Genomic DNA, 133,998 nt, shown 5'->3' on the forward strand with positions numbered 1-133,998 from the left:
GTGATTTGTATCAATTTGCACGCACTAATTGGTACTTTTTAGAGTAGTGCTATATTACATTGGTTGGGAAGAGGAGAGCTGGTATATGGTTTGACTATGAATGTGACTATTTATTTTTCTGTTATTGGTAATTTTATTGTTCTCTTGTCTTATTTCCATTCGTTGCTCTGATTTTGTGTTGCCTTCATTGAATGTAACTGTATCTTAATAATTTCCCTTTTGATTAATAAAGTATTCTGAATCTGAATTGATATTGACCTAATATGGCCATGTGCCCATATCAGGTCAATATTGTCGTAAGCATCCCCGTCCTTTGGAGCACGTCTCCTGTCTGCAGCTCATTGGCTCAGCAATAAAAGCTAACTTCCGGGTTTGGACAAACTTGGGTTTGGACCAAACCCAAGCTCAACACTAATGACTAGCTACTAATAGATAAGCCTAAGGGCCCTTTCACACCTTTTGCAGCAACGCGTGGCAACACTCGTTAACCTGCGTTTGTGCGATGTGGTGCCATTCATTCTGAACAGCAACCCAACACACCTTACTGATAGACGTGAATTGTAGAAATCCTATATCTTTGGGGTTTTTTTTCTTGCATGCTGATTCGCAGGTCATCCCATGTGCAGCAACCGTGTCGTGAATAGGCCCTAAAAGTTTGTGAACCCCTTGAGGTGAGAGTTTCCAATGTGAACAAGGTCTTTAGGTGGGATGTGGACGCAGGTTCTCTGATCCTGACACCTCTTGCCCTCTCCGAGCCTGATAACTTTTTCTCTCTCCCTCCCTCTTGTCCTTCTCACTTCCTCTCTCTCTCTCTCTCTTTTTCTCTGTGGTTACTCATATGACGTCAGGGGAGAGGCTCCAATTCTCTCTCCCTCCCAAAAATTCCTGCTCCCCCCTCCTTCCTCTCTCCTCCTCTCCCTCCACCCTCCCACAGATCACCCAGTCTGGTTTTAAAGGAAGGTAATAGCGAGACATGGCACTCTCTGCCCTGGCTACTAAAGAGACAGCTGGGCTACTACCAGCAAACCCCAGCCACTGACTATTCCTGGGCCTCGACATGCGGCTTATCACAGGTAAAAACTTTGCTCTCCATCTCTCTCTGTTCCTCTCTCCTCTGCAGATATCTCTGCAGGGCCGCCTAGCTCAGTACCTCCATCCCACAACTTTCCACACTCTATAATGCCCCTCTGATGGGTCCATCATCTCATAAGGGCTTCTATCTTCACCAGAACTTTTCTAGCCCCCTCCGGCTTCCACATTGTGTTTACAAACGGCACACTTGGCCAACCAGGAGCCCTCTGCATGCAGGCAGCCCTCTCCGTTGGTGGATTTCCTTTAACTGTCACACTGTTGCCAGGTGACCCTGACTTCCAGGAACAGTCCCGGCTTTTCAGGATTTGTCCCTGGAAATCGGCTTTCCTGGAAAAAGTTCCTTCGCTTTTCATCACAGATCAATTTCAGGGCAAAGTCGCTGTTTTTAGAAAGTTACATCCAGGACTTACTGTCTGTCTTATATATGGGATCCTATAGCACAATGGTTTACTTCCTAAAGGGGAGCAAAACTGAGCAAAAAAATGGAGAATGGAAAAGGATTTTACAATTCAGAACATAGAAAATATTTTACATTGAGATGGTACTGATGTCTATCTATCTATAGATAGATAGATAGATAGATAGATAGATATAGACTAATATATAGAAAGATATTATAGAGATATATTGATCTATCTACAATTTTGTCTATTTCTGTTCTCTCTTCCTATCTATCTATCTATCTATCTATCTATCAATTTCTATTCTATTTTACAATCTATCCATATATCCATCTATTTATTTACAATTTTATCTATCGCTATTATTTCTTCCCGTCTTTCAATCTATTATTTCTATTTTATCTATCTATCTATCTATCTATCTATCTATCTATCTATCTATCTATCTATCTATCTATCTATCTATCTATCTATCTATCATCAGTTAATACATAGGATGTGATAAATAGATAGACAGTTAGATAGATAGATAGATAGATAGATAGATAGATAGATAGATAGATAGATAGATAGATAGATAGATAGATAGATAGGAAGAGAGAACAGAAATAGACAAAATTGTAGATAGATCAATATATCTCTATAATATCTTTCTATATATTAGTCTATATCTATCTATCTATCTATCTATCTATCTATCTATCTATCTATCTATCTATCTATCTATCTATCTATCTATCTATATATCTATCCCAATTAATACATATGAGATAGATAGATAGATAGATAGATAGATAGATAGATAGATAGATAGATAGATAGATAGATAGATAGATAGATAGATAGATAGATAGATAGATAGATAGTTGGATGGGAAGATAGATTAGAAATAGACTAATAGATAGAATGATATTATAGAGAAATATTTATCTATCCCAATTAATACATATGAGATAGATAGATAGATAGATAGATAGATAGATAGATAGATAGATAGATATGAAGTTAGGATAGAAATAGATTGATTGATTGATTGATTGATTGATTGTTTGATTTACAGAAAGATATAATAGAGACATCTATCCACCTATCTATCTAATTTCTATTTTACTGTCTATTGATCTTTCTATCTACAATTTTTTTCTATTTCTGTTCTCTCTTCTTATCTTTCAATTAATCTATTTCTAATCAATCTATCTATCTATCTATCTATCTATCTATCTATCTATCTATCTATCTATCTATCTATTTATTTTCTTATATCTCTCTACATCATTTGTATTAATTGAGACAGATAGACATCATATGTGTTTATTAGATAGATAGATAGATAGATAGATAGATAGATAGATAGATAGATAGATAGATAGATAGATAGATAGATAGATAGATAGATAGATAGATAGATAGATAGATAGATAGATAGATAGATAGATAGATAGATAGATAGTTGAGATATGGATAGACGTCTGCTTAGCACCTTTGTGTACAATGGCTGTGGATGTGATCTCCTTGCTGTAGTTGGTAGGTGGGCACACACAATGGGAATGGAAGTGTCTGGGAATAGGAGGAGGCGTTGTGCAGGTTGCTGGGCGTCTGTGTCGTTTTTCAGGGTGAAACATGAGAGGGGCCCTTGAGACAGACACTTGTAAGAAAGTGTCAGTATCAAAGACAGATTGTGACATCTCTCAGAGTTCCCCACCCATAGCACTGACAGGCAGCACTTTAAGATGCAGCTTGTCTTACTGGCTCACCTCCCCCGTCTTGCCCCGTCTTCCCCCTTTAAATCTTCTCTGGTATTTCAGACTCTGGGTGTCACACCTTGGTCCTGTCTACATCTGTCCACTCAGCTCTCTCTAGAGGCTAAAGCTTTGTGTAGAGATTAGCAAAATGCGTGTTTTGTTTTACTCTGTTTTACAACAAAATGTTGCTGTTTTCTCCTACAGAAGATCCATCGGGTCGTCCTAAAATGTATTTAAAAATTCTGAGTTTCAAATGTCTGAATTCTGAGACTAAAAGTCAGAATTCTTAGAATAAAAGTCAGAATTCTTAAAATAAAAGTCAGAATTCTCAGTTTCATAGTCAGAATTCTAAGATTCAAAGTAATAACTCCGAGATTAAAAGTCAGAATTCTGAGATTTAAAATTTGAATTCTCAGTTTCATAGTCAGAACTCTAAGATTCAGGCCCGGTTCACACCTATGTGAATTGGATGCGGCTTACACCGCATCCAATTCGCATGACATTTTAACATACCTTCATTTGAATGAGGCTGGTTCACATATGTGCGTTGCATTCGCACTCCGCATTGCCCAAAAAACGTGTGCGCTTTCTGGGCATTGCAGTGCGAATTGCAAGCACATTATCTACTATGGGAACGCATCTGATTCGTAGATGCATTTCGTTGTGAACAGGATAAAATCCTGAAGTAAACCTGACCTGATACTGATGCAATCCTGACCTGATCCTGATCAAAAACTGACGTGAAACGCTGAACAATTACTTTGTCAATTAGCTGTGAAAACAGAGCTTCAATTCGCACTGCACATGTGTGGCCTCAAAGTAATAATTCTGCAGTCTGAATTCTGAGATTAAAAGTCAGAATTCAGAGTTCATAGTCAGAAATCTGACTATGAAACTGAGAATTCTGACTATGAACTCGGAATTCTGACTTTTAATCTCAGAATTTGGACTTTTAATCTCAGAATTTGGACTTTTAATCTCAGAATTCTGACTGTAAAACTGAGAATTAAAAGTCAGTATTCAGAGTTCATAGTCAGAATTCTGAGAAACTGAGAATTCTGACTATGAACTCGGACTTTTAATCTCAGAATTCGGACTTTTAATCTCAGAATTATTTCTTTGAATTTTAGAATTCTGATTATGAAACTGAGAATTCTATCTTTTAATCTCAGTATTATTACTTTGAATCTTAGAATTCTGACTATGAAACTGAGAATTCTAAGATTCAAAGTAATAATTCTGTGATTAAAAGTTAGCATTCTGAGATTAAAAGTCAGAATTCTCAGTTTCATAGTCAGAATTAGAAGATTCAAAGTAATAATTCTGCGATTAAATGTCCAAATTCTGAGACTGAAAGTCAGAATTCTGAGATTAAAAGTCAGAATTCTCAGTTTCATAGTCAGAATTAGAAGATTCAAAGTAATAATTCCAAGTTTAAAAGTCAGAATTCTGAGATTCAAAATCATAATTCTGAAATTCATAGTCAGAATGGCTCTTCCATATTCTCCACACAATTAAGTGAAGTAAAGAGGAGCTCCAGTCTCATCCAAAAAAATTAAAAATCAACAGCTACAAATATAAGGACATTTACGTGTCCAAGGATCCAGCGCTGTCCTCACCCAAGCCTATCCTTCAACCGGCTTTGTGTCCAGGCGAGCATTTTCCATTTTGCATGCGTGAGCTGCGCTGTGCTTTGTGAATGGTCCCCCAGTCTTCTGGGACCTGTGATGTGTTTCAGAAGGCTGCTGGAGAATGATCAGATTTTCGTCAGGGAATTGTGTGATGACAGACTGTTTGCCTAAAATCCGACCGTTAGTACGCTCCATCAGACAATTGTTGTCCAACTTTCCGCCAACAAATGTTGGATGGCAGGCTAGTAAATTTTCGGTGGACAAAGGTCTGTTGTCAGATTTTCCTGTCGTGTGTACACAAGTCCGTCACACAAAAGTTGAAAGTACAAACACGCATGCTCGGAATCAATGCTCACCAAACACGACAATAGCAGAAGGTGCCCTAAGGGTGGCGCTCAAGATCTGAAATCCACGTAGTACGTCACTATGTTTGTGTTTGTTGGCCAACAATTGTGTGCCGTTAGTATGCAAGACAAGTTCCTGGCACGCGCCCTTCGGACAAAAGTCTGACGCTCGGTTGGCCAAAAATCCGATGGTGTGTACGAGGCTTAGGTCCGTAGGTTCAGTATTGAGTTGGCCCACCCTTTGCAGCTATAACCGCTTCAACTCTTCTGGGAAGGCTGTCCACAAGGTTTAGGAGTGTGTCTATGGGAATGTTTGACCATTCTTCCAGAAGCGCATTTGTGAGGTCAGGCACTGATGTTGGACGAGAAGGCCTGGCTCCAGTCTAATTCATCCCAAAGGTGTTCTTTTGGGTTGAGGTCAGGACTCTGTGCAGGCCAGTCAAGTTCCTCCACCCCAAACCCACTCATCCATGTCTTTATGGACCTTGCTTTGTGCAATGGTGTGCAGTCATGTTGGAACAGGAAGGGGCCATTCCCAAACTGGTCCCACAATGTTGGAAAAATGAAATTGTCTTGGTATGCTGATGCCTTAAGAGTTCCCTTCACTAGAACTAAGGGGCCAAGCCCAACCACTGAATCCCTGAAAAACAACCCCACCCCATAATCCCCCCTCAACCAAATGATTTGGACTAGTGCACAAAAGTTAATTGACACAACACCATCTTTTTTATATTTTACCAAAAAAAATCCATATGATATTGTGTCTGTTCACATTACAGTTTATTTTAGTGTCATTTTTTCCTGAAACTATGCTTTGATAAATTGCTGTGCAGATATCACGCAACATTTAAAAAAATGCAACCACCTCCATTTTAGTCTTCAGAGTCTCTGCTTTTAGGAAAATTATACTTTTGGGAGAACTGAAGTAATTTTTAGCAAAAAGTGCTGATTTGTACGTGTGCAAAAAAAGTTAAAAATTGCCGGGGTACTGTAGGCAAGTGGTTAAAGGCAAGTGATTTCACAGACAGGGACATCACTTTTCATGATCAGAGTGCATCGGGGTTGAAGTATATCTAAACCCAAGAATGTAAAATATTACAGCTTAAGGCCCCGTTCACATTTCACGTAGAGGGAATGCATATTCCTGCTCGTGAGTTTTTGCGCAATTTGCACGCATTTCTACGTGTTGTGCATTTAAGCAAATAGATTGCCCTACGTGAGTTTATTGTGCCAAAGAAGCTCACATACCAAATTTTGGCAATGAGCCAGGTGAGTTTTTTCATGCGACAATCACAGCAAAATTGCACCACATTTGGGTTGCCATTAAGAATAAAATAACACCCAAGTGCACATCACGCATTTTGCTGCAATTTTAATGTGATTTGGAAGCGCGGGCAAAATGGCGCCAATTCTGCCTATGATTCCAAATCACTAGATGTGAACTGAGCCTAAGGGTCTTTGTACACAGTACTGATGTATGAATGCTGGATCTTCCTACCAGAAAGTTCCTGTGCAAAAAAAGCCAGCATGGTCCATATAGTTTGTATATGCATGTGAGAAAAAATTCTTCTAACTCCCAGAATGCCGGATAGTATAATTTAGGCCCCTTTCACATGGGGCGCGTCCGTTTTAACGGACTCCACTTGCTCAGCAGGGGATCGATCCGTTGATCCCCACTGAGCAGGCGGATGACATCTCTGTCTCCGCTCACTGTGCTGAGAGTCCCGCTGTCCTCTATGGGGAGATCGGTTGAAAATAAACTGCCTGTCCGTTTTCATCCGATCCGCCAGACGGATGAAAAATAGGACCACCATCCGTCTGTATTTGGCAGACCAGATCAGTAATCGGCGGATATCAGCGGACATGTCACCGCTGACAACTGTCGCTCCATAGAGGTGAATTGAGTGTCCGATCAGGTCCGCCTGAACAGCATGCGTGAAAGGGGCCTTACTCTTCAATGGGGAGGTGTGACACGTGTAAAATACTAACCAGGAAGGCCCCTTTCACACAAAGGGTCTGATCAGGTCCGCCTGCCAGTTTTCAGGCAGTCCTGATTGGATGGTCCATGCACCTCTGTGGACCGACGCAAGTCTGCCTACCTCCAATCTGATAAAAAAAAACAAGGGGATCCAATCTCCTCCGTCAAGACGGATCGGATCAGAGAGCAGGCAGTTGTAAACGGACAGTGAAGTCCATTTACACCTGACGGCCCATAGAGCAGAGCAGGTTGTGTTTGTGTCCTCTATGCATAAACTGAGAAGACACGGACCTGTCACCTGCATGCTCTGCTCTGATCAGTAGGGGATCAGTAGACAGATCCTCTGATCATAATAGATTCTGCCCCGTGTGAAAGGATGGCTTCAGCTCTGCTCTCTACCCACAGGAGAGGTCCCCCAGATGCGTTTCACCCCCTAGTGGGCTTAATCATTTAGGCCTCAACAATTAAACTTTATTGAAATGTCACAAAGTGACATTTCATTAAGTCCTATTGGCCGCCGCACGGTTTGAGGCAGTGGATTACCTTGAAATGGGCTGCACTGGATAAAAGTATCACCCGCTGTACTTTTTCTCAGCACACACTGCGGTGCGGCGGTGTAAACTGGCCACATAGGTGACAAGACATTTTGCTTGCTATGGGACTAGCTGGAATAGCCACCCAATGCTCCATCTATCTAAAAAAAAATTGATACAAACTGTCATTTGGGTACAGTGTTGCATGACGGAGTAATTGTCATTCAAAGTGTGACAGTGCTGAAAGCAGAAATGGCCTGGACTGAAAGGAGGTGTAACTGTCCGGTATTGAAATGGGTAAACTACAAGTCTGACTACTGAGATGGAAGATGGGGGTAGTAGTTTCTTCAGTCACAGCTTCCTGTGAAAGGACGTCGTGGTTATGGGGGCTCACACAACTACTCCAACTACTCCATTTTCAAAATGTGACATTATTTGCAGGTAGAAGAACCCCTGCCCACTGTCACACTGAGGGGGAGAGGGGGAACCAGAATGCCTTATATGTTACACCCTAGATATGGGTGTAATATGTAACGTGTTCCAAAATGTAAAACGCAACTCCCCCCCCCGTAGTGCTGTAGTGCTCTTCAAAGCACATACTTGATTGCAAAGTGAATCCAATGTTGTTTTCTGTGATCTGCTCTTTGGGTGCCACACAGATGGTCCTGCACCGCTATCTTAGTCCTTCTGGGTGCAGACAACCAGCTCCAATGGCACACTGAACCCGCCCCCTGGCCCGCCTTCTGGACTGCCCCTGACCATCCTGTGTGCCGATCCTGCAGCCTCCTGGGATATATGATGTAAGTATCCCAGGAGGTCACGGGACCAGGTACATGTCACTGTGGCCTAGGCTGGAATGGCATCAGGAGGCGGCACCAAAAATTAAAAAAAATGAAACAAAAAAATTTCACACTGGGGGGGGGGGTTAAAGCAGAAATCTCCCAATGTCCTGTGATACATCACATATTACCAACTTCAGCCTCTGCAACAATCCCTCCTCCTAGACTTTGTCTTTTTAAAGGTTTTCTTGGGTGTCTACCTTAGATGTGGTTTCCATACACTGCACAAACAATGGGCAAAAAGCCTGAAACAGCGGTTTGCATTTTGGAATGAATGGCTCAATAATCTTGGGCTGTATTTGAACTGTACCCCAGTGGTTCTGGACGTGCATTTGGCTGTTTGAGGCATAAACCAATGACTTTAATGGCTCCACTTATTGTCCTGAAATGAGGAATAATTCCTCCTATTTTTGGGATTTGTGATGGAATGAGACATGGGAATATCTGCTATTCTAAGACGGCTTAAGGTCTGGTTCATACCTATGCAGGTTGCAGTGTGCATATTCCAGGTGCATTTTGCATTTTTCAATATGCATTTTTGATCCAGTAAAGTCTTTGGAACCAAAAACCAGAAAAAAGTCCCAGGCCCTTTCCATAAAATGCACAGATTTGAATGTGACCTATAGGAAACCATGTTAAATGGACTGTACTGTTTTTCTGCAAAACTAAAAATGCACTAAAAAATGCATACAGTGCCTTGAAAAAGTATTCATACCCCTTGAAATTTTCCACATTTTGTCATGTTACAACCAAAAATTTAAATGTATTTTATTGGGATTTTATGTGATAGACCAACACAAAGTGGCACATAATTGTGAAGTGGAAGGAAAATTATAAATTGTTTTTCAAAGTTTTTTACAAACAAATATGTGAAAAGTGTGGCGTGCATTTGTATTCAACCCCCTCAGTCAATACTTTGTAGAACCACCATTTCGCTGCAATTACAGCTGAAAGTCTTTTTGGGGATGTCTCTACCAGCTTTGCACATCTAGAGAGTGATATTTTTTCCCATTCTTCTTTGCAAAATAGCTCAGGCTCCGTCAGTTTGGATAGAGAGCATCTGTGAACAGCAATTTTCAAGTCTTGCTACAGATTCTCAATTGGATTTAGGTCTGGACTTTGACTGGGCCATTCTAACACATGAATATGCTTTGATCTAAACCATTCCATTGTAGCTCTGGCTGAATGTTTAGGGTCCTTAAAATGTGCTAGATGTTCCTTGGATTGTATCAGCTTATATCCGAAAGAGAGTCATTGGAATGGTTCGATAAGATATTCGCAAAAAAATAATAAAGTACAGAGATTGACATAGTCAGCTCTAGGAAGAAAAACGTTTTTCAAAAATATTGTTCAGAATTTTTTTTTCTTCTATATAATTAGATGCTCTTAATGAGTACCAAAGAATATTGTTGATATGTACAACCTAAAGAAAACATTTACAGTGCCTTGAAAAAATATGCATACCCTTTGAAATTTTCCACATTTTGTCCTATTACAACCAAAAACACAAATATATTTTATTGGGATTTTATGTGATAGACCAACACAAAGTGGCACATAATTGTGAAGTGGAAGGAAAATGATAAATGGTTTTGAATTTTTTTTTACAAATAAATATGTGAAAAGTGTATCATGCATTTGTATTCAGCCCCCCTAAGTGAATACTTTGTAGGACCATCTTTGGCTGCAATCACAGCTGCAATTCTTTTTGGGATGTCTCTACCAGCTTTGCACATCTAGAGAGTGACATTTTTGCCCATTCTTCTTTGCAAAATAGCTCAAGCTCTGTCAGATTGGATAGAGAGCGTCTGCAAACAGCAATTTTCAAATCTTGCAACAGATTCTCAATTGGATTCAGGTCTGGACTTTGACTGGGCCATTCTAACATATGAATATGCTTTGATCTAAGCCATTCTATTGTAGCTCTGGCTGTATGTTTAGGGTCATTGTCTTGCTGGAAGGTGAACAAACCTCTGAGGGCTTCACAAAATAGCTGTATTTATACTGAGATTCATTTACACACAGGTGGACTCTATTTACTATAGGTGACTTCTGAAGGCAATTGGTTCCACTAGATTTTAGTTAGGGGTATCAGAGTAAAGGGGGCTGAATACAAATGCACACCACACTTTTCACATATTTATTTGTAAAAAAATGTTGAAAGCCATTTATCATTTTCCATCCATTTCACAATTATGTTCCATTTTGTGTTGGTCTATCACATAAAATCCCCCACACGTAGCATTTTGCTTTTAGGCCAAAAAGTTCAATTTTGGACATGTTTGCTGTGTCCCCCACATGGCATCTCACAAACAGCAAATGGGCCTTCGTATAGCTTTTTTTCAACAATGTCTTTCTTCTTGCCACTCTTTCATAAAGGCCAGGTTTGTGAAGTGCACGACTAATAGTTGTCCTGTGGACAGATTCTCCCACCTAAGCTGTGGATCTCTGCTACTCCTCCAGAGTTACCATGGACCTCTTGGCTGCTTCTCTGATTAATGCTCTCCTGTCAGTTTAGGTGGACGGCCATGTCTTGGTAGGTTTGCAGTTGTGCCACTCTTTCCATTTTCAGATGATGGATTGAACAGTGCTTTGTGCTATGTTCAAAGCTTGGAATACTTTTTTATACCCTAACCCTGTTTTAAACATCTCCACAACTTTATCCCTGAACTGTCTGGTGTGTTCCTTGGCCTTAGTGATGCTGTTTGTTAACTAAGGTTCTCTAACAAACCTCTGAGGTCTTCACAGAACAGCTGTATTTATACTGAAATTACACACAGGTGGACTCTATTTACTAATTAGGTGACTTCTGAAAACATTTGGTTTCACTAGATTTTAGTTAGGGGTATCAGAGTAAAGGGGGCTGAATACAAATGCACGCCACACTTTTTACATATTTATTTGTAAAAAAATTTGAAAACCATTTATCATTTTCCGTCCACTTCACAATTTTGTGCCACTTTGTGTTGGTCTATCACATAAAATCCCAATAAAATACATTTACGTTTTTGGTTGTTACATAGTTGGTAATGCTGAAAAAAGACAATAGTCCATCCAGTTCAACCTGTGAAGGTGTATGAGTATCAGTGTCTATAATGATTTTGCATATCCCTGTATGTTGTAACATAACAAAATGTGGAAAAATTGAAGGGGTATGAATACTTTTTCATGGCACTGTAGGTGTGAACCAGGCCTTACAGTGCCATGCGCTGGTTTGGTTAGAGGGCTTTTTGATTGCTTTAGTCCCTTCTCACCATAATTTGTATGTTTATACTGTCTCTTTTTTAAATTCAGAAATAAAACACTGTGATCATATGATATGAGTTTTGAAACTGATTTGATGGCACTATAATTAGCTAAATTGTAGAGTGGAGTTTTTTAATGGATCTATCAGGGTTTTATTTATGGAATGTGTTTATTTAAGTGCATGCTTCTGCTTTAACTGGTTGCAACAATATAGCAAATGTTGTCAATCCTGTTGAAATTTTGGAAAAGATTCCTGTACCACTTTAGTGGGATTCCAGTGTGATTTTGGCCCCAAACAATATGCAAACCACATCCAAAATGTAACCAGGTTGCAACAAAGATGCACTGAAAATTGTATCAAAATCAGATCGCAGTACTGTAGTGTGAACCTAGCCTTATGCCGCGTACACACGGCCGGTTTAGCCGTCGGAATAAACTCCGAAGGTTTCTCCGACGAAACTCAGATGGAATTCCATTCCAGCGGTCTTGCCTACACACGGTCAACCCAAAGTCCGACCAAAGTCCGACCGTCCAGAACGTGGTGACGTACAGCACGTACGACGGGACTAGAAAAAGGAAGTTCAATAGCCAGTAGCCAATAGCTTCCGTCTCGTACTTGCTTCGGAGCATGTGTAGTTTTTGGTCCGTCGGAACAGCATACAGACGATCGGTTTTCCCGATAGGAATTGGGTCCGTCGGAAATATTTAGAACATGTTCCATTTCTAGGTCCGTCAGAAAAGAAAGTCTGATGAGGCCTACACGCGATCGGAATAGACGATGAAAAGCTTCTGTCTGACTTTTTCTGTCGGACATTCCGCTCGTGTGTACGCGGCTTTAGGCTCCTTTCACACAAGCTATATCATTTACCACTCCCCCTGAAAAGTCATCTGTGGTGGAGGAGGTTAGGAGGCAACACTGCGGCCTCCTGTTGTCTTTCTTTTTTTTTTAATTGACAAATGGAAATGTTAAACTGTGGGATCATGCTGCAAATTCTTGGTCCACAGTTATGGCAAGGTAACATCCACAAACATGGGAAAATTTCTCAAGTAGTGACCCATGTCAAACTCCACATGCAGTGGTAAAATTGCCACAATGCAAAGTCTCGGCAATTTGTACTGCTCCAAGCGACACCATATCTGCTTGTAGGTAAGCGGTTGGGGGTGGGTGTTAAAAACATGTATCAACTGCCAGTCTTTAATACCCCCTCCTGTGTGTAAGGAGCTAAGAAGCCCTGTGGTTACTATGCAGGGCAGCTACTGATCATAGGAGGTGATCACTTTAGTAGCAGCGACTACTACAGTGTTTCTCCAAATCCACAGTGCTTCCACAGCTATGGCATATTAGTCCAAGCTGAACCAATGTAACTATGCAATAAAATCCATACCTAGAGTTTAGCGTTAGTAGACTGAGGCTTGGTCTGGGCAGACTTTTCGATGATCTTGACTCAGAACTATAAAACTTTGTCAAGACTGATGTCATTGGAGGGCAACTGGCTTATTTGATCATTTCACATGGTGGTGCTGACAAGCTCCATTGGCTAGACCCGAAGCCACAGAGATGGGAGGTTTGCAGGCTCTGAGTGGAGGCTTTACTTGGAATTATGGCTTGTTATATGTACTAAGGTCTCCGAAGTTAAGATCTCATTTATTGAAGCCACTAAAACTGTACAAAAAGCAGCAAAAGTGTCCAAGTCTCTGTGAAGAAGAGTTGAGCTAGCTCTAGATAGAGGAAGATTTTGCACTTGTTTTTATGTGCAATAGCCTTTGTTGCCCTTCTGTCTGAACAAGCCCTTCAGGCATCACCTAGATTTCATTGATGCAGCTCAGCATTGCCGACTCATAATTGAAACATTAAATGGGCATGTATTCTAAAATGACAAGACCTTACTTTGCGACTGTTCCTGCCTTTTCCATGCTGAAAACTTGAACCCATGTGATTATGCATGATTTTAGTTCCCGACCCGCACATATGTGAACCTAGCCTAAGTGGAAACATGCCTTACATTTATGTACAAAATACACAGTAAACATTTACAGTATACACAAAGTATAACAAGAACAACAAAATCCACAGCTCCTCCACCCAGCTTTGATCAGGGACTCCAGCAAAATGATTTGTTTAGCGAAGCACCCAATTCACAATCTCACTCCAAATCCTTCAACTGACATGCAGTCTTTTGCTGCTGCATTCTACATAATGCCACATCATCCACCTTACCAACTGTTCAGTGTCTGCTTCCCCTCTCTGCCAATCCCTTCATTGGCTGCCACTCACCCAACAAATCAAATTAAAACACTAACAACCTACAAAGCCATCCACAACTCAGGCCCCAGCTACAGTACTAACCTAGTCTCAAAATACCAACCTAACTTTTCTCTTCGCTCCTCCCATGCTCCCCTCCAGGACTTTTCCCAAGCCTCTCCCATCCTATTTAACTCCCTACCCCAATCTGTCCGACTATCTTTTACTCTGTCCACTTTTAGACTATCCCTGAAAACCCCCCAATTCAGAGAAGCCTATCCTACCTCCACCTAACAACTGTATTTTTACTATCTCCATCAGTTCTTCCCCCATACTTATTACTTTTTGTATCCCTTGCCCCCCCCCATCTTAAGCCTGGTACACGCTAGTAATTTCTTTTTCATTCAACCCAGTAGGCTGAACGAAAAAAAAACTAAAGAGCTCAGGAGCCACTGTACTAACAATCCGATAGTAATACAGTGATCTCCCCTGCTATGGTATTGGCTGAGAGTGCTGATCGAGAGCGGATCGGCAGACCTTTTTTGGTCATACCCATTCGACAGAAGCCGGATGTTCAGTTGGCTTCCGTCAGACCAGCTGCCGTACACACAGGCTGAATGTTGGCCGTTTTGTTTTTTACCGGTCGATACCGCCTGATATTCAGCCCTTGTATGCTAGGCTTTGGATTGTAAGCTCTAATGAGCAGAGCCCTTTGATTCCTCCTGTATTGAATTTGTATTATAACTGTACTGTTTGCCCTCTTTTTGTAAAGTGCTGTGCAAACCGTTAGCACTATTTAAAACCTGAATAATAATAATAATAATAATATTAATAATAAATAATAAATTATGCTGGAAGACGCCATCTTTGACGAAGCATGTAGGGAGGTGCTGCATGCTGACGTCATCACGTTTACACTGACCCCTGAAGCGAAGGGTGAACTACTTTTGCTGGCAAATAGATTATTATTGAACTTATTTACTGCATACGCATGTAAGTGCAATTTTAAATGTTTTAAATAACAATAAGTGATTTTACACTATTGGAGCGCTTTTTTTCCTACATACCTTGATTCTTGGTAATCGTCGTGACTGGGCTGGAGACAAGCAGTGGGAGCTGTGTTCCATAGAATCCCATTTCCATAGAATCCATAGAATCCATAGAATCCAAGTTCCATAGAATCCCATTTCCAACATCCCATAGAGGGTTATGACCATAGCTCGTTTGACCTCTCTAGAGATAGAGGATCAATAGGATCTGGTAAGCACCCCTATTATCTGAGGTGGTGGTTTTCACAGAAGGAGTTTCTATAATCCTTAGTGCTGAACTTTTTGATAAACTTTGATTGAAGATTCCTTCAATAATGGTCACTTTTCCACGTGGGCTATTTTCAAAAATATGTAGTTATGATTCATTGAATGTTTTGGTTTTATACACTTTTTTGTAATAAGTGCGGCTTTTTGTTGTTTTATATTGCAATAACTGTGGTTATATTGCATGGTTAAGTCGCTGCTACTATTTATCGAATTTAGACACTATTGGCATTAGCGCGGTTTTTGTACTCGTTTTCGGATCCGGTACTTGTGCTTGGGCTGTGCTATCATTGAAGATAGAATGGTCTTCCAGTGGAAGATGATTTGACCTGAATGTTGCATACAATTTTCAAGCCAGCAGAAAGGAACACACACCTTGATCAAACCAATTTTTTTTTGCCATGTTGCTCACCGTAAGACCCTGGCAGATGGGGGTTCTCGGTATAGGGATGCGGTTTGGGATGGGTGTGAGTAGGCAACCTCTAGCATGCCAACTTCTAACGTTCATAGATACTCAGTCTGCGTCTTTATATGATTGAATCCCATTCACCCCATTCGTTTAGGGAATACAACATTTTGGAGTTTTATTTTACCACCAAAACAAACATTCCTTCATTTTTCTGTGGTCAATAAATTTTGAAACTTTAAAAAAAAAGAAAATCTTGCATAACATTTCAGTCTACCTAAAGTTTCACGTCTAACCAGACCTACCTTCCTAGACTGTCATTTGCTGAAACATTACTCTATTTAGTTCCCTTGTGCTGTATGTTTTACTTCTTGTCCCTCTTCTCTCTGTTTCCTCTCGTTATTACAGAGTGCACATGTGCTTCCCATTACATGTAAAAACAGAGTGAGGAACCAAAATAAGAGAGATAGAGGTGTCTAAAAAAAAAAAAGCAAGAGCAAAAGAAAATCGGCCCTAGGATTTATTTATTTTTTAAATTATTTTCAGAATTCCATCTCTGTGACATCATTCAGTTTTATGTTGTTTTTCCGCACAAAATTGCCGCAGTTAGCCAGCTATGGTGGATCCGCGTGTTCGGAACAGCCTTTAGGGAGTAAGGCTTTCAACAATTGGGCCGAAAGCCACTAGTGGCCCTCAAAGTTTTTGCTTTTTTACAGCTCTTGAGGGGTCAACATAACCTCCAGTTTTTTTTTTTTCTGCTTCTAAAATGTGCTAGATGTTCCTTGGATTGAATCGGCTTATAGCCGAAATAGAGTAATTGGAATGGTTCTATAAGATATTCGCAAAAAAATAATAAAGTACACAGATAGAGTCAGCTCTAGGAAGAAAAAAGTTTTTCAAAAACATTGTTCAGAATTTTTTTATTTCTTCTTCTATATAATTAGATGCTCTTAATGACTACCAAAGAATATTGTTGATATGGACAACCTAAAGAAAACATGTACAGTATTTTGCCCACACAGGAAAAAGCAACAGGTTTAACTTGAGGCTGGGTTCACATATATGCAAATTGGATGCCTATTAAACCACATCCAATTCACATGACATGTGAATTTGACTGGCTCTCAATGGAGCCGGTTCACACATGTCCGGGGCAGTTTTAAAAAAGGGTCCTGTGCATTTTTAGATCTGGTTCAGGTGCGAATTCAGGCAAAAATTCCCACCTAAATTGCACCTGAACCAGTGAACAGAAACACACCGGACCAGGGAAATGCAAACCGTGGCCGCACATATGGGAGCCTAGCCTAAAAGAGAAGTATGGCCAAAGCTTTTTAGGCGATGCTTCTATCGTTGGTCACAGGAGTGCACCTACTTTTGCTATAGCTCTAGCCTGCTATCAGCTGACGTGGCAGAGCTACTTTGAAAGGATCCCGACAATATTGTTCGAGTCCATAAAGCTGCCTGATTGACAGCTGTGCTGAGAGCCGGAGCCAGCTGTGCGTGCCCCCTCTCCAGACCAGCGCTTTTCTCTGGGCAAACAGAGAACTGAGCGATTACAGTAGCAGTCATATGATCACTTAATTCTCAGGCTTAGCATTAATGTGGGACAGCTCCACCACGTACACACGGGCGGACTTTTCAGCTACAAAAGTCCGACAGCCCGTCCGACAGACTTTCGACAGACTTTCGACGGACTTTTGGCGGACTTTTGGCGGACTTTCAACAGACTTTCTAACGACCCGACTTGCCTACACACGATCACACCAAAGTCTGACGGATTCGAACGTGATGACGTACACCGGACTAAAATAAGGAAGTTGATAGCCAGTAGCCAATAGCAGCCCTAGCGTCGGTTTTTGTCCGTCGGACTAGCATACAGACGAGCGGATTTCTGGGTCCAGCGGAGTTACAACGTAAAGATTTGAAGCAAGTTTCAAATCTAAAGTCCGTCAGATTTGCGACTGGAAAAGTCCGCTGAAGGTCCGGTAAAGCCCACACATGATCGGATTGTCCGCCGGATTTGGTCCGTTGGCGTCCATCGGACAAGTCCGGTCGAAAAGTCCGACCGTGTGTACGCGGCATTAGGTGAATATGTGTGTTTAATGCTCCCCACTACAGCAATGCCTTTTGTCGACTCTATTCATTTGCTGGGAGCAAGGAACATAGTTCCTAGTATGAAGAGCATGGAGCGCACTCCCCTCCTTCTCAAGTGACAGTGCTGGTATTTCTTGACTGGACCAGCATTTTCACATGGGGGAAGGAAGACAGTCCTCAGCCTTGTGTAAGCCCTGATCCTTACTTCCAGCAACTGAACTCAGCTATGAGGAAAGATTAGAGGAACTGAATTTATTCTCTCTTGAGAAGAGGAGATTAAGGAGGGAGATATGATCAACATGTAAAAATATATAAGGGGTCCATATAGTGAACTTGGTGTTGAGTTATTCACTTTATAGTCAACACAGAGGACAAGGGGGCACTCTTTACGCCTAGAGAAAAAGAAATTTCATCTCCAAATACGAAAAGGTTCCTTTACAGTAATGCCCCGTACACACGGTCGGACATTGATCGGACATTTCGATAACAAAATCCTAAGATTTTTTCCGATTGATGTTGGCTCAAACTTGTCTTGCATACACACGGTCACACAAAGTTGTCGGAAAATCCGATCATTCTGAACGCGGTGACGTAAAACAAGTACGTCGGAACTATAAACGGGGCAGTAGCCAATAGCTTTCATCTCTTTATTTATTCTGAGCATGCGTGGCACTTTGTGCGTCGGATTTGTGTACACACGATCGGAAATTCCGACAACGGATTTTGTTGTCGGAAAATTTTATAGCCTGCTCTCAAACTTTGTGTGTCGGAAATTCCGATGGAAAATGTGTGATGGAGCCTACACACGGTCAGAATTTCTGACAACAAGGTCCTATCATACATTTTCCATCGGAAAATCCGACCGTGTGTACGGGGCATAAGAGCTGTGAAAATGTGGAATATACTCCCTCAAGAGCTGGTTCTGGCCAGATCAGTAGATTGCTTTATGAAAGGCCTGGATTATTTCCTAAATTTACATAATATAACTGGGTACTAACATTTATAGGTAAAGTTGATCCAGGGAAAATCAGATTGCCTCTTAGTGTCAGGAAGGACCAGGAAGGATTTTTTTCCCCTGCTGTAGCAAATTGGATCATGCTTTGCTGGGGTTTTTCGCCTTCCTCTGGATCAACTGTGGGTAGAGGATTGGGTATATGGGATTGTATGATATTATTTTTTGTTTATTTATATTTAGGGTTGAACTGGATGGACTTGTGTCTTTTTTCAACCTGACTAGCTATGTAACTATGTAACAAAGTGGTGGGATAGCAGAGGAAAGGTGAGTATACAATGCTATGGAGGCATGGCTCCAATGCTTATCCAATGGCTTCATTATTTTTTAATTCATTAAAATTGTGGCTCAATGACTCGGAAAGGAAGTAAAATACAATTCTTTGAAAGGGATCGGAAATGGCTCTTGCATACATCCCTAATGACAAGTTTCCTTTAACAAATTGAAAAATGGATAGAGATGTCTACCTGATTCTAAAATAGACCATTTCTTAGCATAGTCTATTTATATTTTTTTTCACACAAGATTCACACATTTTTCTAATTGGATTCAATTGGAATAAATCTGTGAATCCAGGGTGAAGGCAGTGTGAACCTTGTATGAAAACATTTACAAATAGACCCTAAATGTGTTATCACATGTGATGTCTGTGCAGTGTTTGAGTCATACATTTTGTATGGATGAAATCGCATCCGCACCAAAATGGTGCAGGGCCCTTTTTTTCCACACCTGAATCGCTTTGCATGGGTGTTCACACAGGTCCCTGCTAAACCGGCCAAGATTCAACCATCTATGGCCGGCTTTAGGTTGAAATATCACTATGATCCATTTATTTATAATCTTTTCTAGGGGTACCAAAAAAGCCATCCAAGTCATTTTAGAATATCTTTGTAGAATAATCAATATCATACTCATCTCTTTTCACACTTGCTGTGCCTTACTATGATATACCAATGGCATGCTGGTATACATGAAACAATTGCTTTCTAATTTCATTACTTTTCAGGAGGAATGAAGTATTGTTTCAATGAGTTGCAGGGGTGCCAACAAATTTGTCCATGGCTGTATTTCAAACAGCAAGAAAGGGAAGTTAGGTAGACAGTCTGTATTTGGATTATTTGAAGTCTGCAACCCTTAGAAGCCCTCTACATCAATGGTCCCCAAACTAAAACTTGTGGACAGCTTAAAGTGTTACTGAACCCTGGAGCCTGTATTCACTATATCTGGTCTTCCACAGTACACAAAACATGGAAATGCAATTATTTTTTGTAAATATAAACTGCTATATACCTTTTCTCATCAGCAGTATATAGCAGCCTTGTGACTTCTATCAGTGTCTGTTTAAAGCTTGTAGGAGGAGTTTTCATTCTACTCTGACTATCCTATGAAGCTGCATGACCCCTGACCCTCTGTCTGGACAGTGCTGATTGGCCCTGTGCTGATCACATGCACCCCCCCCCCCAGGAAAAAAAAAAAACAACTAGCAATACACACCAAACTGAGCATGTGTAGCCTGTTCCCAAGGCTCTGTTCTATCAGGAGATGGTTTGGGGACTGTGGAAGAAGGGGGGGATCAGAGAAGACAGGATTGAACAGCCTTTTTGACACAATGCAAAGGAATAACCCCTTAGGTTCCATAGTGAGTATAACAAGCATGTTTTACTGCATATACAGACTGATTTTAATGTTGTGGGTTTAGTAACATTTTAAGGCCTGCTGGGTTACCCACCGCTTGCAATGAAAAGGCCATGCATGGAGCCGCTGTGAGCTGCTGTAATCAGGATGCCACGGGTGCTGTGTACTGGTACACAGAGCATTTCAGCACCAGCAACATAACAGACACCATTGGGGATGAATGATTTCTTTCCCAATGATGAATGTATAGTGCCAACTGGTATAATTTGAGACAGAGTCTGCTAGTTAAGTCACACTGAACACCAAAGCTGGGCCACCATTTCCTGCTGACATAGGAACACCACTCCTAACACATACAGAGGAAAAATATCCCCCCACTGGCAGAAGGATAGCATTCCTTCCACTGGCAATAGGACACCATTCTTTCCACCAGTAGAGGGGCAGCATGCCTTCCATTGACAGAGAGGCACCATTCCTTAGACTGACAGAGGGGCACCATTCCTTAGACCGACAGAGGGGCACCATTCCTTAGACCGACAGAGGGGCACCATTCCTTAGACTGACAGAGGGGCACCATTCCTTAGACCGACAGAGGGGCACCATTCCTTAGACTGACAGAGAGGCACAATTCCTTAGACTGACAGAGGGGCACCATTCCTTAGACCGACAGAGGGGCACCATTCCTTAGACCGACAGAGGGGCACCATTCCTTAGACTGACAGAGAGGCACAATTCCTTAGACTGACAGAGGGGCACCATTCCTTAGACTGACAGAGGGGCACCATTCCTTAGACTGACAGAGGGGCACCATTCTTTAGACTGACAGAGGGGCACCATTCCTTAGACTGACAGAGGGGCACCATTCCTTAGAATGACAGAGGGGCACCATTCCTTAGACTTAGAGAGGGGCACCATTCCTTAGACTGACAGAGGGGTACCATTCCTTAGACTGACAGAGGGGCACCATTCTTTAGACTGACAGAGGGGCACCATTCCTTAGACTGACAGAGGGGCACCATTCCTTAGAATGACAGAGGGGCACCATTCCTTAGACTTAGAGAGGGGCACCATTCCTTAGACTGACAGAGGGGTACCATTCCTTAGACTGACAGAGAGACACTATTTCTTAGACTGATAGACAGGCACCATTCCTTAGACTGACAGAGAGGCACCATTCCTTAGACTGACAGAGGGGCACCATTCCTTAGACTGACAGAGGGGCACCATTCCTTAGACTGGCAGAGGGGCACCATTCCTTCCACCAGTAGAGGGGCAGCATGCCTTCCATTGACAGAGAGGCACCATTCCTTAGACTGACAGAGGGGCACCATTCCTTCCACCAGTAGAGGGGTAGCATGCCTTCCATTGACAGAGGGGTAGCATGCCTTCCATTGACAGAGGGGCAGCATGCCTTCCATTGACAGAGGGGCAGCATGCCTTCCATTGACAGAGAGGCACCACTGGCCTTCGTAGCAAGAAGCACATGGAAGGGCAACGCATGTCAAACAAAACCAAATTCCCAGCTTAACTCACCAACCAGTCTGCAGCCAACCAAATTTTCCTGTCTAACAGTTAAAAACAAGGGTATAGTTTGCACACATTTGCAAATACATGCGTAAGCTGCAGAGGCCCTTTCACGGCACCCCAGTATTATCCGCAGTCCAAATTGTACTCCTACTGACAACAGATATAGAGCCAATTTTACTCCCCCTGACCGATGCTAAGGCACTTTTTTACTCCAGAAAAACAAACAAATACTCCTGTTCATGGCATGAGTATAGTGGCTAGCCCAATAATGTATAATGGTCCACTCCTCAATGGATAGTGTTTCCTTGCCTTGCTGTCCTCTAGGATCAGGGATGTCCTGATTGCACTAGAAAGATAAAAGAAAAGAGGGCGTACCAGCCTTGTACATTATCCCAAGTGAATTTATTTGTATAAAAAAGATAAAAACTACTCACAAGCATGTGAAAATTAATACGCATAAACTGGCTTCCATCCCGTGGTAAAACAGTCCTGGGACCTGTACTCTCCAGATCATAGGGGAGGCCATGTAGGGGTCCCTGCTGGCTAATGCGTTTCAAAGGTAAATCTTTTTCCTCAGAACAGCAAAGACTCCTTCAGCTCCATATGTATGCATACCCCCCAACATTTTGAGATGGGAATAAGAGACACCTATTAACAGACATATGTAGGCATTGGAAATGCCCCCTGCCACACCCCCTTAAAGAAGAATTAACAAAAAAAGTTAATTAAATCAACAAGGACTTTTTTTTACCACTACTATTCCTTTATATTGGCTTTTAAAATGTACAAATGCAGAAATTTAGAAATTGGATGAAAGGTTTGGCACTGGGAAACACTTTCTGAAAGATAAAAAGTGCATTTTATATACAACTATAGAGATCAGACCAAAATGAAGACCAAAATGAGGGACAAATGAGGAGGAATGAGGGACAGAGGGACATTACACCAAATCAGGGACAGTCCCTCCAAATCAGGGACAGTTGGAACCCGGAGCACCTCCCCTTCGTGGGAGTGGTTAATAAGGGTTATTAAGAACACCAGCCCAACACAACAAAATGAAAGAAACCTTTTTTTTTACTCCTTTTACAGTCTGGCTTCCAATTAGTGTGATGTATAGTGAACTGGCCCTTTGTTTAAAAAGTTTGGGGATCCCCACTCTGGAGCTTCAGTTTGGGGGACCCTATCCATTAACATCTACAACAGGGGTAGGCAACCTGGGGCCCTCCAGCTGTTGTGGAACTACATTTCCCACAAGGACCTTCCTAATGGACAACTGTTGGGCTATCCAATATACCACTGAAAGCGTTTTGTTATATCTATTTAGTAAATCCCCCCCAAAAATGTTGATCCTGTCAAATGTCTTTTAGCTGATAACCTCCTGTGCTCTTTTTTGCACTTTTATCAATTTATTTGTATCCTCACACTGTAAATACTGTATGTGACCTACTGTAGTCCTGTCCTTAAAGCGGAGTTCCAACTGTGAAATCATTTTTTTTTTTTTTGGATGAATATCTTCATTTTAAAACACTTATTAATAGTACTCACGTTTCTCTTTTAAATCGCTGCTCGATTGCCGATTTAATTGAGCAGGATATGTTTTATTCCTTGTTCTTGGATGTTTCCATCTTGCTTGTGGGCATGTGAAGACCACAAGCACTATCTTCCGGGCTCTGGTGCAGCTGAGCAACCAGCATGCACCGCCCGTTCTCGCGCATGCGCAGTATGTACGGCGCAGCGCCGTACACTTCTGACGTTGCCATCACAACGGGCGTCGGAAGTGCCCGCCCCGTTGCGATGGCAACGAAGCCCTTGGCGCTGCCCACTGACTCCTGGGAAATTATGACACACATCTCCCAGGAGCAGTAGCGAGCGGAGGCGCCGAGGGAAGTGACGTAAGGAGCCGCGGTGAGGAAGGGGACGATTTGAAGGGACCGCATAGCAACAACCATGGAAAGGTAAGTTAAAAAAAAAAATTCTCCAAATGTCATTTATTATATTATTTGCTGCGCAGTAATGACAATTTTTTTTTTATGGGTGGAACTCCGCTGTAAGTTGACAACATTGCTTTACCATAGATATAGTAGGGATAATGGGTGTTGACACCCTAGGTCTGGAAATGTGTTCATGGTAGAATCACCAGATAAAAGTAAAAAACCCTTAAAAAAATAAAAACGAATGCAGCTGCCGCTTAAAAGGACTGGTGAGCCTTTTTGCGGTTTATGTATGTTTTAGCCTTAAAGTGGTGTTCCGGCCAAAATTATAGTTTTTAAATAAAAATACCCCTATAATACACAAACTTAATGTATTCTAGTAAAGTTAGTCTGTAAACTAAGGTCTGTTTTGTTAGCTTATAGCAGTAGTTTGCTATTTTATAAACTTACAGCAGACCGTGGCCATCTTAAGTGTGGGCATCTGAAGCCAGACTGTATTTCTTCCTGGATCTCATCCTTGCAGATCTCACACATGCTCAGTGCAGCACAAGCAGTGTAATAGGTTTCAGGTCAGGTTTCCATAGCAACGGCAGTGTCAGAGGAAGTTGCCACCCCTTCCCAGAAGGCATTGCAAACAGGAAATGATGCGATGGGCCACGGCCAGGCTAGGAGGAAGTGAAAAATGAATACAGCAGATATACAGTAGGTACTGAGAAAAAAAATTTAAAAAATCCAATTCGTTTACAGTGCACAGTTTAGTGAGGGATGCTGAAGAGTTGTAAAAGTGGGTGGAACTCCACTTTAACATCTTTGCAGCTGTAGTTGCCTGTATCTCTGGATCTGCGTATCGCATTAACACTGGGTTTTCACTGGTAACCTCTGCATATGAATTTTTTCATCATTTACTCAGTTTGATTCCGAGGTTTATGGCAGGTAAACTTCCAGAAAAAAAATGCTGTGTGTGGTTATTAAAAACTCAAACAAACATTTAAAAAATACAGTGAATTCTCATCAATTAGGTACTATGGAGCTGTGCAACGTAATACTGTAGTTGGAATGCTAAATAACAGTTTGCTTGAATAAGAATATCTTGTACATTGTATATTGTATAAGAAATCTTGCCCCTGGAAATATAAAAAACAGTGGATCGTTGAGCGCTAGGTGTCCACCTTGGCCACAAATATCAATTTGGTTGGGTTTATTCTTCATGTGTGTGAAAAAAAAGTGAATTTCCAAAGTACATTCAGTGTCTGAATTGACAATTAGAAAATAATAATCCAGACCTTGGCAGCGGCGTCTATTCCAGGATAGAAGTGTTTTTTTCCATCCTTGGAAATATGTATGATGGAAACTAATTGCAGATAAATTTTTCAATAGTTAATCATAAGTCTTCCTGAAGATCGGAAATTGATATTCACGCCAAAAGTGATTACACCCACCAGTAATTTGTAAACCTTAGGGCCCTTAAAGTAAACTTTCCTAGGAGAAATATAGTCTGCTGTTGCTCCTGAAAATGCTAGCTGCCTGGCTGTTATGCTGGCCTTCTGCCTCAGCACTTTAAGTCACCAAATTGGAAGAAATATGTTGAAGTCAGAGTAAAGTCAGAAACGCTTATCTGGATCATCAAGAACTGAAGTCAAAGGATCAGTGTGACAGCTAAGCAACCATCATTTACTAAATGAGAAATCAGCATTGGCATTTCTCAAAGGAAACATTCCCTTAAAGATAAAAAAAAAATCATTCTAAATGGGACCTTTCTTATAATAACTAAGGAATGTGTCCACAATAATAAGATTTTAGTTGTCAATTCAAGCCCAAGCAAATAAATGGATGATAATATCTGATTGGTTGCAAAGTTCTAAACTGCTTTTTTCACTGTTTTCACTTTGCATACTGTTACATTATACTTTATATTGTGTACTGTGCATTTTCTAATGGTAAATGTGTTAAAATTAACGTTATCTAATATTTTTTATTTTTTTCCCTCCTTTTTTTTCTCTACATTTCACATTTTATTTCTGTGTTTATATTTTAACCTTGTTTAATTTCCTAAATTCTCTATTCCCTCCTTACTATTTCTCCCTTTAACTCTCCCTTCCCTATTTCTCAAGTCTTTTTTCCCTCTCCACCTCCTCTCTCCCACCTTTTAATTTCCCCGCGGTCTCCCTCCCGCTTTCTACCCTCTATATGTTCTCTGTATCTCCCACTCAATCCATCCTTCCCTCTCCCTCTTTCTCTACTTCTCCTCTTCCTTCTCCCATTTTCTATTTCTCCTTTAACTCCTTCTATGCCTCTCCTTACTCATTCTTGCTTTCCTTCTATTCCCTCACTCACCATGATCCCTTCCTTCATTTTTCCTTACTTTTGTTCTTACTATTTTGTACTCTTTTGTACTAACGTATTCTTATTTTTTGTTTCTCTTATTCTATCTGCTTTTTTCCCATTGTTCCTTTCTTCTGCAAACTCCCTTCGTGTTTTTTTATTTTTCCTCTCTCCCTTGATTACTTAATTATCCTTTTCCTTGCTCCCTTTCTTCTTCCTGCACCTCTCTTCTTCTCTGCTCACTTCTCTGTCTTCATACTGATTCTCTTTCTCTATTTATCCCAATTTTATCTCTCTCCCTTATTCTTTATCCCTTTTTTAATCCTGCTTTCCCAACTCTTTCTCACAAATCTTTCTCTCTATCCCACTTATTCTTGTTATCCTGCTCTCTTTCCCAACTTTTCTTCTCTCTCTTTATCCTATTATCTTTCCCAACTCTTCCTCTTTATCCTGCTCTCCTTCTTACTTCTTGCCCTCTCTCTCTCTTTATCCTTCTCTCCTTTAACTTCTTGCCCTCTCTCTCTTTATCCTGATCTCTCTCTCCAAACTCTCTCTCTCTCTCTCTCTCTCTCTCTCTCTCTCTCTCCTGCTCTTTCTCCAAACCTTCTCTCTCTCTCCTTTATTTTGCTCTCTCTTCCATCTTCCCCTTTCTCTTTATCCCACACCCCCTTCCACCTCCACCCCTCTTTCTTTATTTCGCTTTCTCTCCCACCTCTTCCCCTCTCTCTTTATATTTCCCTCTCTCCCTCAAATCTTCCACTCACCCTTTCACCTCCCCCCCCTCGCTCTTTATCCCACCCTCTCTCCCACCTCTTCCCACTCTCTTTATCCCTTTTTCCCTTCTACCGCTTCCCTTCTTTTTCTCGCACCTCTTCCCCTCTCTTTTTATCTTGCTCTCCCTTCCAACTCTTCACCCTCCCCTTTCCTGCTCTCCCTTCCACTTCTTCCCTTCTCTGTTTTTCCTTTTCCTGCTCTCTTTTCCACCTTTTCCTCTCTCTTTTTTTCCCGCTCTCCCTTCCACCTCTTCATCTCTTTCTTTATTCCACTCTCCATTTGCCTCTTTCCCTCTATCTTTATCCCGCTCTCCCTCCCATCTCTTCTTCTCTCTCTTTATTCCACACTCCCATTCGCCTCTTTCACTCTCTCTTTAACCCCCCCCCCCTTTTTTTCCACTTCTTCATCTCTCTCTTTATCCTGCTCTTTTTTTCTGCCCCTTCCCCTCTCTCTTTTTCCCACTCTCCTTTTCACCTCTTCCTCTCTCTCTTTATCCCACTATCCCGCCCACCTCCTCTACTCTCTCTTTTTCCCACTTTCACTTCCACCTCTTCCTCCCTCTCTCTCTCTTTATCCCACTGTCCTTTCCACCTCTTTCCCTCTCTTTTTTTCCCACTCTTCCTTCTACCTCTTCCTCTCTGTCTTTCTCCTCCTCTCCCATTCACCTCTTCCCCTCGCTCTTTATCCCACTCTCCTGCCCACCTCTTCCCCACGCTCTTTATCCCACTCTCCCGCCCACCTCTTCCCCTCGCTCTTTATCCCACTCTCCTGCCCACCTCTTCCCCACGCTCTTTATCCCACTCTCCCGCCCACCTCTTCCCCTCGCTCTTTATCCCACTCTCCTGCCTACCTCTTCCCCTCTCTCTTTATACCACTCTCCTTTCGCCTCTTTCTCTTTATCCTGTTCTCCTTTCTGCCTCTTCCTTTCTCTCTTTATCCTACTCACCTTTCCACCTCTTCCCTTCTCTCGTTATCCTGCTATCTCTTCCGCCTCTTCCCTTCTCTCTTTATCTTGCTCTCTTTTTCGCCTCTTCCCTTCTCTCTTTATCTTGCTCTCCTATTCGCCTCTTCCCTTCTCTCCTTATCCCACTCTCACAATCGCCTCTTCCTCTATTTCTTTATCCTGGTCTCCCGCTTACCTCCTCCTCTCTCTCTAACTTTATCCTGCTTCCCACCATCTCCTTGTGTATCCACCTATCTCTCCTCTCTTGTATTGCCCTCTCCCTTACAACCTGGTCACTAACTGTCTCTGAAGAGGGCTCACAGAGAGTCCTATGTGCTATGCTGGTCTCTCTCTTGCATGCGGTCGCTGTCGATGCTTTAAACATAACAGATCCTCTTGCTAGAAGCTCAATACAGAAAAGCTACGATCTCACAAAATACCTGGAACACCAACTGCGCTCCCTTGCTGGACCATATGTGAGTAAATAACTTTTTTGTATTATTGTACTGTATTTACCAAAAAGTTAAATCTCCTGTTTTTGTATAGATTTTGGTTTTGCAGCATGTTAAAATAGTGGCTAATGGCTTTAAATTGTCAAAACAAATCGGACACAACTTCATAGTTCATGTCTTAAAGTCAGGCTAAACCCATTTTCTGTTTTGTTTTTGATGGACGTGGGCAGCAATACAAAGCTGAAAGTCTATGTGTTATTTGTCCCTCTCTTCTTGTCCCACAGAAACCTTGTCATTGACAGGAAATGAGGGGAAATCTCACCAGTGGGGACACATACATTAATAACAATGTGAAATAATAGGATATAATCATGATGGGAACAGCAAACTATGGGGAGAAAACTTAAAGAAGATGAAAGTTATGGCTGAAGCTGTAAGGCCCCTTTCACACGGGCACCATCAGTTTAGCCACGTTAAAAACGTATCAGTTCTTATCCGTTGCTTCATCCATCTTCATCCGTCATCCGTTCCGTTAATCTCCGTTTTCATCCGTCTTCCGTTCCGTTAATATCCGTCTTCATCCATTAATGTACACGTTTACATCCGTTTTTTCATCCGTTTTTGTATCCGTTTTCATCCATTTACAGCAGTTTCTTTGCATTTAAGGAAATTACCTAGAAAGCCTTGCTCCACCCATCCTACACTGCCATGCGTCAACAATTTGCCGACTACTTTCTATCTCCATCAGGAGAAGTTTCATGGCAGTACCTATATATATATATATATATATATATATATATATATATATATATATATATATATAATGCAGTGCAAATTTTAATTTATTAATTCATTAATTTGGGTATTTCATTGTGTTTTGATAGCATAAAAAGACACAAAAGCACATGATATGTTCAAAACAGTTTTAGTTTTATTATTCTGCATAACCCTTTTAAAATAAAGGTTTTTTCACTTTGTTTTTTTATTTGTCAAAGTATGAACTTTGAATTATTTCTTCAAAACGGATCTTAACTGATCGGACGTTGACGGACATTGTCGGTTAACGTCAGTTAATATCCGTTTTGACGGATCTGGACGTAGCTTTGTACGTTAAAAAAAACAGATAAAAACGGAAGCGGAGGTTAACTGATGGTAACGGATGGTCATCCGTTTGCCCATAGGAATGCATTGTTGTCCGTCGACGGATGGAAGAAAAACGGATAGATGGTCCGTCCGTGTGAAAGGGGCCTAAGGTTCTAGCTTGTCAACTAAATTGTAGCAGTTAAGTGCATTCAGGGTAAGAAAGTTAGAGGGATCGGTGGGTGATGGTTTCCAGTTGTACCCACAATTTATCGTAATGTGAAAAAGATTTTGGAATCCCAATGGGGGTGGTTTGGAGCATTTATAGTAAATGTGGAAAAATGTCCATTCTATAATGTATAAGGCCATCCTGCCAAACTGGGTATTTTTATGTTTGGCCCAGTCCAGCCCAGATCTGTGTCCACCAGGGTTTGTAGTTGAAGCTGTATTGGTTGTCCAGGTGGGTGGGAAAGTGTTTGCCTAAATATTTAAGGGTTATGCATTGCCAGGAGAGAGAGAGAAAGAGAGAGAGAGAGAGAGAGAGAGAGAGAGAGAGAGAGAGAGAGAGAGAGAGAGAGAAATGTTGTCTGATCTAATTTGTCATCCATAAATGAAGAAATGTTGAGAGCCTCAGTTTTATGGATATTGATCCTGAAGTTTTTGTGTGTTGCAGCAAAACCGAAACAAAATACTTGTAAAAGGACCAGGGATGTAGTCTTAGGGTTGGTAATATAGAGAAGTAAAGCACCTGCATATAGGCCTATTTTGTATCCATCATCTCCTACCAACACTCCCTTTATGGATGGATTTTTACGTATCGCTATAGGCAGGTGAGCCATAGCAAGGACGACCAGGTTTTTTTTGCTGTTTAAAACTTCCTGTCCCAGTGACACTTACTCCCCTACCTCATTTCTTGTCCAGATACCACCGGGACAGGAAATGAGGGGAAATCACCCTCAGTGGGATCACAAACATCAATAAAAACCTGACAAGTTCTAACTAGTTCCCACTCTATCTAAAGAAAAAAAAAATGTTTTGGCTGGAGATGGGCTTTAGCGTCATTCCAAGTGTACCCCTACCTATGCATGTTGTCTGCAACATTAACATTAACCTTCTAGTAACTTGACTACAATCTAATTAAATCCAATAGATTGCAGTGGGGTTCTGCACTAGCCAGCCTTTGTACAATGCACTACTATGATGCAGCCAAGTTCTGTACTACAAAATAACAGGTTTTCTTTAAGGTTTAATAGAAACATTCCTTAGACTGTGATTAAATGCAAAATGGTGCTTACTGACTATGTATGTTAAAGGCCAAGCAGAATCAGTCTCCGTACTTTTGTTACAATAGTCACCATTTTTGTTTTGGGCAGTCTACCATGTTTTATTAATATTCCTCTAAAGACCATTCATGTACTGTAATCCACATTGACTCATAATAAGATTTTATAGGATTACATAATAACCTTTGTGTATAAGCTGCATCTCCGTGTTGCATTGCTTTCCGTGATACAGGATGATTTTGCAGAGGCCAAAGAAACTAATTTGGGAAACAATCCCCCACCTGCACCAAGCATAACGGGATCTATCTTTCAGTATGGAAAAACACTTTAAAAAATCTCATACAAGCTTTAACTTGTTAAAGCTGAAGTTTATGTATGACTCTTTTCACTTAGTGACATTGGCCAGCTTGGAGCAATGTAAGTATGTATGTGTCATAGCTGTGGGATCCCTGTGAGAGCTGGAAATCACTGTAGCAGTGTACTACAGTGGCCTTCAGGTCCCGTGCCAAGCCACCGCTCTGCTGCTTTAGTGAATACAGTTGGGAGCTGATGATCGGGAAGCTACTCCTGAGAAATCCCATACAGCTAGAATGCATGTAGACAGGAAGCAGATGCAAAGCTGCAGCCAGAGATCAGCATCACTAAAAAAAAAAAACAATAATCTTAAATAAAAGGCAATTGTTTATGGGACACGTTGCAAAACGTTGTTAAAATCGGGGTTGCATCCTCTTCAAAGGCTTAGTCCACTATTTACAGTTTGGGTTCTGAGAATGGTGTATGCTGCTATGTATCATTTTATATACTAATTTTAGGTGTAATATGAAATATGGTCTAAAACAACCTTTCTCAACCTCCTTAATATAGAGGACCCCTTGAAATAATGTTCATGTCTCTGTGAACCCCTGCTACATTGTTACATCTCTAGCTCTCATGGCATATTTGTGTGGTCAGTAAGTTGTAGATATAATAATATATAAAAGAATATAGTGTATCTAGCATATACAGTATGTGTATTCCAGTTGACACCCAGAGCAGATGTTTTTTTAATACTCCTATGCGCTATGAGAAAAAGATGTTTCAGTAACTTTAATGAAATGGAACAAATAATATTGGACAGAAAATAAACTCCAATAGTAAAATTATTGGTAGTTGGTGTAGTGGAGGAGCCCCAGGGTTTCACGGAACCCTGGTTGAGTGTCAGGGCTGGGCTCAGCCGTTCCTTTTTTGAGCTGGCCACTCAGCTGTTGGCTAATTGCCAGCTCCTATCTCTCCAAAGTTACTCAGCTGTTGTTGATATCCTGCTCGTCAGTCCTGCCTACTTAAGCCATCCAGTCCAGTGGTTCTCTGCCTTCGCCTTGGTCAACATCACAGAAACTGTGATCCTGTTCAAGACTTGCTTTGCTGACATCCCTTCTGGCTCCAGATCCTGCTTGCTGTTCCACTACATTGATCCCTGGCTTCTGGCTTGGCTGACTATCCGTTCCGGTTACTGAACTTTGGCTATGTTTTGACTACGTTTGTTCTTTTTACTTTTATTATTAAACAAGTGTGATTTAACTGTACTTCTGTCTCGGTCTGATTTCATAGTTTCTGACATTGAGAAACCCTAGCCTAAAACATGGCCTGTTAGGATTGAAATCACCTGCTGGTGGCACTGTGCTGCTCTAGGCTGTTTGCTGCAGCTCCAGTGTCCACCAGCAAGTGTCTCCCAAGAGCCAGCAGGCTGTAATAATCAGCCACACCTGGGTTCAGCCATTAGATGGCTATTTAACCACTTGGCTACCAGGCCAATTCTGACAATTCTCTCCTACATGTAAAAATCATAATTTTTTTGCTAGAAAATTACACAGAACTAACCAAAGATTATACATATTTTTTTTTGCTGGGACCCTAGAGAATAAAATGGCAGTGGTTACAACTTTTTATAGCGCACGGTATTTGCGCATCAATTTTTCAAACGCGTTTAAAAAACAAAATAGTTTCATGCATTAAAAAAAATAGTAAGGTTAGCCAAATTTTTTGCACAACAAGAAGATGTTACGCTGAGTAAATAGATACCTAACATGTCACGCTTCAAAATTGCACACGCTCGTGGAATGGCAGCAAACTTCGGTACTTAAAAATCCCCATAGCCGACGCTTCAAATTTTTTTACAGGTTACATGTTTTGAGTTACAGAGAAGGTCTTGGACTAGAATTATTGTTCTTGCTCTAACATTCGCAGTGATACCTCACATTTGTGGTTTGAACACCGTTTATATTTGTGGGCGTGACTTACGTATGCGTTCGCTTCTGCGAGCGAGCACGTGAGGACAGGGGCGCTTTAATTTTTTTTTTTTTATTGTTAATTTTACTTTTATTTTTCTAGTTAACTGTGTGCAGGGAGAAGAAGCAGCCAGATCAGTGCTCTGTGTACACAGCCAATCAGCAGATCTCAGCCATAAATCATCTGACATCTGCGGACAAAATCACGCTGCGTCCAACCGCAGCACTGTCAGTAGGGGGCACAAACCCAGAAACAAGCCGGAAACAGGATTTGCTTAGCCTGCAGCTACCGTTCTGTCACAGTACATCTACTGTGACCGAGTGGTAAGTAGTTAAATCCCTTTAAATGAATAAAACTCATTGACATAGGTCCTTAGTGTGTCATTGCTGGTGCTGAACAAATAAAATTTAAATTGTCAGCGACAACTGCTAATGACTGCAAAACCCAGTCATGTGGTTTAACTACTTGGCCTCTGAAAGATTTACCCCCCCTTCATGACCAGAGCATGTTTTGCTATACGGTACTGCGTTACTTTAACTGACAATTGCGCAGTCATGCAACACTGTACACAAATGAAATTTATGTAATTTTTCCCATAAATAGAGCTTTCTTTTGGTGATATCTCTATCATTACTGGGGTTTTTTTTTTTTTGCGCTATAAACAAAACAAGACCAACAATTTTGAAAAAAAAAACAAAACAATTTTTTTTACTTTCTGCTATAAAACATATCCCATACAAAAATTTTAAAAATCGAATTTCTTCATAAATTTAGGTCAATATGTATTCTGCTACATATTTTTGGTAAAAAAAAAATCCCACAATCATGTATTAATTGGTTTGCGCAAAAGTTATAGCATCTACAAACTATGGTATATATACTGGAATTTTTATTTATTTATTTTGATATTAGTAATGGCGGCAGCCAGCAGCTTATAGCAGGACTGTGATATTGCGGCACACAAACTGACATTAACTGAAGCTTTGTGGGAACCAGTGACACTAATACAGTGATTAGTGCTAAAAATATACTTTATCACTGCACTAATGACACTGGCTGGGAATCAGTTAAACATGTAGGACGAAATGTGTGCCTAACCACTGTTTTTGTGTTAACTATGTGGTGCTTTTACTAAGGGATGTGCTGGATTTTATTCCCTGCTACGCAGGGAAACCAAATCCAGCACGTACCTTGTTTACATAGGCAGAGCTCTGTTCTGTCTTTCTCCTCCCCGATCAGCGGGTTCCAGCGATCATCCATTGGCCAGCGCCCGCTGATTGGCTTGTGCTGTGACTATTCACAGCAGAAGCAGCATGCCGGCGGTGCACGCGCCTCCTACCCGGAAGTTCCGGATCATGTACTAGGTACATGATCTGGCACAGGAGAGCCACTGTCATGGTTATGCAGTAATATTCTTGACTATCCCTGTTTGCCTGTGACCCAGAACGTTAGCGTGAACTCTGTTGTCCTTGTCTGCTTGTGGCCCCAACCTTGGCTTATTCCTTTACTATCCCTATCCTTCTGTTGCCTACTGTGGGTGTGAGCTGGGGGACCCTGAGGGTCGCGACCTGGAGCCAGTTGCAGCTCAGTCCATCCTCACCACTAGAGGCTCTGGTGAACACCTGCTGGCTCTTAGACTCCGCACCCCAGGGAATCTTACGCTCTAACCCCGGTGGGATCCATACTGGTGTTCCAGCGGCCCTGCCTTCCTTACCACCCTGACTCCCATCCGCAGCAGTCAGCCGTAGGGTCCACTACCTTGCAGTGCACTCCTGATCCCAACGGTGTGGATCTGTCACCTAGCCTGAGGGTGGCCTGACAGCCACTTTGCCTCCATGTAACGGCGGCGTTATGCAGTCAGCAAGTGGTTAATTTGGCCCCTTTTTATGTACAGCAGGTTTTCCTATAGTACCATCAATTTAGACAGTATGTTATATTTTACATATTGTACATTCACATCAATTCCTGCGTTCCAGAAGTTTACAATCTAGGATCCCTATCTCACATACACTAGAGCCAATTTAGACAGAAGCCAACTAACCTACCAGCATTTTTTTGAGGAAACCCATGCAAGCAGGGGGATTGTCCAGACTTTGATATGAAGAAATGGCCCTAATGCTGCAGAGCAGATATGCTAACCACTAAGCCATTGTACTGCCCACTTTTTTTTAATTTCCCATTTTCAACCAAGGTTAATCCTGCCAGGAAATATATTTTTGTTGGAGTTATGCTAAAGGTCTTGACCTAAAGTGTTTGGCCTCCCTTTGGTAGGAGCGAAAGCCTTTCTAGGACACCATGTAGCCTGTGTGTGGCCCAGAACATATACATACGACGTGGTGTAATAGAGAGGCTTTTGTTGCTGTTCCTTTGCCCTGACACTAATTTAGCGGAGTTTGATCAGTCTTGTTTTTAGCCTTGCTGTCTGTCAGATGTCTCAGTTAATCAGATTTGGCCATTGAATGGTTTCTTGTTGTTGTTACAGGCCAAAACCTTTTGACTGGAACCTGCTTTGCTTGTCAACTGTCACCTTGGGTCTTAACTATACTAATTGACAACAGCTGCACAATTTGCCATATAGGAAGGTTTCTTGCTGTCACAAGATCAAAATTTCTATGTTGTGCCTGAGCTGCTTGTCTTCTGAGTCAACAACATGCTGTCATAGACAAGCTTTGCTTGCTTTTACAGGCCCAGATTTTATTTTGCAGTCCTCAACCTTCGCTTCTTGTTTTATTTAACATGTTGGTGTGAACAAAAGGCTTTTGCCATTACAGGCCCAAAAATGGGAACTTCTCCTTATACACATGTCAGTGGTTTTTAGTTGACAAGGTGGTATCATATGAAAGGTTTGTTGATGTGAAACACCCAGATGTGTCTTTTAGAACCCAACAACCTGTGGCGTTTCCAAGTGAGGATGTTTTATTGAATTTACTATGCAAAAATGTCTGCTTTAATACTTGTGAGTCATTGTCAGTCAAGATGGTGCAGCATTGATGCAAAACTGAATATCCAAACAGCTGCACCTATCATAGGACCAAGGGAAGTGTATGCACACAGTGGTAGGGAGAGTGCCTTGGCCACAGTGACAGCTTCTTGGTGGGATAGCTCAGGTGGGTTTGGAGTAGGATCTGAACATGTCTGAGGTCATCCCTGGTCCAGAGGTCATTCAAGGGTGTGTTGTACAGACATCTTGTTAAGAACACATGGTCATGCACATTAGAGCCAGTGTTGATGAGCAAATACATAGTACTTGACATCAGTTTGAGACAGGTCAGAGATTATTCAGAATTAATTTCATGTGCATTTGACCTGAAGATGGCCTACAGTTGACTTGCGTCAAGCTGCTTCTGCATAGACTCATAGACTTGGATAGGGAGAGAGGCAATTCTTAATCCCTTCCCCTCAGGTCCAGTGTCAATTTAACAGGGTCTTTACATCAGGCAGGGGGCAGGAAGGAATGGCCAATCACTTGAGCATTGTAACTGGCTTTCACAGCGGTCATATGATCAGGAGCCAGTCTCACCAGCTCCCAATCATTAGTAGAGACTGAGAGATATCTTTAAAGATGGTGTGGCATTGAGGCTTTTGTTGCTGTTGAAAGTTTTTTTTTTTAACCTTTGTTGCCATTAGTTGCCATTATAATAGGAGACCTTAAAGGAGAAGTCCAGCCTGAGCTTTTTAGGCTGGGCTTCTCCTAAGGGTCACAGGAGTGCAATTAGTTTTGCACTCCTGTGACCCGTTTTCAGCTGAGAGCGGTCTGAAGTCCGCTCTACGCTGACGTCACTGCAGTCAGTCGAGGCAGCGCGTCATCCCGACTTCAGAAGTCTGGATCCGCCAGCTGCCTTGACTGATGACAGTCTCAGCGACTCAGCGAGCCACTGAGACGCTGAGATGGCCGCTTCCCGTCCCTCCACAGCTCAGCGCTCCAATGAGCGTGGAGGAGCAGAGAGGAGAGCTGCTGACAGTCAGCATCTCTCCTCTCTGGGATCTATGAGAACCGAGCCATCAGCGGTGTTCGGTGTCTCGGTTCTCAGTGCAGAGATGCCGGGGGACAGCAGCATAATCGGTCTAATGCTGCATCCACCTATGTAAGTATGAATATGAAAAAAGAAAAAAAAAAACATACTTGATCTATTTCTTTATGGTATTATTTTCCTGTTAATTGACGCAGTGCTCTATTAGACTGGCCACACAGAATCCAATTGTATGTTTTAGTAAGTTTAGATTAGTATTGCACAGAAATTAAGATTTTTTTGGTCTCATTTAAAGGGCCAGTGTATTCAAGAAAACTGGAAAAGCTTGTATGCAACAATGACTGGCTGTGTTTTCATTTTAGTACAGTAACCCCAATCTTTGAAGATTGTACAATGAGTGTGTAAAATGGGTACAACAGGAGACAGGCAATCGTTCTTTAAATAATATGGAGTAATTCATGTCTTTTTCAAGCGGGAACTTGTGCTGTGATGATGTTGATATGAGGTTATTTAAAGGAAATGTGTAGTGCTTTTTATATATTTTTTTTATCTATTATCCTTAAGAAAAAAAACGAATTCTTAAAATTATATATATATATATATATATATATATATATATATATATATATATATATATATATATATATGTCAGATAGATATGAAATATTGATATATGCATATTTTGTACTCTTAGATATCATCTGTGTAATAGCTTATGAACTTAAAGAAAATAAGATTGGCCCAAAACTATTATGGTTAAGGGAGAATCTAGTTAATCAGCTAAATATGCAGTTGAAATACATACTGTATATGTAAGCTCTTGAAGTGTGTGTGTGTATAGCCCAACGTTTTGGATAGCTTAGGGAGGGGTTAAAGTCATTCTAAAGGCAGGGTTTATTTTTTAGCTTAATGCATGCTCTGCATTAAGATAAAAAAAACTTTGTGTGTGCAACTATCCCTGCCAGCCCCCTTCCCCCTCCAATAGTTACTTGAGCCCAATTTTGATCCAGTGCTGTGCCCAAGATCAACGGCTCTCTCTGCTCTCTCTCTCTCCTCACAGGACAGAGAGGCAGCATCAGAAGCCATTGGCTTCAGCTGCTGTCAATCAAATCTTGTGACAAGGAAGCTGGGACGGGGCCAAGCTGTGCTATCTGTGTCAGATAAATGTGCCACCATAGGAAACGGCTTCTCACAGTGGCACACCGATAAGAGGAGAAGCCAGGAGTGCCTCGGAGAACCTAGAAGAAGAGGATCTGTTCAGAACTGCTTGCACAAAACAGGTAGGTAAGTATAACATGCTTTTATTTAAAAAAGAAAATGACCCTTTACAATAACTATAAAACACCTATCAGGTTAATTTTTGCTGTTTGTGTCCTACTGGGGAGAATTCACTTCATCTCCTGTCCTGGAGATGCAACAGGCAATCAGAGGAAATTGCTTTTCATCCCAGGGAGTTGTCTGGAATTGAACATTTTCCCCCTCCTGTTGCTTTAATAACAATCACAACTCCAATATGTTGGCTTTCCCATGACTTTCTGTCTTGGAGACAATGGTCACCAGTACAGTCAAAAATTTGACTGTACTGGTTTAATAAAACCTAAAAGGATGTCTAACCCTTCCCCAACCTATCCAATGCTGTTGTGTAATTAAAGAGTGTAATTAAAATAGAAATCCTGATACAAAGAATTTATATGGTTATTGATGTTGGTTGTCACAGCTCATTTCCACAGACAAAAGTGCCTACAATGGGCCTACAATGGGCATATAAGCATCAGAACTGGACCATAGAGCAATGGAAAGAGGTGGCCTAGTCTGATGAATCACATTTTCCTTTACATTTTGTGGACAGCCAGGCAGTGTGCGTGTGAGTCACTTACCTGGGAAGAGATGGCACCAGGATGCAGTATGGGAGAAAGGCAAGCCGATGGAGGCAGTGTGATGCTTTGGGCAATGTTCTGCAGGGAAACCTTGGCTCCTGCCACTCGTGTGGATTATACTTGACACTTACCACCTACCTAGATGTTTTTGCTGACCAAATACACCCCTTCATGAAAACAGTATTCCCTGATGGCAATGGCCTCTTTCTGTAGGATAATGCATCCTGCTGCAAAAATGGTTCAAGAATGGTTTGAAGAACATAACAATGAGTTTGAGGCACTGACTTGGTTTCCAAATTCTCCAGATCTCAATCCAATCGAGCATCTGTGGGATGTGCTGGAAAAACAAATCCGATCCATGGAGGCCCAGATAGCACAGCATACCTTCAGAGGTCTAGTGGTGTCCATGCCTCGATGGGTCAGGGCTGTTTTGGGGCAAAAGGGGCTGTTTTGGTGGTAAAAGGGGGACCTACTCAATATTAGTTGGATGGTCATGAAAGTAAACTCAATATGACATAAGTAGATTTTAATAAATGCTAGATAATGTCATGGTTATACAATAGAGGTTGTTTGTCAGCCTACCTGTTTCCATGTGTTCATCTCCAAAGACCAGCTGTCTCTCACCTGACTGCTTTTATTAACTCTCCTCTAGCATGGCTCCACCCCAGCTCCTATCAGAGAACTCTATATTAACCTCTGCACTGCAGGTCAGCCCTGCTGATCAACCTTTGTGTGTTTTGGCTTCCTGTTCCTGCCTGCCGTGTGCTCTACGTTTGTTTCTGTTACCGACTTTGGCGTGTTCTCTACTATTCCTGACTGCTCGTGACCCTGACCTCTGGCGTGTCCCCGACTATCCCTGTTTGCCTGTGACCCTGAACCTTGGCGTGAACTCTGTTGTCCTTGTCTGCTTGTGGCCCTGACCTTGGCTTATTCCTTTACTATCCCTATCCTCCTGTTGCCTACTGTGGGTGTGAGCTGGGGGACCCTGGGGGCCGCGATGTGGAGCCAGTTGCAGCCCAGTCCATCCTCACCACTAGAGGCTCTGGTGAACACCTGCTGGCTCTTAGACTCCACGCCCCAGGGAATCCTACGCTCTAGCCCCGATGGGATCAGTGTTGGCGTCCCAGCGGCCCTGCCTTCCGTACCACCCGGACTTCCATCCGCAGCAGTCAGCCGTAGGGTCCACTGCCTTGTGGTGCACTCCTGATCCAAACGGTGTGCATCTGTCACCTAGCCTCTAGGTGACCTGACAGATAAATAATGAGTGTTAGCTTTGTGAACTGAGCCTACTGGGGGCAAGTTACTAAAACTGGAGTAGACAGAATCTGGAATAACTATGTATAGTAACTATTCAGCTTCTAGCTTCAGCTTGTTCAGTTAGTGTTACTAAACACACAACAGTAAAATCAGTCTGTATTTGCAGTAAAGCATGCTTGTTATACTCACTGTGGAACCTAAGGGGTTAATCATCTGCATTGTGTAAAAAGGCTGTTTGATCCTGTATGCACAGATCCTCCCCTTGTCCCCAAAACATCTTCGGATAAGACAGAGTTAGCAAAGTCAGTCTGCACATGCTCAGTTTGGTGTGTATTGCTAGAGAGTTTTTTTTTTCTTGGGGGGGCGCATGTGATTAGCACAGGGCCAATCAACACTCTCCAGACAGAGGGTCAGCGGTCCTACATCCTTATAGGAAATTCATGGGAGAATGAAAACTCCTCCTACAAGCTTTAACCAGACACTGATAGAAGTCATAAGACTGCTATATACTGCTGATGAGAAAAGGTACTTATAAGTTTTTATTTACTAAAACTATTGCATTTCCATGTTCTGTGTACTGTGGGAGACCAGATATAATGAATGCAGGGTACAGGGTTTAATAACACTTTAACCTTTGACAATGAAAGTTAGAAGATGATTGCTTGTCATGCACTGATGCTTCCACATTCTGGCTGCCACACCAGGGTAGGGATACTGGTTTTCAAAAAAGTGACAGTTATTTTCAGTTGAGTCTAATGAGATTTAACCACTTCAATACCAGACACCTTCACCCTCTTCCTGCCCAGGCCAATTTTCAACTTTCAGTGCTGTCACACTTTAAATGACAATTGCTCAGTCATACAACACTGTACCCAAATTAAAATTGTATATATTTTTTTCAAATAGAGCTTTCTTTTGCACATTGCTTTGCACATTAGCCATATGTGGGGAACTGTGTCAAATGCTTTTGTAAAATCCAAGTATACCACATCCACAGCCACCCCTCTGTCCAAGGTTTTACTTACCTCCTCATAAAAAGAAATCAGGTTTGTCTGATAACTTCTGTCTTTCATGAATCCATGCTGTCTGTTGCTTAAAATATTTTTTTCCAGCAAGAACTCATCTATGTGGTCTTTTATTAAACTCTCTAGTATCTTTCCGACTATCGAAGTTAAACTAACAGGTCTATAATAACTTGGTAAAGACTTTGATCCCTTTTTAAATATGGGCACTACATTGGCCCTATGCCAATCCAGTGGTACCATTCCAGTCAATAACGAGTCCCTAAAAATTAGAACCAATGCTTTGAGATGTCATAACTCAATTCTTTTAGGATCCGTGGATGGATGCCATCGGTCCAGGTGCTTTATCCACCTTTATTCTGTCTAAATATTTCTGGACCATATCACGTTTGAGCATTTGGGGCTGTGCCAATACCACCCGTATTATGGACATGAGCTCCCCCATGCTCCTTTGTATACACAAGAAATTATTTAATAAATTAGCCTTCTCTTTGTCCTCAGTCACCCACTCTAGATTATTTTGTAAAGGGCCTACATCCTCAGACCTGACCTTTTTAGTAATAATATATTTGAAGAATTTTTGGGGGTTTGTCCTACTATCTTTTGCAATCTGTCATTCGTTTTGAATTTTTGCGTCCTTGATTTCCTTGATAGTAATAGTGTTCCTTCATTTTATATTTTAAGTTCTTTTCTTATTATTTATAGCCATTTTAACTTTGGCCGTGAGCCACATAGGTTTTATTTTTAGCCTTTTAAACTTATTGCCCATGGGAATATACTTTGCAGTGAGTTTGCATGCAGTCTTTTTGAAGAATTCCCATTGCTGTTCTGTGTCCATTGATGCCAATATTCCCTCCCAGTCTAAGTCCTGGAGAGCAGCCCTCATCCTTGGAAAATTTGCTCTCTCAAAGTTAAATGTTTTTTTATCTTTCCCATTTGTGTTTGTTGCTTACAGCGAACATTAAATTAAAGTGGTGTTCCACCCTAAAAAAAAAAAAATTCATGACTGTGCCTAAAAAAAAATAAAAAAAAATATTTGGAAATTTTTTTTTTTTTTTACTTACCTCTAAATGCCTGTTGCTAGGGGGTCCCTCGTAGTCTGCCTCTTCCAGTGCCTGGGCTGGTGACATCACTTCCCCCTCGGCACAGGAAGGGCTCGGCTCTGCTCCCTCCCTCCTGTGAATCATCTGGGACCCATTACAGCAGCTGCAGTATTTGTAGCTGCTGACTTTTAATTTTTTTTTTTTTTTTTGATGGGCCCTCCTCTTTAAATCATGTTATGGTCACACTACCCAGATGTTCTTTTATATGAAAATTGGTAATAAGCTCTGCATGATTTAAGATTATCAGGTCCAGCAGAGTATCATTCCTAGTCGGGGCCTCAATAAACTGGACCATAAAATTGTCTTGTAATAGGTCTATACATTTTTGCCCTTTAACTGTCCCAGCAGTGCCATTAATTCAATTTCTGGGTAGTTAAAATCCCTCATTATTATCACTGTCCCAGCTCTTGCAGCCCTTTCGATCTGTGCAAGGAGCTGAGTCTCCACTTCCTCGTTAACACTGGGAGCTCTATAACAAACTCCCATGATACCTTTGCAGTATGCACACCCATGTACAGTTCCACCCATATTGCTTCAGCCTCATCACACTCTACATCAACTAGGTCCTCTTTAGTACTCACTTTGAGATCACTTCTCATAGAGACAGACACCACCATCCCTCCTTCTTGCACCAGGTCTCTAGCCATGCATTCAGCTCTCTAATTTCCCCCTGTGTTGCGCATGGCACAGGCAATATTTCAGAGAATATCACCTTGGAAGTCCTTCACTTCAACTTGTAAAAATAACCCAAATCAGCGCATATTATTCAGTCTATAGGAAAGGTATAGAGTCCACAAACTATGGTATATACTGTATACAGTATCTCGCAAAAGTGAGTATACCCCTCACATTTTTGTAAATATTTCATTATATCTTTTCATGTGACAACACTGAAGAAATGACACTTTGCTACAATGTAAAGTAGTGAGTGTACAGCTTGTTTAACAGTGTAAATTTACTGTCCCTTCAAAATAATTCAACACACAGCCATTAATGTCTAAACCGCTGGCAACAAAAGTGAGTACACCAATAAGTGAAAATGTTCAAATTGGGCCCAAAGTGTCAATATTTTGTGTGACCACCATTATTTTCCAGCACTGCCTTAACCCTCTTGGGCATGGAGCTCACCAGAGCTTCACAGGTTGCCACTGGAGTCCTCTTTCACTCCTCCATGACGACATCACAGAGCTGGTGGATGTTAGAGACCTTGCGCCCCTCCACCTTCCATTTGAGGATGCCCCACAGATACTCAATAGGGTTTAGGTCTGGAGACATGCTTGGCCAGTCCATCATCTTTACCCTCAGCTTCTTCAGCAATGCAGTAGTCGTCTTGGAGGTGTGTTTGGGGTCGTTATCATGTCGGAATACTGCCCTGTGGCCCAGTCTCCGATGGGAGGGGATCATACTCTGCTTCAGTATGTCACAGTACATGTTGGCATTCATGGCTCCCCAGTGTCGGCAGCACTCATGAAGCCCCAGACGATGACACTCCCACCACCATGCTTGACTGTAGGCAAGACACACTTGTCTTTGTACTCCTCACCTGGTTGCTGCCACACACGCTTGACACCATCTGAACCAGATAAGTTTATCTTGGTCTCATCAGACCACAGGACATGGTTCCAGTAATCCATGTCCTTAGTCTGCTTGTATTTAGCAAACTGTTTGCAGGCTTTCTTGTGCATCATCTTTGGAAGAGGCTTCCTTCTGGGATGACAGCCATGCAGACCAGTTTGATGCACTGTAAGGTGTATGGTCTAAACACTGACAGGCTGACCCCCCACCCCTTCAACCTCTTCAGCAATGCTGGCAGCACTCATATGTCTATTTTCCCAAGACAACCAGTGGATATGACGCTGAGCACGTGCACACATTTGTTTGGTCGACCATGGCGAGGCCTGTTCTGAGTGGAACCTGTCCTGTTAAACCACTATATGGTCTTGGCCTCTGTGCTGCAGCTCAGTTTTTTAGGGCCTTGGCAATCTTCTTATAGCCTAGGCGATCTTTATGTAGAGCAACAATTTTTTTTTCAGATTCTCAGAGAGTTCTTTGCCATGAGATGCCATGTTGAACTTCCAGTGACCAGTATGAGAGAGTGAGAGCGATAACACCAAATTTAACACACCTGCTCCCCTATTCACACCTTAGACCTTGTAACACTAACGAGTCACATGACACTGGGGAGGGAAAATGGCTAATTGGGCCTAATTTGGACATTTTCCACTTAGGGGTGTACTCACTTTTGTTGCCAGCGGTTTAGAAATTAATGGCTGTGTGTTGAGTTATTTTGAGGGGATGGCAAATTTACACTGTTATACAAGCTGTACACTCACTACTTTACATTGTAGCAAAGTGTAATTTTTTCAGTGTTGTCACATGAAAAGATATAATAAAATATTTACAAAAATGTGAGGGGTGTACTAACTTTTGTGAGATAATATATCTATGAAAATGTATCAATGCTGATGTACTGACGGCCTATCTCATTTATTGAGCCCTTGAGACACTTTTTTTTACATACAGTCATTTACTTTAATGATTGTTTTTACATTTTTTTAAACATTTATTTTTCTTTTTATTACATTTTACATTTTTTACCTTTTTTTGGAATACTGTGACCAAAGTAACACTGTACTACTATGGGGGGGGGGGATTTTTTTTTTTCACACTATGATCGCTTATAACAGTGATAATCACTGTTCTAAGCAACCATTTTTAATGAATGCATCCATTCATCCAGTGTGTACTGTTGTGATTAGTTGTGTTTGGCCACAGCTAATCACATGGTACAGATGGGCTGTGGTTGGCCCTGTCTCTACCATGTGATCACTGTGATCAATCACAGAGATCAATACAATAGTACACAACGAATGGCCATGAATGGAAGCCATTCATTGCGTACTATTGCAATGTGATCTGCTGTGATTGGTCACAGCGATCACATGGTACCGGCAGTGGCCATATGATGTCCATCCAGGATAGCAGCACTCCTGTTCAGCCGTCATTTGTCTATAGGCCTGATGGGACGAGGTTAACATTTACAGTGATGTCACCAAAAAATAGGCCTTAATCTTGTGCTAAAGCTTAGTAAATTAAGCCCTTTAAAAACCTGTATGGAATATCTTTCTAAAAATATACAGAGTATATAAAAACAATATGAAATATAACCAGTTGCTGTAACCAGATTACATATATTTTGTATCAGGAGTTCTATTGTAATAACACCCCATTGACTCTTTCATCTATATCAACTACTATTTATTTCCCTCCTACATCAGCAATTAAAGCCCTGATGAAGGGGATACATTCCAGCGCCCCTGAAACGCATCAGCTTGTATTGTGTAAGTGAATACACATTTATATTGGAATCTAAACAACTGATATTCTGCTCCCTTGTTCTTTTGTTCAGTCTGAAGTGCCCCTCTATGACCCTTCCATGCATTAGAGCTACCCCAGTAGAGAGATGGTACTCTCTGCCATAGATGTTATACTCTATTTGGATTTCTAATATTATTGTTTGGATTCAGCACCCGCCATGTACACTCTCAAAATCTGTATCACAAGATTGGCTGGCCTCTGGCAGGTAAAATAACATATACTGTATGTATTTCAACTATCTATTTAGCGGTTTGCCTGGAAATCCCCTTTAAGTACAGTATGGGACTACCACTGAATCTGCTGTGCATTATAATTTTTAGAATCTTCTGCGCATATATGGAAGATAAAAAATCAATGGAAGCAGTTATCCACATTACTGTATCCCAGTAAGTGTTTGCAGACTGGCGATTAGAAGTGCGGACAACTTATGCTATGCTATGCTAACGTCAAATGTTCAGCTCATCATTTGCATAAGCTGCCAATCAAAAGTTTCAACCTCTTTGATTTAGGAGTATTGGAGTACCTGGGAGGTTGTGATCATTAAGTACTGCAGCTGGGAAGATACTGCTGTCATCTGTTGGCTAAAAAAGCAACTAAAGATTGTGGGAAAGTTAACCTGGCTGGAATCAATGTTTAAAGAGGCCCTGTTGTTTTGCCCATTTAGATAAAATTCTAAATTCTTTTACAAGCTCACCCTCAACCAACATATACTCACCTTCCCTGTACTCCTCCATTGCTCCGAGAGTCAAACCTCACGTAGTGTCCTCTTACGTAGGCTGTTTGGTAAATTTAGTATGGGGCTTCTGCTATATCCACAGGAGACAGAATTGTTTAGTTCAATCTTCTCAGAAATCCACAGGCTGTGAGTTTGATTACCTCCCCCTGTCTCAAGTAGAAGCTTCTGGAGATTAGGGCAAGAGGATTCAAATATCCAGCCTGAATATTTAATAGGGCCTGTCCAATCCCTGGGGAGGCGTGTCCAGATTGTGGAAGGGTTCCTGTTAAAGTGTTACTAAACCCAGAACCTGCATTCACTATATCTGGTCTCTCACAGTACACAGAACATGGAAATGCAATTATTTTAGTAAATATAAACTGCTAAATACCCTTCCTTATCAGCAGTATATAGCAGTCTTGGTTAAAGCTTGTAGGAGTTTTCATTCTACTCTGCCTTTCCTATGAGGCTGCAGGGCCCGTGACCCTCTGTCTGGACAGTGCTAATCGGCCCTGTGTGGATCACATGAACCCTCCCCAAAAAGCAATATGAACCAAACTGAGCATGTGCAGAGTGACTTCAAAGGCTTATCAGGAGATGGATTGGGGACAGTGGAAGTAGGAGGATCAGGGAAGGCAGGATCAAACAGCTTCTTTACACAATGCAGAGGAGTAACTCCTTATGTCCACAGTGAGTATAACAAGCATGCTTTACTGCATAAATGAATGATTTTACTGTTGTGGGTTTAGTAACACTTTAAGTAGGCTGGAGTCCAGAGAATAGGGTTTTTTCCCCTGTGTGGGAATGGATCTGTGAGCTCCAGGGACTACTTGACCTGGAGTACTCCTCACCTGGATGCTGCACTTTCCTGTTGGGGTTGTGCTTATGAACTGTGTAGGTTTTGGGAACCCGTGAGTAAAGCCTCTTCTCTTGAGCTGGAGTTTTCTTCGTCTCGGGCCATGAAAGACAGACTGCCTCAGTCTTCTATGACTAGTGCTACATGTTGGTGCATGGTCCTCAGCTGTGCACATACAGACTGTCCTAGCTGATTAACAATCCCTTGGGATTTACTAATGCTACTATCAAGATAGAAGTGTTCTCCGTCTATTTGGTTTTAGGGTATCCTGCTTCACTCTCAGCTCCCCTTCTGAAGTTCTACCAGAAATAAATTTACAAAAGAACACCCCTAGACTGATTACTGAGCCAGGGTGGATGTATGACCGCTGTGTGCCTGGCTGCCCTGCACTGATAAGAGAAAGAACCTGTGTACATTAACAGCCACTCCTATGGGGTAGCGCTAGCACTATACTTATATAAGCTCTGTGTGGGAGCTCATACAGGGTTCGTGGGCTTCTCCTACTCAGCAGGTATCAGTATTCAGGCCTGGCAAATAGCCACTAAGACCTTAGCATTGCATTCTGGAGGAAGGACACATGGCCCCCATTCCATATTTGTGACAAAGCAACTGAGCTACTGAGGAGCACAGCAAAGGTGAGTATCAGTGGGTTGGAGGATGAGTTTATAAGAGACTCAGACACTTTGTCCTGAGATTCTCTTTAAAGCACAAAAAGCAAGATATTCAAAAACACCGACATTGTTCTAACCAACATCAATTTGTAGCTATTTTGCATTGTGTTTTAGTACAAATGTGCCGTCCAATAGGCAGGGGTGTTGCTAGGTCTACAAAAGATCTGGGGCTAGAGCCCATAGCAGTGTGGTAAAGAAAGTCATACGATTGGGTGGGCATACACATGTAATATATGTGTGTGTGTGTATATATCCCCAGAGAGCCCCCCACTTACATCAGGGTCCCTAGGGAACCCCCCTTACATCAGGATCCCCAGAGAGCACCCCGTTACATCAGAGTCCCCAGAGAGCCCCCCCCTTGTTTCAGGGTCCCCAGAGAGCCCCCCCTCTTACATCAGGGTTTCCAGAGAGCCTCCCCCTTAAAATCAGGGTCCCCAGAGAGCCCCCCACTTAGTTCAGGGTCCCCAGGGAGCCTCCCCTCTCCTTGGGGACCCCTGCAGAGACTCGGGGCTATGGACCCCAGATTCGGGCTATAGCCCCAAAAGCCACCCCAGATTCGGGGCTATAGCCCCAAAATAAGAGTTCAACCGAGTTGCCCAGTGTTCTGGACAGAAATACCCCTCTCTTCCTTCAAATTACAAGTGTGCATGAAGACACTTGGGATCAAGTAGTCATCTATGCCAGCATATAGCACTGGACTGGGAGGGCAGGAAGACCATTTTGAAAAAACAGGTATTTTAGGGCATTTCTAAGTGAAGATTAGAAAACCATAATATACGACAGTGTAGGACTTATGGGGAGCACACACGGTCGGACAGGGTTGGAACAGGCTTCAAATCTTTACCCGGACCCAGAAATCCGCTCGTCTGTATGCTAGTCCGATGGAGAAAAACCGACGCTAGGGCAGCTATTGGCTACTGGCTATCAACTTCCTTATTTTAGTCCGGTGTACGTCATCACGTACGAATCCGTCGGACTTTGGTGTGATCGTGTGTAGGCAAGTCCGTTCGTTAGAAAGTCCGTCGGAAGTCCGTCAAAAGTCAATCGAAAGTCCGTCAAAAGTCCATCGAAAGTCCGCTGAAAAGTTTGTCGGACCAGTCCAGTCGAAAAGTCCGCCCATGTGTACACGGCATTAGAGAAAATAAGGCATGGGATGTAATTTGAATGTCATATAAAATATCAGAAAATCTCCAATTAAGAAGACTTTATACATTTTCTTTTGTCTTATATTATGGTCAGGCTTGCAAAAAAAATGAAAAATAAAGATCCAGGTAAAACTAAACACGTAGTATTCAACTTTTGAACCAGTAGGTGGTTCTCTCAGCTCTTTGTATTGTGTTTTCCTCTATTCATTTACCTTTACGTAGGCTATCCCCCCCCTTCAGTCCATCATGAATGCTGCTGCAAGACTCATCTACCTTACCAACCGTTCAATGTCCTCCACCCCTTTCTGCCAATCCCTCCACTGGCTTCTGCTCACCCAACAAATAAAATTGAAAGTACTAACAATAATTTACAAAGCCATCCACAGCTCTGCCCCCAGCTACAGTATCTCACTAGCCTGGCCTCAAAATATTAACCAAGCCAATCTCTTTGGTCCTTCCAAGACCTCCTGCTGTCTAGCTCCCTTATCATCTCCTCCCATGCTCGCCTCCAGGATTTCTCCAGAGCTTCTCCCATCCTTGGGAACTCCCTACCTCAATCTGTCTGACTATCTCCTAATCTATCAATCTTTAGACAATCCCTGAAAACCCTTCTCTTTAAAGAAGCCTATCCTGATTCTAACTAATACACTGTTTTTTATTTTCTCCATCAGCTCATACCCCCCAGTTATAACCTTTTGATCACTTGACCCTCCCTCTAAGATTGTAAGCTCTAATAAGCAGGGCCATCTGATTCCTCTTACCAAATTGTATTGTAACTGTCAGCCTCAAACTTTTGTAAAGCAAACTGTTGGCGCTATATAAATCCTGTATAATAATAATAATATAATAATAATCAATTTGCTCCCCTTTTTGTGAAAAAGCTAAAGCTGTCCATACCTGTTGCAACCTAAATGTCCAATCTCTATTCAGTCTCTTTTAGCTCTACAATGAAATAGAATCTCTACTTAAAATAGAGTTCCAGCCTGGGGAAAAAAAATTAAAAGTCAGCAGCTACAAATACTGTAGCTGCTGACTTTTAATATAAGGACACTTACCTGTCCTGCAATTCCGCAATGTCGGGAAACCCCAGCCGATTTGTCCATTGGCTCCGGGTGCAGGCGCTGGAATCCTTACTAAGGGAAACAGGAAGTGAAGCCTTGCAGCTTCACAGCCTGTTTCCTACTGCGCATGCGTGAGTCGCACTGCGCTTTCTGAATGCTCCCACTGTCTTCTGGGAGGGGCGCGGTAGGGAAAGGAGGAGGGGCCGGAAATGGCATAGATTGCGGCGATCTAATGTGGAAGTGGGAGAGGGTACCTGGTTTTGACAGATATCAGCTCCCCATGAAAGGTGCCAAATGCGGCAGCAGATAGGGGGGGGGAGCAAACAAGCGGAACTTCCCCTTTTGGATGGATCTTTCTATAGCAATTATGGTGAACCTTGGCACCCCAGATGTTTTGGAACTACTTCCCATGATGCTCATGCACTCAACAGTGTAGTTGAGCATCATGACAAATGTAGTTCCAAAACATCTGGGGTGCCAAGGTTCGCCATCATCTATAGTGTGTGCTTTTCTCAATCCTAAGTATCATTTCTGTCCGCTGCCTCATTCCTCTGCTATAAGCATGAGTCACTTCTGACAAGTTTTCCTGACACCAAGTGAAAAATGGTGACAGGGGAGGGACCTCCAGCTGATTGACAGCCTCAGCTCTGTTCCTGTGTGCTGTGTAAAGGGGGTGTGTTCCTTCCATCCAATCTTCACTGATGTAACATCGGCTCTCCGCCCCTTTCTTTTCAGAGCTGAGAGATCCGTGTAAATTCTGCACTTAGAATTAATGTAGAGGAAAGAGGACTGTAGATAAACAGGTACAATTGTAGGAGGATTTGTTTCATCTCTGTATATCACCTGAGGCCAGTCCCATCACTGGGTATATGTGAGGGTTTACAACCACTTTAAACAATTCTCTCATTTAGAATATGGTTGGGTAGACTCTCATACTACATACAGTTGTGCTCATAAGTTTACATACCCTGGCAGAATTTGTGAGTTCTTGGCCACTTTTCAGAGAATATGAATGATAACACAAAAACTTTTCTTTCACTCATGGTTAGTGTTTGGCTGAAGCCATTTATTATCAATCAACTGTGTTTACGCTTTTTAAATCATAATGGCAACAAAAACTACCCAAATGACCTTGATCAAAAGTTTACATACCCCAGTTCTTAATACCGTGTATTGCCCCCTTTAACATCACTGACAGCTTGAAGTATTTTGTGGTATTTGTGGATGAGACTCTTTATCTTCTCAGATGGTAAAGCTGCCCATTCCTCTTTGCAAAAAGCCTCCAGTTCCTGTAAATTCTTGGGCTGTCTTGCATGAACTGCATGTCTGAGATCTCCCCAGAGTGGCTCAATGATATTGAGGTCAGGAGACTGAGATGGCCAATCCAGAACCTTCACTTTATTCTGCTGTAGCCAATGACAGGTCGACTTGGCCTTGTGTTTTGGATCATTGTCATGTTGGAATGTCCAAGTATGTCCCATGCGCAGCTTCATGGCTGATGAATGCAAATGTTCCTCCAGTATTTTTTTGATAACATACTGCATTCACCAAGCCAACAATTTTGACCAAATTTCCTGTGCCTTTGTAGCTCACGCATCCCCAAAACATCAGTGATCCACCTTCGTACCTTTCATCATAGACCTTGTTAACTTCTCTGCAAATGTATCGTTTATGGTTGTGCCCAAAAAGCTCAATTTTGGTCTCATCACCCCAAATGACTTTGTGCCAGAAGGTTTAAGACTTCTCTCTGTGCTGTTTGGCTTATTGTAAGTGGGATACTTTGTGGCATTTGCGTAGTAATGGCGTTCTTCTGGCGACTCGACCATGCAGCCCATCTTTCTTCAAGTGCCTCCTTATTGTGCATCTTGAAACAGCCACACCACATGTTTTCAGAGAGTCCTGTATTTCACCTAAAGTTATTTGTGGATTTTTCTTTGCATCCTGAACAATTTTCCTGGCAGTTGTGTCTAAAATTTTAGTTGGTCTACCTGACCGTGGTTTGGTTTCAACAGAACCCCTCATTTTCCACTTCTTGATTAGAGTTTGAACACTGCTGATTGGCATTCTCAATTCCTTGGATATCTTTTTGTATCCCTTTCTTGTTTTATACGCGTATATGCTTTCCCCATGACTCAGAATCCAGAAACGTCAGAGCAGCACTTGAAAGATGCACAAGTCTGTTAGGAGTACACCTTGACCTTTTATACACACACACTAATTACAAGCAAACAGATCATAGGTGAGGATGGTTACCTTTAATAGCCATTCAAACCCCTTTGTGTCAACTTGTGTGCATGTTATCAGGCCAAAATCACCAGGGTATGTAGACTTTTGATCAGGGTCATTTGGGTAGTTTCTGTTGCCATTATGTTTTAAAAAAAGAGTAAACACAGTTGATTGATAGTAAATGGCTTCAGCCAAACACTAACCATGAGTGAAAGAAATGTTTTTGTGTTATTTTTCATATTCTCTAAAAAAATGGCCAAGAAATCATAAATTCTGCCAGGGTATGTAAACTTATGAGCACAACTGTATATTGCTGGTAGATCTAAAGAAGTTTATTCAATCAGATTGTGAGGTGTATGGCCAGCTTTAGGTACATGCCCATTGTCTTATTATTAATATGCCCCTGGCTGGAAGGGTGTCTGCTTACATAAAGAGAGGTGGACGCCTGGAACGGCTTTTCAGCTTGGGTGGCAATTCATTAACAGTAAAGGAAAAGCACTGGTGTTAATAAGGATAGGCTAGATACAGTTAAACATTTTAAAGCACTACATGGGATTATATATGGTAAAGCTATTTGGAGAATTAGAGAGAGAGAGAGCTTTATACGTGGAAGGGTTTTATTGGAAAATACCAGGAAATACGCGGGCCGGTCGTATAAAGGGATGGGCGGAGCCATGTCCACATAAACCCTGCTGCCTACACGTCCTCACTGTGGTGTGTACACATAAACACAGGTGCAGATCAGTATACATACGCTTTATAAGACCCTCTCGTCTCCACGCTTCTCACTCTTCTCAAGATGTTTGGCTCAGTGCGGTCTAAAATGGGACCGCTTCCGTCCCACTGAGCCAAGAGAGGGTGAGAAAAAAAAAAAAAAATAGACAGACAGATGTCCAAGAGCAAAATGGGAGTCTGAAGTAAGAAAAAAAAAAAAACATGGAGGAAAGATGGTGGAAGGAGAGGAGTGATAAAGCTTCCCGCTTTAAGGAAAAAGAGGGAGATGTGGGAAGTATAAATGGAGGATGATTGAAAAATGAAATAGACGGAAGGGAGGTGGAAGACGAGGGGCGGCTCTGTTTTGGCTGCGAGAGAACCTGGTTATAATATGAGACATGGCAGCGGTCTCGTTTTCTACACACTGTGTAAACTTTGTGTGATTAAAGGCAGCACTCCCTGTCTGTCTCTCTTCACGGACCTCTCCAACTTGGCTCTGTCCCTCTTTCCATCCTCCCCCCTCCTCTAGCGTTCCCCCCCCCACCGCCTGTTTCACTCCATTTCTTCCTCACGTTTTTCTTTTTTCCCCCTCAAAAGCTTTTTTTCCCCCCTCCTCCAACACAATTCTGTCACACGCTTTCTTGTCACGTAATTTTATCTGTAGTGCCTTGAGGCCAGGTATAAAATCTGGCAACATCTTGCTTTGTAGCATCCCAGCCTCCATATTGGGGGTGGGGGCTTGCAGCGGCCATATTGACTGTTATAGTAGATGTACAACTGGGCATGCCAAAGTTTGGGAATCAGAAGGCAACAAGGATGAGGTGAGTTTTGTGCTATCTAATTCTTTATTTACTATGATAATTTAAATATTAATACCTTCCCCATTTTTCATATTTGCAAAAAGTTGGCAAAAATACCTTATAGTGGGCCCCCCACAAACACTGCAAGGGTTAAATTCTTGTTAAAGTAGAACTATAGGCAAAACCTTTTTTTTATTTTGTTAAGAGTAAGGGAGGGTTATAACCCCCGTCACATTTTTTTTCCACCATCTGCTTCCCATTTCGGAGATTTCCCTTCACTTCCTGTCCCATAGCCAAACAGGAAGTGAGAAGATGTCCCTGCAAATTAAGGGAATTTCTTGGGGACCCCCAGGTCACTAGAACTAGTGTCCTTATTGGAACATTTCCCCTTTATTACTTTTCTGGGGAGAACCCCAAATTTTGGATTTTCTTTTACTTTCACTTTCAATGAAAATGGTAAACAGGACAAACAGAGATGGTGAATCTCCTTAACTACTTCAGCCCCCTTTACCCCCTTAATGACCAGGCCATTTTTTGCGATACGGCACTGCGTCGCTGTAACTGACAATTGCGCAGTCATACGACGCTGTACCCAAACAAAATTTATGTCCTTTTTTCCCACAAATAGAGTTTTCTTTTGGTGGTATTTGATCACCTCTGCTTTTTTTACCATTTGCGCCATTTAAACAAAAGAAGAGCGACAATTTTGAAAAAAATAACAATATTTTTTACTTTTTGCTATAATAAATATTCACATAAAAAATATTGCGGTGTTAAAAACAGTCCAAAGAGGTCTGAAGAATTGGAGAAGTCCAATCACCAGATACACTGCAGATGTGAAAGGGCACTCGTCACCACGTGATAATGTAGTCTGCTTACCAGAAAGCTATACGGATTAAGCATGTATGGATATTCCTCAATAGCATCCAGCAAATCCAGCTCCCTGGAACCCCTCGTCACCACAGACAGCAACCTCCGTGTAACCTCCTTCACAAATCTACAACACCCAGTAATCGCATCACAGATGGGACTTTCCAATGTGTGGTCATCAAATACCCAGGAAGAGAAATGAAGGACCCATAGTGAAGCCCGTAATGATAATAAAGCAACTTTTTTGTAATAACTTACAGTTAGAAGTTGTGAAGGAAGTTTGCATGCATCAGAAAAAGGACAATCGGCTGCAGCATTCAGCGTGCTAGTGTCAACCTGCCTATAGAACGGGGATCTGCCTGTTTACATTAACAGATCCCTGTTCTGGCTCTCTAAAGAGCGATTGCGGGTCGCCCGCGGACATCGTGGCCACGCGCACCGGCTCTGGCGGTGTGTGTGCGCCCTCTATCGCTCTTAAAGCGCCCAACATACACCTATGGCAATTTGCACAGCCGTGCCAACCTGCTGCAATATAATGACGGCGGCTGGTTGGCAAGCGGTTAGGAGAAGTCCAGCCTAAGCTTATTTAGCTGTACTTCTATGGATCACAGGAGTGCAGTTCGTTTTGCAGAGAGCGGGCTGAAGTCCTGTCTCTGCTGCAGTCACAGCAGTCGGTCCAGGCACTGCATCATCACAACCACGGAGTCGGGATCCGCCAGATCCCTGGACTGCTGAGAGCCTGAGCTGACTGCCCCCCTGTCCCCTCCACAGCCCAGCACTCCAATGAGCGAGGATAGAGCAGAGCAGAGAGCTGTGACAGTCTACAGCTCTCTGCTCGGGGAGCTCTGAAAACCGAGTGATTGGTGGTGTTTAATCGCTCGGTTCTCAGTGTAGAGGCGCCGGGGGACAGATGCAGTATTGGACCAATGCTGCATCCACCTAGGTAAGTATGATTCCTAAAAAAAAAAAAAAATCCCGGACTTCTCTTTTAACAGGTGTACAGGCAGCTATAACATCTGACAGGTGTTCTAACTCCTCTCCACTCCATCCAAAACTAAAAAAAGAGTTTTGCCTTTAGTTATGATTTAAGTCTAGGGAGTACATGGATAAGAGGAAGGCCCCTTTCACACGGGACGGATCCGTGTTGATCCGCCCCGTGTTTATCCGCTGCTCAGCGGGGATCGCTCCGCTTTCCCCAGCTGAGCAGGCAGATGACAGGGCGGGACCCGCACACTGTGCAGGGACCGCCCTGTCAGATCTCCGCTCTCCCCTATGGGGGATCGGAGGAACACGGACCGTCTGTCTGTGTTCATCCGATCCGCTCTGCAGGCGGATAGAAAAATAGGATTTTCTTCCGTCCGCAGAATCGGACGAGAGCGGAGCCGGACAACATCGGGTGTTAGCGGATGTACATCCGCTGACACCCGCTATCCCATAGGGATGCATGTATGTCCGTATTTCATCCGAAAACGGATGGATGAAATACGGACATACGGTCCGCATGTGTGAAAGGGGCCGAATACCTACCTTATTCCTGCATATATGCAAAAAGTCCAGCGCTGCCAACTCTCTAGGGCTCTCCAATGCAGAGTTGATAGCCCTGCATTGTACATGATGACCCAGAGGAATTGTCCACAGGACAGAATGACATGGACACAAGGACATCGGTGAGGCCGTTCAGAGCAGGGAGTATGATAAATAATACAGCCTCTTTCAATATTCATAGAAATAATGCGTATTTAACCTTTGTAGTTTGGGGGGGACCCCACTGCAAGGTTTTCCGAAGACCACAGAACTTCACCTGTCAAGAATAGATTATTGGGCAAATGTGAAATGCATAGAAGAATAGGAACAAAGCTTTCGTTGGGTGAGTACTAAATCTTCCTTTGCCAAGTATGGGAGATAAACTGTAAAGTGGCAGCGCTCAGTTCAACATAAGTGATAAATAGAAGGAAAAAAAACACATGGGCAGTTGTGGCGTTTGGACTCGGAACCTACTAGCAGATGTAACACAATACCAAGGTCCAATAAATACATTTTTGAACTGTCTTTGAGTTCAGGCATCACTGATGTCATATCTTATTCAGACCCTAGGAAGGGGGGAGTGAAAGAGCCCCCAAAACACATTCGATTTTTTTTTTTGTGAATCATCCAATAAACTACCTTTCTGGACTCACCTTTGTAGTGCCCTTGCTGCTTTTTGTATTTTTGACAGTTCCTTTTGGGACAGTTTGGTCCAGATCCAGTTAACCTAACCATATATTTTTGGTGTGTGAAAGACACCCAATGGATTCCCCCATCCACACATTCGAGGTGGATAAATCAATCCCCCCCACTGTGCTACTGTATTCTGACAGTGGGACTTCTCTGCAGTCAGAATATATTGATCAGCACGGCAGCCGATTGGCTGCAAGCACCGATGGAACGAAAAGTCCTCTTCGAGAGGAGTTGATCAATAGATCGACTCCTCTAGAACAGGAATAGCTATAGATCAGTGGCGGCTGGTGCTAACCTTTTTGAGGGGGGGGCAGCGAACAAACCCCTCCACGATCCCCCCGCACTCAGCCCCTCCACGGTCCCCCCGCATTCAGCCCCTCCACGGTCCCCCCACACTCAGCCCCTCCGTTACTTCCTTGGGTTCTCCTCCTGACCAACCCAATCTGCCTCCTGTATTGATTGGCCTGGAGGAGAACCTGGAAGACAATAGCGAATATTGATTCACTAGTGTCACAAGTGGGTGGGTTTTGCGCCCCAAGCCCAACCTTTTTCAAGCCAATTAGAGCCTCAGGCTTTAATCATGTGGCTTGAAAAAAAAAAACTCATACAAACCTATGAGTCCGGATCCACGCATGCATCCCCGCATGCAAACTAGGGAAGCGGCGCCCCTGCGCCCCTTATGTACCAGCCGCTCCTGCTATAGATGGATCGAAATTTGGCCAATTCATGAAAGCTAGGACTAGAGTGCACTACTAACTGAATTTCCTACTAGAATACAAAACTTTTTACAGAGGAAAGGAATACTGTCTGAAGCCTTTGTAATACCATGCCAGGGTTGAGCTTGGTAATGTGTTATTTGATGCTCTCTGAAACCTTGAATTTTAATTGAGAACTTTGATTAAAACATTGATATAACATAACAGTTTCTCTTTCATTTAAATCTACAGTGTTAAAAAAAATTGTCATCACATGTCCCTTCCTTAAAGATGGAAATCTGGAGGTGTTACATACACCATTGGTATACAGAACACTATCTACAAATCTCATTTTTTTTTGTCTGTGTGAATGGCCTGGTGCTTCTGCAGAAGTCTGCTGAGATGTAAAGCATGGTTGACACCAGTGCGATTTCAGATTCGACTTGAGTCGCACAGAATCACATGAGAATGGAAATCACATTGATTTCAATGGTGCCTGTTCACATCAATGCGATGCAACTGCGATGTGACATTGGAGAAGGCACCTGTGCTACTTTGGTGCGATGTAGCACAATTTTGCCCTATAGACTTTAATGGAGACACACCAAAAACACATGTGCATGCATTTTCTGGTGCATTTTTCCTACGATTTCTGCCAACACCCACCAGCTTCCTAACAACAACTGACTCATCCCTGTTCTGGCAGCTAGGATGAATCATTGGTTGTTAAGGAGCTATCACCTGCGAGCGTCCTGATAACCAGTGAATCATCTCTGCTGTCAGCTGGGGGGGGGGGGGGTTCCTTGCTGACAGCAGAATGTAAACAAAATAGCTGTCAGTAAAAAAACAGCTTGGGGGTCCCCTCACAATCCACACCAGGCCCTTGGGGTCTGGTATGGATTTTAAGGAGGACCCCCTGCCCAAAAAAAAAATGGTATGAGCCCCTCCCAAAATCCATAAGAGACCCTCATCTAAATGTGCAGCTTAGCAGGTCGTGCCTCCCCCCCCCCACCCCAATCATACCAGGCCAGACGCCCTCAACATTGGTGGCGTCACTTTGCCAGGGGGGGGGGCCCTGGCAAAGCACATTGTCCCCATGTTGATGAGGACAAGGGCCTCTTCCCCACAACCCTGGCCCGATGGTTGTGGGGATGCAGGGGGTGACTTATGAGAATCTCAAGGCCCCCCTTTCACAAGAGGACTCTTAGATTACGCCCTCCCCCATGTGAATGAGTATGAGGTATATAGTACCTGTCTGTGTTTAGTCAATGACATTACAAGGGGGCTGGGCCACCCAGTGACAGAACTGTATATGGACATGTCCAATTACGTTCAATGCTGTTACCGAGTGGCCCCGCTGCTTTGCGACCTCATTGACCCTCCGCCTTTGTTTATTTGAGCAGCGAGGGAAGTGAAGCTGCCAGGTGGCGGCAGCGGCAGGTGTAGTTGCCAGCTCCTTAACAACCAATCACTCTTCCCTGCTGGGACGCAGTAGTATAATATAAAAAACACATCAAAAATGCATGAAAAAACGCAACCAAGTACATTATAGAACTGAAAATTGGATAAAATCGCACTAGTGTGAACCTAGCATTAAGGCATCACTTTCAAAGAGAGTTTTAAGTTTTATTTTTGGTAAGATATTTCCTAAGGTTCATGCTACCTCTAAAGGGATTCAGAAGTTGCAGCTTTTTCCATTGTTACATTGAGTTTGATCGGGCGGTTATAATTTTGAGGGTATAGCCACCTATTCAGAAATTCATTTGGGAAAGCACATGGTGAAGAAGACAGAAAGGTCTTCAGAACAGAGAAGGTATATACATTGCCTGGAAAAAATATTCACACCCCTTGAAATGTTCCACATTTTGTCATGTTACAACCAAAAATGTAAATGTATTTTATTAAAGTGGCACATAATTGTGAAGTGGAGGGAAAATGATAAATGGTTTTCAACATTTTTTACAAATAAATATGTGAAAAGTGTTTTGTGCATTTCTATTCGCCCCCCCTGAGTCAATACTTTGTAGTACCACCTTTCACTGCAATTACAGCTGCAAGTTTTTCGTGTATGTCCCTACCAGCTTTGCACAACTAGAGAAATGTTTGCCCATTCTTCTTTGCAAAATAGCTCAAGCTTTGTCGGATTGGATGGAGAGCGTCTGTGAAAAGCTATTCAAGTCTTGCCACAGATTCTCAATTGGATTTAGGTCTGGACTTTGACTGGGCCATTCTAACACATGAATATGCTTTGATCTAAAGTAAACCATTCCATTGTAGCTCTGGCTGTTTGTTTAGGGTCGTTGTTCTGCTGGAAGGTGAACCTGCGTCCCAGTTTCAAGTCTTTTGCAGACATTTACATTTTTGGTTGTAACGTAACAAAATGTGGAAAATGTCAAGGGGTATGAATACTTTTTCAGGCATTGTATCTGCTAAAAGGATGAAACATAGTTTACCTAGTGGTGATTCTGCTAGTTAAATGTGTGCTTATGTCTACCCTTCATTTGGATCACTGTATACCTTGATGAGCTCTATGTATTTTTGGTCATATAAAAAATTGAATTTTTGTAGATTAAAATTCTATCCCACGATTAGTATGTTGTAGGTTTATTGGGGATGGAGAGTAAAAGTCCAGTTCCAACCAAATTGTTTCCTTTTTATTAGTTTTATTTATTTTTGCACGAGCATATGTGGTGAAGAAGCTTCTGTAGACTTGCTACTGCTTTCCAATGCTTTCACCAACACTCATAGGTTTAACCAGTGCTTTGTGTGTTTGATACTGCTGACTGATCCAGCTTTGTCTAATAACACGTCAGGATCTGCAAGCATTGTGTCACATGATAAAAGCCGCCCCTACAAAGAAAAAAACTAAATACTTACCTCTTTGTCCCCTAAAGTCTCTGCAAAACCAACACTTTCAGTAGTGTTGAAATCTTGGGTTGCCCTATGTGCTCAGTGGTTCCTCTTGCCAACCTCTACACCGCATACAATGGTAACCAGTGGCGGCTGGTTATTTTTTTTTTTTTTTGAGGGGGGGGCGGCAAACAACCCCCCGCGGCACTAACACAGCCCATCCCCCCCCCACAACCTGCTGACCTTACCCTGGATGCGGGCAGTGAGAGTGTGGCAGGCTCGGGGAAAGCTGCTTCGGTGTCCTCTCCTGGAGCAGCTTCCGCGGTGTCTCCTCTCTCCTCCTCCCGGCGCTAGGGGTCCAATAGGATGGCCTGACATTTTGGCCAATCGGGAAACAGGTTTCATACCTGCTGTTGCATACCTGCTTCCTGATTAGCCAGGAAGAGGATCAGTGTTGCAACAGCCAATTTTCATTCGCTGTTGCAACACACCTGGGTGGGCTCCAGACGTAATGCTCTGCGTCCTGAGTCCACCCTATTTTGAAGCCTATTAGAGCCTATGGCTCTAATCAGGTTCTTCAAAAAATAACCCTGGCCGCTCTAGTTCATATGCCCAGTGATCCAAAAGGGGCCAGACACATGAATAAGGGGCGGCCGCGGTGGCCGTGAATAGATTCGTGCTATGCCCACCAGACGATATCCAAGGAGACGAAACGCGTCGGGTAGGACCCCACTGCTGCCATTTTATTCATACAGCGCTGTTTTATCCATCTTTTCATGTGAGTGTATTTCCTTTTTTTAAATAAATTGGTACACATTTTATACGGAGTTACACTATGTGGCCTTCTTTTGCTTTTTCCTTATTTGTTATAATTTCCTTCCACTGTGGACATCACCCCCGAGGGACATACCGGTGTACAGACCATCCTAGGATTTTCCTACAGCCTCTACGGAAATCCATCAGTCGCTTTCCATTCAAGCCTGTTTGACCCAATCGAGCGTATGTCTTTTGGGATCAAACGTTCCGGTAAGCCTCTCCATTGTCGGTGGTGGTGTTCCTTTCATCATAGATGTCACGTGTACATTAAATACACTTACGAAGCCATATTCATATTGAGGACTGTCACCTATTTATAGGAGTCACATATCCACTGAGGACTCTCATTTTGTTGGATGCACTTTTTTTGTTGATAATCCTTCTTTTAGTTTACTTTGATGATGTAATGGTCTTCTTAGGCTATTTTATTCATTCCTATATTAGCGCTACACTTATTTTGTTTTCCTATGCATGAATCTATCCACTGCATATAGGGGGTGGCGAGGATAGGGGGGGTGGCGCCTGGGTGCCACTAATGGGTGGGCTGCCCCTGATGGTGACATAGAGGTTGTCGGGAGAGAGATTGTCCCCTCAGAGGAGTGGTGTTTAGTGGTGCAGGTAGTGGGAGAGAGAACTTTTATTTTGTATGCTGGAGCTTTTGTTTTGTGAATCATTTTTGCAACAGGGAAATGTAATAGTCAGTTTTTTTTTTTTAATCTATACAGGTCTACTTTAAACCCATGTTTTACTTTTGGTTTTTTAATAATATATTTTTACTAAAAATGTTAAGATGCCCAGAGTACTATGGTTTATCTAAAGAGACGGCACAGCAAAAAACTTCTCAACATTGGGGTTCTCTATGCCTGATCAAAACCTCTGACAGAGTTGTTGAATGTAGAATAACAGTTTCCTCAAAGTCATTCACCTGCTTTTGCAAACTTCAGCTTGGGCTATTGAACTGTAAACAACAAGCCTTTAACAACAAAGAAGAGATGATAGAGGAAAAGTGTAAAAGAGTGGAAAGCTCCACCTGCTGGCTAAATAGAGGTCTATTTGCAATATGTCATAGTGCCTGATGAATTTTCCCACACAAAAACCACATTCGCAGTTAGGGCTCTTTCACATGGGTGGGCTTTGCCTGTGGATCCGCCTGCTCAGCCGGAGATCTATCCGCTGATCCCTGGTAAGCAGGCGGGTGACAGGTCCAGGTTTGCTCTATTATACGGTTACAATCCAACCGTACAATTTTTATACCATCAATTTTAGATTTACAAAAACTATGTGATAAGAGGGCTTACCTAACTGTCCACTTATGTTGCATTTAGTCAGTCGGGCCATTGCACTACACAGTTGTTGATAGCGCTAAATGAGATGGTACAGTCCAATTGCAGAGTGTTGAGAGACCTTTACATGGCCCCACCAATAGCCCCAGTAGCATATCTAGCCTGGTGACCTGATTTTTCTCTGCTAAAGCCAAGCAACACAGTTAGGTCAACTTCATGCCCCCACCCTGTGATTGGTTAGCGAAGCAGCATCAACAGACTGATGATGTCATCTATTTATTCTCTCTTCCTGTGTTTCATGTCAGCGCATGTATGACACACCATTGGCCAGGAATTGCCCCTTCCTCTCCAGTACAGGGAAATGCTGTACAAGGGGTTATAATAGGCTCAAACCAAGTCATTTTCAGGTATTTACACTAGGTGCGTTTATAATACATTTTTTAATGATTTATAGCATCCCCCTGACCCCCTCGAGGCATGCTGGTGACCCCCCAGAGAAAGGGGGGGCTAATATTTCTCCTCAGGGTGTGGATTTTCAGGCACAGTGGGATAGTAACTGATGTAGAAAGATGGGTGCCAGTCACTTTTAAAGCAGAAGAAAGGAGTGTTTATTGCTCATTTCAAGAACTTTCAGGGAGAGAGGGGTAGGAGCTCAGGACACCCAAACATGCAGACAGGTAGATTAGCAGACTCCTCCAAAAAAAAAGAAAATAGACAGTAGTAAGGAAAAGAGCCTTTAAGCTGTACCCAGGCTCTGTACATTCTTAGCAACAGCTGTCTCCAATAGCAACCATGAGTAAACGCTGAACTTGAGTGGAGGAGTCGATCTTGATGCTTTCCCAGGCGCTCCACAGTTTCTCTCTATGGCAGTAACCTATGGTATTTCATGTCAGTCATGTCCCCATCAGGTCCTTCCATGTCCTTTAAAAGGTTCCAAATCACAAAGCCTTGAGCATGTGGTTAGGCCTTAAGCTTCAGGCCTAGTCACACAGCTGTTCCACGTACACCCACACCAGGCGAAGACCTGGGTGGAAGAGAGCAATCACTTGGCCTCCCTAAATATTAATACTCTCCCCCAGCATGCACCAGTGGACAGGAAACGCCTACTGGTTGGCTAAGATAAGTATAAATATTCATATGCCAGTTTTACTGTAGCTCATCATACCAATACCAGAGGTACCAGTGACACCCGCTGGCAAAATGAAGGAACTACAGCTACACTGGTTTTAGGGGAAACCCAAATGATCAAACAAACTACAAATCAGCCAGGTTACCTATCACCCAGCAAAGCTAAATTTAACCAGTAGCCCCTGTTTAAGACAAGGGGGCTACAGATTTTACATGATTACATAATTGCATTCATCAGTGTTTTTTACTATGTGCACATAGAGTTCAGCTTTAAGTTGGTAACAAGTTGAATTTAAAGTGTTTCTAAAGCCTTATGCCCTATACACACGATCGCACATTCCGACAACAAAATCCATCTGATTTATTCCGACGGATGTTGGCTCAAACTTGTCTTGCATACACACGGTCACACAAAGTTGGTCGGAAATTCTGAACGTCAAGAACGCGGTGACGTACAACACGTACGACAAGCCGAGAAAAATGAAGTTCAATAGCCATTGTGGCTCTTCTGCTTGATTGTGAGCATGCGTGGCACTTTGTGCGTCGGAATTGTCTACACATGATCGGAATTTAGGCGAGCAGATTTTGTTGTCGGAAAATTTTAGATCCATCTCTCAAACTTTGTGTGTCGGAAATTCTGATGGAAAAAGTCAGATGGAGCCTACACACGGTCAGAATTTCCTACAACAAGCTCCGATCGCACATTTTCCGTCGGAAAGTCCAATCGTGTGTACAGGACATAAAGGTTTTTTAATCTTAATGCATTCTATGCATTAAGGATAAAAACCTTTTCTACTGCAGCTACCCCCCCAGACCCCCCACTTTTCCTTACCTGAGCCCATCCAATCCTGCTCCCATCACTGTCTCTCTTCTCATTGGACAGATTGATAGCAGCGGGAGTGATTGTCCCCCTCTGTCAATGAAATTTATAGACACAGGAACTGGGCCGAGTCCCGCTGTCTGTGTTAATGCACGCAGCAGCGGGACTCAGGTGTGAGCAGGCACCCTATGAAGAGGGGGGGCCTAGGGCGCCGGCGGGGGCCCCCAGAATAAGAGGATTGGGGCTGCTCTGTGCAAAACCATTGCACAGAGCAGGTAAGTATAGACATTTTTGTTATTTTTATGAAAAAAAAAACAAAAAAAACAAGGCTTTAGAACCACTTTAAAGCAATACTGCGGATGTAGTAAAAGCACTAACATAAGCTGGCTCATTAGATCGACTTCTGATGAACCAAATGCTTGGCTTGAACGGTGTATTCTGAGAATGGGACAATGACCTAGTGGAGGGGTTCCTCCATCCACCCCGCTTTCTGAACAAAACAGAAACTTTCTATGCCCAGATTTATTGTGGTTGGGAGACATGTCTATGATCCCTGTGACCCAGAGTTGCTTAGAGCTTCTACTTCTTGTAGGGCCACCTATTTTAGGACATGCCAAAGAGCTGTGACCAGAGCAAACATGATGCGCCAGTTCTCTATATTTTTCGGGGTAAAAGGGATCTGTAAGGATAAATAGGACACAGAATAGGATCGTCATCCTCATCCTTTTCGCTACTTAGTGACTCACTAATCTAGACCAAGTTTGCAGCCATTTCCTCCTATAGTCACTGTGAAGACCCTTTTGATATATTCCTCTTTACCCATAGATGCAGTGAAACTGACCTTGTGTTGCAAAGAATCTCAGGTTCGGCTTATATGGAAAGCTCCCTGATCATGATTTGCATTCTGCAGCTCACAGAAAACATGTTAAATGGCAGTAAGAAGTTTTAATAGGGAGTAAAACTTTACTTCTTCCCGTCTTTCACACATGCTGACCATAAAAGAGCACGACTGCATTACGCAAACACCCATAAGAATAGCTGACTGCATATGAAGTGGACCTGTTTCAACAAAATGTCTCACAATTTTTTTTTTTTCAACTTTCTATGCGTGTGTAGAAAATAGATGAACATTTATTTTTATGCTTCGGTATATCTTCCCCCCAGCTGCATTTACAGTAAACTTGCACTCTCTATAGGTTCACGTAACTGCGTAGTAAGCACCCTTAGGTGTCTGCTCTATTGTCAATGCTGCCCTGCTTCCAAAACAGTAAAAATCTGGATATGACACTCTCCCAAACCGCCCTATTTTCAGTCAGTTGCCACACCTGAATGTTGTTTCTTGGGCGAGTGATGGTGGGGGGTCTGTTTGGCCTTGTAGTGGTTCCTACTATAGAAAGCCTTTCAGCACTACCCAGTGGTGGAGTGGATAGCAGACAACCACTGGCAAGTTAAAAATTTTACTCTAAGCAAATATAAAATACAAAAATTAAAGGATAACGAGAAATTTTTCTTTTTTAAGATTTGGATAGTGGTGAGAAAATAGAACAACCGTCTGGTTTTTATTGCTGTCTGTGCCCCATTGGTGACATTTTTTCCCTTTACTTGTCTCAATCACCAGTGTCACAGGGAATGAAAGCGAGGATAAATTCAAGGTAAAATGATAATTCTCCCGCTCTACAGAACTCTGGTCCGGCTGCACCTAGAGTATGCTGTCCAGTTCTGGGCACCAGTCCTCAGGAAGGATGTACTGGAAATGGAGCGAGTACAAAGAAGGGCAACGAAACTAATAAAGGGTCTGGAGGATATTAGTTATGAGGAAAGGTTGCGAGCACTGAACTTATTCTCTCTGGAGAAGAGACGCTTGAGAGGGGATATGATTTCAATTTACAAATACCGTACTGGTGACCCCACAATAGGGATAAAACCTTTTCGCAGAAGGGAGTATAACAAGACACGTGGCCACTCATTAAAATTAGAAGAAAATAGGTTTAACCTTAAACTACGTAGAGGGTTCTTTACTGTAAGAGCGGCAAGGATGTGGAATTCCCTTCCACAGGTGGTGGTCTCAGTGGGGAGCATCGATAGTTTCAAGAAACTATTAGATAAGCACCTGAACGACCACAACATACAGGGATATACAATGTAATACTGACATATAATCACACACATAGGTTGGACTGGATGGACTTGTGTCTTTTTTCAACCTCACCTACTATGTAACTATGTAGTGGAGAAAGCTTCCATTGGGAAAACTTGTTCATGTGACAGCTGTCTAAAGCCTCGTACACACGGTTCGATTGTTGGCCAACCGAGCGTCTGATTTTTGTCAAAAGGGCGTGTGCCAGGATCTTGTCTTGCATACTAACGGTACACAATTGTCGTGCCACAAACACGAACGTAGTGACGTACTACGAGGAATTTCAGCTCTTGAGCGCCACCCTTTGGGCCCCTTCTGCTAATTTCGTGTTTGGTGAGCATTGATTCCGAGCATGCGTGTTTGTACTTTTGACTTTTGTGTGACGGATTTGTGTACTGACCATACGAAAATCTGACATCAAGCCGTTGTCCGTTGAAAATTTACTAGCCCGTCATCCAACATTTGTTGGCCGAAAGTTGGACAACAATTGTCAAAAGGAGCGTACTGATGGTAAGATTTTAGGACAACAGTCTGTCAACAGACAATCCCCTGCCAACAATCGTACCGTGTGTACAAGGCTTTAGAGGGGATTTCCCTCACATTGGAAAGATATTCTCAGATTTCCTGTTGAGTCTACAGGATAAGAAATGTAGAGTAATCTCCCTAATGAGATGCAGATGGCAAAAAGCTGACAGCTGTTTAAACCCTTCCCTACACCATCCAAAATGAAAAACAACATTTTTGGCTTTGGATATTCTTTAATTCAGTTTTTAAATCAATAAGACATCATTAAATGTATTTTTTTAAATGCAAGCAGTGTAAATACCTGACTTTGACCTGGTATCAGTCTCTTGCGATGGTGGCCGTAAGACGGAGGACAACTATTAGCAGTAAAAAAGGAATGAAATGACAAAATCTCTGGTTTGAAGCTGACTATTGCAGCTAAAGCTGGTTTTGATATTTTAACTTTTAATGGCCTATTTTTATTGTTATTTTGGCTGCAGTTCTGTTTTAGAGCCGGCTGAAATGTATGCAGCTCTGCGTGCTGCTGGTGCGTGGGCACATCAGCCCATTCATTTGAGTGGGCTGATGTGTTTGCATTTTCTGCAGGGAAAAGGTCCCTGCACCTTTTTTACAATGCGGCTGCATGGAAATCAGTGCATGGGGGTGCCATTAGAAGTTATTGGCACCCCTATGTATTTTCTGTGCAGCACCGCGTTTACTGGGCGACTGCAGGAATGCGCGTGATTTACATGCACTCCTGCACCTGCATATATGTTAACATGTTGAAGCACACAGTGAGATTCCACCCTCAGCATGCACACATTGCCCTTTCCCAAAGGAAAATCCCACCCTCAGCACACACACACATACATTGGCCTTTCCTGCAGAGATCCCACCTCCAGCATACATTGGCCTTTCCCCAGTGAAGTCCTACCCTTAGCAAACATACATTGGCCTTTCTCTCTGATATCCCACCTCCAGCACACATTGGCCTTTCCCCAGTAGGATCCTATCCTTAGAACACACACATTGGCCTTTGCTGCTGAGATCCCACCTCCAGCACACATTGGCTTTTCCCAAGTTTGATCCCACTCCTAACACACACTCATTGGCTTTCCCCCCTAAAGTTCCACCTCCAGCACAAATTGCCCTTCTCCAGTGAGATCCCACTCTCAGCACACACACATTGGCCTTTCCCCAGTGAGATCCCACCCTTAGCACACACACATTGGCCTTTCCCCTGAAATCCCACCTCCAGCACAAATTGTCCTTCTTCAGTGAGATCCAACCCTCAGCACACACACACACACACATTAGACTTTCCCCATTGAGATCTCACCCACAGCACACACACATTGGCATTTCTCAGGTTAAATCTCACCCTCCGCCCACACCCACATTGGCCTTTCCCACTGATATCCCACCTCCAGCAGACATTGGCCTTTCCCTTGTGAGATCTTATCCTTAGCACATACATGGGCCTTTCCCGCTGAGATCTCACCTCCAGCACACATTAGCCTTTCCCCATTGAGATCCCACCCTCAGCACACACACATTGGCCTTTACCAATTTAAATCCCACCTCCAGCAGACATTGGCCTTTCCCTTGTGAGATCTTATCCTTAGCACACACATGGGCCTTTCCTGCTGAGATCTCACTTCCAGCACACATTTGCCTTTCCCCCTGAGATCCCACCTCCAGCACACCCGTGTTGCAGGCCAAACTGCAGTGCAGCAGTGTGAAACAATCCTTAATTTCAGTGGGCTTGTTTCCCTACTCATTCACCAAAAAAAGGGTCAAAAATGAAAACACAGAGACAGACACAGAGTTTTGACAATTCCTTTGTTAAAAAAACAAACAATGTCCCACTGCCACCGCTGACCCCAAAAAATAAAAAAAAAGGTCTGCTCACGCCGAAGGCTCCCACTGTCTGCCTGCTCCACCATCTGACAGTTCTTAAACAGCTAAGGGGGTGGGGCTACCCAGCGATGTTACCTGGTGGAACTGCCCCCTTGTGACATCATTGACCGATGCATGCTGGGTCGCTGATGTCACAAGGGGCAGTGCCACCAGGTGACATCTCCGTAACTGCATATATGGGAACCGACTCCATAAGAAGCTGGTTTGATTCACATGTCATGCAAATCAGATGCAGTTTAAAAAGCATCCAACTTGCATATGTGTGAATGGAGCCTTAGAGGGATATGCGCTGTAAATATTTCATGTCTGAGGTTTACAACCTAAAGCAAGTATATGCGTCTGTGGAGATCTGGCTTAACCACTTGCCGACCAGCCGCCATCATTATACTGCAGCAGGTCGGGACTATCGTCGTAGCTATACGTCAACTTCTTTAGGCGGGATAGCAGGCGCATGCACGCCGCACTGCGGGGGGTGCCAATGCTCGTGACCGGCGGTCGCGATGACCGACAGCCACTAGCGATCGCGGGCATGAGAGGCAGATCAGGGACGTGTGTGTGTGTAAACACACAAATCCCTGTTCTCTTCTGAGAGGAGATGCAGATTGTGAGTTCCTAATAGCTAGGAAAGACGATCTGTCATCTCCTATAGTCAGTCCCCTCCTCCTTCAGTTAGAACACACAGTCAGGGAACACATTTAACCCCTTGATCGCCCCCTAGTGTTAACCCCTTCCCTGCCAGTGACATTTATACAGTAAGCAGCGCAATTTTATAGCACTGATCGCTGTATAAATGTCAATCGTCCCAGAGAAAAGTGAGTACTGTCCGTGATACTTTTTTTATTTGCACTAACATATCATTTTTCATGGACAAGCTTTCGGGGTGTGTCCCCTTCTTCAAGGTCCAAGTACTGCTTGGACCTTGAAGAAGGGGACACACCCTGAAAGCTCGTCCATGAAAAATGATATGTTAGTGCAAATAAAAAAAGTATAACGGAAAGTACTCACTTTTTTCTGTCACAATTGCACTAATACGGCTACAATCACCTCAAGTATCAATTGTCCCAAAAATGTGTCAAAAGTGTCCGATGAGTCCGCCATAATGTCGCAGTCACGATAAAAATCGCAGAATGCCACCATTACTAGTAAAAAAAAAAAAATAATAATAAAAATGCCATAAATCTATCCCCTATTTTGTAGACGCTATAACTTTTGCGCAGACCAATCAATATACTCTTATTGCGATTTTTTTGACCAAAAATATGTAGAATATGTATCGGCCTAAACTGAGGAAAAAAAATGTTTTTTTATATATTTTTTGGGGATATTTATTATAGCAAAAAGTAAAAAATAATGCGTTTTTTTCAAAATTGTCGCTATTTTTTTGTTTATAGCACAAAAAAGAAAAACCGCAGAGGTGATTAAATACCCCCAAAAGAAAGCTCTCTTTTTTCTTTTGCGCAAACCAACGAATATACGCTTATTGCGATTTTTATTATCAAAAATATTTAGAATACATATCGGCCTAAACTGAGAAAAAAATTTGCTTTTTTTAAAAAAAAATTGGGGATATTTATTATAGCAAAAAGTACAAAATATTGTGTTTTTTTTTTTTTTTTTTCAAAATTGTCGCTCTTTTTTTGTTTATAGCGCAAAAAATAAAAACCGCAGAGATGATCAAATGCCACCAAAAGAAAGCTCTATTTGTGAGGAAAAAAGGACGTCAATTTTGTTTGGGTGCAATTGTCAGTTAAAGCGACGTAGTGCCGTATCGCAAAAAATGCTCTGGTCTTCCGGGGGCTGAAGTGGTTAACCGCTTCTGGACCGCCCACCACTTATATACTGCGGCAGGGCGGCCCGACCACGCAAAACCACATACCTGTAAAAAAAAAAAAAAAAAAAAAAAGCAAAAAGCACGTTATTTCTACTGAGCGCCGGAGACGACCGCGGTCTGTGATGAGACTGATCCTTGTGTTTATTTGTTCCAGGAATGTTCATGGGTAAACATGAAGGGATCAGTGTGTGGATATACATATAATGCTGTGTGTACACACATAGATACACTTACACAACTAGGCATTCCCTGGAGGCTACAATCAGCGGTGTTATATACACACTGGGGGCTCGAGGTGTCATTGGATCCTTGTATCTAAGTATACACTGACATAAACACTCACTGTTGTATATACACACACATTCACAAATAATTATATCTTCAAGGCCCCTGCCCCTCCTTCGCCGTTCCCTCGCTAATTTCCCTCTCTGTTCCGCTTCCCTTAACTGCACTACCTACAACACATCACCCTGCATCGCCCGGGGCGCCATTAGTAACTCTCGGAGTAGTATATACAATGCCAGGTTCTTACATAACATTCAAATAAACAAGCTGTCAGCATTACGTTACATAATCAGTCTGAAAAAGACAGGTACCCAGCTCCGGTTTGACAGGCAGGTGCAGAGAAAAAATTGGCACAAGCAGGAGAAACCAAATCACCGAGACTTAAAGTGAATTTTCCCTGTATCTTTAGGAAATTACTATTTTGAATTGTAGACTTTACAATAAAGTGGTTGTAGACCTCAGACACGAAATATGAACAAAGCATATCCTTATATAACGTGTACTTGTCTCAATTAAAAGCACCACGTGTCATTTATGTCTGCTACTTGGTTCCTCTGCTATCAGCATGATTCATTTCTGACAAGTTTTCCTGACACCAGAAGAAAAAAAGGTTGACAGGGGAGGGATCTCCACCACACAGCCTGTGATTGGCCGCCTCAGCTCTGTTCCCGTATGCTGCGTGAAGGGGGTGTGTCTCTTCCCTCCAATCAGCTCTCAGAGCTCTCCTCGCTGAGCTATGCAGAGTGTGACTTCAGCTCTCTGTCCGGTTTTTCTGACAGCTCGTACAAGCTTTAACCACTTCAGCCCAGGAAGATCTGGCTGCTCAATGACCAGAGCATTTTTTTGCATTACGGCACTGCGCCGCTTTAACTGACAAATTGACGTCCTTTTTTTTCCCCACAAATAGAGCTTTCTTTTGGTGGTATTTGATCATCTCTGCAGTTTTTATTTTTTGCGCTATAAACAAAAAAAAGAGCGACAATTTTGAAAAAAATGATATTAAACTATGAACAATCAGCGCAAAAATAATTAGAAAATGTAGGTTGCCAGCTGAACACTACAGGATTCACCAAACCTAAAAAAAATACATTGAATAATACAAAATTAGTGCAGCGCAATATCAAATTAAAAAGATAAAAGTCCTTGAGATATTAAGACAATGCCAATATTCTTTATTATTTATTTTATTTATTTATTATTTTACTTTATTATTGAATTTTGAAAAAACCCACAATATTTTGTACTTTTTGCTATAATAAATATCCCCAATTTTTTTTTTAAAAAAAGCTAATTTTATCTCAGTTTAGACCGATATGTATTCTTCTACATATTTTTGGTAATAAAAATCGCAATAAGCGTATATTGATTGGTTTGCGCAAAAGTTATAGCGTCTACAAAATAGGGGATAGACTTATGGCATTTTTATTATTATTATTTTTTTTACTAGTAATGGCGGTGATCTGCGATTTTTATCGTGACTGCGACATTATGGCGGACACATCGGACACTTTTGACACACTTTTGGGACGATTGACAATTATACAGCGATCAGTGCTATAAGAATGCACTGATTACTGTTTAAATGTCACTGGCAGGGAAGGGGTTAACACTAAGGGGCGATCAAGGGGTTAACTGTGTTCCCTGACTGTGTGTTCTAACTGTAGGGGGAGGGGACTGACTAGAGAGGATGACAGATCGTGGTTCCTAGCTATTAGGAACTCACGATCTGTCTCTCCTCACAGAACAGAACAGGGATTTGTGTGTTTACACACACACACACATGTCCCTGTTCTGCCTCTTGTGCCTGCGATCGCTCGTGGCCGGTGGTCATCGCAACCATCAGCCACGAGCATCGGCAACCCCCCCTCGTGCAGCGGGCGTGTGTGCGCGCCTGCTATCCCGCTTAAAGGAGCCGATGTATAGAATTTGTCACTTTTAACGGATGCAAAAGACTGCAGATAAACAGAAACAACTTATGTAGGAGGATTTGTTTAATCTCTGTTTATCACTCACCCAAGGCCAGTCACTTCACTGGGAATATGTAAGGGTTTACAACCTCTTTAAAGGGGTTGTAAAGTCAGAAGGTATTTTTAATCTTAATACATTAACCCAGCAGATCCAGCATTGTCCTCTCCTCTTGCACTGCTCTCCTAATTGCAGTTTCTGTTCCATGTGCTATCTTCCAACTTTATGTCACAGAGAACTACTGTCTCTCCCTGCTTCTTTCAGACAGTCATGAGGAACTTGGTTCCCCTAGGATTTCCGGTGGTCATCAGGGGAACAGCTGTCTGATTGGACGCTGGTGTCCCTCGTGACCTCTGGGGCCACCTTGGGTGAGGGCAGAGCCTATATAAGGCTTGGCTCCCTGATTTGGGCAAATATCCTTATATACTGTGTAAACAATGGTCTAAAGGGCTAGTGCTAGAATTATTGCTCTCGCTCTAATGATCACGACGTATGTAACCTGTGTGTATCTGGTAAAAAGGTCGATAAAGGATGCTGTAACTGAAAATCATAGGCTGTTCTCACTGATGTAGGAGCAATGTCAACAATGTCATGTATGCATCCTCTATAGCAGCCTTTTTCAACCAGCGTGCCTTCAAGTTTCTTCAGGGTGCTTTGGCAAAATGCCTAAAAATTGCCCAAAAATTGTATACAAGCCAGCGGGCGGATGAAGCCTGCCTTTTAGTTACACAAAGCCTCCAATTTTCATTGTGCAACTTTACAACCTTCCAGCCGCCTGCTTCCTAACAACCAATGACATAATTGGTTGACAAGGAGGACATCGGGGCACCTGAACAACATCTTTTGCCCCTCCCCTGCTCCTCTCCATCAGCACTGGGGTCACATTAGCTGAGTGAGGGATAGAAAATGAGGGAGAAGAGAAACACTGGAATACTAATCAGTGCCAGTGTGCAAAGGTGCATTTGCTTTGGAACAATAAATCACTTCTAAAGTTAGTTGTTTTGGAAAATGATTTGTTTAGGTTTTTTTAGATTTTAGAATGGGCAACCTCAAAACAGGAAGTGAGTGGAAATCTTAAACAGTTGTCACTGTTCTGGTGACATCTCAAAATGTTGGATTTCACATCACTTTCAGCATTAGTGATTGTGCACACCAGAACAAATAAAGAGCGTAATGCCGTGTACACGCGGCCGGACTTTTCGACCAAACTTCGTCTGTATGCTAGTCCGACGGACGAAAACCGACGCTAGGGCAGCTATTGGCTACTGGCTATGAACTTCCTTATTCTAGTCCGGTTGTACGTCATCACAGTCAAATCCGTCGGACTTTGGTGTGATTGTGTGTAGACAAGTCCAATTCGGCGGAAGTCCGCCCGAAAGTCCGTCGAAAAGTCCAACGTGATTCAGTCCGTCAAAAGTCCAGTTGTGTGTACACAGCATTAGTTTCCCTAATGGAGACACAGACACCCAAAAAAATTTTGCTTGATATTGTTATTTAACATGAACCTTTAGTTGTAGCCTTAGAAAAGGAAGTTTCACACTCCAGTTTGAAGTAGCTACATGTGTAATTGAGCCAAAATGAGTGCCAAACCAACATCTTAGGGGTCCAATTTTGTTTTCATTTCCTTAAGTGGCTTTATTAGTTTGTATGATTTTTTTTTTTTTTTTTATGTTTTTGATTGTTTGCTTTTTTTTTGTAGCATTAGCAATCGAAAAAAAATCCAACTTTATTTTGTTTATGAATAACATTGCCATACTTTGTTTAAAAAAACAACATTTTAATAATCGTTGATAACGATCATTAATCATTAACATGGAAAATTACAAAATAAAATTAGTACTTTATACCTATAGCAGTTGGTATTTTATATCTACAGCCTAAAATATATAGAGAATGTTATCATTTCTAGAACATTGTTAAAAGTAAGCAAGATCTCTCTCAGGTAACATGTGACATATATATTTTTATTGCCGTCTGTGTTATCCCGTTGAAGAGATTTCACCTCACTTCCTGTTCCAATGACCAAACAAGAAGTGACTTTTATCTCCTCAAGAAGAGTTTTGAAAACCAAAAATGTTCTTTTACTTTCTGTTTACCATTAGAGAAAGGTTTCCCATTTTCTTTCTTGACGGAAAAAAAAAAAGGAAGAAAAAAGTTTTGGTTGGTGTTTTAATGTTACCTGTGCAATGATATACCAAAAATCCAAAATATTTTTTTTTCTTCTCATTATCAGTTAAACTATCTTGGTCCTCCTTTCAACGATCCAGACTTCAACCCCCCTCGTGCCGGTGGTCCAGACGCCATCCCCAGTGCATCAGTGGACTCTCAGATGTGGCGCAACCTGAATGACAGCCTGCGTTTAGCAGAGAACCATCGGGCCTACAGTCTCCTTCTCTGTTACCTACGTTCCATTGACAGTGAAGTGGCTAGAACTGAACTTCGAAGGAGCCTGGGCCGCTTCTGCACCAGCCTGCAGGGTCTGGTTGTCAGCATTGCTGGTGTCATGTCTTCCTTGGGCTACCAGCCTCCACCTGAATTCTCCAATTCTTCTCCTCAGTTTGGGTTGGGGTTCGGGAGGGGCAATGACTTTCTGCGCAAGATGGAAGACTTCTGGCTGCTGAAAGAGCTCCAGATCTGGCTCTGGAGGTCAGCAAAGGACTTCAACAGATTAAAAAGGAAGGTACCTGCGGTGGTGTCCTTCCGAGTGGAATTTCGGGGCTACTGATGTGGTGGAGATAGAGAATGATAATGTAGGAACTTCTTATTTAAAACACTTCTAAAAAGAGCAAATACACTCCAAAAATGAATGCAAGAATATTTCTGGTGAATTCTGAACCTTGCGCTTAACTTCTTGACAATGGACTAAAACCTGGAAGAAACATCTAAACCAGATTAACAGTAATAGAGAGAAAGTTTACCAGATGTCTTCATTCCAGAATCGTTTTTTGCAATAATAATGTTAAGATACGAAAAGAACAAAACATGGTTACCAAATTGGAAGCAACTCCTATGATTTACCAAACATTTCTCACTGCCGGTGGGATGAACTTTTTTTTGGCTGTGCACAATTTTTTAGAGTATTTATGCTTAAAAAGAGCTTTATAAAGAGGTGAACAACCACTTTTTTCATAGAAGATGACACAACGTGTTTATTTTTTCAATTTTCTAAGGCCAAACCAGAGCCAGCCCCATTAGCAACATTCCAAAAGAAACAATTAAAAGATGTTTTTAATAAGAAAGTACTAGATATGTATCATTGACATTCATAATAATCTAGATACACATGTATTACCATGCACTGTTATGTTCAGACAAATGTAGAGGTCCATTTAAACCACTTATATGGACATTTAAATGATGATAAGCATCTACATAGAATAAACAGTTGCACCTAGTAATCTGATTTTAAAGAAGGTGCAGAGTGCCACTTATATAACAAGGAAAAATAGCCTTATATATGAAGCTGTTGACATATCCGTCGCAAATAATATTTTTGTAGCTGCCTCTAAGTGCCTTTATCTTTGTACATATATGTGTGTATAATGGGTGCCTTATTGTACATACTTGAATAATGTATTTTTAGTGCTCCTTTTGCTGCAAAACTCAGACAGCCAGATTCAAAGGACCAAACAAAAATCCATAAAATGTAATCTGTTTTGTAGAAAACTACTTCTGCACTGACATTCACAATATTTAAAGGGGATTATTGGGTTATTGGGAACAAAGAAGACCATCTAGGTCATCTTTTGTGTAGCAGATCTGCTTAAAAATACAGGTAAAAAATGTTATTCAAAAGTCCAAAGAATTCCTTAGTCCCTCTATGTCTATGCTGTTGTGCTACTTCGAAGGGTTGGAAGCATCTAGTGATGCCAACTGCTTTTAACGTTCAGCCTGTAGCACTCGCATGTAAGGATACATTGGCTCTGATCCAGCCAATTATCTGATATATCTGTTATTTGCTTGTTGGCACACAAACACTAATGCTCAGTAAACATGATAGTGGACATCAATTGGATTCTATGTACAAGCCCACAGTTATGGTACTGCTTAAAAAGGGTAAGGGCCCTCACCTCACTGATTTGTATTGCCCTATATCACTATTGACAGAAGATGTATAGATTATAGCTAAAGTATTAGGTATGAGATTGGCTCAGGTATAACATATGAATATCCACTCTAACCAGATGGGGGTTCATGCAAACACCCTTAACACCCTTAACATACAGTACGTAGGGTGTTCTTACAAAGTTAGAAATGTCCTCTCCTTTTACTTTTCCAACAGTGCTTTACTCCAGTGCGAGGAACTTTTAATATTGGGGGGGGGGGGCAGTGGCAGCTAAAGAAGATCTTCAGTCCCCTTTACCTTTGGCCCCACTCCTCCACCAGCTTCTCCATTTTTGTTGGTCTGGTGCCTGTGCAGATATGGCAAAGGGCTCTGCCCAGTCTTCGGGTCCCAGAAGAGCCCTGCAGCACATCTGCGCAGGTGCAGGGGGATTCTGCGCATGCGCCGACATGCTGAAGTTTGGGACTTTCATACCTGCACTGTGCATGTGCAGATGTGCTCCAGGGCTTCAGATGGGGGCAAAAGTCATTCTTGCCTTGGCTGCTAGGCTGCAATAATGGTCAAATATGAGAGAAGGAGGGGGAGAAGGCAGGGGAAATTTTTTTTTTTTTTTAGGGTGAAGGTCTAATCTAAATTTACAAATCCCAGTGCATAACCTGGGCAACAGAGCCCTACTTGTACTGGGCATTGCCAAAGCTTTTGTCAGTGTTGAATGGGACATGCTAGATACATCTGGGTCTACATTTGGTTAACCTGTCATTGCCAAATGGGTCCACTTACTATATGCAAAACCAAAGCTAGGATACGGGTCAATGATGTGTTACCTTCCCCCTTCCTTCTACATACAATAATGTTGGGATCCTTCCAGAGCCTGGAGCAGATGTGAATGGCGTCGGTATTCAAAATGTCGTATGCCTGTGTCTTCTGCCATACTGGTTCCTTTCTCTAACTCTCTACATCTCTCCTGAGTCCTATAGTGACTCAGCGGGTCAGAGGAAAGAATAAGCTCATGATATTGGACAAAGGCATCCAACACTCATGGAATTGTTAAATGCCAAATAAGCTTTCCAAGGCTGCAGTGCTGGAACACAGGATAAGTAGGAGAAACAGGCCACCAAAAAAGTGATTATAAGCTGTCTTCTCTTGCAGAGAGGTTCAACTTTTAAAGCTCTAGTGACCTAGCAGGATCTCTTTACCAAAGGAACAAAGGGCAAAATTTACTGAAATGTAAATTTCATTCTAAAGTAAAAAGGGAATTTTGGTTGAAACCGTCTTCGTAAATCACAGGCAAGATAGCCATACTTACATAGTTACATAGTAGGTGAGGTTAAAAAAAGACACATCAAGTTCAACCTATGTGTGTGATTATATTATACTTAGGTTTCTTTGTTTTGAAACCCCAAGGTGGAGTTCTGCCTTTTACAGGAGGGTATAGTTATCCTAGTCTATCCTAGCCAAGCTGACAGGTTTTCAGAAAATCAGCACTGTAAATCAGCCAATACCATCAGGCCACAGGATATAGCAAAGAGCAGTAAGCCTGTGGAAACAGCAATTGTGGATCACAGGACAGGAATTTACATGTAGTTACACAGTGAATCTATTTGAAGAAAGACACAAGTCTATCCAGTTCAACCAACAGAGCTAAAAAAAGAACAACACAAATATAGAACCTCCATATACACTATCCAATACCCACAGTTGACCCAGAGGAAGGCAATAAACCCCAATAAAGCATGATCCAATTTGCTCCAGTAGAGGAAAAAAAAATCCTTCCTGATCCCCCAGTAGGCAATCAGATATTCCCTGGATCAACGGTGCCTATAAATATTAGTATCTAGTTATATTATGTGCATTTACGAAAGACTCCAGGCCTTTCTTAAAACAATCAATTCTTTCATTCAAATTTAATTTGCAGTTACCCATCCTAATTTTTTACCTTTTAAATTCCAGTTATCAATTTTTTATCAAATAGATCACTGCTTTGTATTTTGCAGGACACTTTGTTGAAAATTAATAAGCTAATATCTGGCTGTTGAGTTACCTACTTTGGTCATTATTTAATAACACAACAAGAGCAAAATGCAGAAGTTTGCTGATATCTGAAGCAAGAAATCAGAATTTAGCAATTTAATGCAGGAAGACCTAAACATTATATCCTGATTGTTTTGCTGTGCATTAATGCTTCTTCCACTTTGTTCCTGGCCTTAATATTTAAAGGCCCACATTCCTAAACAAGCTTTAAAGGATGGACCATCCTGAGTTGTCGCTTTTTACTGTTTGCCCACAAGAGACAGAACTTTTTCATGCCATGGTGATACGTCATTTGACTAGATGTTGCCAACCATGATTCTGCCAAGCTTATCTCCAAACATGTCTACCAAGCAGATCTGCAATCATGTCTACCAAGCTTATCTCCAATCATGTCCTGATAGCATCAACAATGAAAAATGCTTGTTTTTTTTTAAAGCTTGGCAATCTAGCATCAACAATGAAAAACACTTGTTTTTTTTAAAGCTTGACCATCCAAATATTGGCTGGATAATGGTCCATCCCTTTAAAGCATAACTTCACCTTATTTGCAAATTAAATATAGTAAGGCTAGGCAGAAAAATAATCAACTTTGTGAACAGTAATAGACACGTAAAGTAAATCTTTCTTGAGAATAATATGGAAGTTGCTTGGCAGACCCCCTGGAAACATGTTTTTTCCTGCCTGCTATGTTGGCAGTCTCCAGTAACCCCCTCCCCCCAGGAGCACCCCCTAGCCCCCATGTCATGTTTTAAAGGTATTGTTATACATTCTTTGCAGCAGTACTGTGAACTCAGTTCAATATGATGATACAGCCCCATAATAGCCTGGGCTAACAGGAAGTTCGCTGAATAATGGCATGGGCAGAGGATAGTGCTGGGGTGAGTGCATTTGTTTTTATAGAGAAGGGGTGGGGGAGGATCCATTTTTAAATAAAATGGCAAGAGCAGTGGTTCTCAACTCCTATCCTCAGGACCTACTAACAGGTCAGATTTTAAGTATTACCATGGTGTCACGCGGGCCACGTACCTGAGGTGAGACCAAAGTAGTGGGGAGGCCTCCCTTGCTCCTCGGGTCCTTAAAGCCTCTGGAGATGGAGACAGAGACTTGGTGGACACCGAGTGGCACGGGTGACAGGGGTGTGGAGCACTGTGCAAGCCTTAGTCCGAGATCCAAGCCAATGTCAAGTACAGTTTGGCAACTAAGTATAAAACGGTTAATCAGAAGAAAAATGGTTGAGATCCAAGCCGGGGTCGGTTCCAATCTGGCAGCTGAGTACAAAAGGGACAAAGAAGTAGAATGGTCAAGGTACGAATCTGAGATCAATGGCAAGAGGCAATCAAGAGTAGTCCAATAGGTTTCCAGGTCACAACAAGTTCAGACAGATGCACACACTAGTACAGGAACAAGAGGGGACTGAAGATAATTTAGCAATTTGGCAGTGTCTGGGCTGGGCTTATATAGGGAAGTTTGAGGTTACTTCCCGTGCGCCTCCTGGGCATTTTTCCCGCCTTTTTTCCATCAGGTTGAGGTCACTTCCTGTGCACCTCCTGGGCATTTTTCTGCCTTTTTCGATCAGGTCTTCTGCATAGGTGCGGGTTGGCACACTGAGGCATCTTTGGCGCATGCTCAGTTGGCACGGATTTCCTCTTGGTGCATGCATAGTAAGCCCTGGACTCTTATACATGGGGAGATGCAGACTAGAATACTGCAATCACTGAGCAGCAAATTATATCGCCTGTGATGTATTTCAGTCATCTTGCAAACCTTGCCTGTTAGTGGGACCCGAGGACAGAAGTTGAGAACTATTGGGTTAGAGGGTCTGCAAAACAGCCAGGCAGCTGGAATTTTCATGGACATTCAAAGCCTTCATGTTTTCCTCATGAATAGTTACAGGGTACCCAAATGAAGAGTTCAGATTGTTCTTGCTGCCATAGAGGAACTGATAAATCTTATATTTATGAAATAATGTGAATTTTACTTTAACTAGCTATAGACAAACCCTCTGCCAAAAAAACACCAAAACCTCAAGATGACTTCTTGGGTATACTGGATACTTCAAGAGTCATAACAGAATGGGACACATAATGGATACTTTATACAAAGTTGATGACTTTATTGCCATGCCTTGCTTTGTCTAATAAGTTTATAAAGTGGAGCTGTATTTGAAGACCTATTCTAAATATAGGTTTGATTGTCTATATAATTCAATTGTCTCATTACCTTTTTATCTGTTTCTTTGCTTATGTGTGTGTTTGGCACCCCTCTCCCTTTGTACATAATTATTTATTGCTGTTTGAAATGTTATTTATTTTATCATTGTATTTATTTTGGTGCCTCTAGGGGTACTGGACGTACAGGTATTCTTTTGACTGCTTAAAATACGCCTTTACCTGTGGAATATGTAAACCTATGGACTTTCAAGTTTTATTAAAGGGTCAATGCTTCTATTTCATGTATGGAGGTGGTTTTCAGATTTGGTTGTTTCCAGTATTACCTTATTTTCTAGGGTCCCACTCTCTTCGTATACCCACTGTTCCTGCTGTAGTAGAACAGGTTCAGAGGCGGGCTGGTGTAGAAGTAAGTCACAACCGAGGTTGGGTTTTAAGAGTTTTATTAAAGAACTTTGTTCACAGGTACTATTTTAAAGAACTTAGTTAACAGGTACAAATCCAATGCGTTTCAAGGAAATGCCTCCCCCTTCATCAGGGTTGTATAGATTGTTGTGGTCAGTGTGGTATGGAACCAGAGATCAACTTTGGATGAGAGCCTTTTTGGTGCTGTCAGATTGGTTTTGACTTATGAGCGTGCCTCTAAACCTGTTCATGATCATCTCCCAGAGCATCTCTCAGTCTCTATTACAGAGGCAGCAGCCAGAGACTGCAAACATCAACATCATACCCCCATCAGCTACTGAACTCTTTGAAGGACAAATTTTCTCTGTCCTCCTAGATACGATATTCACCCAAACACAGATCCAGCGCGGTTACACACACATATTGGATGCTGTAGCAGAAGTCCACACTCCCTTGGCTGCATTATCTTTAGCATCAAATAAATGATTAACCCAACAGAGAAAACTCATCAGTATAATCCTCATCCATGAAAATCAGGTTTGTCGCTGAAATAAGATCCTCCATTCCTTTGCCCACCTTCCTCCCTATAATCCATTAAGCAGCAGATCGAAAGAAAGTTTACTGTGGTGAGATAATATGCTTTTTCCCCATCCCTTGAAGGTTGCAAATGTCTCGAAATGCCTTGCTCTTTGGTAATGTGAATTCTGCTGAAAGAGAGAATCCACCAATTTAAAATATGCTCATCCACTCAGTGGAGATCACATGACCAAATGCCATGGCATTTTATTACCTGACTGTGGGATCCCATTGCAGTGGTTTCTCCAGCCAAAATAGAAGTTATGTACTTTCTTCTACTGTTTATTCTTTTAACGGAGTGAAGTAGGCAGGAGAACATGGGACCTTACAAAACAAAATATCTTCTTTATATATTAATTTTGGGCTGACCCTTTAATAAGAAAGTTTGATAAGGAGGTGTAGAATGCACAGACCCATAGCAACCAATCAGACTTCAGTTTGTTAGCATCAGGGCAGGTAAACATACATTTTGACTGGTTATTACTGATTATTGTATTTTCCACAAAGTTCTTTCTCTAATCAATGAAACCTATTTAGTATGGCAAAGAGTTATATGTAAAGCCAAATCACTCATCACCCAATCAACAATCATATATGGTTAGTGGGATCAAATGAGCTTAGAGAATGTCAGAATCTGATTGGTTGCTATAAATGACTGCTCACCGTATTATTGTGCATTGTTATTCAGGAAAGTTCCTCTACCTATAGGTAGGCATGTATGTATATATCTAGACAGTGTTTTTTCCCCCTGGGCCCTTGTTATGCTGGCACCTGTTCTTGAAATGTGTATGTCACATGACAATATACTGTTCATTGTAGAGGTAAGTCTCAGTGTGTATATACACCACAAAAATAAATTAACGTTTCAGAATGTATTAAATATTGTACCCATTCCTGTCCTAGATGTATGGATTCGGGCACGTCATGTGTCTCAGTCTGTGTTTTAATAAATCCATTATTCTTAAACTCTGTGTTTAATCGTGAAGTGTCTGTTTTTGGCATGTGAAATGTACACCTGACCCACTTAGACACAGAATTATGTAAGTGCTGGCTTAGCGTTTTTCTGTTTGCCAATATCCAAACTTTCCATAAGTGGCAACATAAACCACATCATAGACTATTCTACAATCCTGTGTCCCTAAATGGACTCCCAAGGAAAATATTTTACAGTTCCTAGATTTACACAGCACAGACAGGTAGATGGCACCTCTTAAAGTTCATGCAATCACCCCACCTTGGTGACTGGACAGTGAAAGAAGAAGAGGTTGAGGTTGTTGAGGTTATCCTTTTGCTCACTCTACTGTCTCCTCCTATCAGTATTATCAGTATGTCCCTTGGTAACACATTTGCATGCAACATACCTGATTGGTTCCCAGTCCTGCACCTCCCTCCCCTAGTGCTGGATGAAGGCATTGTTATAGCAGGTCAAAATTAAGTATATTTAAAACATAATTTCACCTTAAAAAGAAAATTCTTTTTTTTTTTTTTTTGGGGGGGGATAGGTGCCTATCTCTGGCAGGTACACCTGCTCCCACTTCGGCTAGAATCTCGTAGATCAGAGGTCTCCAAACTTTCTAAACAAAGAGCCAGTTCACCGTCCTTCAGATTTTAGGGTGCCAAGATGTGCCCAGTAGGAGTAGAAAATGCCCCAGCATAACTGGGAGGAAACAGTGGTCAATAGGAGGAGAAATAGTGCCCCATCATTAGTATCAGTAAGAGAAATAGTGTCCCATTGGGTGTCAGTGGAAGGATTAGTGGTCCATCGCTGGGTGTCAGTAGGAGGAATAGTGCCTCATTTTTGGGCTCAGTGAAAGGAGTAGTGCCTCATCCTTGGTTTCACTGGAAGGAATAGTACACCAAGGGCTGGAAAAATGCATGCAAAGTACCGCAGTTTGGAGACCACTGTCCTAGATTATCCCAACAGAAATCCACCCCCCCTCACCTTTAACATGTCCCAGGAGGCTACGGGACCATTCACAGAGCACAGCGTGGCTCGCACATGCACAGTGTGGCTATGAAGGAGTGAGACAGATCTGGATCCCTGGACCGGTAAGTGTCTCTTTATTAAAGGTCAGCAGCTACAGTACATACATTAAGATACATTATTTTTTTTACATTAATTTTAACTCTGCCTGGTGTATAGTTAGAATTGGAGGGAATCCAAGGCTTATACAAGTACAGAGAGTCATAAGGCGACTAAAGATTTTGTAGATGTATTCTTTGGGTTGAGTTTGGGTTAGGATAGTTTGTCTTTATGAGGATGATGCAAGGCTTGGTGTACCTCCGATGTCAGGTAGAAGACAATTTTACAGAAAGTGTTAGGTGCAAAATGAGTACTGGAGGTGTGGTTGAAAAGGGGTAATCAGAAAAGAAGATAGTTCTAGAGAGGGGGGCAACATAAAAAGATTTACTTACAAGTAATGACTAGGAAGTCTGTAAGAAGCCCAGCAGCACAAAAAAAGCCCCAGAGGTTTAATAAATGATGACTTGAAAAGGAAGAAAATTCCACATGGTGGGAACAGCATGACAGAGGTCCAGAAGGTGTGACTGAGAGGACTGTAAGAAGAGTTACAAAGGTAAACAGTAACACCTGAGTAGGAAAATGGTGACCAGAGACGGAAAGTTTTTCATGAGGGAGTAACTATGGAAAAGTCCAAGAGGTGTGACCACCTAAGCACCAGGGCAAGCATAATTTATGACTCTAGATGGTTTCCTGCATTTAATCTGATGGCTCAAAATATCTGTAAAAACAAGAAGGGTAGTTTTTAGACAGTGGAAACCAGGTTTCCTTTATAAAGCTGAAGATTCTGAACCATTTCTTGATTCCATGAGGTCATTCTCTCTGACATCTGGATCCACTAAGAAACTTTTCTCATCTGTCACGCTGTTCAGCCTTGTGTATGTGATGGACAACAAAGCTTCCAACCTACATTGTACAAACATTTAGTCACAGGCTTTCTTTGAGCTAAGAATTTGCATTTTCCTCATTAACCTTGGACCCAGGCAGGCTGGTCTTTAATTTAGACCATCCAGGCCTGCAGGACGAGTCCTGATTGTGTGCAAATTCCTAGAACATCCCATGTATACAAGTGCACAGTTGAGATATAAACATATTAGCCACTCTGGAATGAGACAATTAAAGAGACTGAGAACTCTCCATAAAATTTTCATTTATCAGAGACACTGGTAAATTGAATGAACCACTTGAACACAACGATGCACCTGGGCCTTGGTGACCCAGGCCAATCACAAGAAGAAGCAAACAGCAACAAAAAAAAAGCAGTTGACAGTCTGGGCTCTGACTATATTACACATTATGGCTCCATGAATACAGGGTGTTCAAAACGCGTCTGCTAAAGGCATATTACTTTTTTTTTTCAGATTTGATTAGGGGGATTTAATAAAGGCAAGCCTTTCCATTTCAAGGATCAGCATAGAAAGTACATTGTGAAACAAACAGCTTTTGTTTCTTCTACGGATATAGGTAGGCATCAGCAACCAAATTTGCTAAAATACTTGCAATGTATATACAGTAGTTAACCTAGAGGGGATTGTGTCTTTTTTTTCAACAAATCTAGAGTACACATTATTTGACCCCTCCGACATTGGGGGTTATCAAAATCAGAGAAAACACCAATTTCAGCATTTCCCGAAACTCTTAAAAATTGTCAATTCTTCCTCCATCTGTCACTACTGGCCAGTAAGCAGAGTCCTATATGTGCTTGTCTTAAGCTAGCCATACACTATTATATTTTTGAACATTCGTATGAAATTTCTCAGTATATTTGGTGCCTTGACTAATGGTGTGTGAAAGTACTTGAAAATTTCCTGAATGAAAACCAAATATACTGTTAGAAAATTGTTCGTTTGAGATTAATTTTCCATCATTTTCTTGTCATTACAGTCAAAAACGAACATGGATCAGACCCCACTAACCATTAGAAAATCTAATAAACGTTCCTAAAACAAAAATTTTCTAAACAAAATGTTACTATTGTATGGCCAGCTTTAGTTAGTGTCATACTAACAAGATTAAACACAAGATAAGTCAAAGCTTGGGACAGATAGGCTGTGGGAGACAGCTTTCTAACTCAATGGAAGCACACCTGAAACAAACTACTAGAAGGTTTTTACTACTATGTTTTTACTTCAGCATCTTGTCTGTGAACAATGCTTGGGGTAAAAGTGCCAGTATTAGCTCTCTGTCTGCTGAAAGGGCTTGGAGGGCAGGAGGCACTGTTTGGTGGAAGCACCCAGTCGGGGGGCCAGCAAAGTCCATCACAACTAAACTGTACACATTTTCAACCTGCCTACACGGGTGTTCTGGTAGACAATAGACTTAATAATGGCATGCAATTCCGAGCTGCGGCTTCTAAAGCTGGAAAACTCCTTTCATGTATTAAAAGAGGTATGAACAGCAGAGAGAGAGAGCATCATTTTGCCCCTGTTTAAAACATTATTAGGACCTCACCTGGAATATGCAGTTTGGTTTTTGACACCAGTTCAAAAAGAGAAGTGCTCAAAATAAACAATGATAAAACTAAAGATAAAACCAATATCACCAATTGGGCGAGCAGAGGCAGACGCGGACTGGAAGTGGCGTCAATGCGGAAGTGAAGCCCGAGAATTTTGTATTGAGGCACAATTGAAAGTTTTAAAGTGTAAGTGCATTGGATTTTAAATAAACTTTTAATTTAACCATAATACTGCACAATAAGAGGCTATTTGATATCTCCCCATATATGAGCGTGGCATGCGGGCAGCATGAAACTGATGTATTCTTAAAGGCACAATCCTCCCAAGTATTGTATCCAGGAGCAGGTATTAACGGAGAGCCCCCTAGCGGTACAGAGGAGGAGGAGGAGACGATTACTACCCCAATCTGGGAGGACAATCATATATATGCTGTATGACACCTATTCGGAGGAGAGAGTTCTGAGAGCACAGAGCACCAGGAAGGCACATAATGTCTGAAAGTTTCTGGCCTCATTTGGAGACACAAAATGTGGATTAATTCACTGCACTTGTTTTCCACTATTAGTATATATGTATAATTTGATAGAATCACAGGAATTACTTATTTATTACTGGACTACATATTAAGGTTTTGCACCATTAAGTTGGACACGAGTATGTTGTTTTTTGTTCATTGCATTTATTTATTTCATTGCATATATTCGAGTATTGGTGATGTAAGTTTTTATTGTTTGTTTTGAGCACTTAATTTGAGCAATGCAGCGCCTATCATATTGTCACTTTATCTAAACATAGTGTGGGAACACACATTGATGCTAGCAGCAGCTCCAATATAGTACACCATAAATCTCTAATAACATACTTCAGAGCTCCACACGTAATCTATAATGTAGTGCAGAAGTAACATTCTCACTGATTTTCAGTTCACAAAAAGGATATCGGGGAACTGGAGAAAGTGCAGAGAAGGGCAACCAAACTGATAAGAGCTATGAGGAAAGATTAATGGAACTAATGTACAGTATTCTCTCTTGAGAAAAGGAGATTAAGGGGGAATATGATCAACATGTATAAATACAGTATCACAAAAGTGAGTACACCCCTCACATTTTTGTAAATATTTTATTATATCTTTTCATGCGACAACACTGAAGAAATGACACTTTGCTACAATGTAAAGTAGTGAGTGTACAGCTTGTATAACAGTAAATTTGCTGTCCCCTCAAAATAACTCAACACACAGCCATTAATGTCTAAATCGCTAGCAACAAAAGTGAGTACACCCCTAAGTGAAAATGTCCAAATTGTGCCCAATTAGCCATTTTCCCTCCCTGGTGTCATGTGACTCATTAGTGTTACAAGGTCTCAGGTGTAAATGGGGAGCAGGTGTGTTAAATTTGGCGTTATCGCTCTCACTCTCTCATACTGGTCACTGGAAGTTTAACACGGCACCTCATGGTAAAGAACTCTCTGAGGATCTGAAAAAAAGAATTGTTGCTCTACATAAAGACGGCCTAGACTATAAGAAGATTTCAAGAAAAACAAAAATGGAAAGTGCGCGCCTTCCATTTCTGTTTTTCTTGTAGTTTCTTTCAGATTACCCCATCTGAGGAAGGCAGCATCCACCCAGTTTTGGATACCATTATATACCTTTCACACCACCATTTTATATGAAGATTTCCAAGACCCTAAAACTGAGCTGTAGCACAGTGGCCAAGACCATACAGCAGTTTAACAGGACAGGTTCCACTCAAGACAAGCCTCGCCAAGGTCGACCAAAGAAGTTGAGTGCACATGCTCATCATCATATCCAGAGGTTGTCTTTGGGAAATAGACGTGTGAGTGCTGCCAGCATTGCTGCAGAGGTTGAAGGGGTCAGCCTGACAGTGGTCAGACCATACGCCGCACACTGCATCAAATTGGTCTGCATGGCTGTCGTCCCAGAAGGAAGCCTCTTCTAAAGATGATGCACAAGAAAGCCCGCAAACAGTTTGCTGAAGGCAAGCAGACTAAGGACATGGATTACTGAAAACATGTCCTGTGGTCTGATGAGACCAAGATAAACTTATTTGATTAAGATGGTGTCAAGCATGTGTGGCGGCAACAAGGTGAGGAGTACAAAGACAAGTGTGTCTTGCCTACAGTCAAGCATGGTGGTGGGAGTGTCATGCTCCCTGGTGTTGCCGGCACTGGGGAGCTACAGTTCATTGAGGGAACCATGAATGCCAACATGTACTGTGACATACTGAAGCAGAGCATGATCCTCTCTCTTTGGAGACTGGGCTGCAGGGCAGTATTCCAACATGATAAAGACCCCAAACACACCTCCAAGATGACCACTGCCTTGCTAAAGAAGCTGAAGGTCTCCAAGCATGTCTCCAGACCTAAACCCTATTGAGTATCTGTGGGGCATCCTCAAACGGAAGGTGGAGAAGTGCAAGGTCTCTAACATCCACCAGCTCCATGATGTCTTCATGGAGGAGTGGAAGAGGACTCCAGTGGCAACCTGTGAAGCTCTGGTGAACTCCATACCCAAGAGGGTTAAGGCAGTGCTGGAAAATAATGGTGGCCACACAAAATATTGACACTTTGGGCCCAATTTGGACATTTTCACTTAGGGGTGTACTCACTTTTGTTGCCAGCGGTTTAGACATGAATGGCTGTGTGTTGAGTTATTTTGAGGGGACAGCAAATTTACACTGATATACAAGCTGTACACGCAATACTTTACATTGTAGCAAAGTGTCATTTTTTCAGTGTTGTCACATGAAAAGATATAATAAAATATTTACAAAAATGTGAGGGGTGTACTCAATTTTGTGAGATACTGTACATAAGGGGTCCATATAGTGAACTTAGTGTAAAGTTTTTCACTTTAAGGTCATCACAAAGGACAAGGGGGCACACTTTACATCTGAAAAAGAAAAGACATTTAACCTCCACATATGGAAAGGCTTCTTCTCATTAAAATGTGGAGTAGGCATCCTCAAGAACTAGTTCTGGCCAGCTCAGTAGCTTGTTGTATTCATAAATGGACAGAACGCAACTGGATATTAACATTTATAGGTAACGATCCAGGGAAATTTGGGGGATCAGGAAGGAATGAATTTTTTCTACTCCTGAAGAAAATCTGACCACACCTTATAAGGGTTTTTGCCTTCCTCTGGATCCACTGTGGGTATAGGATTGTTTATATGGAGTTTTTTTTTTTTTTTTGGACCTGCGTCCTTTTTCAACCTGACTATGTAACTATGTCAGGGAAACTCAGGCCCCTATAATAAAACTAACAACATCAGAGAGGCGCACAGAAAAACGCTTTTTTAGTTATGCTTTAATAGTTGGGTATCTATCTTCTCTTCGGTAGGCCTTTTAAAAGTTTAAACTGAAGCATTCCTTTACTTTAAACTGTTGTGCCTTGCACACAGCAGCCAGTAACAGAGCATGCCATCTGCAGCAAATCAATGCTTGTCTTCACAAGCTCCTATTAAGTGGAGCAGCCAACCGCAAGAGATAAATGCCAGGATGGAAATTGCAGCCACTCAGCAAGTAGTCTCTTTCCTTTCCCAGTTGCCAGGTAGGACAATTACTAGATTAGGCTGTACATATGGCTCTTACTGTCTGTCACCAAGCCTAAACTCCGTTTTGACTCATGACCAAGCCTGAGCCGAAATACTCTGCTGATTGTTCCATGTACCATAATCTGATGGAACGCAAATTAAGGAATTCATTTCATACATTTTCTTTCCCTCTTTGTTATTGCTGGAATGTGCGGTTTCTCACTTGGCAACAGACCAAATAGTAAATCGTGAAAATATATGCACACGGTGCAATCAAGTGGAGATGTCAGTTCGGGTAAGGGATCAGAATGGTATGACTTCCTCTAATGAAGTCAGGCAGAAAATTGGCTAGAGAGCCTTTTATCCTTCTATATCGATATACTAAGGGAAACCAACAGAGAAAAACAAAATTACAGAAATATCGACAACCTAACAATTCTGTGACGTTACCTAGTTACATAGTAGGTGAGGTGGAAAAAAGACACAAGTCCATCAAGTCCAACCTATGTGTGTGATTATATGTCAGTATTACATTGTATATCCCTGTATGTTGCGGTCATTCAGGTGCTTATCTAATAGTTTTTTTAAATCATCGATGCTCCCGGCTGAGACCACCGCCTGTGGAAGAGAATTCCACATCCTTGCCGCTCTTACAGTAAAGAACCCTCTACGAAGTTTATGGTTAAACCTCTTTTCTTCTAATTTTAATGAGTGGCCATGTGTCTTATTAAACACCAGAAAAGTTTTATCCCTATTGTGGGGTCACCAATTTGTAAATTGAAAGCATATCCCCTCTCAAGCGTCTCTTCTAAAGAGAGAATAAGTTCAGTGCTCGTACCCTTTCTTCATAACTAATATCTAATAACTAATAAAATAATTTCCAGTACATCCTTCCTGAGGACTGGTGCCCAGAACTGGACAGAATACTCCAGGTGCGGCCGGACCAGAGTCTTGTAGAGGAGAATTATTGTTTTATCTCTGGAGTTGATCCCCTTTTTAATGCATGCCAACATTCTGTTTGCTTTGTTAGCAGCAGCTTGACATTGCCATTACTGAGCCTATCATCTACTAGGACCCCCAGGTCCTTTTCCATCGTAGATTCCTCCAGAGGTTCTCCCCCCAGTGTATAGATTGCATTCATATTTTTGCCACCCAAATGCATTATTTTACATTTTTCTATCTTAAACCTCATTTGCCATGTAGTTGCCCACCCCATTAATTTGTTCAGATCTTTTTGCAAGGTTTCCACATCCTGCGGAGAAGTTATTGCCCTGCTTAGCTTAGTATCGTCCGCAAATGCAGGGATTGAACTGTTTATCCCATCCTCCAGGTCGTTTATGAACAAATTAAATAGGATTGGTCCCAGCACAGAACCCTGGGGGACCCCACTACCCACCCCTGACCATTCCGAGTATTCCCCATTTATCACCACCCTCTGAACTCACCCTTGCAGCCAGTTTTCAATCTGGTACTCACCCTATGGTCCATGCCAACGGACCTTATTTTGTACAGTAAATGTTTATGGGGAACTGTGTCAAATGCTTTTGAAAAATCCAGATTCACCACGTCTACGGGCCTTCCTTTATCTAGATGGCAACTCACCTCCTCATAGAAGGTAATAGATTGGTTTGGCAAAAATGATTCTTCATGAATCCATGCTGATTACTGCTAATGATACTGTTACTCCAAGCAAGAAAAAAAAAACAGTTATATAATTAATGGCCTGCCTGTAAAATCTAATTTTCTATGGCCAATCCTAGTGTCTCCCCTGCTATACAGCCTTTAGAAAATGCCAACATTTTCCAATGCCCAGTGGAGCTCACCTTCTCTCACTTGAACAGCCACTTAAGCTTGCCATATACTAGTAAAATTTTGTTTGATGTTTTTCATTTTTAGAATGTTAATTTCTCATTCGGTGATGAGAAAATTAAAAGGAGTAGGATAGAAATTTTTTTAATTGATTTTTTAACAGTGTACAGGGGGTCCCCTAGTTACAAACATCCGACTTACAAACGACTCCTACTTACAAACGGAGGGAGACAACAGGAAGTGAGAGGAATCTACCCATAGGAAGGGAAATTCACTCCTGTAAGAGCTATTATGGGGAGAAGGTGCCTCCACTGATACTTTATCACCAAGGCTTGTTTCCACAACAACCCAAAATTTTCAAATTCCAATTGTCATTGGGTCAGAAAGTGAGGTGAAATCTTCTGAACACGGGCACACACAGTAAAACTAATGTTACAGGGGTGTTAACCCTTCCCTATGCTATCCAAAAAGCTTAAAAATATTTTTTTTGGCTGGAGCTACACTTAAAAAATGTACCTGTTCCGACTTACAAACAGATTCAACTTAAAGAACAAACCTACAGTCCCTAACTTGTTTGTAACCCGGGGACCCCCTGTATGTAGATTTCATTTGATAAAGTCTATTAGGTCCAAAATTGAATGTTAAAAGCAAAGAAAATTTTAAAGTTCTTTCAGATTACATTCATCGTCAACTGAACTGTTTGTACCAATATTTGTACACTTGATCATTCAAAAATCTACTAGTGTATGGCCAGCTTTATTGTCAGCATTAAAGCCTAAATGCAAAAAAAAAAAAAAAAACACAAAAAATGTACAACTCCCCCCAAATCACTAGCACATGGGACATAACAGTCATAACAGTCATTAGGATGTGTTCCTTGGGCTGATGCCTCTTCTACTAGGTGAAATATTCCTCCAGTGAATCGCCCCCTCCGCTCTTGCCACCTCAATCTTCTGGTGCAGTGAGAAAATCAAGAAGAGCCGGCACTGCTGGACATTTCATCTGTGATCTTTATTTGAGCATAACCAAGTTAAAAGACAGGCTGACGCATTTCGTCATAAGCCTTGTTCACAGCACCTGGTGCAGTGAGGGTTTAAAAAAACTAAGGGGGCTGTTACAGGCTCTCCTTAAGAACTCCCAACGATGCCCTTTTTTCCTGCCCAGCTCCTCCATTCATAAAAGCTGTACTACAGCTTCTGTGCAGGAAAAACCATGGTTGGGTCCACCCCATCCATTCATACATCTTTTTCATTCATATAAACTTTTTCACAGGCTTCTATGAATGGAGGAGCTAGGCAGAAAGGGCGGTCATAGTCAGGCACTCTTGATGAGATCTGTGAATTCCTACAGTTCTGTTATGCCCCCCCCCATGCCAAAAGATTATGGTGGTAGTGGTTGGAGAGATCGATGGAGGAGGATTTTACCTAACAGAAGAGGTATCAGCACCAAGGACACATCATACTGACTAGGTACATCCCTTGTGCTGAAATGGGTGTTTTTTATTTTGACCGTACTTTGGGCTTCTTTACACTTGCAGTTTGGGGGCAATAAAAACACATAGCTGATGGCATTTTTACCAGCCATAAGCTGCAAAGGCAATGGGCAGGTGTAGACATGCTGCAGCTGTGATACTTGGCTTTGTTGGTATTTTGCAGTAGGAATGATATCAGATGGGCGATCCTGTCACTGGTTACAGTTCTCCAGTTAATTTTTTGCTATGGGGTTACCCTCCTTCCCCTCAAGAGAGCAACTTTATTAGTGTGAGTGATTCTGCTGCATAGTAAACCAGGTATGTGTTGATGCAAGGCTATCAGCTTTGAACATAAGTAAAGTCAATGTGGATTAATTTAATACTTAGATCAGAGTTCACTGTTTCAAGTTATGAGTATCAATATCTGAGTTCCAAGATCCAAGTTCTGTATTCCAAATTCTGAGATCTGAGATCCAGGTTGAGAAAACTGAAATCCGTGTTCCAAGTTTCCAAGCTCAGTGTTCCAATTTACTAGATCTAAGATCCGAGTACCTAGATCAGAGTTCCGAGTTCCAAAAACTTTCGAGTTCCAAATTCCGAGATTAAAGTTCCAAATTCAGATATTCAAGGTTTGAAAACCAAGTTCTGAATTCCAATTTTCTGAGATATAAGTTCTGACATCCAAGCTCAGTTTTACAATTTGAATTCTGAGATCTGGGTTCTGCATTCCGAATTCTGAATTCCAAGATCCGTGTCCTGAATTCAGAGATCAGATGTCCGAATTCAGAGATCCATGTTTCCAGTTTTGAAATCAGAGTTCCAAGATCTGAGTTCTAAATTCTGAATTCAGACATCAGAGTTCTAAGTTCCCTGTTTGGACTTCCGAGTTACAAATTTCAAGATCCGAGATCTGAGTTCCCAATTCCAAGATCCAAGTTCCCATTTCTGAGATTTGGGTTCTTAGTTCCAAGGTCCTAATTCTGAGATCCAAGTTCTAAATTACAAGTTCCAATTTCTGAGCGGAGTTCCAAATTCCAAGATCCAAATTTAAAATTCAAAGATCCAAGGCCTGAGATCCAAGTTCTGAATTCTAAATGTGGAGATCTGAGTTCTGAGGTCCAAGTTCCCACTTCCAAAATCTGGATTCCAAGCTCTGAGTTTTGAGATCCTTGTTCTGAGTTCCTGGTTTCGAGTTCCGAGTTACTAACCTAGCCAGAGACCTACAGTGCCTTGAAAAGTAATCATATCTCTTGAAATTTTCCACATTTTGTCATGTGACAACCAAAAACGTAAATGTATTTTATTGGGATTTTATGTGATAGACCAACACAAAGTGGCACATAATTGTAGAGTGGTAGGAAAATGATAAACGGTTTTCAATTTTTTTTACAAATAAATATGTGAAAAGTGTGGCGTGCATTTGTATTCAGCCCCCCTGAGTCATATTTTGTAGAACCAACTTTTGCTGCAATTACAGCTGCATGTCTTTTTGGGTATGTCTCTACCAGCTTTGCACATCTATAGTGTAAAATGTTTGCCTATGCTTCTTTGCTCAAGCTTTGTCAGATTGGATGCAGTGTCTGTGGATAACAATTTTCAAGTCTTGCCACAGATTCTCAATTTAATTTAGGTCTGGACTTTGACTGAGCCATTCTAACACATGAATATGCTTTGATCTAAACCATTTCATTGTAGCTCCAGCTGTATGTTTATGATCGTTGTCCTGCTGGAAGGTGAACCTCCGCCCCAGTCTCAAGTCTTTTGCAGACTCTAACAGGTTTTCTTCTAAGATTGCCCTGTATTTGGCTCCATCCATCTTCCCATCAATTCTGACCAGCTTCCCTGTCCCTGCTGAAAAAAAGCATCCGTACAACATGATGCTGCCACTATCACGTTTCACGGCTGGGTTGGTGTGTTCAGGGTGATGTGCAGTGTTAGTTTTCCGCCACACATAGTGTTTTACTCTAATGCCCCGTACACACGGTCGGATTTTCCGACGGAAAATGTGTGATAGGACCTTGTTGTCGGAAATTCTGACCGTGTGTGGGCTCCATCACACATTTTCCATCGGATTTTCCGACACACAAAGTTTGAGAGCAGGCTATAAAATTTTCCGACAACAAAATCCATTGTCGGAATTTCTGATCGTGTGTACACAAATCCGACGGACAAAGTGCCACGCATGCTCAGAATAAATAAAGAGATGAAAGCTATTGGCCACTGCCCCGTTTATAGTCCCGACGTACGTGTTTTACGTCACCGCGTTTAGAACGATCGGATTTTCCGACAACTTTGTGTGACCGCGTGTATGCAAGACAAGTTTGAGCCAACATCCGTCGGAAAAAATCCTAGGATTTTGTTGTCGGAATGTCCGAACAAAGTCCGACCGTGTGTATGGGGCATTAGGTCAAAAAGTAAAATTTTGGTCTCATCTGACCAAAGCGCCTTCTTCCACATGTTTGCTTTGTCCCCCCACATGGCTTCTCGCAAATTGCAAATGGGACTTCTTATGACTTTATTTCAATAATGGCTTCTTTCTTGCCACTCTTCCATAAAGGCCAGATTTTTGGAGTGCACGACTAATAGTTGTCTTGTGGACAGATTCTCCCACCTGAGCTGTGTATCTCTGTAGCTGCTCCAGAATTGCCATGGGCCTCTTGGCTGCTTCTCTGATTAATGCTCTCCTTGCAAGGCCATTTCTTGGTAGGTTTGCAGTTGTGTCTTTCCATTTGTCTTTCCATTTTCAGATGATGGATTGAACAGTGCTCCGTGAGATGTTCAAAGCCTGGGATATTTTTTTATAACCTAACCCTGCTTTAAACTTCTCTACAAATTTATCCCTGACCTGTCTGGTGTGTTCCTTGGCCTTCATGATGCTGTTTTTCACTAAGGTTCTCTAACAAACCTCCTGAAGGCTTCACAGGTGGACTCTATTTACTAATTAGGTGACTTCTGAAGGCAATTGGTTCCACTAGATTTTAGTTAGGGGAATAAGAGTAAAGGGGGCTGCCACACTTTTCAGATGTTTATTTGTAAAAAAATGTGAAAACTATTTATCATTTTCCTTCCACTTCAAAATTATGTGCCAGTTTGTGTTGGTCTATCACATAAAATCCCAATAAAATGAATTTACATTTTTGGTTGTAGCATGACAAAATGTGGAAAACTTCAAGGGGTGTGAATACTTTTTCAAGGCTCTGTAACCAAGACTTTCCACACAATCTGAACTTTAAACCCTAACATAACAACCCCTAAAACCAACCTTAACTTGGCTCAGACAGAAAGTGATGGAAAAGCCAAACATTTGAGTTTTGACAAAGACAAGAGGTGATGAAAATCCTCCAATAGACACAACTGTTCCTGTGACAACTCTCTAAAAGTTTTCTATTCACTTTGGAGAGTTTTCTTTTTATTTGCTGTTCTTCAGGACAAAAAGTGAAAGGAAATTTCCCCAGCGGCACAAGAACAACAAAAATAAAATTGGCTGATCTGAAGTATAAATGTAGTTTCACACTACACACACTTTAAAGGCAATTTTTTAGTCTTTTTGAAAATTTCTTTTTAGATATACTCATGAAAAAGATCATCCTGAAAGCATTTAAAAATGTATTTCTATGTTTTTTAATATAGATATTTTGGGAAAATAATGTACATGGTGTCTAGCTGATATCTAAACCACTTGCCCACCGTTAAAGTCTATGGGAGGTGAACGTGACAAAATCAAAAGAGCTAATTTTAAAGGCTTATATGCAAGTTATTGCCATACAAAAGTGTTTGGGGACCTGAGTCCTGCCCTTAGGGACATGTATCAATGCAAAAAAAAGTTTTAAAAACTGACATTTTTTCGGGAGCAGTCATTTTAATAATGCTTAAAGCGAAACAATAAAATTAAATATTCCTTTAAATATCGTGCCTGGGGGGGTGTCCTTAGTATGCCTGTAAAGTAGCGCATCTTTCCTGTGTTTATAACAGTGCCACAGCAAAATGACATTTCTAAAGGAAAAAATGTCATTAAAAACTGCTTGCGGCTGTAATGTATTGTCAGATCCCGGCAATATAGATAAAAATACCAAAAATACCCCAAAAAAATGGCATGGGTGTCCACCCCAAAATCCATACCAGGCCATTCAGGTCTAGTATGGATATTAGGGGGAACCCTGCAACCATTTTTTTTTTTAAATAGTGTGGGGGTCCCCCAGGTCCCATATACTCTGAGCAGCAGTATATATACTATACAGCCTGCCCTATATACTCTGCAGAAATTAGGGCCTTAGGTGTTGGTGGTACCAGAATACTGTAAGCCCTCACAGTTACTCTTGTTGGGTGCAGGAACAAGCCCTGCTGTGAAATATTATATCAAGAATTGTAATTACATGCCCCTGTGATTAGATACTGTGTACACCGCCTGCACTATATTAGTAACTGTACAATGGCTGCACTGTATTATATACTGTGTACACCACCAGAAGTGTATTAGAAACTGTATACACTGTATTAGATACTGTGTACACCGCCTGCACTGTATTAGCAACTGTACAATGGCTGCACTGTATTGTATACTGTGTACACCACCAGAAGTTTAGTAGAAACTGTACCCTGAAGTGTATTAGAAACAGTACACCACCAAATGCACTGTAGATATAGGCTACACTTGATGCAGAGTATATATACAGTATATATACAATATATATATATATATATATATATATATATATACAATATATATATATATATATATACATATATATATATATATATATATATATATATATATATATATATATATACACTGTATTACAAGTGTACAGCCCTAAGGCTAACACTGTGCTATAACTAGAAACTTGTGAAAATAAAATAATACATAAATAAGCTGCTAGCATCGAAAAGTCCAGTACAGAAACTTCAAATAAGGTGCAATATCCAACAAGAGATGCAGCGCTAATTAAATCATACATATATAAATAGAAAAATTGGTGAATAAGTACCAAGGTGAAAAAAAGAAAAAAGTAAAAATGAAAAACTAAAGCAAGGTCCCATCAAAAAAAAGTCCATAAATTCTTAAATAACAGTGTCCATCAAAGTAAGCAAAATTAATTGCGGAAAAGATTGTGAAAGAGTCTTCAAAACAAACAAAGTGCATCCAGATCACCACCCAAAGTGTATGGATAACCTGCTTACCAGAAAGCCATGACCGCCACAGCAGTCTCGCCCAGCCTAGGGAAGTAAGGTCTCCCTCAACCTTTATAGAAAATCCAGGACTCCCGCTGTTGCTAAAAATACTCAGAGACATAGAACAAAAAAGACTTGTCTCGCCAAGTGTCAGTCACTTCGTCAGAGTGTTTTTTTCCTTTTTTTCACCTTGGTACTTATTCACCAATTTTTGTATTTATTTATGTATGATCTAATTAGCGCTGCATCTCTTGTTGGATATTGCATACATATACATACATATATATATATATATATATATATATATATATATATATATATATATATATATATATATATATATATTATATATATACTATACTGGACTGACTATATATATATATATATATATATATATATATATATATATATCAAATACACTGCCACTAACTGAATAACCTGCCTGCTTAATCTAACTCAAGCTATCTCTCTGTCCACGCCAACGGCCGCTCTGTAAGCAGCCTTATATAGTGTGGAGCGTGGACTTAGTCCCTCTGAGCCATGATGGACGTGGCATGGATGAGTACTGATGTGGCATTGATGTGACATGGATGAGTACTGATGTGGCATGGGCATGGCACGGATGAGTACTGATGTGGCATGGATGAGTACTGATGTGGCATGCATGGAAGTGTCACGGATGAACACTGATGTGGCATGGATGAGTAATGATGTGGCATGGATGAGCACTGATGTGGCATGGTTATGGCATGGATGTGTACTGATGCGGCATGGACATGGCACGGATGAGTACTGATGTGGCATAGATGTGGCACGGATTAGTACTGATGTGGCATGGATGTGACACAGATGAGCACTAATGTGGCATGGATGAGGCATGGATGTGGCACGGATGAGTACTGATGTGGTACGGATGAGTACGGATGTGGCACGAATGAGCACCAATGTGGCATGGATGTGGCACGGATGAGCACTGATGTGGCACGGATGAGTACTGATGTGGCATGGATGAATAATGATGTGGCATGGACATGGCATGGATGAGTATTGATGTGGCACGGATAAGTATTGATGTGGCATGGATGTGGCATGGATGAGTACTGATGTGGCACGGATGAGCACTGATGTGGCATGGCTGGGCATGGATAAGGCATGGCTGGGCATGGATGAGGCATGGCTGGGCATGGATGAGCACGGATGAGCATGGCTGGGCATGGATGAGCACGGATGAGCATGGCTGGGCATGGATGAGCACGGATAAGCATGGCTGGGAAAGGATGAGCATGGCTGGGCCCAGATGAGCAAGGCTGGGCATGAATGAGCATGGCTGGGCATGGCTGGGCACGGATGAGCACGGCTGGGCATGGATGAGCACGGCTGGGCACAGATGAGCATGGCTGGGCAGGGATGAGCACGGATGAGCATGGCTCGGCATGGATGAGCACGGCTGGGCACGGATGAGTACGGCTGGGCTCGGATGAGCATGGCTGTGCACTAATGAGCACCGATGAGCATGGCTGGGCATGAATGAGCACGGATGAGCACGGCTGGGCTCAGATGAGCATGGCTGTGCACGGATGAGCATGGCTGGACATGGATGAGCACGGATGAGCATGGCTGGGCATGGATAAGCATGGCTGGGCATGGATGAGCCAGCTGTCCAATAAAAATGCTGCAGTGGAGGCACGCCTCTCACTGCAGTGTCATAGAAGGGGGCATGTGTCTAAAAGACAAATGCTCTCTTCCAGCCCAGCCTTCAGTAATTTGTCCGTAAAGCAATCTGCTTAAGTACAGATTTTGAAAATGTAGTAAATTCCCTTAAAAACAATATGTAATAATTATTTGTATATTACTTTGTCCACACCAACAACACCACACACGGCCGCTCTGTAAGCAGCCTTATATAGTGTGGAACGTGGACTTAGCCCCCCTGAGCCATAATGGACGTGGCATGGATGAGTACTGATGTGGCATGGACGTGGCATGGATGAGTACTGATGTGGCATGGACATGGCACGGATGAGTACTGATGTGGCACGGATGAGTACTGATGTGGCATGCATGGATGTGTCACGGATGAACACTGATGTGGCATGGATGAGTAATGATGTGGCATGGATGAGCACTGATGTGGCATGCATGGATGTGTCACGGATGAACACTGATGTGGCATGGATGAGTAATGATGTGGCATGGATGAGCACTAATGTGGCATGGTTGTGGCATGGATGTGTACTGATGCGGCATGGACGTGGCACGCATGAGTACTGATGTGGCATGGATTGCAGCTTCACAGCCTGGTTCCCTGCACGAGTCATGCTGCGCGTCCTCACTGGTACCTGCTGTCTTCTGGGACCTGTGTGTCTCCCAAAAGACAGTGGGGGAGTCGGAGGAGGGGTCGGACATGGTGTAGATCATCGCGGAGCCTGCGGTGATCTATGCCCGGAAGTGGGAGCAAATACCTGGATTAGACAGGTATCTTCTCCCCCCTCCTTTCTGAAAGGTGCCAAATGTGACACCGGAGGGGGGGGAAGAATCAGATCAGTAGAAGTTCCACTTGTGGGTGGAACTCCTCTTTAAGTGGTTAAAATTGTGCACACTTGTGGAATGGCGCCAAACTTCAGTACTTATAAATCTCCATAGGAGAAACTTTAAAAATGTTTACAGGTTACATGTTTAGAGTTACAGAGGAGGTCTAGTGCTAGAATTATTGCTCTCGCTCTAACGATCGTGGCGTATGTAACCTGTGTGTATCTGGCTCTGATACTAGGAATAATATAATATAAACAGTGTGTATTTAGTATCACTTTAAGGCTCCATTTACACTTGTATGACTCCAAAGTTGCGCCGACTTTGGAGTGCAACTTTGGTGCAACTTTCATGCAACTTTGACGAATTGTTGGATAGGTGTGACTTGGATAAGACTTTGGCTTTGACCAGTAATAATGGACAATTGTTGCACAGTTGTTGCATTGTATACCATTTAGGTACAACTTTCATGCAACTTTTGAGAGTTAACGTTGAAGTCTAGGGCCCTTGAGTTACATGAAAGTCGGACCACAGCAGTGCATGAACTACTTTGAAATTGCTGCAACTTTAAGTTGCACTTATATGAATAGCTATCATTGGAAAACATGGGGAACAATATGTCATACAACTTCAAAGCTCCAATTGGCAATTGTGTGGCAATTTGGCCACACCCACTGGTGCGCTCTGTGAGCTACAGTACTACTCCTCTTGGGGCACCCAAATGTGTCCCAGGTCTTTTATAATCCTATAGTGTTTACTGCAAAAAAATATATAAAAAATGCCCTGTGCCGCAAAGTTTGGCTTGAAGAAAAGGTGGCAACCCTATTCTCATCTCAAAAAGTTGGGAGGTATGCAACTTTGAAGTCCGAAGTTGCATGACAAGTCACACAAGTGTAAATGGAGCCTAAATCAACATAAAGCAGAGCAATTTGAAACTGAGTGTTTTCTCCCTCTAGTGGCTAACCTGCATACTGCTATATTTAAAAAAAAAAAATGCATATAAGCAAGCATGTAAAAATGTAAAGTCAAATCAAAAATGGCAAGCAATGCAATGATAACTCTAAATATATGCTCAATGATAATACAGTATTCTTACCTCTTAAAACCTGAATTACCACTGCTCCAGGAAAAATACATTTGTTAAAATGATCTCAGGCCACATCCTTAAAAATGCCAAATATGGAAGTTTAAAAAACAAAGGTCCTCTGACGTTTACGGTGGATCTCCAGCCCAAACATTGCAAAAGCAAATGAGTAGAAATCTTCCCAAGAGTGGGGAAATCACACCTTTGATAGCTGTTACTGGAGCACCTAATTGGAAGATTTCCATCTAATTCTTGTTCCAGTGAGAACTCCATACATCTGGCTTTCTCCTTAACTTCTTTCAGGCTGACAATGGTCACCCATTGTCATCCTGACAGTAAACACAAACCTCTCAAATGGAGATACAGCTAGTGAAAAAAAAACTGAACAGCCTATGAAATAAAACAAACTTGGAGGTTCTAACCCTTTCCCACAATATCCAGAACAAATATTTTGTTTGTGTTTAATTTTGCTATGGACTTTTATTTATTTATTTTTTTTTATAGGGGCAGCAGAATGAGGTTGTTGATGACACCACAAAAGCTGCCCTTTGATCTCAGCATAGCACTACATACTGTCGTGGTGCAGTTTAATTCACGAAAGCACCACGGTGTCAAGTGCAGCAGAGCACCACATCCAGCTCTTGCCATAACAGGTAATAAAAGTAGGGAATAATCCATTGCCACCATGTCTGGAAGGCTTAATTGGAGAGGCAGAGGTTGTTCCCATGCAGCTATTACATAGAGGAGGTGGTGGAGTGACTATCCAAGCCTTTGTCACCCTTCTCTTCCTACAAGGTGCAGAGAAGCGTAATGTTGCCTACAGCTGCAAAAGTGCTCTGTTCTTCTTCATCCACAGCTAATCCTGCAATTGCTGCACAACCTGGCATGGAAGAGTCGGCTGAATTATTTGAGCAGAGCATCAATCATTAGCTGCAGTAGGATGAGCAACATTTAATTGTATCTGCAGTTGAGGAGGCAAGTAACAGAAGCACAGAAGGAGGGGGCAAGGAAAGCCAATTGGCCTGATTGTTGCTGCAGCTTCCTGCCAAATTGGCTCATCGATGAGAAGGGTAGGGATGATGATGATATTTCTGACCATATACGTGAATGCCAAAGATAGTAGAGGAAGAAAGTGAGGGAGAGACACAACATAAGCAAGGCAGAATGCTGGTAGAACTCCATGGGTGCAGGCCACTGTTATGCCCTGGTCTGATCCCCATAGCTCAGCTATGTGGGCCTTTACCCACACATGTGCTGCAGACAGCACTTAGTCATTTACAGTCTCTGCCAGCAGCATATGAACCATGGTAATTCCATTGGTCACTTGGGTACCACATGTATGGCCAGATACATGACTGCTTACCACAGAGCTTGTGGCAGCAGCACTTGAATGCTAGGGATCAACGTGTAGGTAGCCTGTAGCAGTTGCATACAAAGGAATGCACCATAGTATGCCAAGGTTAGGAAAGGGGTAATGCTAGTTCTGCAGTACCTGCTTTTTCTGGGCTCTACCCCTGTGCTGTTCAAAAAAGAGGGAGCAACCAGACGTTAGGTGTTTACCTGATAAGGTCACAGGTCCTTCCGTAGCGAGGGAGTCAATGTTCTTACTCCCTCCCTAGCAGTTGGCATCCCATAGCAACCAGATCCAAACCCAAATTATGGAGAGCTATGGCCTGGTCACGAGGTACTTGAAGTGGAAGAGTTAATAAGTGCACGCATGAGGTCCATGCTATGTGTGACGGGACCCCATTCTGTTACTGGGAGTGAGGTAACAGAGGTATGCTGGACTGGTGGAGTGGGCGCGGGCTCAGTATGTCCCTCCTAATGCAAACATACAAGTTACAGTGTGTAATCACATGGGACAAGTCACTTTTCAGAGGAACCCTGTATTTTATTTGCTGCACACAGTGAAGGCTCATCTTTAAGTCAGGGAACTGCCTTAATGTTAGATTCTTCACGGCAGTCTCCACCTGGTTCCAGGCATTGATGAGCCTGCTCAGCATGAAAAGGTACGCCCGCATGTAGGACGAGTAACCCAGCTCACAATGCCTGGCGTAGCCCAAGAACCCTGTGCTTACAGCTCAGAGGAGTTAGCAAGGATGCGCCAGCTCCACGCTGCCCACAAGCAGCAAAACAATCCTTCTCCTCCATTTCCTTTTCCACTTCTCACCTCTCTTGAAAATCCACAGGAGCAAACCTAAAGGTGGTTAACCCCATGCCAACTTGTGCAGGAAAGATCATGTGTGGTTCCTAGTTAGGTACCCTGGCTCACAGGATGTTCTGAGGCAGGCTAGAAGAGTATGTAATCATTTTAGATAGTCAACCCCGGAGAGTGTTCAGCTGGGTGAAATTCAGCAGCAACTCCACCTGCCAGCAAACTGCCTGATATGCAATGTGCCTACATGGTGGAACTTGACTTTGGCCATGTTGCACATGCAGCAGCAGGTCATAAATGAGTACCTGTGCAAGTATGGCATGAGGATAAGACCAGGGAAGCTGTTTTATCACCGCAGAAGTGGCTCCTCATTGAGGAGGCATTGAATGTATTATCATCATTTGAAGAGGCAACCAGAATGGTGAGTCGTATCCATTAATGAAACTATTCTTATAGTTTTCTTGCTGGAGCACACACTGTTTTGTGTAATAGACTAGGCACTGGAGGCACAGGAAGAGGAGGATTTTCAGGTTTCTAAGGGCCCACTTTACCCTGACTCCATCCCAGTGAGGCCACACCAAGCATAAGAGGAGCCAGTGAAGGAGATGAAAGAGGATGGTTGCAGTAATGGTGTTGAGGAGGACATAGAGCCGGCTTCTAGGGATGGGTTTCAACCCTTGTACATGGTTGGGGGGAGATAACTGAGGACAATGTTGTCTCTGCTTTCACCATGGTGGGCCTGAAAAAATACCACCCTGGCCATCTCCTGCCCCCATGAGCACACTCTGCAACCATTAACACCTCCTTCTGTGGTTACACTTTAATCATCTCCTGCCACAGCTGTAGGCCTGCTACTTTTACCATGTACTGGCTCCATTGCTGTAGTCTGTTGCCACTGAATTTTTACTTTGCCACACTGATTTTTCCACAGCTGTTTCACAGTTGCAAAATATGTAAAGTGATACTAAAGTCTAATTTGTTTAAATGTAAAAATAACAAACAAACATGTTATACTTACCTGCTCTGTGCAGTGGTTTTGCACAGAGCAGTTCAGATCCTCTTCTTTTCTCATTCTTCGCCAGTGCTTCTGGCCCCTCTGCCGAGTGCCCCCACAGCAAGCAGCTTGCTATGGGAGTACCTGAGCTGAGCCACTACTTGGTGTGTCAATTCAGAAATGGAGACATGGTTCGGCCCGCCCCCTCTCTCTCCTCATTGGTTCACTTACTTTGATGGACAGCAGCGGGAGCCAATGGCGCCAATCAGCCAATGAGGAGGGAGAGTTCCAGGCAGCCAAGACTCTCGTGCAACATTGCTGGATCAAGATGGGCTCTGGTAAGTATGAGGGGGGAAGAGGGGGGCTGCTGCACAGTGAATTTTTTTTTATCTTAATGCATAGAATGCATTAAGATTAAAAAACCTTCTGACTTTAGGACCACTTTAACATTTCTTGCTAGGAGCCTGCGCTCTGCCTGAATATTTGTGTTAGGTTACTTAAGGACTAAGAATACCTAAAAGCTAATGTTTCACATCTGTTTCTAGGATGTAAAAATTAATCAATTTATCTGCAGGATAAATCCTGCATTGGCAATAAATATTTCTGTTGTTTTATGTTACATTAAAAAAGGACAACACTAATATTAATTTAAAAAATTAAAAAAAAAAAGACAACACTTTGGAGATCTATTTATAAAAACATGCATAGCTATTTGTCCAGTGAATCTGCATTTACATTTGTTCTGAATGAATTGAAAAACAAAGGTTATTTAGTAGGGCTGGGGAAAAAATCAATTTGAATCTTGAATCGAGTTGAGAGGTCAAATCGATTCAAATTTTCAGCAAATAAATTTTTTAGATTTTTTTTTCATCAGGACCGGCGCTGACACTGCGCCGGTCCTGAGGAGCTGCGGGTAGGAGTTTTCAGGCGAGGCCGCGGCTTCGGCCTAGTCCGCGAGGCCAGACGCCGTGGACTAGGCCGAAGCCGTGGCCTTGCCTAAAAACTCCTACCCGCAGCTCCTCAGGACCGGTGCGGTGTCCATCAAATTAAAGAAAAAACTTGATTAGAATCGTGAATCAAGTTTTTTTTTTTTAAATCTCAGATTTTTTTTTTTTTGAGAGAATCGCTCTATTATTTAGGCCATTTACTCCTCTGAACAAATGTTCTTTTATCATTTGCTGTGGTAAAATACAACATTTTGGCCACTAGAATTATTACTCTGTATTTCCTATGTCCCTCTAGTAGCAATAATGTGACATTTTACAGTGTGGCCTGGTCTCACTCCTTTTCTCAAAAACTATGGTCTATAAAAATGCTTAAAAAAATTGCTCCTTTGTCACAGGAAGAATAAAATGTAATTCTATAATGGAGTCTGCCTGTTTTCTCCTTATGGAATTGCCTCCTATCAACCACCTCCTGCCCGCTGTATTGTCTTTCTATTAAAAAGGATGATATGATTTCCTTCTATTAAAAAGGATGATCTTTTGTGCAGTAAATCTGCCATTTTTTTTCGATCTCAGACAAATGTTATATTTCTGGATGAAATCTGCACACCCTCTCCCTAAGAAATAGCAATCTATCCAAATAGGTATAAAAGCTGTGGTGCATCTCTTTAAATTGTGTCTGTCCAAAAATGTAAAAGTCTGTAAAAGACTGTCTTAAGTCTAAAAGGATAAAAATGTTATTTTCAGATGCAATCTGCCTGATCTCATCTTCAGAAATTGTGGCTTATTCAAGAAGGCTCAACATGTGTACTTGAAATAGGTAACATGTTTCTGTTCTGAATTTAAAATAAAAAGAGATTTTTTTAAGTTCCAGATTCAATATGCTTGCTCTTTACCTCAAAACTAGCTTAGCCTGAAAAAAAAACACAATCTTTTGTTACAAGATGCAATCTGAAATAGCAGCCTGTCCAAACAGGCTTAAAATCTGTGCTGCAAATGTGTGATTTTTAGACATGTGCGATTCGTTTCATTACGATTAGTTTTTAGGGTGAAAATTTTGTTTTCCGAGATTCTAAAGTATAGCAATCTCTGAATGGACATAGTAACAAATGTCCAAAAACTTGAAAAAAGTAATAACAAAATTAATAAATGCATTTGTTTAATTTGGATGTCGTCACATGATGCAGTAGTAGTTCAAGTCCATGGGGAAATTAATTACATTTTTTAATTCGTTTGATAATTCATATAACGAATGGATCAGAATTTCGTTCTATCCTTCTATTAACTATTGTTAATTTGGATGCACATTACACCAATCGATATTGTCCAATCAGCTTATGCCGTTTCTCTTGGTATACTAGCATCCGAAAATATTGAGTCCTTCTGATTAGAATCTGTCCAATTCGACAATATATTGAATATATAACAATCTTCTGGAAAAAAATTCTTTTAATCCACCCGAACCAAAGAAAATATACAAAACTAATGCTGAAGATACAGAACAAATTCCGAAACGAAACGGTTCAACATAATGAATATGAAAAAAATAAATTCTTCAGTGAATGAATGCATCCGAAATTAAACAAAAATTGCTGCCGCGCACGTGTCTAGTGATTTTTTTCTGTTTGCAGCTTCAAACAAGATACTCACATCTTTTTCAGTTGCAGATGTAATACGGCTGGTAGTATGCATTGCATACTATCACATTATGACAGACTTACCTGAAAACTGAGCCCTCCAGCAGCACGCTGTCACCACTAAAGGCTCAGTCATCTTCACCCGGTCTTCTTTTTTTAATCTAATAATAAAAGACACACATTTTTCATTTCTATATGCAATATGCCCGATCAATCCTTCAAAAATTGTGGCCTATCCAAAAAGGGCTAATAGCTGTGGTGCAAATGTGTGAAAAGTTTTTGTCTTCATTTTCAGAAAATAATTTTTTTTCTTTTTATTTCCAAATACAATTACATAGTTACATAGCAGGTGAGGTTGAAAATAGACACAAGTCCATCAAGTCCAACCTATGTGTTTGATTTTATGCCAGTATTACATTGTATATCCCTGTATGTTGTGGTCATTTAGGTGCTTATCTAATAGTTTCTTGAAACTACCGATGCTCCCCGCTGAAACCACCGCCTGTGGAAAGGAATTCCATATCCTTGCCACTCTTACAGTAAAGAACCCTCTACGTAGTTTAACCCCTTCAGCCCCGGAAGGATTTACCCCTTTCCTGACCAAGCCCTTTTTTGCGATACGGCACTGCGTCGCTTTAACTGACAAGTGCGTAGTCGTGCGACGTTGTACCCAAACAAAATTGACATCTTTTTTTCCCCACAAATATAGCTTTCTTTTGGTGTTATTTGATCACCTCTGCGTTTTTTATTTTTTGCGCTATAAACAAAAAAAGAGCGACAATTTTGAAAAAAAAAGTAATATTTTTACATTTTTGCTATAGTCAATATCCCCAAAAATATATAAAAAAACGAATTTCTTCCACAGTTTAGGCCAATATGCATTCTTCTACATATTTTTGGTAAAAAAAAATCACAATAAGCATATATTGATTGGTTTGGCCAAAAGTTATTGCGTCTACAAAATAGGGGATAGATTTATGGCATTTTTATTAATAATTTTTTTTATTAGTAATGGCGGCGATCTGCGATTTTTATCATGACTGCAACATTGCAGCAGACAGATCGGACACTTTTAACACTATTTTGGGACCACTGGCATTTAGACAGCGATCAGTGCTATATAAACGCACTGATTACTGTGTGAAAGTCATGGCAGGGAAGGGGTTAAACACTAAGGGGCAATCAAGGGGTTAACTGTGTTCCCTCAGCATGTTCTAACTGTAGGGGGATGGGCTCATTAGATCCCTGTCATGTTGCTAGACAGAACAGAGAAATGCCTTGTTTACACAGGCATCTACCCGTTCTGCCTCTCCATGCCACAATCACGGGCCACCGGCGGACATCAAGTCTGCCGAACCTGCAGCCACACTCCTGTGGCATTTGTGGCCCCGCTAGCTGTGAATGACGCAGTGACGTACGGGTATGTTGTTTTGCACACCCGTGCCACTTTGCCGACATATATCGGTGTGAGCCAGTCGACAAGTGGTTAAGGTTAAACCTCTTTTCTTCTAATTTAAATGAGTGGCCACGTGTCTTATTAAACTCCCTTCTGCAGAAAAGTTTTATCCCTATTGCGGGGTCACCAGTACGGTATTTGTATACTGAAATCATATCCCCTCTCAAGCGTCTCTTCTCCAGAGAGAATAAGTTCAGTGCTCGCAACCTTTCCTCATAACTAATATCCTCCAGACCCTTTATTAGCTTTGTTGCCCTTCTTTGTACTCGCTGCAATTCCAGTACATCCTTCCTGAGGACTGGTACCCAGAACTGGACAGCACACTCTAGGTGCCGCTGGACCAAAGTCTTGTAGAGTGGAAGAATTACCACTTTATCTCTGGAGTTGATCCCCTTTTTAATGCATGCCAATATTCTGTTTGCTTTGTTAGCAGCAGCTTGGCATTGCATGCCATTGCTGAGCTTGTCATCTACTAGGACCCCCAGGTCCTTTTCAATCCTAGATTCCTCCAGAGGTTCTCCCCGCAGTGAGTAGAATGCATTCATATTTTTGACACCCAAATGCATGATTTTATGTAGTTTCCCACCCCATAAACCACTTCCCATCCCAGCCGTCATCAAATGACGTCCGCAGGAGGGATCTCCCATCCTGGGTGGGCGTCATACGACGTCCTCGTCTTCCCGGCCCTCTAAGGGGCGCGTGCGCACACGCCGCATCACTCGGGAGCCGATGCGCATGCCCAGCGGCCATGATGTCCTCCGGGCACCCGCGATTGCCGGTAACACAGCAGGACTGTGGATCTGTGTGTGTAAACACACAGATCCACGTCCTGTCAGGTGAGAGGAGACCAATGGTGTGTTCCCAGTACAGAGGAACACCAATCGGTCTCCTCCCCTTGTGAGTCCCCTCCCCCTACAGTTAGAATCACTCCCTAGGTAACATATTTAACCCCTTGATCGCCCCCTAGTGTTAACCCCTTCCCTGCCAGTGACATTTATACAGTAATCAGTGAATTTTTACAGCACTGAGCGCTGTATAAATGTGAATGGTCCCAAAATAGTGTTAAAAGTGTCCGATATGTCCGCCGCAAATGTCACAGTCACGATAAAAATTGCAGATCGCTGCCATTACTAGTAAAAAAAAAATAATAAAAATGCCATTAATCTATCCCCTATTTTGTAGACGCTATAACTTTTGCGCAAACCAATCAATATATGCTTATTGCAATTTTTTTTACCAAAAATATGTAGAAGAATACATATCAGCCTAAACTGAGGAAAAAATGTGTTTTTTTAAAAAAAATTGGGATATTTATTATTGCAAAAATTAAAAAATATTGTGTTATTTTCAAACTTGTCACTCTTTTGTTTATAGCGCAAGAAATAAAAACCGCAGAGGTGATCAAATACCACCGAAAGAAAGCTCTATTTGGGGGGGGGGGGAATGATAAAAATTCATTTGGGTACAGTGTTGAATGACTGCGCAATTGCCATTCAAATTGTTACAGCGCTGAAAACTGAAAATTGGCCTGGGCAGGAAAGGGGTGAAAATGCCCTGTATTGAAGTGGTTCATTTGTTCAGATCTACTTGCAAGGTTTCCACATCTTGCGGAGAAGTTATTGCCCTGCTTAGTTTAATATTGTCTGCAAATACAGAGATTGAGCTGTTCACCCCATCCTCCAGGTCGTTTATGAATAAATTAAATAGTACTCCCTATTGATCACTACCTTCTGAACTCGCCCTTGTAGCCAGTTTAAAATCTATGTACTCACCCTATGGTCCATGCCAACTGACCTGGAATTTGCTGTCACTCTTTCTGAAGTAGCTGCCTATTAAAAAGAATGAAGGGCTGTTGTGCAAATCTTTAAGATTGTCCTCTCTTTAGTCTCAGAAAACAGACATGAATTGTTTATTTCCAGCTGAAATCTGTGGCCTTCCTTCTACAATAGCAGCCTATCAAAAAGGATAAAAGGTTGTGCTGCAAATCTGTACAGTTTTTCTGTCATCAGTCTCAGACAAAAGGCGCATTTTTTTTTTATTTCCAGATTAAATCTGCTTACTCTCTCCCTCTGAAATTGAGACCTGTCAAAAAGGCTGAAAGGCAGTGCTGCATATTTGTATAATTTTCCTGTCTTAAGTCTAAAAAAAAAACACTGATATTTTATTTCCAGATGCAATCTGCTTGCTTTCTCTCTCTGAAATAGAAGCATGCCATCTCATCGTGCTTTCCCTCTGAAAAGTATGAAAGGATTTGTGTTGACATTTTATTAAACCTTGTACACAATACAGTGTGGTAGTGAAAAGCAGTTCACAGGCTATGCCATTAAACTTGTTTACAGAATTGTATGAAGTTTATGGCTTTAGCTTCACTTTTTGATAATATAGCTTCCAGCATATTTTGGCTATGTGTCTGCTACTTTCACCACTCAATTCTGCCCTATTGCTTCAACAAAAAAATCAGCTGTCTGCAAAAAGTAACCAATACATTTTTGGGGGGCAAGGAAATCAATCCTATTGGGTTGCTGCTGCTGTATGTAAGCCAATGAATAATCTAAATGTAAAAAATAATAATACACATGCAATGTATGTAGTGCCAGAATGCGGTGTCCCAGAGAATCGTAATGTTCTGAAAGACCACGTACAGTTTTCAAGGTATCTCCCAAACATGTTATTTGAGAGATATATGTATTTTCAATGTTGCTTGTTACGCTGAGTGTAAATACCTTTCCCCTTACTGAACGATAAAAAAAAAAAAATTTTTGCATTGCTATACTTCCCCCGGGGCAGTGCCCAGCTCTCCATGCCATTTTTTGAAAATTCTTTGCTTATTAGCCCTGAAAATTGTCAGAATTGAGTTTTAAAGTTTGACATTGATTTCTATGGGGTTTGGATCAACATCTGAATTTTGGACAAATTCTTTGAACGTCCTGCAACTTGAAAATAACCCTCACTGAGCACTATCAACTTAAACATTTTGACTATCCAATGCCAACCACTGTTCTGGTGACTGAAGATTAAGTCCTTCGGCTGACCAAAGCTCGGATTTTGTTCTGAAGGAACATTTGACAATTCACTGAAATGAAGTGTCAGGATACAAATATGGTAGAAACTATTAACTCATTTGAGGACCGTGACTGATAAATATAGCAGCCAAATGTTGCTTTTTAGCATATGTGTACAGTATATCATTCACAAAAAAAGGAGAATTTTTGAAAATTACCCCACTCATGTAAATGACCACCACATGAGTAAATTAAGTTGTTCACCAACATTTATATTAAGTAGTGTCCCAACAAACATTACTATGTCAATATGTTCTTTTCCCCTAGGGGGCAGATTAACTTCATTATTCACTGTCAGTCTCTAGCTTACTGTTTGGGAAGGTGTTTTGTGAGTAGGATTTTGTGAGAGTGAATGAAACTAGCCGCTTTAATCTGCACTCTAGGGGACATCAAACATTATATGAGAAACAAGGGTGTACACTAATTAAATGTACTATTTTGGCAACCACATAACAAATGCGTGTAATAACAAGGAAACTTCAGCAAACTTAAAAAGCTTGCAATTTGAGTACAAAAATATACCTGCCATTAAAACTGTATTCAAGACCCTATAGTTAAAGTGGTTGTAAACCTCAGACATGAAAAATTAACAAAGCATATCCCTCTATGTTGTGTACTTGTCTCAATCCAGAGCACTAAGTGTAATTTCTATATATAGACTGTATATATAGTCTACACTGAATGCAGAGTAAATATGTATATTAATACACCGCCTGAAGTGTATTATGTACTGTACACCACTAAATGCACTGTATATATAGTCTACACTGAATGCAGAGTATATATACCCTGTTTCTCCGAAAATAAGACCTTGTCAGTGATGGCTGCAATATAAGCCCTACCCCCCAAATAAGCCCTAGTTAAAGTCCTTGTTGTTCTTATTTTCAGGGTAGGGCTTATTTTCGGGGAAACAGGGTAGGGCTTATTTGGGGGGTAGGGCTTATATTGCAGCCATCACTGACAATCACGCTAGGTCTTATTTTCGGGGGAAACAGGGTATATATATATATATATATATATATATATATATATATATATATATATACATATATATATATATACACTAGACTGTGTGTGTATATATATTGATACACTGCCTGAAGTGTATTATATATTGCATATATATATATATATATATATATATATATATATATATATATATACATACTAGACTGTATATATACCTCAGATGAAGATGAAGTCAACTCGACGAAACATGTCAGGGATCAAACACACGTTTATTTAGGGTCAGCTAGGCTGCCGGAGAGACGAGAGGGGGTTTTAATCAGCTATCATCTGGAAATAAGAGAGCGCATAGCGGATACCCTATCATCATTTTTTTGTAAGGATCCAAGTCTTTGAACCTTTGCACATAGCATATGTGATTTTAAAAGTTTTCTATCAATAAATCACTTTTTCGGAATTACGCTATGGTGCTGCTATCTGTTTTATGAGATCACAGTATCATCTTTGGGATCTCTGAGTGAGGACGATCGGGCGGTGGATAATACAGACGGAACGATCAGAGGGACGAGCCAATCATTCCCTGATGTCCTGGTACACCTAACACATAATCATCCAGCAGCGTTACTAACAGCCTACGAGGAGGATTGCTGAGGCCATCCATCCAGGCTCTTTACTTGCCAAGGTCTGGTAAGTGTACACTTCATAGGGAGAGGGCTTCACTAATAGAGTGAGAGCGGATGTCAGAGCTTACTGCACAGCGGAGCACCATCCTTTGGATCCCTCTTGTGGAACTGTTTTATCTATTAATTTATCACCAGCACTGCATTTATTTGCAAGTTACATCAACTAGGAAGATGTAGGAGCACTATTCGTTTCTGTCACGTACATTGAGGATCTGTACTTGAAGGTTTTTTTTTAAACAGACTGGTTATATTTGTATTTTTATTTATTTCATTGATTGGTGTTTAATAAGTGTTTTTTTTTAACTGTGCCCTCAAGCACTTGTTGGTGGTGGTGGGGGGGGGGACATATACACAGTTTTCTATATATATATATATATATATATATATTAGACAGTATATATATATTAATACACCACCTGAAGTGTATTATATACTGTACATATGTGTATACTGTATATAGTCTATACATAATGCAGAGTGTATATATATATATTTTTTTTTTTATACACCGCCTGAAGTGTATTTAACTGGATATATGTCCAGATTTGCACCTTTGGCATGTTCCCTTGTCCCCCCTCCCGTTTGTGCTAGTTAGTACAATCCCTTACTAGATATTCCCTGCCTTACCCTGTTACTCAGTTAAGTTTTACTTTCTACCACAGAGACAGGGTTTAGGAAAGTAATTATCTGCTTACATCAGGGGCATAACTTGGATTGTAAAAGACACGGGCACCCCTGGGCACACTTAAGGGTAGCTGCGATGTGATGTAATGGTGGGTGTGGCCTATTGTGCTAACAGTGGGAGGTTATATAAATCCTATGACTACTCTGCTCTAGGTCAAGAATAAGTAATGCATAAAATGCAGGGGTTAGGAGTAAGTAACTCACAGAGCGCAGAGCTCAGGAGTAAGCAATACACAGAGAGTAGGGGTCAAGAGGAAGTAATGCACACATTGCAGGGGTCAGGAGTAAGTAGTGCACAAAGCACAGAGATTAGGAGTAAGTAACTGTCAGGAACCATAAACCTGGTGGAGACAGAAAATGAAGTTAAACTCACACCTGTAATAAAATAGCAAAAAATAACACAGTTTAGCAACATAATCAATACTGAAGCCTGGGTTTGGATGCCAGAGTGGGTAATTAGATGAGCCGGGGTCAGGAAGTCAAAAGTCAGCATAGTAAGGAGCAAAAACAGGAACAGGTATCAGAAGAGAAGTCAGGAAGGCCAAGTCATACAAAGAAACACACTGGAGAGCATAGACAACGCAAGGGCATGGAGGAAATGAGCAAAGCTATTTAAAGCGGAGTTCCACCTGTTTTTTAGTTTATTAAAAGTCAACAGCTACAAAAATGTAGCTGCTGACTTTTAATAAACAGACACTTACCTGCCCCACAGTCCAACGATGCGGGCGCCCGGAGCCTCGCTCCTCTCCCCCTCCTCTCCGCAGTGCCCTCATAGCAACTGTGGGCGCCCCTTATGGCTTCACGGCCAGGAGCGCAGTGCGCATGCGCAAATTACGCTGCGCTCTGCTATTGGCCAGTCAATCATCTGGGACCTGTGACGTGTCCCAGAAGATTGCTGGCAGGGAGGGGCCGCCTAAGGCAAGAGGAGGAGTCACCTAGGTGGCCGAGAAGAGGAATAAGGAAGAGGGAAAGGAAGTCCCACTAAAAAGAAGTTACCCGCTCCCCCCAAAAAAAAAATTACATGCCAAATGTGGCATGTAAGGGGGCGAAGAGTGCTCTTTTGGGTGGAACTCCGCTTTAAATAGCCAAAAGGGACTGGGATTAGGCTGGAATAATGAGGCAGGTAATGGTAACCAGGTGAGTCACTGTGGAAATGAGTGACTGGTAATTAACCGACAGCTGAGCAGCCTCTGTGCACTGAAAGAAAAGATCTGCTCGTGAATAGCAGGAGCCCAGCCCTAACAGTAAGGCACAGTGTTCAGAAGTAAGCAACACCAGAGTGTAGGGATCGGGAGTAGGTGAGAGAGAGAGTGCAGGGTCAGGGGTACATAACATACAGAGAGCCAAGAATAAGAAAGCAGGCCAACAACTCACACATATGTCCTTATAAAATACTCCTAATTACTCTGCTAGGTGTGACAATGTCACAGGAACACATACAGTAAATCTCAGTAGAGTAAAACCTTGGTTTGAGAGTGTTTTGCAAGACAAGCAAAATTTTTAAATAAATTTTGACTTAATATACAAGCAATGTCTTGATATACAAGTAGCGTCATGTCACAACTGAGTATAAAAGAGGAGAGAGGCGCCTCTAAGTGTAGCAATATGGTTACATTTAATGAAGGCACAACATTTAGCAACTCACATGGTTTATGATTAAAACAGGCACATCTAAGTATGCAGGCATCCAGGGTAAAGCTGTCTACATAGACTGTCCTGCGCACCGCCATCAATGTCATCCCTTCCACGCTGCACTTCACCAACGCTTCAAGCCTCGCTTTCAGGGTAGTCTTCCTGGTCATGATTGCAGACTGACAGCAGTGAGAGCCGGTGGTGCGGGGGATGAAACAATTACATTTTTTTAATAATAATCCCTTGTACAGTAAAACCTTGGATTGCGAGCATAGTTCGTTCCGGAAACATGCATCGCCGGCTCTCACCGCTGTCAGTCTGCAATCATGACCAGATGCCTGCATACTTAGATGTGCCTGTTTTAATCACCAACCATGTGAGTTGCTAAATGTTGTACCTTCATTAAATGTAACCATATTGCTACACTTAGAGGCGCCTCTCTTCTCTTTTATACTCTGTAGCTCCTGCTGGATTTTGCTTCTAATCCCCTTGTGGAGGCTGCCATTTGTGGATGGACATTTTATGGTTAAACACATTGCTATAATCTTTTTATATGGACCATAAACTGAAAGACCTATGAATAAATGGTTGTGGAACGAATCCTCTGAGTTTCCATTATTTCTTATGGGGAAATTCACTTTGAGTGCTTTGGATTACAAGCATGTTTCCGGAACAAATTATGCTCGCAATCCAAGGTTTTACTGTACAAGGGATTATTATTAAAAAAAAATTATTTCATTATACTATATAAGATTTTCTACACACAAAATCTATCACTTTGTCTGAGCTCACCTTACAGTAGAACAGCAGCTGTTGGGACCCTGAACACTTTGGTCAGGCCTATGTAGAGGGAGAGGGGAGAGAAGGGAAAAAAAGGGTGGTGGGAGGTGGGAGAGGAGGAAAAGGATGGAAGAGGGTCTGGCAGAAAGCAGACAATTTAAATCAGCCACCCTTTAATCCGCCTTTCATCCGCCGCCATGGGTTTAGAGTTCACCTGTGGATGATCAACCCAAGAGCTGGAGCGTGGGCAGATACACTAAGCTGCCAGCACCTGTCATAGCTGTAGCCCAGAGCAGAGGAGGACTTTCAGAGCACTCCCTTCATATCTGCGCTGATTAATAGTGGAATATTAAAAATGGCAGGTGGTCGTGAGTGACAGACATCCCAACCTGGAAAAACTCATTTCAGGGAGGTGACCATAGGTGATGCAACCTATTGCATTAGGGTGTGCACTCCAAAGCTCAAATACACATGTGCAGTAGAGCGGTAGATCTTGTCAGTAGAGCAGTGGACAGTGTCAGTAGGGAAGGAGATTAATGTCAGTAGTTTTTTTTGTTTTATTATTTTATTTTGTTTTTTGTTTTTTCAATTTTATTTTTTCTAATTTTATTTTTTTTAGAATATTATTTTTTATTATTTTTTTTTTTACAATTTGTTAGGAACTCCATTGAGGGGCTTTGGTGAAATTGCAGAGAAATGGACTTAGGACAGAGATTCCCCAGTCCCTTTCTCTGTAGCCTCAGCTGTCACCAGGGTAGGGGCGTTCAGCAGGGAAAATCTGCATCGCACGTGGTGATTAGGGTGTGCCCAGGCACACCCAGCACACCCTGTCCGCATGCCTGTGGAGGTAACACATTGCGCTGGCGCTGACCCCCCCTCCCCCCGCCCCAATGAAATGCAGCCTTACCAGTGCCAATGAAATGCAGCCTTACCAGTGCCAATTAAATGCAGCCTGATCAGTGCCAATTTAATGCAGCCTATCAGTGTCCATCAGTGCAGCCTAACAGTGTCCATCAGTGCAGCCTATCAGTGTATCAGTGTCAATCAGTGCCCATCAGTGCCACCTCATCAGTGCCCACCAGTGCAGCCTATCAGTGTCCATCAGTGCAGCCTATCAGTGTCCATCAGTGCCACCTCATCAGTGCCCACCAGTGCAGCCTATCAATGCCCACCAGTACAGCCCATCAGTGCCACCTCATCAGTGTCCACCAGTGCAGCCTATCAGTGTCCATCACTGCAGCCTATCAGTGCCCACCAGTGCAGCCTATCAGTGCCCACCAGTGCAGCCCATCAGTGCCAACTCATCAGTGCCCACCAGTGCAGCCTATCAGTGCCCACCAGTTCAACCTATCAGTGCCACCTCATCAGTGCCCACCAGTGCAGCCTATCAGTGCCCACCAGTTCAGCCTATTAGTGCCATTTTATCAGTGCCCACCAGTGCAGCCCATCAGTGCCAACTCATCAGTGCCCACCAGTGCAGCCTATCAGTGCCCACCAGTTCAACCTATCAGTGCCACCTGATCAGTGCCCACCAGTGCAGCCTATCAGTGCCCACCAGTTCAGCCTATTAGTGCCATTTTATCAGTGCCCACCAGTGCAGCCGATGAGTGCCCACCAGTTCAGCCTATCAGTGCCACCTCATCAGTGCCCACCAGTGCAGCCTATCAATGTCCATCAGTGCCAACTCATCAGTGTCCACTAGTGCAGCCTATCAGTGCCCACCAGTTCAGCCTATCAGTGCCACCTCATCAGCGCCCACCAGTGCAGCCAATGAGTGCCCACCAGTTCAGCCCATCAGTGCCACCTCATCAGTGCCCACCAGTGCAGCTTATCAGTGTCCATCAGTGCAGCCTTTCTTTTTCATACATCATGGGACACAGAGTCAGGCTAATATTCATTACCTGCTGGGTTATACTTCATCACCAGGTGAATGGACACTAGTAGACCAAAGGTCTTCAGACAGGAAGCAATCCCCTATATAACCCCTCCCATACAGCAAGTACTTTCGTTTTTTACCAGTGTCTGCAAGGTGGGTGGCACGGTTTGTTTGAGCTCTCTGAGCTCCAGGTCTCTAGTCCCACAAACGGTTCAAAAATGAATCAAGGGATTGACCGATCTAATCCATTTGACACAGGCTTTTATGCTTAGATAAATGGTACCCGATCCTTGCAAAGAAGACTCAAGATCCTGAAAGGTTTTGCCTGTAATGTGGCCTCTGGGCACTGGACCCTGCGGAGTGGAAATCCTGGACACTACAGCGCTAAGGCATTTCCTGCAGGGTACTGTACAGGTTCAAGGGAGTGGACCCTAAACATGAAAGGGTACCCAGTCCTTGAAGGTCCAAGTGACAGGAACCAGCCGTGAAGGTTGAAGATTGGGCCCTTAGTGCCTAAGTGGCCCTGCGCCTGGACAGGTAAGTGAAACCCCTTTATTTTATTATTGTGGGGTGTCCCAGTGATTGTAACAATCAGTCAAGCTAGCTAAAGGCTGGACACCTGTGTGCGGTGACCATACAGGGGAGTTCTGGGTTAGCTGTGGGTGTTTGCAAAGTGTACCTTTTTTGCTTGTGTCTGGCTGTTTTTTTACCTGTATGATGGCACACCACGGTGCACCATTTTTCCTTGGTTCGCCATGGCACACGTGCATTCGCAAGAGCGCTGATGGGCTCAGCAGTATGTTTGTTTGGCCGCCATGGTGCATGTGGATTCGCCGCCCATGCACCGTAGCCTCTATCTGGGCACATGAAGATTCATGTCGTACACGAATACAGTCACACCCACTTGCCAGGACGGCGCACATGCATGCGCACGCATGCATAGGAAGTTCCGGCGCACACCCAGCTTATTTAAGCTGAGTATACCAAGCATGTCGTGCAGACCTGCCCATTAACATCCTGGAATTATGGGCAGTACGTCTGGCCCTACGATCCTGGACAGTGGAGCTTCAGGACTGCCCCATCAGGGTGCAGTCCTACAATGCCATGGCAGTGGCCTATATAAACCACCAAGGCAGTACCAGGAGTCGTTCAGCTCTGAAGGAGGTGAACTACATACTAGCCTGGGCAGAGGGACATATGCCGATAATATCGGCAGTCCATATCCCGGGAGTAGAGAACTGGAAGGCAGATTATCTCAGCCGCCAGCAGATCTGCCCGGGGAATGGTCCCTACGCCCAGAGGTGTTCCAGGAAATTAGCCAACGTTGGGCATGGCCAGAGGTCGATTTACTGGCATCCAGGTTCAACAACAAGCTACAGCAGTTTGTGTCTCGAACAAGAGATCCTCTGGCAATTGGAGCAGATGCTCTGATAGTTCCATGGAGCCAGTACTGATGACACATCACAGGAAGCACCTCCATGGTTAACAGAGGACAGAATTAAAATTAGATTTGGGAAACTTAATATTAATAATCACCAGGACCAGATGGCTTGCATCCGAGGGTACTTAGGGAACTCAGTCAAGTAATTGCTAGACCATTGTTCCTAATTTTTACTGACAGTCTACTGACTGGAATGTTACCAGCTGATTGGAGAAAAGCCAATGTAGCACCAATATTTAAAAAGGGCCCAAAATACATCCCTGTGAATTACAGACCAGTTAGCCTAACATCAATAGTATGCAAGCTCTTGGAGGGGATGATAAGGGACAATATACAAGATTTTAGTAAAGAGAACGGTATCATTAACAGTAATCGGCATGGATTCATGAAGAATCGTTCTTGGCAAACCAATCTATTAACCTTCTATGAGGAGGTGAGCTGCCATCTAGATAAAGGAAGGCCCATAGACGTGGTGTATCTGGATTTTGCCAAAGTATTTGACACAGTTCCCCATAAACGTTTACTGTACAAAATAAGGTCAGTTGGCATGGACCATAGGGTGAGTACATGGATTGAAAACTGGCTACAAGGGCGAGTTCAGAGGGTGGTGATAAATGGGGAGTACTCGGAATGGTCAGGGGTGGGTAGTGGGGTCCCCCAGGGTTCTTTGCTGGGACCAATCCTACTTATTTTGTTCATAAATGACATGGGGGATGGGGTAAACAGTTTAATCTCTGTATTTGCGGACAATACTAACCTAAGCAGGGCAATAACTTCTCTGCAGGATGTGGAAACCTTGCAAAAAGATCTGAACAAATTAATGGGGTGGGCAACTACATGGCAAAATTGAAAGTATAAAAATGTAAAATAATGCATTTGGGTGGCAAAAATATGAATGCAATCTACTCACTGGGGGGAGAACCTCTGGGGAAATCAAGGATGGCAAAGGACCTGAGGGTCCTAGTAGATGATAGGCTCAGCAACGGCATGCAATGCCAAGCTGCTGCAAACAAAGTGAACAGCATATTGGCATGCAATAAAAAGGGGATCAACTCCAGAGACAAAACGGAAATTCTCCCGCTCTACAAGACTCTGGTCCAGTCGCACCTAGAGTATGCTGTCCAGTTCTGGGCACCAGTCCATAGGAAGGATGTACTGGAAATGGAGAAAGTACAAAGAAGGGCAACAAAGCTAATAAAGGGTCTGGAGGATATTAGTTATGAGGAAAGATTGCGAGCACTGAACTTATTCTCTCTGGAGAAGAGATGCTTGAGAGGGTATATGATTTCAATTTATAAATACCGTATTGGTGACCCCACAACAGTGATAAAACTTTTTTGCGGAAGGGAGTTTAACAATACACATGGCCACTCATTAAAATTAGAAGAAAAGAGGTTTACCTTAAACTACGTAGAGGGTTCTTTACTGTAAAGCCCCATACACACTATCAGATTTTCTGCTGATTTTTGTCTTCAGATTTACCAAAACCATGGAGTGCAAGGGCCTGCCTGATTGCATACAAATTGAAACTCCTAAGGTTTGACCTCGTATTTATGGTTTTGGTAAATCTGAACACAAAAATCAGCAGAAAATCTGATAGTGTGTATGGGGCTTAAGAGCGGCAATGATGTGGAATTCACTTCCACAGGCGGTGGTTTCAGCGGGGAGCATTGATAGTTTCAAAAAACTAATAGATAAGCACCTGAACGACCACAACATACAGGGGTAAACAATGTAATACTGACATATAGTCACACACATAGGTTGGACTTGATGGACTTGTGTCTTTTTTCAACCTCAACTACTATGTAACTATTTAAGTATCTAGTTGGTACACTCTACTAGCTAGACACTACTGGCCTTTTCTTTTCGTTCAGTTTAGTTATACTCTCCACTAGGGATGAGCCCGATGTTCGAGTCGAACACACATCGGGTGTTCGCCTCTTTGCCGAATAGCGAACAATTTGGGGTGTTCGCATCAAATTTGAAAGCCGCGGAACACCCTTTAAAAGTCTATGGGAGAATTTTTAAGACTTATATGCATGGTATTGTCATAAAAAGTGTTTGGGGACCTGGGTCCTGCCCCAGGGGACATGGATCAATGCAAAAAAGTTTTAAAAACGGCCGTTTTTTCGGGAGCAGTGATTTTAATAATGCTTAAAGTGAAACAATAAAAGTGAAATATTCCTTTAAATTTCGTACCTGGGGGGTGTCTATAGTATGCCTGTAAAGTGGCGCATGTTTCCCGTGTTTGGAACAGTCTGAGAGCAAAATGACATTTCTAAAGGAAAAAAAGTCATTTAAAAGTAGCGTCAGTGGGGGCGGGGCCACCCGGTGACGTAACTGAGTGACCCTGCCCCCTCTGACGCTACGGGGAAGCCATAGGGATGTCCCCATGTGTCAGAGGGGGACGGGGTCACCCGGCGATGTCACCGTGTGGCCCCTGCCCTCAGTTATAAAAGAACTGTCACCTGAGAGGCCAGTCATTACGGCGGGTGCCTCCCATGGAGGCAGATTGGTGGCGGCGGGCGGCTTTTTTTTTTTTTTTTTTTCGGTCCGTCGGAATGAGAGAAGAAGAAGATTAATGGACTTCGTGGGACACTTTTATTTTTTAATAAAGGACTTGTCCCTAGGCGTGTATTGTCGTTTTTACCATTTTCACACTTTTTTTATGAAATGGTAGGCCGTTACCATTTCACACAGAGGGGAAGGCCGGGATCTGGGGGTCCCCTTGTTAAAGGGGGCTTCCAGATTCTGATAAGCCCCCTGCCCGCAGACCCCCACAACCACCGGGCAAGGGTTGTGGGGATGAGGCCCTTGTCCCCATCAACATGGGGACAAGGTACTTTGGGGGGGCGCTACCCCAAAACACCCTCCCCATGTTGAGGGCATGTGGCCTGGTACAGTTCAGGAGGGGGGGCGCTCTCTCTCGTCCCCCCTCTTTTTCTGCGGCCTGCCAGGTTGCGTGCTCGGATAAGGGTCTGGTATGGTTTTTTGGGGGGGACCCCCACGCCATTTTTTTAAAAAAGTTTGGCGCAGGGTTCCCCTTAAAATCCATACCAGACCTGAAGGGCCTGGTATAAAATTTGGGGTGACCCCCATGCAATTTTTTTTTTTTTTACATTTTGGTTTGGGGTTCCCCTTAATATTTATACCAGACCCAAAGGGCCTGGTAATGGACTGTAGGGGAATCCCATGCCATTTTTATCAATGACTTTTATGTGTATTGCTAGGACCGATAATTCATTAAAGCTGCGAGTAGTTTTAAATGATTTTTTTCCTTTAGAAATGTCATTTTGCTCTCGAACTGTTGTAAACACGGGAAACATGCGCCACTTTACAGGCATACTATAGACACCCCCCAGGTACGAAATTTAAAGGGATATTTCACTTTTATTGTTTCACTTTAAGCATTATTAAAATCACTGCTCCCGAAAAAACGGCAGTTTTTAAAACTTTCTTTTGCATTGATACATGTCCATTGGGGCAGGACCCGGGTCCCCAAACAATTTTTATGACAATAACTTGCATATAAGCCTTTAAAATTAGCACTTTTGATTATTCATGTTCGTGTCCCATAGACTTTAACAGTGTTCGCGTGTTCGAACAAATTTTTTGCCTGTTCGCATGTTCTGCTGCGAACCGAACCCGGGGTGTTCGGCTCATCCCTACTCTCCACCACAGTGACATGGTTTAGGAAAGTCTGTGTTTTCTTACACTTCAACTGCATTGCACTTATCTGAACTAAAGCTACAATGAATTCAACTTCTGTACCTTATTGAAGAATTAAGCTGCCTGTGGATTCTGGTAAATCAGTAAATGGCTATACTATCTGCACCAAATTTGCTCCCCCTATCCTCTCCTTCAATCTTCCAACACACGTTTATAATATGTGTTGGAAGGTTTAATATTTGCCCTGCTGTTGATAATTCTAAGCTTACTGACCATAGTTCAAAAGCTGTGTTATGCATTGTGGTTTTGAAAAAGATTTGTCCAGGCGAAATCGCACAAAAATTTGTAAAACCATGGTTGCCATGCATTCATCCTTTTTAATTAACAGTCGGAGTACATTTTATATGTCTAGTGTACTTTCCTGGCACTTAGTGTATTTTCACAGTGCCTGGAAGCCTCATGTGCCATGTACAGCCTGCCATACAAGTGAATGTACGTGGTGGGGCCTATGTAAACGCTGATGCTGCTTTGCTGCACATGCTCTTGCAACACATCTTTCTAACGCAGAACTTTTGCGTTTGGAAAACATTATTCACTTGTATGGCAGGTTATATGTCAGAAAGCACTGGGAAATTACGTTAGGCATATTGAATGCCTGTAAAAGCCACATGCGCACATCTCTCCGTTTCCACTGTCAAGCATTTTCCCTTGCATTTCATGCACTTCCATGGGCCAGAAAACGTAGGTAAATGCCTGTAAAATTGAACATGCCCTATTTTTTTACAAATCAGCATGCAGATGTAAATGGCCTCATTCGAATCAATGTTTTTTCATGACACATGCATGCACACTCACCGGCCATTTTATTAGGTACACCTTGCTAGTACCGGGTTGGACCCCCTTTTGCCTTCAGAACTGCCTTAATTCTTCATGGCATAGATTCCACAAGGTGTTGGAAACATTTTCCTCAGAGATTTTGGTCCATAGTGACATGATGGCATCACGCAGTTGCTGCAGATTTTCAGGTGCATATCTATGATGCCAATCTCCCGTTCCACCACATACCAAAGGTGCTCTATTGGATTGAGATCTGGTGAGTGTGGAGGCCATTGGAGTACAGTGACCTCATTGTCATGTTCAAGAAACAAGTGGTGAGATGATTTGAGCTTTGTGACATGTTGCATTATCCTGCTGGAAGGAGCCATCAGAAGATGGATACACTGTAGTCATAAAGGGATGGACACGGTCAGCAACAATACTCAGGTCGTGGCATTTAACCACTTCCCACCCAGTCAATAGCATATTGACGTCCGGAAGTGGTTCTTTTATCCTGACTGGGCATCATATGACGTCCAGCAGGATAACATGCCGGCGCGCGCCCGTGGGGGCGCGCAGCGTGGCAATCGCGAGTGCGGCGTGTCAGTCTGACACGCCGCATCTCCAATCATGATAAGAAGCCTCTGACAGAGGCTTCTTACCACGTGATCGATCAGCTGTGACCAATCACAGCTGATCATCGCGTGAACCAGGATGTGCCGGTAAACGTCATTCCTCGGTTCGCCCTGTCAAAGGGGGGGGTGTATGTGCTGATAATCAGCACATTGATTATCAGCACAGCCCCCTCAGATGTGCCAATCACATGCCAATAAGTGCCCTGCAATGTCCCCATAATAAAAGACTGCCAGTGCCCACCACAGTGCCAATCGGAGCCCACCACAATGCCAATCAGTGCTTATTACAATGCCAATCAGTGCCCAACAGTAACACCTGTCAGTAACACATCAGTACCTCATCATCAGTGCTGCCCATCACAGCCGTCTGTCAGTGCCCATCAGTGCCGCCTGTCAGTGCCCATCAGTGCCACCTATCAGTGCCCATCAGTGCTGCCTATCAGTGCAGCCTATTGGTGCCCATCAGTGTTGCATATCAGTGCCGCATATCAGTGCCCATCAATTCTACATATCAGTGCCTCCTCATCAGTGCCCATCAGTGCCACCTTTTCAGTGCCGCCTCATCAGTGCCCATCAGTGCCGCCTCATTAGTGCCGTCAGTGAAGGGGAAAATAACATTTTATGACAGAAACTGATAAAAACTAGATCAACCGTTTTTGAAATACTCAGACTAGCCTGTCTGGCACCAACAACCATGCCACGTTCAAAGTCACTTAAAGAAGAGGTCCAGCCTGGGTGAAAAAGATGAAAAGTCAGCAGCTACAAATACTGTAGCTGCTGACTTTTAATATTAGGGGACTTACCTGTCCAGGCAGCCCACGATGTCAGCACCCCAGCCGATCTTCGGATCGACTCCTGGGTGCTGCCGCTGCCATTCCCTGTAAGGGAACCCGGCAGTGAAGCCTTTCTGCTTCACAGCTGGTTTCCTACTCCACATGTGCGAAGCGCGCTGCGCTTTTTAACCACTTTGCGCCCGACCTATAGCAGAATGACGGACGGGCGGTGGTTCAGCTATCCTGACTGGGCGTCATATGACATCCAGCAGGATAACACCCGCTGCGCGCCCGTGGGGGCCTGCATCGCGCCGATTAGTGGTGCGGTGTGTCAGTCTGACATACCGCTACACGGATCTCGGTAAAGAGACTCTGATGGAGGCTCTTTACCATGTGATCAGCCGTGTCCAATCACAGCTGATCACGATGTAAACAGGAAGAGCCGCTGATCGACTTTTCCTCACTCGCGTCTGACAAACGTGAATAGAGGAGAGCCAATCAGCTGCTCTCCTGACAAGGGGAGTCTATTTGTTTATCAGCGCAGCCCCCCTTCGGATGCCCACCCAGGACCACCAGGATGCCGCCAGGACCACCAGGGATGGCCACCGCACTGGACCACCAGATATGCCACCCTTGTCCACCAGGGATATGTCAATCAGTGCCCAGGCAGCTGCCAATCAGTGGCAATTAAAAATGCCTGCCAGTGCCACCAGTGCAGTCTATCAGTGCCACCTTTCAGTGCCCATTAGTGCCACCTTTCAGTGCCGCCTATCAGTGCCCAGCAGTGCCACCCATAAGTGCAGCCTTTGAGTGACCCATCAGTGTTGCCTATCAGTGCCACCTATGAGTGCCCATCAGTGCCGCCTATCAATGCCCATGAGTGCTGCACATCATTGTCACCCACCAGTGCCGCCTATCAGTGCCATCTCATTGGTGCCACCTCATCGGTGACGCCTTATCAGTGCCCATCAGTGCCCATCAGTGCCGCCTATCAATGCCCATCAGTGCTGCACATCATTGTCACCCACCAGTCAAGCCTATCAGTGCCACCTCATCAGTGCCATCTCATTTGTGCCACCTCATCGGTGACGCCTTATCAGTGCCCATCGGTGCAGCTTATCAGTTCCCATCAGTGAAGGAGGAAACGTATTTGTTTACAAAGTTTTATAACAGAAACAAAGAAACTTTTTTTTTTTCAAAATTTTCGGTGTTTTTTTTATTTGTTTAGCAAAAAATAAAAACCGCAGAAGTGATCAAATACCACCAAAAGAAAGCTCTATTTGTGGGAACAAAATTATGAAAATTTAGTTTGGGTACAGTGTTGTATGACCGCGCAATTGTCAGCGCTGAGAGCTGAAAATTGGCTTGGGCAGGAAGGGGGTGTAAGTGCCTGGTATTGAAGTGGTTAATTGGCCCGGTGGCAGGGGGAAGAAGGAGGGGGGGCACTGAACTTCCGGGGCCCAGTCTAAAGAAGTGGGGGAAGGTGACCTGTCAAAAACAGGCCCATGTTTCCCCCTCCCACCTGAAAGGTGCCAAATATGGCACCGGAGGTGGGGAGGAAGCGTATAAGCGGAAAGTCCACTTGTGGGTGGAACTCCGCTTTAAATCCCATTTCTTCCCCATTCTGATGCTCGGTTTGAACTTCAGCAAGTCGTCTTCACCACGTCTAGATCTCAAAAATGCATTGAGTTGCTGCCATGTGATTGGCTAATTAGCAATTTGTGTTACCAAGCGATTGAACAGGTGTACATAATAAAGTGGCCGGTGAATGTATATGCACTGCAAAACACATAGGTGGAAACGAGGCCTTACATGCATTTTCATGTGCCTCCATAGACTTTATTAGGCCAGAAAATGCAGATAAATGCAAGTAATGTCAGACATGCCTCATTTTTTACAACGCAGCGTAACACAGCACACAGATGTGAATGGCCTCATTGGAATCAAGGTGTTTTCATGACACATGCTTTCTTATGTGCAGCAAAGTGTGAATAGAGCCTAAGGCTTGCTGCGATTTTAATGTGACTTGAAACAATGCCTGTGTATTCTTGAGGTCTATGGACCTCAAGTCGCATCAAAGTGGGGCCAAAGTAATGCAGGGACTACTTAAAAGTCGCTGTGACTTGAAGTCACACAGATATGAACGGTATTCATAGGAAATCATGGGCTACGACTTGTCATGTGACTTTGCAGTCCCAAATCGCATGACAAGTCGCACTATTGGAAAACGAGCCTCAATGCCTTTATCAGCATAGTGGGAGCTTCAAATCTCAGGGAATTATAGTAAGCTCATTTAGACACTTCCTGGCAGTTTTTTTTTTTTTTTTAAAGCAAGCCCTCTCCTTTACATTTACTTCACTTTTCTATTGGTTCATCGCTAGCACAGGTATCCTCCTGACCAATAGGAAAGCTAGCTATGAACACTGTTTGGAAAGCCTGAAATTTGCATAATAAAGTCTCAGACAGTTCAGCATGTTTATAATATTGATAGGTGTAGTTTGCTAAATACCATAAAAAAAAAAAAATTAAAAATAAATAAATAAATTACAAAAAAAACAACCAAACAAAGATCTGCTACACATAGGAAAATCAGTTAGACATGGCTCTGGTGCCATCTAGTGTTTATATTTTGTAATGTTCTGTAGATGTCTATTGTGTGTTCTGTAGTTTGACAGAACTTGAAGAATATCATATATATAGATAGATAGATAGATAGATAGATAGATAGATAGATAGATAGATAGATAGATAGATAGATAGATAGATAGATAGATAGATAGATAGATAGATAGATAGATAGATAGATAGATAGATAGATAGATAGATAGATAGATAGATAGATAAATAGATAGATAGATTGGTGGACTTGTGTCTTTTTTCAACCTCACCTACTATGTAAATATATGAAATGAAGCCTATCCCACCTCCACCTAATACAGTACGTTTACTTTCTCCATTAACTCATCCCTCACAGTTATTACTTTTTTAGTACCACTCATCCTCCCTTTTAGATTTTTAGCTTTCACTAACCCTATTTATGAAATTGTAAGGGTGCTGTTTCCCTTTATTTTGTAGAGTTGTGCAAACTGCTGGTGATAGATAAATCCTGTAAAATCATATATAATTATAATATTAAAAAATAATAATAAAACAAATAATAATAATACATTTATGATTTTTATTTTTATGTATGTAAATGAAATAAAAAGAGGAAAGTGGCACTGCCTTCCAGCTAACACAAAACTCTGTCCAACTATTGGTATAGTGATAAGTGCAGGTGGCAGTGACATATGTGTGTATCCCAAGACTCCTATGCCAAGCCTACAAGTGGTAGTAAACTTGAGAATAATGTGAAAAAAATAAAAAATAAAAATAAATAAATAAAAAAATAGAAAATGTGTATATAGAGGCTATATAAAAACCTCCTATTGGTGAATAAATACTGTATAGTGTCCATAAACAGAAATAAAAAAATAAATATATAGGTACATATATATATACCCATCAAATGTGAACAGGCATAAGACAGTGCAAAATTGTGTATCAATAATGAATTAATCTACACTTATAAAATAATCCAAATCTGCAACAGGCTCTTAAAGAGCTCTTAACAAATAATGTCCATAATGAAAATTCCCAAAGTGACTTGTGCAGGATACCAAAGTGACACTTTATCACAGCTTCCGTGCCAGATAGTGAAGTGAGTTTTTCTTGCTCTCCTCTTGATTATGCACTCACCAGATCTCTGTACCCCTGCAGGGGTGAAAAGCATGTAATCAAGTCTGTAAAGTATATTATTCCTGCGCTACCATGTGGTAATTAGAGTGGTGGGGAGGGGGGGGGAGCAGCTTGCACCGGATGGGGTCCAGCCTGGCCCCTGATACGGATGTAAGCTCACAGGTTGGAATGGTGCTGCGCTTATCCATATATCAGCACCGATGCATAGGTGCAATCGTGCTAGGGTATTGCTGGGTTACAAGCTATTCACCTGTACTCGATATACAATATATATATTAAACTTAAGCAAACAATAAAGGTATAAGCGTGCTGTGCTCAATTAAAAACTTTATAAATAAATCAATGAATGAATAAGTAGGAATAGCCGGACTACAGAAAAATTGTAATATATAAAAACATCAACATGAGTGTTATAAATATGCAGTGTCAAAACTTCGCATATAGTGCAAAAAAAATAAATAAATAAATATCTGAAGCATTGATCACATACAAACAAACTAAAACACAAAAGTGCAATGTTACAATGGATGTCCGAAGAGATCACAATGTCTGTGACAGATGCAATAAAGTGTCCAGTGCCAACAATAGGTGCTCACAATTGTACGAAGGCAATACTAAAATTCAAGAAAAAGTGGCTTGTGCAGCAGCAAACAACTCCAATGCTTCATCAAACGTGCCAAACAGTGAGATAGTGCAGGCAGCAACTGGATTCTAGCATCACTTGCTTAAATAAGTGGGGAGTGTGAAGTGTATAAACCAGTCCTCTTCATGCAGCAATCCTACACTGGTAGGTAATGGCCCCTTACCTCATTATACTGAGATTACAGCATAAGGCAGTCAGCGCTTGTGGTATCTCCTGTGGGGGTAGGTCCTGGGTCCCGGACTGTCTTTCAATATACCTCAGGTCCACAGGGGGCATAACGGCCAAAGGAGAGACAAGGATGCCATATAGTGTAGTATTTTAAAACATTAGGGCTTTATTCACAAATAAAACAGGGGTACTCACACAGTGAAATAGCAGAGGATAAAATGTAACCAAATGAGCGGCGAGCTCGTACACTGCTGACAGTGGAAGGTGCCTGTCCCTACGCGTGGCGTCACGGGTCACGTGGCTTCATCAGGGGATGGGGATCCCTCGTGAATATGGATTAGCGCAGCACCATTCCCACCTGTGATCTTATGTAATCAAGTCTGTCTCTGGTCCTGATGTCCCAGTGGCCAATATGACTGCCTCCTCCGTGGCTTTGGTTAAATAATGGGATATCCAATATGCAATTGAGTGTAAAAAACGGCCACATTTGATGGGTTTATATATATGTACTTATCCATTTATTTGTCATTTCCGTTTATGGACACTATACACTAGAGGCAGTATTTATTCACCCATATCTATCTATCTATCTATCTATCTATCTATCTATCTATCTATCTATCTATCTATCTATCTATCTATCTATCTATCTATCTTTTTTTTTTCACATTATTCTCAAGTTTACTACCACTTGTAGGCTCGGCATAGGAGTCTTGGGATACACACATATGTAATTTCCACCTGTGAAGTTTTCCAGAAATTTAAGTCCTGCTAGATACTTCAGGCTGGCTCCTGTTGCAGGTATACTTATGTAAAACAATAAAAATAAGTGTCTATACTGGTTAAAATTCAGTAATACATCGTCTCACCCTGCTCTGCACATGCTCAGTTGCTCTGTATATTTAGACATTGTGCCAAATTTGTAGAGTCTGATCTGCTGACAGCCTAAAGATTTACTGCTGCTCAGGGGCTCTGGGCTTCAGCAAAATGGCAGCCTCCAGCAAGAAGAAACAGGAGCAATGCTGGAGGCAATTTACAGCACATGCTAATTTTGGTAGCATAATTATTTTTAATGTGGAATGTATGTTCCTTGTCCGCAGTGGTGGTGCATCCATAAGGGCACACGGGTGCCGCCCCCTCTCTCCAGCCACCCTTCTATACCCAATGGATAGATTCTTGCATTGCCATAGGCTCTAATAGGTGTCAAAAAAGGTAAACAGCAAGCGTCATGCTTGGCGCTCGCAGTTCACTCAGCTGTGTTAGGAAAGTGAATTGCTGGTACAGTGGCTGCAATTGATGTGCACAGTGGCATCGTTTCATGGGCACAGTGGCAACGTTTGATGGGCACAGTGGCAGTGTTTGATGGGCACAGTGGCAGCGTTTGATGGGACAGTGGCTGCGTTTGATGGGCACAGTGGCAGCGTTTGATGTGCACAGTGGCAGCGTTTGATGGGCACAGTGGCAGCGTTTGATGGGCACAGTGGTTGCGTTTGATGGGCACAGTGGCAGCGTTTGATGTGCACAGTGGCAGCGTTTGATGGGCACAGTGGCAGCGTTTGATGGGCACAGTGGCAGCGTTTGATGGGCACAGTGGAAGCGTTTGATGGGCACAGTGGCAGCGTTTGATGGGCACAGTGGCAGCGTTTGATGGGCACAGTGGAAGCGTTTGATGGGCACAGTGGCAGCGTTTGAGGTGCACAGTGGCAGCGTTTGATGGACACAGTGGTTGCGTTTGATGTGCACAGTGGAAGCATTTGATTGCACAGTGGCTGAGTTTGATGGGCACAGTGGTAGCGTTTGATGTGCACAGTGGCAGCATTTGATGTGCACAGTGGCAGCGTTTGATGGGCACAGTGGAAGCGTTTGATGGGCACAGTGGCAGCGTTTGATGGGCACAATGGAAGTGTTTGATGGGCACAGTGGCAGCATTTGAGGTGCACAGTGGCAGCGTTTGATGGACACAGTGGTTGCGTTTGATGTGCACAGTAGCAGCGTTTGATGGACACAGTGGTTGCATTCGATGGGCACAGTGGCAGCGTTTGATGTGCACAGTGGCAGCTTTTGATGTGCACAGTGGTTGCGTTTGATGTGCACAGTGGCAGCGTTTGATGGGCACAGTGGTTGCGTTTGATGGGCACAGTGGCAGCGTTTGATGGGCACAGTAGCAGCGTTTGATGGGCACAGTAGCAGCGTTTGATGGGCACAGTGGCAGCGTTTGATGGGCACAGTGGTTGCGTTTGATGAGCACAGTGGTTGCACTTGATGTGCACAGTGGCAGCGTTTGATGTGCACAGTGGCAGCGTTTGATGGGCACAGTGGTAACATTTGATGTGCACAGTGGCAGCATTTGATGGGCACAGTGGAAGCGTTTGATGGGCACAGTGGCTGCAATTGATGGCACAGTGGCAGCGTTTGATGTGCACAGTGGCAGTGTTTGATGGGCACAGTGGTAACGTTTGATGTGCACAGTGGCTGCATTTGATGGGCACAGTGGAAGCGTTTGATGGGCACAGTGGCTGCAATTGATGGCACAGTGGTAACGTTTAATGTGCACAGTGGCAGCATTTGATGGCACAGTGGTAGCGTTTGATGGGCACAGTGGAAGCGTTTGATGGGCACAGTGGCAGCGTTTGATGGGCACAGTGGCAGCGTTTGATGGGCACATTGGCAGCAATTGATGGGCACATTGGCAGCGTTTGATGGGCA

General features: G+C 42.3%; 1 protein-coding gene across 1 annotated transcript; it reads left to right on the plus strand.

Annotated features, from left to right (window-relative positions):
* Positions 1 to 936: 936 nt before the first annotated feature.
* On the plus strand, positions 937 to 83,416 carry CLCF1 (cardiotrophin like cytokine factor 1). The gene is made up of 3 exons (XM_073597079.1): positions 937 to 1,073; positions 28,318 to 28,481; positions 75,436 to 83,416. The coding sequence occupies exons 1-3, from the start codon at positions 1,058 to 1,060 to the stop codon at positions 75,925 to 75,927; spliced, it is 672 nt and encodes a 223-aa protein (XP_073453180.1). The 5' UTR covers positions 937 to 1,057; the 3' UTR covers positions 75,928 to 83,416.
* The last annotated feature ends 50,582 nt before the right edge of the window (positions 83,417 to 133,998 follow it).

The sequence above is a fragment of the Aquarana catesbeiana genome, linkage group LG08 (genome assembly GCF_042186555.1).
Source record: "Aquarana catesbeiana isolate 2022-GZ linkage group LG08, ASM4218655v1, whole genome shotgun sequence".
Classification (NCBI taxonomy): Eukaryota; Metazoa; Chordata; class Amphibia; order Anura; family Ranidae; genus Aquarana; species Aquarana catesbeiana.

Excerpts from the sequence above, each read along its gene's own strand:
- CLCF1 (XM_073597079.1), top strand. Across the intron at positions 28,482-75,435 it reads GCTCCCTTGCTGGACCATAT|TTAAACTATCTTGGTCCTCC; the intron begins GTGAGTAAATAA and ends TCTCATTATCAG.